This window comes from Lytechinus pictus, chromosome 7 (assembly GCF_037042905.1).
Source record: "Lytechinus pictus isolate F3 Inbred chromosome 7, Lp3.0, whole genome shotgun sequence".
In the NCBI taxonomy this organism is placed as follows: Eukaryota; Metazoa; Echinodermata; class Echinoidea; order Temnopleuroida; family Toxopneustidae; genus Lytechinus; species Lytechinus pictus.
Window position 1 is genome coordinate 23,685,499 of NC_087251.1, and position 110,638 is coordinate 23,796,136.

At 34.4% G+C, this 110,638-nt stretch overlaps 7 protein-coding genes across 25 annotated transcripts; 4 read left to right on the plus strand and 3 right to left on the minus strand.

The window, feature by feature from the left end:
• The first annotated feature begins 4,634 nt into the window (after window positions 1-4,634).
• Window positions 4,635-10,719, plus strand: LOC129264730 (uncharacterized). Its single transcript, XM_064102260.1, has 2 exons — window positions 4,635-6,022; window positions 6,596-10,719. The coding sequence occupies exons 1-2, from the start codon at window positions 5,914-5,916 to the stop codon at window positions 7,885-7,887; spliced, it is 1,401 nt and encodes a 466-aa protein (XP_063958330.1). The 5' UTR covers window positions 4,635-5,913; the 3' UTR covers window positions 7,888-10,719.
• Window positions 10,720-12,709: 1,990 nt separating this feature from the next.
• LOC129264729 (heterogeneous nuclear ribonucleoprotein U-like protein 1) lies at window positions 12,710-29,888 on the minus strand. 2 transcript variants are annotated; one of them, XM_054902664.2, is made up of 15 exons: window positions 29,351-29,888; window positions 28,341-28,601; window positions 28,076-28,181; window positions 26,002-26,069; window positions 25,150-25,289; window positions 24,748-24,847; window positions 24,156-24,268; window positions 23,645-23,797; window positions 23,155-23,262; window positions 18,663-18,785; window positions 18,226-18,354; window positions 15,916-16,084; window positions 15,400-15,717; window positions 14,866-15,131; window positions 12,710-14,366 (listed from the first exon to the last, which is right to left on the minus strand). In XM_054902664.2, the coding sequence occupies exons 1-15, from the start codon at window positions 29,661-29,663 to the stop codon at window positions 14,013-14,015; spliced, it is 2,721 nt and encodes a 906-aa protein (XP_054758639.2). In that variant the 5' UTR covers window positions 29,664-29,888; the 3' UTR covers window positions 12,710-14,012. The 2 variants fall into 2 exon arrangements, with proteins under 2 accessions (XP_054758639.2, XP_054758640.2); XM_054902665.2 differs by lacking the exons at window positions 12,710-14,366; window positions 14,866-15,131; window positions 15,400-15,717; ... (1 more) ...; window positions 18,226-18,354; window positions 18,663-18,785 and adding exons at window positions 18,786-21,051; window positions 21,302-21,372; window positions 21,760-21,910 and having other exon boundaries at window positions 29,351-29,883.
• A 9,973-nt stretch (window positions 29,889-39,861) lies between these two features.
• On the plus strand, window positions 39,862-45,123 carry LOC129265901 (dynein regulatory complex protein 8-like). The gene is made up of 5 exons (XM_064102281.1): window positions 39,862-39,972; window positions 41,232-41,316; window positions 42,199-42,351; window positions 42,837-42,946; window positions 43,869-45,123. Exons 1-5 carry the CDS (start codon window positions 39,942-39,944, stop codon window positions 43,985-43,987), a joined length of 498 nt encoding a protein of 165 aa, XP_063958351.1. The 5' UTR covers window positions 39,862-39,941; the 3' UTR covers window positions 43,988-45,123.
• A 1,949-nt stretch (window positions 45,124-47,072) lies between these two features.
• Window positions 47,073-61,618, minus strand: LOC129264728 (delta(3,5)-Delta(2,4)-dienoyl-CoA isomerase, mitochondrial-like). Its single transcript, XM_064102280.1, has 8 exons — window positions 61,169-61,618; window positions 57,859-58,021; window positions 55,650-55,738; window positions 54,798-54,934; window positions 52,912-53,025; window positions 51,792-51,934; window positions 50,922-51,072; window positions 47,073-49,466 (listed from the first exon to the last, which is right to left on the minus strand). Exons 1-8 carry the CDS (start codon window positions 61,218-61,220, stop codon window positions 49,371-49,373), a joined length of 945 nt encoding a protein of 314 aa, XP_063958350.1. The 5' UTR covers window positions 61,221-61,618; the 3' UTR covers window positions 47,073-49,370.
• On the plus strand, window positions 61,334-72,156 carry LOC129264725 (adenosine 3'-phospho 5'-phosphosulfate transporter 1-like). Of its 6 annotated transcripts, none has more exons than XM_054902660.2 (4): window positions 61,334-61,475; window positions 64,313-64,578; window positions 65,922-66,031; window positions 67,085-72,156. In XM_054902660.2, exons 2-4 carry the CDS (start codon window positions 64,326-64,328, stop codon window positions 68,078-68,080), a joined length of 1,359 nt encoding a protein of 452 aa, XP_054758635.2. In that variant the 5' UTR covers window positions 61,334-61,475; window positions 64,313-64,325; the 3' UTR covers window positions 68,081-72,156. The 6 variants fall into 6 exon arrangements, with proteins under 6 accessions (XP_054758635.2, XP_063958348.1, XP_063958347.1 ...); XM_064102278.1 differs by having other exon boundaries at window positions 61,334-61,440; window positions 67,085-69,298; XM_064102277.1 differs by having other exon boundaries at window positions 61,334-61,434; window positions 64,313-64,593; window positions 67,085-68,713.
• A 238-nt stretch (window positions 72,157-72,394) lies between these two features.
• On the minus strand, window positions 72,395-87,700 carry LOC129264724 (mitochondrial ribonuclease P catalytic subunit-like). Of its 13 annotated transcripts, none has more exons than XM_064102272.1 (8): window positions 80,894-81,115; window positions 80,046-80,212; window positions 78,416-79,420; window positions 77,585-77,723; window positions 77,117-77,266; window positions 76,558-76,709; window positions 75,659-75,848; window positions 72,395-73,618 (listed from the first exon to the last, which is right to left on the minus strand). In XM_064102272.1, exons 3-8 carry the CDS (start codon window positions 79,417-79,419, stop codon window positions 73,493-73,495), a joined length of 1,761 nt encoding a protein of 586 aa, XP_063958342.1. In that variant the 5' UTR covers window position 79,420; window positions 80,046-80,212; window positions 80,894-81,115; the 3' UTR covers window positions 72,395-73,492. The 13 variants fall into 13 exon arrangements, with proteins under 13 accessions (XP_063958342.1, XP_063958340.1, XP_063958334.1 ...); XM_064102270.1 differs by having other exon boundaries at window positions 80,883-81,115; XM_064102264.1 differs by lacking the exons at window positions 80,046-80,212; window positions 80,894-81,115 and adding an exon at window positions 87,498-87,700 and having other exon boundaries at window positions 78,416-79,563.
• An 8,939-nt stretch (window positions 87,701-96,639) lies between these two features.
• LOC129264723 (ankyrin repeat and EF-hand domain-containing protein 1-like) lies at window positions 96,640-104,787 on the plus strand. Its single transcript, XM_054902656.2, has 7 exons — window positions 96,640-97,720; window positions 98,057-98,256; window positions 98,824-99,097; window positions 99,808-100,627; window positions 101,103-101,329; window positions 101,799-102,001; window positions 102,824-104,787. Exons 1-7 carry the CDS (start codon window positions 97,375-97,377, stop codon window positions 103,100-103,102), a joined length of 2,349 nt encoding a protein of 782 aa, XP_054758631.1. The 5' UTR covers window positions 96,640-97,374; the 3' UTR covers window positions 103,103-104,787.
• Window positions 104,788-110,638: the final 5,851 nt, after the last annotated feature.

Sequence of the window (110,638 nt, forward strand, 5' to 3'; positions counted from 1 at the left end):
ACTATACCTTTAAGATTTAAATTTGGTATTTGAAAAGTCCGACAGATTACCTATACTTTTAAAAAAGGAATGACATCCAGAATTCAAGCGCAAAGCGCCAGTAGATTTATGTTTACGTTAGACCTAGAACAGGGACGTCGAACCTTTATAATCATGAAAAAGATGGTATTTTTATAAATAAAACATGGAAGTCTAATTTTGTTTTAGTGTTAATATTCAGATCTTCAAACTTGACATTTTCCTATCCCCTTCATCATTCTCTCTCTCTCTCCCTTTCCCGCCCCCTCCATTCCCTTTCTCGCTTTTCCTTTCCCTTCTTTTCTTTCCTTTCTCCCTCCCCTACTGTTTTCTCGCTCTTTCCATTTTTCTTTTCCCCTCCCTTTCCCTATTCTTTCCCCTCTTCCTTTCCTTTGTTTTCTTTCTATTTTATGGTCTCCTTTTCCCTCTCTCTCCTCTACATTTCCCCCTCCCCTTTTCCTTTCCCTTTCCCTCTCCTTTTTTGTGCAAACATTAACACGAAAATCTTTCTTCCTACACACACACACACAAACGCCCGCAATCTAACACACGTAATGCAAAACAATCGGGACATTATCATTTTGTTCATATATATATATATATATATATATGTATATTTTCATCTATTTAAAGCTTTGAAAATTAATAAACAACGATTCCATAGGCAAAATCTCAATGATCATTAGGAAGGTACTTTACCCATTTTCATTTTATGTCATTGTGATTATTCCATACTAAGGCAACATATTTTGGATATAAAAATATGTGAAGGAAATGTTCCTCTTCTGTTTTATACTTTAACAGAAAACATTTTGTTCAACCAAATTATGATTTGTATTTCCAAGTTCCATGTAGTATTTTCATTAGAAAATCTCTTAAAGGTCAAGTGCACCCCAGAAAAAAAAATGTTTGAATAAATAGAGAATTATGAAACAAGACTAACGCTGAAAACTTCATCAAAATCGGATGTAAAATAAGAAAGTTATGACATATTAAAGTTTCGCTTATTTATCACAAAACAGTTACATGCACAATTCATTGATATCTAAATGAGAGAGTCAATAATGTCACTCACTATTTCTCTTTTATTGTTCGAATTATACAATATTTCAATTCTCACGACTTTGACCAAATAGGACCCTCAAGTTCAAGTTCAAGTTCAAATTTATTCAAACCAATCAAGAACAAGAGACATGTCACATAGTTTAACAAAAATGAGAATACATGATAGGTTTGGGACCCCATAGAAGCAGAGCTTGTGAGAGGGGCCCCTTATAAAGTACATTACAACAATAATGAGATGAAAAAAATATTTACAATGATAATCTAAAGAGTAAAATAAGAAAATACATTCAAAACACAACACGCACACACACACACACAACACACATGGTTTATCAAGAATCAATTTAAGATATTTTGTAATCTTTCAAATAAATATTTTCGACATGAATTTTTAAATATGGGCAGTGTTGGACTGGATCTAAAGTTTTGTGGTAACTTATTCCATTCTTTTGTACAAACTATCACAAAAGAATTCAAAGCAGTATTTGTTCTTGCAAGTGGCTGGTGGATAAGATTTTTCTGCCGTGTATTGTACAAATGGACATTTGAGTTAACAACAAATGCATCTTTTAAAAATGAACAGTTTTGAGAGGATTGTGATTTGTACATAAATATCAAGCAATTGAGGGAGACTAAATCATCAAGAGGCAAAATCTTCAATTGCAGAAATAAAGGAATACTTGGACATCTGTAATTCGAATATGTCATGAGCCTCATAACTTTCTTCTGAAGAACTAGCAGTTTGTTTAAATGGTTCCTATATGTATTTCCCCATGCAACATTACAATAATTTAAGTGTGGCATAATAATAGCATTGTAAAGAGTTACTAAGGTCTGCTGAGGGAGAGAGAAACGTAATTTATAAATGACACCAAGTATATACATGAGATGCAACCTGTTGATTTTTGGTACAATTTCCTATTATGCGCCGACGACTTGAATCGAGAATGTTCGATAGGAAAAATTCGCATTTCGATTTTTGTTTGCGTAATTTCCACCGCAGTATGAAGGATGACTAAGGACGGACTGAGCGAAGTATCCTGGTTGAGATTTGGAGGTAAGTGATAAAAACACCTTTATCAATAATTTCTAATTCATTTTTAAAATGAACTAAATCATACGATCAAGATTAACATAGTGGAAAAATATTGAAAGATTTGGCGTTTCATAGTCCCTCACATTCGTGTGATGAATGAAAACGTCAAAATGCACTATGAAATCACATGCGTTGTGCGAGGTTAGTATACTAACCTCGCATGTTGTGTGAGTGGGCACAGACTGGAACCTCAAAAAACAAAAAGTTCTCTCCTTCTACCCCCGTCTCGATCGGCCATTGTTGTTATGAATTGTAACAAAATGGCCAATCGAGACTGGGGTAGGAGAGAACTTTTCGCTTTTTTGAGGTTCCAGTTTGTGCCCAGATGTCAGGAAACTAGCACTCGTTAGACCTTTATCCATATAATCGTGGTAAGTGCATAATTTCTGTTTTCACAATTCATTTGGAGAAATATTTAGACCATAAATCACCCTAGTCCCGCGAGTATGGTAAAATACACTGTAAGCCCCTGGGCTCCCGCCCGCTGCGCGGGCGGGAGCTCCCTGGGTTAGATATTTATCTGAATTATGGCCATGGCATGGGTGCATTACATGCCGCCGTGCACAGGAAAATCGCAGGCACGGCGCATGCAACACTTGCATGGGATTATATATTGTAAATAAAATAACATTATTCTACGAAACTTACAAGTTACAGTACAGTGATTATGATTGAATCAAATTTCTGCTAATAAAATAATAATATTCCTCGAATAGATGCGAGCGCTGATTATTCTTCTCGTTGACATGGTTGACAAACTATGGAGCTTACTCGCCGCTTCCAAATTTTTTGTCTAAACTTAAAGAGGGTGCGTGATTTACATTCATATCAAAGATACTAGTACAAGGCCAAGGAAAGACTAGGCACTAACATTATTTTACATGTATGATGTAAATCGATGCAAAGCGTTACACGAAGTCGGCAAAGTGTCTAATCTTTTTATTGTATAGATCTGTACGTTGGTGGAACGTTTGTTGACAAACAAACATAGGCTCGCACTGCTGGCTTCATTCAAGGCACATAGAATTTTCAATTTTTTTGTTTCAATTGTCATCACTTTGAATGTTTTCCAAAAAGTGTTATCGTCAGCACTAATAATCTAAAAGTAGGTTTTTTAAGTTATTGCATTTATTGGTGTCTATATTTTACCAAACGATCATAGGAATTGCGCATACAATGAATTTTGACATAATTATAAAATACCGACAACCTGAATTAAGGTTGTGAATTGTATTAGCGTAGTGGGCGTTGTGGCGGGCGCCTGTAATCCAAGCTATGTGGGGAAGTTACAAATTGATGCAGAGGTTCGTGCCCTGGTCACGTCTTTCGGATGGTGATGTTAAAGGTCGGTCCCAGACGTAAGTAATCATATGTGATTGATACATGGCTGACAAAACTCAAATAAACACACACACGCCACCATCAAGCTTCCTTTTATTCCGTGGAAGAGACATGCGAAGCCACTCTTCAGGCCAAGGTAAGCATTGTGCTCTTTTTTATGTGCTTTATGTGTAAAAAATGATTAAAAAATTAAAAACGGAAAGCCACTCACGGGGAAGAGCCCCGGTGAGTAGGGGAACCAGTTTCAGCAAACATTATTCTTGAAGCGATGTTAACCTACTACTCAAAAATCCATTGTGTAATCACGTTCGTAGTGCAAGGTTAGTAAAGTAAAGCAGCTGGGGTCTATTAATAAATACCACTGCTCTGTGATTATAATAATTGATAGAAATGGGGTTGACAGGCTCACCTTGCAGTGGAAACAGGAATTCTAAGGAGAGTTTCCCAACGTCTGTTCCATCTGAATATGCAAGCCAATAAAGTCAAATCCACCGCAGCATAGTCGGTGATGTCACAATACAGATTAGGGGAGGGGTAGGGAAATAGCTCGCTACTATAATAGCATACTAACCTCGCAATACAAAAACAGAATGTTATGGCCTATGGGTCTTGCACTATGCATAGTGGGCCTAATTAATAATAATTGTACATTTGCAAGTCCTATTTGTATATTCTCATTTGCGTATTACAATACTTGGTGAAATAGTTAACAAGATGTGGAAACAAAATGTATTATTAGACCTGAGTTGTATTACACTTACAGATACAGGAAAATGAGGGAATCTTATTTCATTACTAATATTAGACTATATGCGGTATAGTCTATACTGCATCTGCTGGAAAAATACAGTTGTTCCCACTCACACATATTGCGAGGTTAGTGTGCTATACTAACCTCGCACACCCAACCATGTTTGGGTCGGGATTTTAATGAAGTCGGCAAACATCGCGTCATAATAGAAGTAATATTTGCTGAAACTTCTTATAGCTATAATATTTCAATTTAATTTTTAATGGCAATAGCTATACTATTTTAATTTTTTAAATCCATTTTTATATATTAAAAACACAAAAAAGGGCAAAATTGCTTACCATGGCCTGGAAAGTGGTTTTTATAGACACCAGTATGTAGAATACCTTAAAAAACGTACTTAGTTTTAGATTAATATTGCTTTTTGGAAATCATTTGAAGCAATGACAAATTTTTTAAAAACTAGAAAAATTCTAGTTTTCTACGTGACTTGAACGAAGCCGGCGGTGTGAGCCTTTGTTCGTTTGTCAACAAACGGTCCACCAAAGTCTATACAATGAAAAAACTGGACATTTTGCAGAACGCTTTGCATTGATTTGCGTGTAAAATAGTTTAAGTGCCTATTGTTTCCCTGTAGTGTCTTTGATATGAATATAAATCACGCGCCCTCTTAAAAGGCAAAAAATTCAGAATCCGCGAGTGACCTCTAACACCCGTCAACGAGAAGAAAAAAACTGCTTTGAAATTTCTCCAATTGACGAATGTTTGGGAAAAGTGGCTTCATATTGTTCGGTAAGTCTCGTACCACAATTTGATTTGATTAAAAAATTATTAATCTTTGCGCAATTTCGTGCAATCCCATGGAAGTGTTGCATGCGTTGTGCCTGTGATTTTCCTGTGCACGGTGGCATGTAATGATCATATGGATGAGTTCTTCCTGCAGACAAGTTTCCAGGTCTATCTTGTTGTCTTCCTGGCTTGGATAAATTCCGAAACTGACATAGTTCGTACAGTTTCTGTAAATTACATTACAAAAGTGACTTGGTTATTGAAAACTCTTGAAAAGGGTAGGTTTTTAGTTAGGTTTTTGATAACCACTTTCAGTTACAAGAAGCTGCTTTCATTACTAATGCAGAATTTTACCTTTCTTTCATGGAGACCTCTATTCCATATTTATATAAAAGCCCTTTGGGAAAAACATCAAAGGAGAAAACCACAAATTCCTGCTAATATTAATAACTTGCACAAAAATTAGTGAGAGAGTTGATTTATTTTTTCAAAAGTCATTACTTTCTGTTCCTTTGTCTTGTTTTTTTAATTTCACAGAAAAACTTCAGTTTTGTTCCCCCTTATTTTTCTTCTTTCAAACAACCAAGGTTTGATTCCCCTCAATGAAATGGTTTGATCTCAACTTTCTGTTGTAATTTGTAATTTTAATTTTATATTTCAGTCAAGATGACAAGTTCTCATTATTGATCTGCAAAGCAAGGTGCTTATGGCTCATGGAAAGTCCATGTCATTTGGATTATAATGATAGCAAGACTTGGAAGAACAAAGGGCCGTTAAGGCTTCATATTTCAAAGGATGAAGCTGATATTAATACTTTATAGAACAATGTGATAATAAAGGAAAGGAGATCACCATGATTCTGATGACAAGTAAAGAACTGATCATCCAGCTTCAGATATTTCTTGCCTTTATTCTGATAATGGATGTCATCAAGCTGTCGTGTGGAGTACCTCAGTCTCCAGGTAAGCTTGTCAAAATAAGAAAAGTTAGTTTTGCTGTGTTTGTGGGGATAGAAAATTGCGTGTGTAAATCGAGATTTAGCAGGGATGAAGACAAGGCTGGTATTTCTTGAGTAAAGAAGCCGCTGGAGAAAACCTCCCAAAGAGTTTGTACACTTGATTCGGCCTGAGGCCAAGGCCTTGACTACATCCCTGAAATGTAGTTTTTAAAGGGCAAGTTCACCCCATCAACAAGTTTATTTTTTATCCTTTACTGACTTCAATCTTTGAAACAGAATGAAACTACCGGTAAGTCATATGAATATTCATAATATACAAGAGAAAATGTGTATATGGATTCCATAACTTGCATGCCAACAGTGTTATGCACATAGCTGTTTTGTAAAACCATTCACTGTATGTACTTTGTTTTCTGTAGAGTTAAATAAACAAAAAATGATCTTGAAGAAAAGGGATATACGAGTTACACTTATTAAATTTTTTGTGTTGAACAGAGAAATTCAGTATGCCCATTTTAAAAAGTTAAAAATTCCTCTCACTCTCTGGTTTTATTTCACCATTTTTGTTTTGTCACAGCTTGGAAGAAGATCTCCAGTAAAATCTTGCTGACAGGTAGTTATCAGGAAATACTGCTGCCTCACTCAGATGCAGCTGTTTGGCTAGATTCCACTACAGGATGGGTATGGCTATTTGGAGGACAAACTGCACAGAATAACAAGACTTCTACTCTTGATCAGCTCTGGAAATTAGATCTTCAAACAATGAACTGGATCCTGATCCACAAGGATGGAAAGAAATGGCCTTCAAAGAGACATCAGGCAGTTTTGTGTTCGAGAGGAAGAGCCCTTGTTCTTGCTGGGGGGATACTGACATCTGGCTCCTGGAGCCCGGATGTGTGGAAGTATGACACTGACACAGGGATATGGGAGATTGAAGTTGGGTATGAACATTTGCTAAGTAATGTAACAAGATTCTGGTGCTCTGGTCAGGACCTGTATGGCTTCGTGCAGGATGAGTCTTATACCACATTGTTACAGTATCACTGGGACCATAAGAGCTGGACAAAGATTCCGACCAGAGTTGGCACAAAGAAAGCTATGTCAGAACTCGAACCAGACCTAAGGAACATTTCTATCTATCCACTGTGGCCTTCAGAAAGAGGGTTTATAATTCTTTATGCACCTGCTGATGGTAGTAAGTTCAAATTCAACTCTGATAGATTAGAGCTGATAGGCTCACAATGTATTCTTTGGTTACTTGATAAGGATATTCAATGGACACCACTGCTCTCTGACTGCAACACCGATGGTAAATGCCTGACATCATTATCACCTCATGAAAAGACACAGATTCTACATGTTGATGTGCCACCATGCCGTACACATGCTGGTACATGGATTGACAGTGATGGTAATGTATGGATGCATGGCGGTAGGTCTGACACAGAACTACTGCGAGACACATGGATGTATGACCTAAAATCCAAATCATGGACACAGCTTAAAAGTCCTTGCCTCACAGGAACATGTCAGGAACCTGATGTTTACATAGATCCTATTACTTGGACTTATAATGACACACTCTTTCTCTTTGATGGTCAACATGTCCAGACATCCTCAAACACGACATCTCTTGCAGGTATCTGGACATTGAACATATCAAACTTTCTGCAACATTCCATGCTAGCTGTGCCTCCTATTGGTGTATTTCTTATCTCTTTGAGCGTTACCTTCATTGTCTCGTTGGGAACTTGCGTGATCATAATCCTTGTGAAGTGTTCGTCAACAACAGCTCCAAGGATCAGGCCACCTGTAAGGACTTATGGCAAAGTGCAGTATTCACCTGTCAGCTCTACTGATGGGCCGTAAAGAAAGAATTATCCTTGAATTATGATCTTTTGTTGATATGTAAATGAATATGAAATAATGCCTGTGATCATAGCATTCCAACAACTGTTCAATTGAAATTCTCTTTTTTTTCCCTAAAAAAGTTGAGTTTCTTCATCTGACAGAATGGTTAGGCAGCAAGCATCTCTAGTCTTTCAACAGAAATCAGAATTGAAAATTCATGGATGTGACTTTGATTTTGTAACAAATATTCATTGCTCTCAGAAGGAGAAAAATGAAACATTCCACACGAATAATCATTGAACATTACTGTCTATAAAGGATTTGTGTCCACCCCCCCCCCAAAAAAAAAAAAAAAAAATTAAAGTGTGAAAATGCAATCATACAGTCTGTAAAAAAAAAAAATCAAAATTGAAGGTTGACCAGGTATAATGCCTTAATTGATACATTCCATGTCATGATGTCCCATAAAAATGCAATTTTTTTAGTTCTTGTTTCCTTATCCATTCTTTATATTTGATTTGAATGAACTTACTGCAAAAATGTATGTTTCAAGATAAATGAATATTTGTCATTCTAACATGTTTAAGAATTGTTTTATATTTGGGTTAGGTAGGGTAAATTGATTCATCATCAACTCTTGTCTGCAAATGATTGTATAATAATTAGTATCAGTTTACTGTAATATGCTTACCATTTTAACCAAACATTGGTTATAATAATTGCAATATAATCATGTATATTCATCATCACAATATTCCTGTTTAGACCAATTTTATGCCAAATTGCCATCATGAAACATTCCTATAGATCCCTGTTCTGGTAACTCACTCTTATTCCAGATGCAAAGAAGTGCTTTTATTTGCACTACATCATTGTATTAACAGTTGATGTGAAATGTGTACAATCACCATTCCCTGTTTCTAGCTGCCTTGTTATTTTCTTTTAATGCCTGCTTTAATTTGACTTTTGACAATGTGCAATCAGAATACTGTATACAATCTAAAGAGGATTAGTAAAACGCTTATTTTATTTTCATTTTACAATAGTTGTATTTATGAACAAAGAAGCTAGAAGAGTTTTATCATGTAGGCCTATTCTATTGATCTTACGATTGTAGTGCATACATATATGCAGTAGAAGGTAGAACTGGGTAATGTCTGATTTTTTTTTCATTACATCGTTTCATTTTCATATTTCGCAAAAGATGTCATATGTTGCACATTTTAAGACTACAATTAGATTAAATAACAGAAAAAACACAATAAATGTGTAAAAAATGATAGAACTAATTCTAAGAGTTTGGTGCATGCATCAAATTGAATAAGGGTTTCTCTCCCTTTCTTCACTTCCGATTATCAAAATGTTTTTGATTTTTCATGTTTTTTACTTTCAAATTACCAACAATCATACCAGGTGCTCCATATCTAACTAGGCAGTCATAATGTAGCCCACCTTTTCCTTTGTAACTGAAACATGCAATGATTCATTTCTTCATAGATGTGCATAAAGAATACTTCCTGTGTACATGTAAATTATAAGTAAAAATTACTTTACAAATTCCATGACAAGTCAAACCATGTTTTAAATTCAGCAAGCAGGAACAAACTTGTGTAATTTCATGTAATAATATGCAACAGAAAAGATGGGCTTGCCTTGAGGACATTGTTTTATTCACCATTTTTGGAAGCATCATTCAATTTCAATTACAATCCACTGCTTTTTTTTTATATTTTATTTCAGATCAAGGTTCCCCAGGGCATCCTTTTTTCAATTTGTTTTTTTCCACTCATGCATGAATGAGGAATCTTCTGAGTTATAGTACACCAGGTGAGAGAGATTCTAAACTTTACAATGTTAGGTCATTTGTGATCGAGTTATGATAAATCATCATTCTCTTTTTTCTGGTACGCATTTTAAAAGGAACAGGACGAGAGTCTGTAGTTGATAAGACTCTAAATGCACAATTTTTTTTTCAGGAATCCTTTGTTCGGGTGAGTCTGAAAACAGGTTTCGTCATGCATGCTATTCAACAATTTTTTTTATATAACTATGCAATTGGGATTTAATTTTGTATACTGCAATTTTGTTATCTGCTTAGACTTAGCCATTTGAAATATTTGTCTTTGTGTAAAATAGTGAAATTTGTTCTTAAAGAGCACAGAACAGTGAATTTGTATTTATAAACTGGTTGTCTCTATGAATAGATTGCTGTATTGATGGAGAAAACTGTTAGTTGAAACCAGATTTGTGGACTTTATGGACAGGTGATCACTAAAGTAGGATTTTTATCTAAAATTTGAAATACTTGAACTACTTAGAAAAGACTCAAGATCATGACCATGCTCCCATTGAACTTTTTCAAAGAGCATTAAAATTTGATAATTACCATGTTCATATTACTTAAACAAGAAATCCAAGATGGAGTTTTATAAAAGCTATGCATTAGTTTATTCAGCTATGCACGACTTAATGCACAATTGGTGACTCTCTCGTGCTAAATTAGTCAGATTCTCAATCATTTGTATCTTCATCAGCTTGTTAAAATTGATCTTTTCAAATTAAAATCCTTGTTAAAAACATCTGAATGTAGTTTGTTATTTGTTAAAACTTGATTAGAATTATAGAAAGAGCACTCACATTAATTTGATTTCAAAACATGAAATTTTGGGTATCTCAATTAATGGGTCACCAGTTGCAAAAGTCTTGCATAACTTACAAACAGCTTTAGGAAATGACTTGGATTTCACCGAGTTTCCATTAATTGCTAACTTATGTTGTAAGTGGTAGGTTTTATGCAACATGGCTTTGAAGTTCCCTAGATGTGTTCATAGTAAAATCACTTTAATTGAATATTTCATGTTTGTCTCCAATTCTCATTCTTTCCAGTTGCAGACACGATACTAAGTAACAGAAAATGAAGGAAGTATGAAAGGGAGATGAGAGAAAGAATACAAAAAGAAATTGAAAAACTGAAAGAAATATCACTATATACATGTAAGATATGAGAGGGAAAAAAGCAGGAGAAATAACAGATAAAGATGCAGGAATAATAATGGGTAAGAATACATGGCCAGAGGGCAAGGCTGCTGTCCTCTCATCAAATGGTAACTGTGCCATATTTGTGACTTACGAATAGATATGTATATTAATTTTTATACAATGCGCAATAGTACGGTGGAAGTTGAACTCTACGGCAAAGTTATCATAGATGCCAAGTTTTGTGCAGCAGTATCCTTTGTCCATTATACACCCCCTTTTCCTCTCCCTTCTGTCTCACCCTTCCCCTTTCTCTCACCTCTTTATTTCACAGAGCTCTTTGTAAAGTTATTGTCCCGTATTCTAAAGTTGGGTTTATCTTGGACCACGGTCTATGTGCTAAAATTATGGGAGCCAAACATTCTATTCATTTTGTATATTTCATTTGTTTACCATTTTGTTTCCTTTTGCTATCATAATGAAGAAAAATACTTCATTTATCATTACCAGACAATTATTAGCATCCAAGTGTCAAACGAGTTTAATTGTATGTGTACTGTTAGCGATTTGTGACCAACCGGCCCTCCATAGTTAAACCATAACTTTACACCCGAGTTCAGAATACAGGCCATTGACTTTATAAACAATTTGATTGCAACCATCAAGGTAATTTCTTCATAATTCAGGGGGTCATGATGCATAAAAAATGTTGCATTCATATGCAACTAAAAATATCGAACATAATTCTCAAATATATACACTTCTGATTGGTTAAAGATTTGCATATGAATGTAACTTTCTGTAACAGGCCCCATGATAAAGTACAAATGTTTCAGATGTTTTCAAGCCATAGAAAAATTGAAAATGTGAAATTCAGTCAAATTTGTAGATAAAAATGTCAAATTTCCCCATTTCATATACTACTGCCCTGCATCGACAGAAATGCGTCATAACCTGGGCATATCTTAATCTTTATGTTTTGTATTGACTTTGTAAATTTCTTTCCTTTTTTGTGATTTCAATAAAGTGATATCAAATCAAAACCATTACTAACTTTTGGTAACTAAACGAACGGCTTTCTGAAATACCCCTGGACTATCTTTCACACATTAATTTCTTGTATCACATAAAAGTCCATAAAACTTCATGTCCACATCCTGTAGGAAAGTTGTCACAGACCACAATCTCTATGGAGTGTTGCAAGAAACTTGCAATCAATTGAAAATCAATTTAAGGTCCCAAAATCAATTATAAGTCTGGTAATTAATTGTAAATTACTATTGATCACTGGTCTGCTTCTCGCATCAAGAAGAATAAATTGATTTGTACGATTCAAAATTGACCCATCAGTTGTAAATTTGCAATTGATTGCAAACATTTTCTTGCAACAGCCCCTTAGACTCTTGTCACAATTAACACTATTCACAGCATTCACCTATACAGGGCTCGTCGCACTTGTAGCTTTACAAAAGTTGAAGGTATTCACGAACATATTTTTCTAATTTCCTTTTGTTCTTTGTTTTTTTTTAAATAACATTATGTGAAGTTGTCTATAGAAATCCCAATCTCATTTCAAAGGCATCATCACTGATCAACACATTTTGGAGAAAAGGATCCCTAGTAAATTAACAAAATTTTACAGAATCAATGACAGAGATACTGCAATTTCAAGAGTATTTCTTCCAAACAAGACATATCCTGGTCTTTGTGTAGCATAAATACCTGTACTACTTGGGATCTTCCTGAATGTATATCTAGAGTATTCTCCCAAATATATATCAATGAAACTGCATTTAAGTTGGTCATATTTCATCACACATCCTCACCACAGTCCAAGAGAAATGAAAGTATGAATAGCATCAAATTTACAGTTCAATTATTTATTAAATCAGGAAAGAGTCTTGTGTCTCCTGAGATAGCATGGTAGATGGTTTGAGATAATCAACAAGTCTACATCTAACACAACATTCCTTACCATACACTTTGCATATTAAAACTATGTACAAAATTAAGAAACATATTTTAGTAATTGTCCAATGCTTTTCTTCCAATGAAGGCAAGAATAAGAGTCAAGTAGTATTGACAGCATGAACACAATATATATTTACATATCATTGAATTGGATCGCTTATTCCTCTTACAGAATCATTTGCTTTTTACCATCCAATTATTCCATGTGTTGTGTCTATCATCAATATATCAATTACCTTTTTTTCAGAAGAGGGGATATCATAAAACATTCAGTTTGAATTATCGCTTGAATATCTAAAAAGCATGGCCAACAAAGTATGAATACCATATTAATTAAACAAAAAACATCCTACATCATTTAAAAATTGTTATCTTGATAACTGGGTGAGTCCAGTGAAATAAACTGGATTTGACCGCGGAACAGAGTACTTCTCAGGTAAATCAGTATAAGGTTTTCATATGATTTCAGACTCATGATTTTAATTAATTAGGTTTCCAGGGGGGGGGGGGTGGTCAACAATTACAACAAAAGTTGTTTCTTTCTTAAAATGCTAAATCCAAAAATGCGCCTAATGTTGGGTTGAAGCCTTTAAGGTATTTCCAAAGCAATGTCTATATTTACAAACATGTCCTTGAGCAGGAATGTATCTCTTCACTGTAAAACATAAAATTCATTTCATAATCATCAGTAAACATATAATCCGTAAGACAGAACACTTCACTGACATATAAAAAGATTTAGGTGAAATCCAAATAGTAAGCTAATACAAAATCTAACATCTATAAAACAACAGGTCAAAAATACAAACAAAATTACAATCTTTTCCATTTGATTACTATTTACATACTCCCACATATCAACGATAAGAATCTGTTACCAACTGTATTAACTTACCACATTAACATGTTTGTTTTATTTACCTTTTAAGCAGTATTTACATCATATAATCAAAGCTAAAGGTTATTTTATTTTGCTGGGTAGGGATCATACAAGGAACAGATATTCATGATCTTACTTAATACCACTGACAGGGTCATCAAATATGCAAGCATTTTAACAATTCAAAAATTAAACAATTCTTGAGGTCACCATACTCACAAAGAAAGCCTGAACTAATCAAAGAGCCAAGATGTATTGTATTTCGGATAATGATCTCAACATTGTTCTTCAACTTTCTCTTTGCATCTGTACAGGCCTACTGGCTTGACCCAGATCCTCCATAGTTGCCATAGTTGCTGTAGTACTGGGCGTACTGTTGGGCATACTGAGGGTTCTGCTGGTAGTATTGTTGATACTGCTGTTGATAGTTAGCATACTGTTGCTGCGTCTGTTGCTGAGACGGTTGGTTCTGTTGATACCCCTGGTTGTACGAGCTTTGAGTGCCCTGGGTGTAGCTGCTGGTGTTGCTGCTATTCCCATACCCCGAGGTGTTGCTGTAGTTTGATGAAGAACCATAGCCTTGGTTTGAGCTGTAGTTACTTGATCCACTACCACTCCCGTAACTTGACTGCTGATTGTAATTTGACTGCTTGTTCTGTTGGTAGTTGGACTGAGAGGAAGAAATAAAAAATTTGAGATTAAAATTCACCTCAATGAATAAATGCAGAGATTTGGTCAATTTGAAAACCCTACTTTCAAACCTAGTCCATTTTTAGTTCATCTATATTTATAATGAGATCCGACTTCTTTCAATGCGCATGAATTAAAACATTTCTTTTACAGCCAATTAACTTCATGGTTTTGTGCGACAATTCTCATTCGATATCTTTGAAACTGGAATAACAATCTCCATCAATCTGATGCAAGTCAAATTTATCCTTCTTAATAATATTTTGAACAATGTAGTTGAATCATAAAAAGCAAACACCTAAAAGCAGTTTCAAATGGAAAATCAGTATTGACCTTAGACAGTCAGCTGCCCCTGGGTAACAATTTCAACTACAGCACTACATTATTATCTTGCTACATAGCTATATCCATAAAAACAAGAACAATTTCATACGGCTGTTCCTACAAAATGAATAATTCCCAGGATGTGAGTCAAATACCTGGTTTCCGTATTTGTTGTATGAGCCTTGGTTCTGACGATTGCCATAGCTTCCACCACTGCTCTGGTTTCCATACCCACCAGAGCTGGAGTTTCTGTTGTAGTTACTACTGCCACTACCGTAGTTGCTGCTTCCACGATTACTGTAGTTGCTGCTACCACCACCGTATCCACCACTGTTGTATCCTCCTCCGCCACGTCCACCACCGTAGCCACCACTTCCGCCACCGCGACCACCACCATATCCACTGCCACCACGGTTCCAGCCTGAACAAAATGATATGAAGCAGATAGTAATTATTTCAAATAATTGTTATTTAACATAACAATGAACATGTTGGGAATTTACTCTGGTTGAATATTCAACCTTGGGAGATGTCAAGAGTTTTTACAAAGTTCTAGCATTTACCAGTATAAGAATTTTTGAGGAAAGAAACTGAGATCTTATTCTCGATGATTAATGTGCCGAGGAAATTAACAATGCACTGAGCTATCTGTATATATTTACGAAGTAAATGAAAGAATGGTGGCATACCTCCTTCACGATAGCCTCCTCGGTATCCACCTCCTCCACCATAACCTCCACGACGGTCACCGTGATCATATCCACCAGAACGATAGCCACCACCGCCGCCATAGCCTCCTCTTCGGTCATCATGACGGCCGTATCCACCACGGTCATATCCTCCTCTGAAGTCTCGACCACCACGACGGTCAAAGCGAGGTTTGAGTCCTCCAGCGTCCTTGCCTTCTTTGCGGTAGCGCTCTACCAGGGGCTTGCACTCCTCCTCACTCAGCTCAACATACTCCACTTCATCAAAGAGCACACCCTTCTCGGGGAGCTCAAAGTTGGCTAAATAAATCACAATGTGGGTTAGCATGAAAGAATAAAAATAATTAGCACATGGAAATGTTCCTTCATGAAGCAGTGTGGCCCATACTTTACACTTACTCTACAGTTGCCTACATTAAGACTTAACAGGCTAATTCTACAGAGTAAGACGATGGGTGATTACATTTGTTTGAGCCATTGCTGGCTATTGATCCCTACCTTTCATCTCATTCACAGCATGGTCCGGGACGTCCTTGCCTTCTTCTTTAGTGCGTTTTTCCACTCGCTTCTTAAACTCTTCATCAGAGGGAACTAATACGATTGCTTTGGTGCTGAAACCCTCAAAAGGGCGCATTTTTCTTCTTCTTGCGGAGGGATACACATTTGTCTGACAGCAGCATTGAAGTAGGAGAGAATAATAGTGATTATTTCTGATTCCATACTTGGGGCTATTAAAGCCGCATCATTCAATTCTCTGTAATGATAAGTCCATACATGTTACTAAAATGGTCATAACAAGAGTTTGAAGTAATATACATACCCCATCTGAAAGAAAGAAGTGGTTAGTTGTGCTTGCCTTGTGCATAAAACTGAAATTTAAAGCCAACAGAATCAGAAAATCCAGTGCATCAAATCTTCAAATCTACCTCTGACCCAGAGATGCCATTGGTGATACTAACATAATATATTATGTCTCAGTCCGGCTACACTACACAATTCACACATATTGATACCTTTAACATATTGATACCTTTAACATTCTTAAACAGTACACAATAATTCAAGTATCAAAGGAAATCAAAATGAATGTACTTAAAGTTTTCAAAGAGAAAAAGAGACAAATACACTTCTAATTTAATATGCATGCAAAATTACCCACAGCTGATCCATCAACAAAGATAATGCCTTTGATATTCAAAGTGACAATGGTTGGTAGTTCTATTACTCTTAGATGACTATCTATTTGAAGAGTTTGAACACCATTGCAATCCAAACCTCTATCCCAAACCAAATCGTGATTTCGTGCAATAAAGCAAAACATTGAGCGACATATGTATCTCTGGTAAGTCATGAATAAGTTTTCTCCAGAATTACCATTAAATTAAAATGAAATATTGGGCACTTTGCTACAGATTCCTTTTTATTCAAGTTTTAAAATCTATTTTCATCTATACTGCATTCGCAGCTGACTTTAAAAAAAAAAGAGCCTAACTTGATCAAATGAAAATGTATTGTTCTCCTTTAGCAAAACTGTTACTAGCCATCATATCACAAAATGATTTAAATCATGACAAGAAATTTCTCCCACATTATTTTTTAAACTTCATTCACAAATATGTATGGTATCCTTACTTTTCATTTTCATTTAGTAGGCTAAATGTAGACATATATAGCACCATTCCATTTTATTGGTCTTTCCTTTTCCAAATACTTGTTACCTCAATTTATATAGTCTAAATTTACCAAATACATCCCCTGATCATCCACAAACTTTGATTTGGTTAATGTTATCTCTTTCAAATTTTACCTTTATCATTTTCACGTAGAGCTAAAACAGAATAGAAATAAAGACCTCCATGTGAAATGTAGATGACCTCTTTCTAACATATTGCTTGTTATACAATACTCTGGAAAGCAAATTTTTGCGTAATGAAAAACTGTAGCATCAGAGATAGTCTTTGAAGTATCAGTTCACCCTTTTCACCTTAAAAATTAGATTCAGCAGTCATGATACAAACACTTGCACATTATCAAAATTCTCTGACTTTTTTTGACCTCCAAAGCAGCAAAGACTCATCGTGCGATTCACGCATGGCAAACTTGAGCATGATTTTGCTAACAATATAATAGATTACACAAATTTATTCATTCAAAGAAAATTGTAATGCTGAATATATCTGACTTTCTCTAACATTTCAAAGATTTTCTTTTGTAATATTCCATGACTTTCTTTTGCTTTGGGAAAATCCCAAACATCCCATGATCTGTGACCCATATCACGCTGGCACTAACCAATTCTCATAACTGTTGTAGCTCCTGAACATCCTCTGCTTTGCTTCATATCATTTCTCCAATTCAATTCAATTCAATTCAATTCAATTCAATTCAATTAGCGTAATTGACATCAAATGGGTCTTCAGAGTTGGTAAAATTTAAGCACATCTTTGTTGTATGAAAAATATCACTTGATCCCCACATATAATTATCTAAATCATTATATTACATAAATTACTCCAGATTTTTACAATAGAGGTAAAATTATTCTAAATTGAGGCAATTCTTTAATAGCTACTAACATAATATATCAATATCAAACAATTTTCACTGCAAACAGATACCAAATCTACATTCGTAATTGTTGCTGTTAAAGTAAAACCAATGGCAAGCTCATTAAGGCTAACAGAGGTATGTTTTAGTGATTTGTAATGCAATGAGAATTTCAACTATTTTTGAGTAATAATTCAGAATTATGCAACAAGGCTAGGTGTTCAGCACTACACTGCTTCTTTCTCCAGTTAGACAACATACCTGGTCAAGAATGTAATTACGGCGCTTTCGGGCTGCAACTTCAAAGAATCGATTCAAACACTTGGTAGCCAAGTCCATCAACTTGTCCCAACGACCGGCATAGTTACGCTGACGGCGGAGCCCCATCACCTGCAAATAAATACATTGTTCAAAATACTTACAATTCCATAAATATCTTTGCCATTAAAATATCTATAATAAAGCTGGCGATTATTGCCTCACATCTGACTTTTCAAAGGTTACATGATTTGCTTTGGTTCAAAATGATAGGTAAAATTTAATTTTTTCTTTCCAAGAAATAAAATTTAATTTTATTTGGATTTATCTCAGTATATAACATAAATACCTTTGAGATCCATCATGAGGTGATATAAATTAAGAATAATAACTTTAGTAGTGGTAACACTTGGGACAGTTGGTTTGACATGTTAACTTACCTTCATCTTATCCATGATGAGATTGGTGCCAAGGATATAGTATTTCTTGTCAGTCATATCCTTGCAAGCCTGGATGGTCCATGTTGTCTTACCAGAGCCTGGCAGACCAACCATCATCAACAGCTAAACAAACAACAAAATGTGAAACATTTATCAACATAATATTCGACAGTCATGTGAAGTTTTAATAATGAATACTGATCTGATAAATCCAAGACTGAGCTCCCAAATGCTATAATGACAATGTATTCAAATTCTCTAAAGTATGTTGACAGAACTCAATCCAAATTTCCATATTTTCTGAAAGTTCAGATTTAATTTTCCCTCTGGTTTTGTGCATTATGAAGGAAAAATTACGATGCTTGATATCATGTATATTGTACAATAAGAAAAAATTGAAATAAAAATGTGAAATCTGTAACCTCAACAAATGAATGAATTATAATAAACCAAAGAATAGACAAGACAAACAAAACAAATGCATTGAGAATTTTTATTCATTCACCACTGCTCTTCGAAGAAAAAAAGCACTACGTAGTCTCAACAAAAGAAATGAATTCCAAAATTTCACAAACTGATGAAAATGGCATAGAAAAGAGTATTCTCCAAATCTAGAACACACAAATAAACATTCTGTTTTTAAACAGACATAGCATAATTCGCAAATATATTCCATGAACAAGGTACATGTGAAATCACCGCCACTTGGTAACTTTTATATTCTTTGGTTTTCAACCCACACAGGTTATTCTCGCAAATGATCTTCAACTACTTAGGTGATAGTGAACAGGATCAATATACCAACAACATATATACAACAAAACAAAACAAAATGGAACAAACTTGGGCTGCAAAGAAAAATAGTCTTACTCTAAAATTGAATTACTATACACTCCAAGGACTATAACATATTAAAAAAATATGGACTACCATACAAAAAAACCCAACCCCCCCCCCCCCCAAAAAAAAAAAAAAACAATATGGAACAACTTTGGGGCTAAAAGTATTGAATAATCTTACTCTAAATTTGAACTACTAGACTACAATATCCTTAGAACATATGGACCACAAAACATAACAAAATATAAACATAGGCTGGAAAAAATTAAAATACTTCTCTAAATTGAATTCTCAGTCTCCATCACAGGAACAGAAAGCTCTATCAATATGAATTTCCCTGAAAGTAATGGAATGCCATTCTCCCACAAGCACTTTTATTGTACACAAATCAAATGACAAGAGTACACCAATTACACGTACCACATAAACAAACCTTTCATAGACATGACATATGATTACGTACACTACACATGAATGTTCTTTTCAAATCTATTGGAAAATAATAAACAAGGATACAAACTAAATATGCATGAATCTAAATGCATGCAAAAAAATTACATTTTCATGATCAGAATGTTAGGAGACAGCAATAACTCCCTAAAGAGAGGGGAAAAAACCTTTCAAGATTACTTTCTGTTCAATTAAATCTACTACGGGAAGTAACAAGCTTGGGGCATTTTGGCAGAAGGCAGTCTGGCTGCAAATCTCTGAGTGTGAAAGATTGGTCAAGCAGCTGTCTACACTCCTTCCACACCGTACCCTGATCTGCAGTTGGAACATTGTACAGTTCAAAGATGTGATGCTGAATCTCAATCATTCTTGGACATGTTATAGATGGACGGGAACCCTCACTCTTTCTTGGGAACATCTTCCTTGCCAAACGAAGTGCGCATACTTTGTAGTTGGCACTAGACTTGTAGATTTTCTTAACCTCTGACTTCTGCAACATCATCTTCGAGGGTTTCACCTTTGGCCTGGCTTGAACAAGGCTTCTCTCAACTTCACCAGATTTGGACAGAGTAGCGATAGAACTCGTCTTTCCATTCAATGACTTGGACTTTGTAAGCGCATCAGGGATTTGGTCAAGAGGCACAAAGGATGGTGTCGGTGAACGAGACATACTTTTACCAGCAGTTTTCCTGTGTGAAATACTTGCTGCTGATCCTGGACATAGCCTGTTCAGCTTCATCTTGGTTACTTGTAACTTGTTAACAGTCTGTGCCAGATCTTGACATACTCCTCCATTTTCTACATTTTGTAGAAATGTACTTGAAAGTGCATTGTTTAACAAGTTTATGTTTGTCAGAAGTGATTCTAAAATTCCATATCCTTCTTTCGGTTTAGGACATGATTCTGCATCTGTCTCTTGGAGATGTCCTGATAGGCTAACCTTTGGGTTACAAGTATCAAATCCCTGTGGGAGATCATTATGTGTATGCTTCATCGAGCAAGACGAGGTATGATATAGACTGATTAAACGAGTCTCTAGCAACTTCTTCAAGTTCTTGCTAACAGTGTCATCATTATTCTGGAACAAGTCTTCAGTCATCTACAAAATATACAAGCAAACTTTAAGGGTTAGCTTTTTCATAAAAAAATTGTTTTTACAACCTTAAAACTATATTGAATCGACCGATAAAATAAGAAACCCCAAATTAAATAGTTCAATGGGGAGGCAAATTAAGAAATGGAAAAAGGATAAAGCTAGATAATGACCCAATATGATTTTATTAATGATCAAATTTGAAATAGATTCACATTCTCTGGTCTTGTATGCATCTAAGGTGAAAACCACACACCTTGTTCTTGTATTCTGGTGAGACAGGACATGGTAGATACTGGACCAGCATCTCAACATCACCTGCACTTCCTGTATATTAAAATTGATAATCAATGTACCTCAGAAAATATCAAGCATGTGGCTACTAAGTTTTCAGATCGATTTTATACATCACAAAGCATTGACTATTTCGTTACGATTCATTCAATGTTTTGGTAAAAATATGCTTGAGCCACATGTTATGCAAACAAAAAGTAAAAAGATTATTTGGAAAAAGTGTACATTATGGGACAAAATAGGCTAGGGCATCTGTGATTTACTCATTATTTCTTCATTCCAATTTGAAAAAAAAAATAGATATCATCTAACTTCCTTCTTTATCCATCCCCCACAATATTCCTATCCATTTTATTGTAAGTACCTGTAATGCAAAATAAATGTGATTCATTGTAAATAAGTGCTAATGCAAGCCCTTACGTAGAACAGACAGCACTTTCCCACGAAGAAGAGATCCTTCCCACACAACAGTAACAAATGAATGCTGGATAGTTGATCCTTCCACGATATGACTAGCTGGTATGATACAGGGGCTCCATTCACCAAGAAAACCTACAAGTACTGCAACATTCTAGAAACGGGAAAGGAAATTGGCTGGCTGGAAGGTGTGATTATCGGTGACCAGTCCATGGGTAAGCTGACGTAGACAGGGATGATAGTGTGACGATGGGTGCTGATGAAAGCAAAGGTCTTCAAGGCCAGTCTCGCGTTAGTTGTGTTATTTGGAACCAATGAATGGCTGGTACTAGATTGCACACCCACACATTACCACATTACCATACCACAATTACCTGCACTTTTTCACAACTTAACTGCACAATTGTCAGTTGTTACCAGGGACTTTTACTAATGGAAAGGAAACCGCCAAATCCCTTGCCATAGATAGGGGTTCACAGGAACGAAACAGAATTCAGTGCTTAAGCATTTTTTTTTCATATCATTTTATACGTCGGTGTAGTAATTTGTGCCAGGTGGATGAGAGGGTGTTATATTGAATCGAGTGCAATTTAGAAATTTAGATGTTGAAAGTGGTGCCGACCACTTAAGTTGACAACAATGATCACCATCAAATAGAAAGATATTCACAAGGAGACATGGATGACTTCTAGAACAATTCAAAATTTATTTACGAATGGCAGGTAATAATATACATTGTATAAAGAATCTTTTCATGATTATTTCGTTATTCTACATTTACTGGTGTTTACAGCCTTACCTTTTCTTTTTATGCACATGAAACAACCATATTTTTCAACAGACACACGACAATAATACATGTTAAACTCAAATTCATGTTAACAAATAATCTATACAACACATTTTGACACAAAGACACCCACAAAGAAAAAACACAAAGCACAAATACACTGACATGACATGAAATACAAGTGACTACAATTCTGCATTTTGAGTTTATAAAAAATCAAACTAAATTGTTACAAACAATAACAGGTTCAACTGTGTATCATGTATACTCAATAACCCATGTCATTACTTGATGTCATGTATTACAATTTTATTACATTTATTCAGATCTTCAGTTAATACACCAATAACATAATTCATTTAAACTGATCAGGGTCAGCCAAATTTTCTTAGTTTCTGTCTCTCTGAGCATGGACAAATATATTCATGACAATCAGGTTTTACATCTACAATTTACTGAGAGAAATGAGACTGAGGGGCAGTTTCACAGAATTAGACTAAACATCATGCAAAAGCACCAATGAATACACCAGTATTTAACATGTAATCCCCATTAAAAGGACACAAATCTTTCCAGTCAGCCCAATATGCTGTATTATGAAGACTTACCTCACAATCCTTCTTGGTTGCAGGAGATTTAGGCCCACGTACAGAGTCTTCAGCAGGTAGCTTGCCAATGAAAGAGAACTCTTCCTTCAATGGAAAATAAGGCTCCTCCTAAATGACGGAAATGATTTAAAATAATACTATTATTCAGAAATCTTACCTCGAACCAGCAATGATTAAACTTTATTCAGTAAAGAAAAATAATTCACAATCAAAGAAAATAATTACTAAATATAGTCCTCATCCTAAGTTCAATCATTCAATGTATCGCATACCAGGGATGAAAAAACATGCAACATGCAGGTTCATGTATTTTTTTTGTCCATATGTTTATTCACTTGCTACACAATTCTCAGATGGAAACACTAGTTCAGTCTCTTCATGTTATGAGTGCTCAATCAGAAGCAGAACTGGCAGTGTGAGTATCATCATAGAAATTGTCCTCTGAAAAGGTAAGATATGATTATAAAAACAAAAATGTACTTTATCCTACCTTCTGGCCAAAGTTGAGCTCCACTGAGATATTCTTGACCATGACATGAGGGAACAAGGCTTTGCCTTCTAGGTCTTCTTCAATGGTGAAGGCAACACCAAGGTCATTGCCATTCTTGGTGTATGAGATTGTTGGCTTCTCTCCTTCAAAGTCCTGCAAATGTAAAATCGAATAGAGTTGAATATTGGCAATACGCCTATGCTTACATTCAATGTCAAAAGTGTCAATGAGAGTCACATTAATGGGTGAACCACATTAATGTGGTCTTGTGCAGAATAATCCCATTTTTAATGAGTATATTGTACTAAGTTTCTGAACACTAAATTCTCAGATCATAACACTAGTTCAATCTCTTCATGATTTTGTGTGCTCAATCAGAAGCAGAACTGGCAGTGTAAATATCATCACTGAACAACATTTTCCAATGTTATAAATCACAAGACAAACATTTCTAGTTCTTCAAAACAGTCTCAAATAACAATTTTGTGTCAAAAACAAACAAACAACTTACCACATATGCACCAATAACATCTCCCACACCAAACTTCTCTCCATAGTTCTCAAACTTGCATTTGACCGATGCCTTTCCTGTTCCTCCATACCCATAAGAAAAGTCTTCCTCTCCTGCAGAAACATTAACAACTAAAGTCAGTTATTTATATCAATTATAACTTCTATGCATAACATTCAATGCAAACTTGCTGGTCACCAGTCAATTGAAGTGAGGAAAGTAGGTATGCAGAATGAAATTCTTGGCAATTTGTTCACTTAATTTTAACTACAGCTAGTCAGAATATCTTGAGGCAGACCAATAATCTGGGACCCAATACCACCAACGACTGACTTTGAATTGATTGGAAGTCGTTGGGAAGCCACTTGGGTACCTTTACGCCATAAGATTTGTTTACATCATAATTCTCAGATAGCTACACTAGTTTAGTTTCTTCATGATTGTGAGTGCTCAATCAGAAGCAGAACTGGCAGTGTGTGTTTCATCACAGAATTGCAAACATTCAACATTCGCATGCAAAAAAGAGCGACATTCTGTCCTGTTGAAGATGTCAAAATAAATTTGGATAGAGTAATAATGAAAATGAACTAACCCAACTGAAGAGAAGATGCATCAATGGACCATCCTACACGGACAACATGTTTGTTGGTCTCTTCAGGAGGTAGATGGCGCACATCAGCTTGGGACTCCAGCTGCAACAGAGATGAATACATACTTTTATATACACACAATGCCTTCATCGTTCTTAATTCATAGAATATAAATGCTAATTGACCATCCTCAGAAAATAAACACTAGTCCATCCTCTTCATGATTGTGAGTGCTCATTCAGAAGCAGAACTGGCAGTGTAGATTTCATCACTGAATTTCTAAAACATGCTATCATGCAATCTTCAAATTTAGGACTTTTCAGAAATAATCTATAAAGAAAAAAATTGACAGATTTCATATACATTTTAAAAGAGGGTATTATTCTTGCTATGGGAATACATACCTTGCATTCATATCCGATTTTCCCTTTATTCACACCGTGTGTAGCCTTGACTCCACCCCACATGTATGCGAACCCTTCCATGCTGAGGGGACATGCATTATAGCCATCTTTGCCAATTTTTAGATTCAAGTCAGAAAGGTCTATAGAGAAAAAAGAAATATATTCATAGAAGAAAAGAATAGTCACAATTTTGTTCCTTATCACATCCCATGTTGTAATTTGACCAAAATTGTTTAATAAAAACATACTACTGTCATTCAATCAGACCAAATCTGATTTCCAAGTTGCTTGGAAAGTCCCCTTGGTCATATCTAATATGCCATTACATGATTATAAGAATCTGATAAGATCATTACATCACAATTCTCAGATAGCTACACTAGTTCAGTTTCTTCATGGTTGTAAGTGCTCAATCAGAAGCAGAACTGGCAGTGTATGTTTCATCACAGAATTACAAACGTTAACATGTGAAAAAATAGTGACAAATATTTACGCCAGAATGAAATATGCAGAGTGATGCTAATTCAAATTTACTTGACTAAAAAGATAGATCACCATTATCTAACAAGGTCAATGCCCTTCCTAAATGTATGCACGACCCAGAGTTTGAAGCTAGATTACAGGGATGCATCTTTTCTTCATTTAGGTTATCCATGAAACAGTTGACTTGTAGCAATAAGTTAATCTGAAAAAATGCCCCTGGTAACCACCTACAAAAGGTGGAAGAACAATAACACTTCACCTATTCCCATGAATGCATGGAATAAATCAGAAGCAAAACTTAGATTTCACATTCCATAGGATACATACGGTACATGTATTTAGCAGTCATCCAAATCCCAATGAACTTACATTTGCTGAGCACACACTGTGTATCTGGTATATCATCATCTTCTTCCATAACCACAGGAGGGGGTGTTCTGAAGGTAAGAAGGATAAAGTTGGTTGCAATTGTATATTACACTAAATGCAGTATCTTTGTGAACTCATAACACAAATCATTTTTAGACATTGGTACACATACGCTAAACTTGCTTCCTGCTTTGAAATTCATGCATTTTCACTTCCTGCATTGAATGGGGAATTCCCCATTCCATAACATTGTGGATTAAGCAAGCTGGTACTCGTCTGAAATCGAGCAAAAGCAGTTACCAAAATTTTCAACAAATGATTCTGAAATGCAGACCTTCATTTTTGAGGAGCGCGATCGCGCCGGCGCTCCTACCGCGCTCCTTAAAAAAAATAAGGATAGCAAAAAATCGCGCTCCTAAAAAAAAAATTTTTTTAATGAAGAAAAAAAATTGCTAAAATTTCACATCTTTAAATCTATGAAATGGTCTTCTTTTTTCCATAATTCCTTGAAATTACTTTGATTTAGTTGAAAACTATCAGAAAAATTAAGAATATTCATCTCTTTCCCGACTCTGATTTTAATTTAAACTCGGTAAATATTTGCAGTCCCATATGTAGATTTTCATGGCAGCACCATGAAAGTCTACATGTGGGACTACAATATTTACTGAGGTAAGTTCAAATCAGAGTCGGGAAAGAGGTGAATATTCTTCATTTTTCTGATAGTTTTCAACTAAATCAAAGTAATTTCAAGGTATTATGGAAAAAAGAAGGCCATTTCATGGATTTAAAGATGTAAAATGTAAAATTTTAGCAATTTTTTTTTTCAATTTTTTTTTTTTTTCAATTTTTTTTTTGCAGTAGCGCATACGACATCTTGTAAACGTATTGACGTGACCCAGGCCTAGTTTCACCACAGATTAATTAATAGCTAACACAGCTACTGCATATATACAATGTTAAGAAAAATCTACAATTTATCATACATGTATTGTAATGAATTGATTTGAGCTCCTCACGGAGAGCGATTCTGAGGAGCTCAATTGAGCTCCTCAGAAAAATAAGGAGAGCGATTTATTGAGCTCCATGAAATTATAAACGTGAAGGACTGTAAATGATTAGGGAACTATGTATGATGCCAAACTAAGGCCGAATTACATGTTCATCAAAAGAAAAACAAAATCAATTAAAACCTGTAAGTTAAAGTTTTTTCTAAATTCATTGTAATTAGAATGGTAATTTAAGAGAAAGAGTATCACATCAAATTTCTTTCGAAAAAGATGGAAGATTGCATTTTTGTTCAAGTCTACTTCTCAGGCACAATACACCCATTTGAGCATGTGGGTACAAAGCCACACTTTTTGGATGGTTTTATGTACATCCTTGTCAAGTACAAGCAGAACCAATTGAACTGTTGATATCCCCCCCCCCCCTCCTTTTTTTTTTTACAGTTGAACAATTTAAAATACCCAAATAAAGATAAAAATCAGCCAAATCTGCACTTAAAAGTAAATTTTTCATGCAAGAGGCCATCTTGGAATCCCACATCTAACCATCCAATGTCAAACTTCTTTGTTTGGGGGGTGGGTACAACACAAAAAATATATAAATATACATATTTTGTTACCATAAATTTAACTGGGATGAAACACAGTAAGATTTTATTTATATTTGTAAATAGAACTTGAAAGAACCAGATGTTTTTCTTTCACAGCAAACTTCATTTACAGAAACAAAATTTAATTTTGATTGTCCTCAACCCCCCCCCCCCCCCCATCTGAGGATGTAACACCATCCAAAGTATGTGACTTTGTCCCACATGCTCAAATTGGTGTGTTGTATATCTTTCTTGTAATGATAATGAAAATGTAAAAAATAAAACAATGCCCTATGGCAAAAATGAAAATCCACTGAAAAAATTACAAATGTGTAACAGTATAATGCCTCAGAAAGTAACACTAGTTCAGTTTCTTCATAAATTTGAGTGCTCAATCAGAAGCAGAACTGGCAGTGTAAGAATCATCACAGGACATGTTAAGTAACTTGTTTACAAGTCTTTATTACTCGCACCCACCTTCTCCTGGGAGATCTATCTCTGCCTCCAAATCGGCGATCACGGTTCCTGTTCTCATAGTCGCGTTTCCTTTCTTTATCCTTGTCACCTTCTTCTTTCTTGTCCCCTATAAATTACAAAAATTCAAACATTTATGGTACTTTATTACACTTGACACAAACACAATTGCAAATGTGTAAGAAAATAGAAATCTTGAATACACTTTTTTTGTCATAGAAAAGGAAAATGGGAAACATGCTATTCTCAGAGCGTGTATTTTCCTTACCATCCCCAGACTGCTCTTTATTTTCACCTTCCTTCTCTTCTGTTTGTGGTTGGGCTTCTTGCTCCATGCTTTCTGGTGGCTGTTCAACTTGCCCCTGCTCATCCGTTGCTTCTGGTTCAGCTTCTGTAACTTGAGGCATGGCATCCTCCTCTTGCACCATAGCTTCTTCTTGTGGTTCTGGCTGGACTTCTGCTTCCGGTTCCTCCATAGCTGGAGGAATTTCCAAGTCTGCCAAGAGTTGGTCATCTCCACCCTCTTCACCTGAAATGAGAGAAAATGTTCTGGTCAAAATACAAAGTGATTAAAGGTTTTTTGCACTGGTATGATGGGCCCCTTCAACTTTTTACACCTTCTGCTTGCCAGATGTTTACGCCGCCATCTTGTTTCCTATTGTTCTTCGCCAACGTTACGGTCGCGTGCGTTGCGTAACATTGGCGAAGAACAATAGGAAACAAGATTTTCACAATATTTTTCTCATTTTTTTGATGAATTCTTGTTTAAAAATAACGAGAGCGTAGAAATGTCGGAAATGAAGTTTTATCCCATGTAGGCCCTACATGATTTAGGGCTAACCTTTTAGGCCTAGATATTTTAGAAGTAGAAATCTCGGGGATGAAAGTTTCAGGTTTTGGGGTCCTTCGTGTAGGTGAATGAGAAGACCTGGCTTCATTGAGACTGAGAGTAAGCCTACGTTAGTAAATGATTTTTACTCTCAAGAAGCCGCCTGGCTACTCTGGCCTAGAATTATACTCCATTATTTATTTCATAACATGCATCATGCATTGCATGCATCGTTGCAAGCCAAATATCCGAATGAATTTAATGGGAATTATTTAATGTAATTAATGGGAATGTAATTAATAATGGGAACTTCAAGTTCAACTTCACTTTATTTTACTTAGTCTTGGATAGGCCTAATTCATAAATTGGAGTGAAGATGGCCTATGATGGACAAGACTTTTCTTGGCCATGCATGCCTTGGCTTTTTTGGGCTGGCCGAATTCACGAACCTGCTTGCAAGAGATCATCTGCTTCTTGGCTGGTTCCATCCTGATCCCCTGAAAATCCAAACTCATCGCCAAATCCTTGCTCTGCTTCTGGTAGTGCTTCTTGTGCTAGTTCTACAACATCTTCGTCAAAATTGTCATCTTCGTCTGCTTCCGCGGGTTCGTTCTCATTCCCCACTTCCTCGGCTTCGGCAAGCAAAGCATTCTCAAGTCGATCAACAAGGACAGCTTTCACTCCCTTTGAATCGAGTCCACGCGCTTGCAGTTCCGCGCGAAGCTCCGCGACCTTCAACTTGGATGGTTCAATCTCACTCATTTTGTCACCTTTGATTTCTCTTAACAGACTCTATGTATGCAGGTTAAATAACAGAACTATAATATAATAAATTCTAAACCTATGACGACTAAATTAATTTAATTCAAAGTAAAAGGTTGGCAGCACCATACTCCTAGAACGGAGTCCTTGCACACAAACGCAGAGTTCTGTCGAGAACGCATGCACACGTAACGCCTGATGAACTGTACTAAAGAAATGTCATCTGATTGGATATCTGATTTATTTATTTATTGAATCATTTTTCTGAAAAATTGTTTTGATTCATAAAATTTCATAAATATCACTTTATTGAATGATTTTATTGTTACAAGTTGTTATTAGATCATTTAAATATCATTTTATACTCTAACAAACATTTTTATTTGATTTATCACAGCACAGTATCGAATTGAAAGCATCCAATCAGCGGTCGTTTTACGAAAACCCACTCTATATCATATGGCGTGGCGTGATGACCCACTCTTTATTATGTCGCCGCGTTGAATTCTGGGATCTGGATCGGAGCTAGCAAGCGAAGAATGAGCGAATCATACCAGGATAAGTAAATGCAGAGGCCGTGGAAGCGGGGCGGGAAAAAACGCGTGCTCAATGAATTTTGAAACATTATTCTATTTTTTCTTCATCCCCCCAAAACGTAAAAAAATATGATTGTGATTTTTTTTTAACCGTCCCGCGGCCCCTGATCTCTATATGGACATATCAGTGAAGGGAAAAAACGCGTGCTCAATAAATTCTGAAACATTATTCTATTTTTTCCTCATCTTTTCCTTTTTATAGTTTTCCAACAACTCCTATGTATTTTTCTGATTCTATTTTTATCTCTCTCTCTCTCTTTAAATATATATCCTTGTTTTAATATTTCCATCAATGCTTCTATCAATTCTCATATGTATATTTTGTTTTCTCCTTCCGCTTTCGTTTTTATGAATTTTTATGTATTTCTATAAGTTTTAATTCTTCTTTCACTCTCTTTTCTATCACGTACAGTGGCGTAACTACGGGGGGGCATGGGGGGGCACGTGCCCCCCAATCGGCTGACCAAAAAAAAAAAAAAAAAAAAAAAAAAACGGGGAAAAGGAGAAAAAGAGGGAGAAAGAAAGAGAAACGTATAGTGGGAAAAAAGACATTATTGTTCATTATAATGTTATATTATTTCATAATAATATGTTATGTTATATTACATAAGAAACATTTTTCATAACTTAATGAAACATAATTTGCTCAGGGCCTATGTTTTCATTGCTCCTGAAGCTCGCATTGTCTGTTTACCGAGATATATAACCCTGATAAAAAACCTCCCGTTTTCAAGTCAATATATACCAAACTGCCAAATATATTTCCTCGCACTTCGAGTTATTGTTTTATGTACAAGTATGCTTCTTTTTCATGACTAAAGTGATTGCCCCATTTTAAGGTCTTAATATAAAACATTTCCTGTCCGTGCTTACGTTAGCAGTAGCGGATTGGTGAAATATGTCTGCTCTCAATGAATTCCTAGAATCAGTCCTTAAAATGTTCCTTTTTCTGATCTGAATATCAAAAAATTTCACCTCGCGCTTCGCGCTCGCACCGTTTGGTTAGTGAACTACGTATGGTCTTCGTGAATTCCTACAAACAAGCCTTAAAATGCCCCTCTTCAGGTCTGAATTTCCTAAATTTTCAGCTCGCGCTTCGCGCTCGCAAGATTTGATTAGTGAGATGGGTATGTTAATCATGATTACAAGTGCTTTATGTGCATATGTTTAGATGTAATTCTAACAAAATCAGCAAGCGCTTATTGGCACTCGCATTAGATGACTATGGTGAGATGTGTATACTCTTAACGGATTCCTAAAATATAGTCCTTAAAATCTTCCCGTTTGGGGTCAATATTTACAAAAATTTCAGCTCGCGCTTCACGCTCGCATTATTTAGCGAGACAGGTACGTATCATGATTACAAAAGAATTTTATAATGTCCTTTTTTAGGTCTGAATATCAAAAATTTTAAGCTCGCGCTTCGCGCTCGCATTATTTGACCAGTGAGATACATATCCGTTTAATGGCACTGTCCTTAAAATGTCTCTATTAGGTCAGTATACCTGGCAACTGGGCGCGCTGCGCTCACTAAGTGACTCAAAATTTTTGCTCGTGCCCCCCCAATGCCGTGACCCACGGTACGCCACTGATCACGTAAATAAACAAATTAAAAAAAAGTAAACATTTTTATGATATATTGGTGGCAGAAAGATATGAGCGTCCAGTAAATACGTTTAGACTTATGTTTCTTCTGTAAGGTAATGCAGAAAATGAAACGATCGAACATTCATTTTGGAATTGTCCATTTACAGATTTTTCATTTTGAACGGAAAAAGTGTAATGGGTGCGTTATCAAAAAATATTCTCTTTTTCATCCTTTTCTAGTTATTGCAAAGAAATCTATTTATCTTAGATGAAAATCATGTACACCAACAGTTTCTGTGATTGTGTTTATTTGTTAACTAGATCGATCGTATAAAATGGAAACATTTACAGCTATTCGAAATAACAAAAGGAGTGTCCACGAACGCAGATGGCGAGACATGAATTGATACAGTGGTTATCCATATGCACTTATATGCTACGTAACTGTTATGTAATTTCTTATGATGTATCATTTGTACTTGTTCAACTCTATTGAATTGAATGTACCTTGAAGTGACCAATAAAACATCATTTTAATACCAAAAAAAACAGCGGCACAAAAAATGAAAGAAAAAAAAAGAGGAGAGAAAAGTGGGCAAGCGGAGGGGAAGAAAAGGGAATAGGTATAATATAAAATAAAATAAGAGGAGGAAGACAAGTGAATGAAACGTGAGGGGAAGACCTGGAAAATATAAATTCTTCCATATCATACATTTTTCGCTAGGTCGGTGCTCCCTGGCATTGCCTGTTCATCTTGCGTAAGAACATTATTATAATGGAGTTTAAAATACTGCACAGTATTATCAGTGGCGTATCTAGGACAAACGGCGCCCGGGGCAAGCGCTAAAATCGCGCCTCTTGAGTGTATTATACACTCGACCGGTCAGTGCGAGAGTGAATATTTTTTCAATATCAAGACGGAATATTATAAGTTTTTTTATTTTCATGAAAATTGTGTGTATCTAATTATCGTAAACAATGAATGCGAGCGCTAAGCACGAGCTGAAAAATATTGATATTCAGACCTGAAAAGGGAACATGTAAAAAGACCCTTTTTAGAAAAGAGATGATAGGTATATCTCTGTAAATAAATCGACCTAATACGAGGGCGAAGCGCGAGCCTATTTTGTAATCATTAACATGATGCATATCTAAACATGCTAAACAAGTAATGCGAGCGCGAGCTGAATATGATTGATATCGAGACCGGCAGTCGGGACATTTTAGGGAGAAATAATCTCACGATAACTAAGCAATTATATAATGCAAGCAGGATGGGTAAGCTGAAATTTGTAGGAATTCATGAGAAGTATAATATCTGATCGGCGTAATATATATATCTTCAGCGCATTGATTTCTTTGTGGTGAGTTTCACAATCCGTATGCCCATGAACAGACGTGTTTTTCACGACTGTTTCAGAAACGGATTTTGAATTCGCTTTTTTTTTTGTCACATCATGGGCACTGACGAAGAGTGTGACTTTACCTTTCATTTTTGAGAGCTATGCTCCTTTTAAAATCTACGATTTTATTTCTACGGCATTTTCTAAACCATTTGTGATTATATATATATATATATATGTATATATTTATTTATTTATTTATTTATTTATGTCCTCACCTAAAAAGGGTCGAAGGTCGTTTTAATGAATGTTTGTAAACTTAATGAAGAGGATTTGTATCTCCCTTTTAGTCAAATCAGCACGTGGTGAAACGCTTTGACAATTGAATCAGAAAATGTGTTTTTCAGAACTGTTTGTAAGAATAAAATGAAGAATAATGTAACAAAATGCAAACCCGCAAATAGACTAGATGAAAAGTTATGACATTTGCGTTTGAAAAGGAATTTTTTTGTAAGGAGTATTGGAATTCTTGAAGAGAGTATATATATCACTAATCAAAAGTTGGCACGAATTCATCCCTGGGTAAAGACATGCAAGATTGATTTTCTAAATGTGTTGGAAACTGCATTACCATGGTAATAGCATGGGACGGGGGTATTAATCACCTTCAGTGGTTTTCCTTTTCTGCGCCTTAATTTATTCCTTTTCTTTTTCTCTTCATTTTTTGTTTTCCTTTTCTTTATTTGCGCCCCCTGAAAATGGTGCCCGGGGCACGTGCCCCCTTGCCCCCCCCCCCCCCCCCGCTAGATACGTCAATTACAATTTTATAACAGATTAAGCAAACAACAGGTGTAAATTAATAATAAATCACACAACAGCAACATGAGTCGAGTCAGCACATGTACCGAACACGTAGGGCTGCTATAGTAGAATGACGAAAATATATGACGAAATGATGATTGGCCGAGATGGCAATTGGACCTATTGGTGATTAGACCAAATGGCAATTAAATGGCAATTAGAAATGATTGTTAGACGAAATGGGTTTAGACTAAGTGACAGAGGACCAACTGCAGTTAGACCAAATGGAATAGACAGTGGCGTACCGTGGGTCACGGCATTGGGGGGGGGGGCACCAGCAAAAATTATGAGTCACTTATAGAGCGCGCGAAGCTCGCTCAGTTGCTAGGTATACTGACATAATAGGGACATTTAAAGGACAGTGTCATTAAACGGATATGTATCTCACTGATCACATAATGCGAGCGCGAAGCGCGAGCTGAAATTTTTGTATATATTGACCCCAAACGGACATTTTAAGGACAATATTTTAGGAATGCATTAATTAAGAGTATACATATCTCACCATAGTCATCTAATGCGAGTACAAAGCGCTTGCTGATATTGTTAGAATAATATACATCTAAACACATGAAGCACTTGTAGTCATTGTAATCATAATTAACATACGCATCTCACTAATCAAATATTGCGAGCGCGAAGCGCGAGCTGAAAATTTAGGAAAGTCAGACCTGAAGAGGGATATTTCAAGGCTTGTTTGTAGGAATTCACGTAGATCATATGTAGTTCACTAACCAAATGATGCGAACGCGAAGCGCGAGCTGAAATTTTTGTATATATTGACCCAAAAGAGGGATAAGGACTATTTATTTTTTTAAAGGATTCCATTAAGAGTACAGATATCTCACCATAGTCATCTAATGCGAGTGCCAAGCGAATGCTGATTTTGTTAGAATTCACGTAGACCATGCGTATTTCACTAACCAAATGATGCGAGCGCGAAGCGCAAGCTGAAATTTTTTACATTCAGATCAGAAAAAGGGACATTTTAAGGACTGATTTTAGAAAATTCATGAAGAACAGACATATCTCACCAATCCACGAATGCGAACGTAAGTACGGACAGGAAATGGTTTATATTAAGACCTTAAAATCGGGCAATCACTTTAAGTAGTCATGAAAAAAAAAGTATATGTCACTACATAAAACAATAATAATTCGAAGTCTAAGAAAATATATTTGGTGTATATTGACTTGAAAACGGGAGGTTTTAGTACAAGAAGATTATATATATTGTTAAACAGGCAATGCGAGCACCAGGAAAAATGAAGACTAGGCCCTGTGCAAATTATGTTTCATAAAGTTATAATTTATTTATGTAATATAACATAAGATAATCATAATATAATATACCATTATAATTAACAATAATTTCTTCTTTCCCACTACGTTTCTTTCCCTTTCTCCCTCTTTTTCTCCTTTTCCCCGTTTTTTTTTTTTTGGCCAGCCGATTGGGGGGGGGGGGGCACGTGCTCCCCATGCCCCCCCGTAGTTACGCCACTGGGAATAGATGAAATAAAAGTAGACTAAGTGGATTAGACCATTTGCCTTTAGACCAGTTGGCTATCGTGGAGCGTTGTGGCCTATAAAAGTGGATTAGTCTTCGGACTTTGAAACAGAGGGTCGTGGGTTCGAATCCCAGCCATGGCGTAATTTCCTTCGGCAAGAAATTCATCCACATTGTGCTGCACTCGACCCAGGTGAGGTGAATGGGTACCCGGCAGGATTTATTCCTTGAACGCTTTATCGCCTATTAATATGGCGGCTTAGTTATCATAATATTATACCAAGTATCAAAGCGCAGTTGAGTATATGCACATAGTAACTGCGCTATATAAATGGACATATTAGTATTATTATTATTATTATTGGACTAAATGGTAATAGACGTAATAAAAATGGACAAAGTGGCTATTGGGCCAATTGGCAAAAATGCAATAGACCAAATGGCTATTAGACCAATCGATAATAGACGAAATGGTTATTAGACCAACTGGCTATTGGACTAAATGGTAAATGGACGAAATGGTAATGGATAGTGGACCAACTGATGGTAGACGAAATGACATTAGACCATTTGGCAGTATATGGCAATAAACCGCCACTGCTGGATGGTAGCGGGGATCGGACGGGGAGGGATGCTGCATGCATATACCATACACAGTAAAAAAAAATAGCACGTTGTTTAAGCCTGTCACTCTAACAACAGGTTGTATAAACTTTTCTGTAATTTACTCTTTAAACAACTTGTTTAAAAAGTTTCAACAGCTGTTTAAAAAGTTTAAACGGTAGTTGTTAGAGTGACAGGCTTAAACAACTTGCTTAAAATTTTAAACAGCGTTTTTACAGTGTATACAGCACCTCCCAGACCGGGTTGACAAATAGGCAAAACAAATATTAATAATAATAATAAATGGTTATTACTCCCCAAAATAATGAGGGAGATTTGTAAACAATAACCCCCCCCTTTTTTGTTGGGGGGGGTGGCTTGTCGGAATTCTTTCTGACGACAAAACTCCAGCAATTGTACCCCAGTGACTGGTCGCCATTAATTTCCAACAAACAACAACCCAGTATTAAAAAATCTTTCACAGGGCCCTGAACGGCGTACACACCTGTTCTGATTTGTTCATTTTTTGTTTTTTTTTTCATATGATTTGGGGTAAAGTTTTTTTTTCGATTAAGGAAAAAGTGAAACGAACATTGATTTGGTAGTTGACAGTCATAATTTAGGTGCCAACCGAGATACAAATTAAACCAATTATCATAATACACAACAGCTGTGTATAATAGCTGCATGTATACACTTGATTGGGGGTTTGTGCATGTCTTGCAGGGACGGATCCAGCCTTTGCCAATAGGGAGGGGGGCGGACATTTTCTCAGCCATATTTTCCCCGATCGGCCGCTCGAAGATGATTTTTTGTTTATTTGAAGTGGTAGTCCTAATAGTCACTTCTTAGCTTTATTCTTATAAATCAACATAAAAAAAATAATATCATAATCCTTATTTATACAGTGCGTATAAAAAAAAGTTTACACTTAGAAAAAATCCTGTAAAATTATACATTTGTAATATCCTGAAGATTTTTCCACATTTTAACATTGGTACAGATCCATTTAAGCAAATTACGAACTGTCGAAAAATATTTCCGCTTGAGTGAGCACCACTTACTTTTGAAAAGTTAGTGAAAAATGATTTGCGCAGAACTTTAAAATTAGTTATGCGAATAAAAGTAGACCTTAATCATGAATAACACATTAAATTTAGCTAGTAAAATTGATTTGAAGATATCTTTTACCTTTTTTAACTTGTTTCCTTGCCCAAAACACTTTGAAGAGTGCATTGCGCCCCAACCTAATCCCCCACACACCCTTAAGGCCATCGTGACGATATTTGCTTTACACTGAGCTGTGATTTACTTGAAATGGCGTAGGCTTGAATTTCATTTTGTTAATCATTGTAAAGCTTGCAAAAAGTGTGGAGAAACAAGTATTAAATGAAAAATGAAATGTAAACCCACTTTAAATGATAAAAACTTAGTGAAAAAATGCTGGAGATGTCTGATATAAACTTTTGTTCAGATTCAGTTATTTCCTCAGATCCAGCTGGCACAAAAAGGGTAAAGGTTGTGCTTACTAAGTGTTGAAATTTCAATTTGGGTGGCAAAATTGTTACAAAATGCTTAAATGTATCCCTTTTATTTCAATTACTAAAAGTGCAAGGGAAATGTATGAGAAATATTTCGCAGGTTAAGTTTGATTTCGCCCTTTCCCCTTGACACAGCGTGAAAATGAGCATGTCTGCGCAAACAGATTTCTGCGAGCTTTACACAAATGGACAGTGTTCACTCAAGTGTAACATTCTGTCAAAATGTTTACTTTCATTGGATAGATGAGACCCAAACCCAAGAATATTTGTGAAAAAAATACCCACATGTTGTATATTTTTTTAATTCCCAGGGCTTTTTCAAAGTGTAAACTTTTTTTTGATACGCACTGCAATGCGAGCGCGAGCTAATTTTTATTTCATTTTATGTATTTTGTGACAAAATTTGAACATTCTGGGCAATAGTGAATAAAGAAGCTTTAATCGGAGGTAATAATAATTTGTAAACAAATTTTCGGCATTTTAGCTCCCATGTGTTCAAGATCGCATGCTCGATCTGTAATGAAAATCATAAGTCAGAAAAAATTGGAACCAGTGCATGGGATTCGAACCTGTCATCTACTGCTTGCCGGGCAGCGACTCAACCACCAGGCTATTCTGGTTCACGGCTAAGTAACGATGAACTGGAATTAAAATACCCTCTATCCTCTTCTTCTGACTCATTAATATTTTTTAATTATTTATTTTCTGACTCATTAATATGCAAATGCATTTACTATCTATTGTCCCCGGCGGACGGCATTTGCATATTAATGAGTCAGAAAAAAGAGGACAGAGGGTATTTGTATTCCAGTTCATTAACAATCAAAATAATGCGAGCGCGAAGCGTGAGCTATACCTAAAGAACGGAAATTCTAAGCACTTTTTGTAATTTAAACAGTGAAGATTATTGATGCAAGCGCGAAGCGCGAACGGAAAATTTCGAGATTAGACCTAAAAACGAGACACTCTATTCATGTTTTGTAAATCATGAAAAGGATGAGTATATAATTGGGGATCTTACCTTAAAGGGATGGTCCGGGCTGAAAGTATTTATACCTTAATTAATAAAATATAAGTCACTGAGCAAAATGCCGAAAATTTCATCAAAATCGGATAAAAAAAAACAAAGTTATTAAATTTTAAAGTTAAGCAATATTTTGTGAAAACAATCGTCATGAATATTCATTATGTGGGCTGATGATGTCAAATCCCCACTTGTTCTTTTGTATTTTATTATATGAAATTAGGTTTATTCAATTTTTTTTCCTCCAAGAACTAGAAAAATTGGATTGACAACTGATTTAGTGCATTAGATATTTATTGCTACAACTTATTTCATTATAAGGGAGATATATTATTCACACAAGTATGAAATAATGAAAAAATATTATTTTATGTATATAACATAAGAAAACGGAAAGTGGAGATGTGACATCATCAGCCCAGCTAATGAATATTCATGACGACTGTTTTCACAAAATTGCTAAACTTTAAAATTCAATAACTTAATTATTTGTTATCCGACTTTGATGAAATTTTCGGCATTTTGCTCAGAGAATTCTACTCTCTGTATTAAGATATAAATATTTTCAGCCCGGACCATCCCTTTAAGAAAATTGATCATTATTCTGTTATATTTTCATTCCAAATTATTCCGATCTATGGCTGTTGGACCATACGAAGTGAATTCTACTCATAGAGATATATACTACATCTCTATGATTCTACTCTATGTATTAACATATAAATATTTTCAGCACGGACCATCCCTTTAATAATTTGAGCGCAAAGCGCGAGCATAAAATGTTTATATATGTTTTGAACTGATATTGAAAAGGTAAAGAATGGAAAATTTTAATCGATTTTTTTAATGGTGAACAAGATAGCTATGTAACTGAACATTGATGCGAGCCCCCCCCCCACCCCCTGGATCCGCCTATGTTATAAACATTTTATCTTTCCTTATATTTTTTCTTCTTTACTTTTATATTTTTTACTTACATAGCAAAGCAGAAAGGGAGGTACGCAACTACGCACTGAGAAAACAAATTTCAAAAACAAAAACAAAACAGGACAAAAAAAACCCCAAAACAACACTTTTATTTGCTAGTCTTGTGTGAAAACTCACTGGTTGATCAAAGATTTAATCAGAGTCTGTGCATGCAGACTAGTTTGCCGGTACGGTAGCAACACATGCATATGATGTATATGTAAACAATCTCTCGATCGGCTAGCTCAAAATGGCACAGGCAGAAGAAAAAGAAAGTGCTGGTAAATATCGTTTACTTTTAGCTTGGTCATCTATATTTCTAACATAATGAACTTTGAAAATTATTTTGGGAATTGGTAGAAAGAAAAATGTCGTTACCCACGTATATCTGTAATGAAGTAAATTTAAAAACTTGCAATTGATTTCTCGTCGTGTTTGGAAACTGGCATGGCTCAGCTCAGGAGCGAGCCGCTCTCACGTACCGTACCGCCAACTAGCCCGTACCCCTATACCCAGCCGCGGCTGGCTGTCCGCTAGGCTTCTTACCACTTTACTGCGGCAGCTGGCAGCCCATGGCTAGCCACCGCACCAAGCAAGGCCAAGGGTAGACCAAAAGCTTCGGTCTCTGTTATGTTGGTTGTTCCGCTGAACTCCGTTGGCTCCACTCACCAATTACAGAGACCGAAGTTCTAACTCGATCTGTACAGGGACTCAATCAATGGCCATATTTGGCATAGGCTATATCATATGTTTATGTATTAAATTCGGATATACCAGGTCCAGGAAAGTGAAGTTGCGCGACAGCCGAAGTAAGTCACTGTTTTGTGTCCTTTTAAATTTATTTTCCCCGTTTTGGTGCATTTAAGGCCAAACAGAATAATAATCTTTATTTTGGTCCAGTTCTTTTCATATTTTATGAAATAAAGACAAAAATCGATGAGCACCATCGGGGGGGATTTTGCATTTTTAACCCCCTAATGGCAGCTGCACGATCGCGAGCCGTCTGTGTATGAGGAGAAATTTTAAAAAATGTTTTAAACTCCTCGAAGCAGACAGCTGCCAGCTGTCTATACTGTATACAAATGTATGACTTATATGACGGGTATATGATAGCCTGGAATTTCATTCCATATCATTATATACTTAGATCTTTAAAAAAAGTTTTATATGAAAGAACCAAATTCCGATCCATATGTTTATTTGATCGGACACCTATAAATAAAAATAAATTTTCCTTAAAAATAGCAAAATCCACAAAAATATTTTTTTCCCATATCACTGTTATCAGTTTGTGCACGGTAACTTGGGGTATAGTGCCCCAAAATAGAGCAATGAGAGAAAAATGTGATGACTGGTGCTCCTAAAGTTTAATATTTGAAGAAGTTGATCAAATAGGATTTCAAATTGTTGATTTGTTGAATGAATCAAGATGGGGATACCCCTATATACTGTCATTTATTGGGATTGAGCAAACTTGTACATTTAAATAAAGTTACAGGTAGATTTTCGCTAAGTAATATTTTTAATAACTTTAACACAGAATCACTGCTTGCGGATATTCAGAAGAAAATTACAGATGCATTTGATATCTTCGACCATGAGTCTAATAAGACTGTTGATGTTAGGTGAGTAAATGATTAAATATTGATTGAATCGAATATGATAATTGGGTAATGTTTGTAGCTTGTGGGTGGTATAGTTTCCTGTTTTAGTTTCATATATTTTCTCTTTATGTTGGGCAATCTTTTTGGACTAAATTCTTTCACTAAAGTAAAAAAACCTTTTTTCAAAGTACCATATTTCTCATTGATACATGTATGCTCAGGTGGACCTTGATTTGATGTTTCCTGAAAATTTTGTTTGGCTTTTGGGAATCTTTTTTAAGGTAGGGTAGTTAGTTGTACAAACCAATAAGCTTGGAAAGAGTGGTCTGAATTGGAAGCCTTACAGTCCTGACTGGACTTACGTATCAAAGGCCCGAATTCAGAACTTAGAACTTCTTTGCTTGGCTTTATAATGGCAACCAGTCAGAAATGATTTCTAATAGCTTCTTTTATATTCTTTTAGATTTTTCCCCCTTATTTTTTTTTCCAAGATGTATTTGCAGTGCTAGACTTGTCCCAAGACCCTCTTTTTTATTCAAGATTTATTCAGGGTCTATGCCTGCAGACAGGAGTAATGATACCTTCCTCTTATTTTTACTATTATTGAGTTAGGTTGAACAGTAATAGACAGAAGTATTGGCTGAAAGCGTAGGATATATAATAAAGTTGTGCAACCATAAGTGAAAACAGTTTTTTATTAGAAACTAAGATGTAGAACAGGATACTCATCCTACAATTAATCATGTATGCTAATAATGATATTAATTTTAATTGAGAAACCATATAAATTCACATTCAACTTTCCAAGTTGCTGTAGTTGTCATATTTACACTTGCGATTATCTTAATTACTGCATGTGATGTTGTTAATGTGATTGTTTTTTTTTTTCTTCATGTGTTACAGGGAGATTGGGACCATTATCAGGTCATTAGGTTGCTGTCCTAGTGAAGGTGAACTCCATGATCTTTTGTCTGAGATGGAAGAGGAGGAGCCCACAGGATACATCAAGTATGATCGTTACAAGCCAATCATGCGAGAAGTTCTCATGGAACGCAAGTAAGTTAAATGAGAGTGGAAGTATAGATGAGATGGATGACAATCTGGGTTGCAGGTGCATCAGTGCTCTTTATATCCTAACTTTACTCATCATTAAATCAGAATGTAAATTGTTAACTGACTGACATTCTCCTCCTCTTTCTTACTTATTGTCACTATCTAAACAATTGTATTAATGTCATCATCAAGATCATCAGGTCAGGTGTATCTTGCTATAATCTGAATACATTTATCATTTTTACCCCTAACTGCTATATCTTTTGATGGAAATTTTTGTATGACAATGTTTTCTAGCAAAAAGAATCAATGTAAAAGATAAACGTTATAAATTGTTTTGATGATGCTCCTTCTATAGTGTTTAAAAAGTTCAAGTATTAGAGAGAAAGATAACAGATGGGAATGACAGGGGATGTCATCATGTGTTGGGCAGTGTTTCATTTTCATATTTCGTCTTATTTTTATTTTTTGAAAATGTTTCTTTGAAGATTCAAGCCATCCCCTGAGGATCAGCTTGTCAAGGCATTTGAAGTACTAGATGTTGAAAAGAAAGGCCATCTTACAGTTGAAGAGGTGACAAAACTCATGTCTGAAGAAGGTAATACCACTTTCTTTCATTTCATGCTAAACCTTTGTATAATTGTAATTTGCAATGATCATGGCCATACGCAGACATTTTTCGCCGGGGGGGAGGGGCAGCAACTTTTTTGAAAAAAAAAATTGAAAGCAAGGGAGTGAAGTGACAGAACTTGTCATCGAGGCGGTTTTGCAATTTGTAAGGTGAAATTGAAGTATTTTGTGCATACGGTACTTTTGGTGAAATTCATGAAAACTTTCAGAAAAAATGTAAGTTTTCAAAATAATCATAAGATATATTTTATAAAGGTGAAATAACAGAATGTAATTAAGATAGAGTATTTCACTTGTGCACAGTGATTTGAGTAGACCTTTTGAACTAAATCATGTTTAAAAAAAATCTGCTTGAAACGTATTGCAGTTTGCTCCCTGTATTTCTTGTGTGTGGAAAAGCTTTTAAAAAAAACGTAGTTTGATATGTATACATAGTATGAGCCATTGAAAACAGGACAAAATTTGTTACTAATCGTTGAGGAAATATGGAAAAGAAGTAAAATAAAATATTTTTTAAAAGGTGGGATGGTAAGAGATAACTTTGACCACTCTTAAGCAAATCTTGAACATTGCTTCTTTGTTTTTATTACTTTATCACTGTATGTTCAATTGAGGATTCTCCAAGTGTTCAGGGGATTCCACATCAATTGCACCCTTGCCTGGATCCACTACTCTTGAAAGGCAAAAACAATACATCTCCATGATATATTGCCTGTAATTCAATTTTGCTTTGTCAAAATCACCTCTTGCTATTGTGTCTATTAAAAGATAATATTCTATTGACTATTTGTGACTAATAAACTTTTTAATATATTTATTCAAATACATGTATTTAAGTAGTATTCCAAGTCCGTATTCAACGTATTGAAAATTTTAATTTGATTTTACAGGAGAGCCATTCACACAAGAAGAACTTGAGGAGATGCTTTCAGCTGCTGTGGACCCAGAGAAAGGGGTGGTCCTGTATAAAGATTATGCTTCAATGATGACACTTGATGCAGAAATGTGATTCCCATCCTTTTTTTACATTATCACTAAATGAAATGTCAGTGATGAATTTCAGTGATTTTGAACAGTGTCCAAGGAAAATATTGTGTTTTTTATTGCTGCAAAACATTTGAATCACCAAACGGAAGACAAATTGTTTCAAGTCTGTCCAAGGTCATATGCACTGAACACAAATAAGTATGTAATGGACTATACAGAGGTGGTTAGTCCGACCGTTTCAGCTGTTTGTTATTTTTTCAATATTGAGGGCATTTGAAGAGTAATCCTTTGCTGAGAAACATTTCTTGATCCGATATTCTTCCTGAATACCATGATAAGAAATGCTCACAATGCTATTAATCATCTTTCTTTTCCACAACTGTTATTTCTTTTGAAAAAAAAGATAAATACTTACAGAGTTTTTCACACCAAGTACCTCAATGCAGTTTAGACCATATTTGTCAACTTTACTTGGCCTTGAAAGTCATTTGTAGCTCTGAATAGGAAGTTGCAAATGTCAAATGAAAAACTGAAAATGTTTTCTATTTTAGGATAGAAAATATTAAATGCACATGAGTCAAAACTGAGTTCAAAGATGCCCAGCTTTCAGCAGGCCTGCATAACATATAGTAATAGATTCCAAAAACAAGTTTCATGATGAGCAAAATAAATATATGGCTCAGCTTTTCTGCAAAATAAATGTTAATTCAGCTTTGCTGGTCAGAGCTCATCCAATTAATTATTTGAGGTGAAAAAGAAGGTGACTCAAATGTGCTTTTCACATATTTAAGAGTGGCACAAATACATTGTATTAGTTTTGTTCTGCCATGTGGAATTTGAAATGACATTGCTATACGGGGCACAGCATGCAGACTATGATGATCATAAAATAGGTCTAAAGAATATTGCTCTTGATTTAAATTACAGTAATTGCAGCATCTTTCCAGCTCTATGAGTGAAACTGCAAATGAACATTGGGAGTCATTTTGGCTTCATAGGATTTAAATCTAGTTATACAAACAAATGATCCGTTTTGCTAAGGAAAATATACATTCTATTGAATCTCCAATGTTATTTTATGTATTAAATGATTATAGTGATATATCATGTATAGTTTATAAGTGTAAATAACTGTAAATAAAAGACACACAAAACTGATCAGCATGACTTGAACCAATCTTGTTGAATGTACAGTACTAGTAATTAGAAAAAAAGTTTCAATAAATTTCTATAGGAAAGATGCACCGGAGTGGATTTAAGCTGTGATCCAAATCTGTGCTGAAATAATGAATAGTCAAAATTAGATGGAATGCCAAGTATGCTGGCAAACTAGACCTGATGTACTGCAAGAATTGCATCTTTTTACTGTTAGGTTTCAGTTGCACTAAGGTGCAAAACAATGGACTATGCAGATTTTTGTGTACAAACTTATGCTAATTTCATTGCATACATTAGGAAAAGTTCAATTATAAATGTTTGCTTTTGGCAACGGGCGTTAAGTTAATTATTGAGTGAAGCCTGATAATACATGAGATCTGTATAGTCCTATTTTGTACCGTGGTACAATTGAAGCCTCCTTTGTGAATTCTGGTCTAAGAGAGAGTGAAACCAAAAGACAAACAGAAAGGCATGTAAAAAGTAAGATATTAAGATTAAAGGTCAAGTCCACCTCAGAAAAATGTTGATTTGAATCAACAGAGAAAAGTCAGACAAGTATAATGCTGAAAATTACATCAAAATCGGATGTAAAATAAGAAAGTAATGACATTTTTAAAGTTTCGCTTATTTTTCACAAAACAGTGATATGCACAACTTGGTGAGTCAGTCGATGATGTCCATCACTCACTTTTTCTTGTTTTTTTATTGTTTGAATTATACAATATTTCATTTTTTTTAGATTTGACAGTAAGGACTAACTTGACTGAACCATATAGTATTGAACAATGCTTAATTCCACATGTTCAGGGAGGAAGTAATCGTTGTATCCACAGACAATGAGGAAAACAAGAATATTTCATATAATAAAATACAAAAGAAATAGTGAGTGGATGACGTCATAGTCTCCTCATTTGCATACCAGTCAGGATGTACATATAACTGTTTTGTGAAATTAAGTGAAACTTTAAAAGTCATAACTTTTTTATTTTACATCCGATTTTGATGAAATTTTCAGTGTTATGCTTGTTGGATTTTTCTCTTTTTATTCAAATCAACTTTTTGTTGGGGTAGACTTGTCCTTTAAGAAGATTTTTCATTTTGGTTTCTTGTACCATCTCTTTTCTTTGTAAAATTTCCCTTGACATAAATTCAACCTTGTAGACTCAATTCGCAAATTGAAAAAAAAAAGTATGGAGTAAGGTCTGTAATAACCATCCTCAGTGTTTTTTTTAGGGGGTGGGTGTGAATTTCTTACATGACAAGGTATCATTTCCGCTCTCACCCAACATAATGCCGGAATTCCTAGTAACGGATTGTTCAGACATGGTGCAACAAAGCTCAGCAACATTTTGTGTACAGTCATTGTGACATGAGGCGATAAACAATCAGTGATTTCAAGTTCAATGTTGACCTTCTAGTGCTAATGTTGGGCCATCTTTATTTAACTGCAAAGCACCAAACTCAAATGAAGCTGGTCCGGGGGAGGGGGTAATCTTGTGGGGTGTTAAACTATAAATAATACAATTTGGATATTTTTATAAATTCACATTTGGAGTTGGAGCCAAGAAAGGAAATCTGATGTGTGGTACCAAAACATAAACCAACACTGAACTTGAAATCATCCAGTGTTGCAGAGGCAGGAGACTTTCTGTCACCTGGCTACAAAAAGCTGTACACTGATCAAATTAAGTGCACAAGCATGTAAAAAGTTGAACAGACAAACACATCACATGACATGGCTTTGAAATGAAGCCATTACATAGGAGATTCAGGAGTTCCTCTAAGCCACAATTTTTTGCCAACTATGGACAATTTTTGAGAGATGTAGGATCTTTTTAATGCATAATGAGGCATTTATCTCGTGTCTGATCACTACATATATATTATGTTGATGAGCTTTTGCACCATGCTTTACATGAGGAGAGACATTCAATCAACCAACAGAATAGTAGACTGATAAAAATTTATTAGATATGTATGCAATTATAATTCTTTAACATTTGCTCAAGACAATATAAATTATGTACAGCAACTGAAAGTTTATCACTGACAAAGGACATGCTTTCATGATCACCTTTCAGACAGGCCACTCCTGTGATTTTTTCTTCATATTAACAACTCATTTTATGAGTTATATCATTCATATGCATAAAATAGTTATAATATTATTTATAACAATCAAGTTAAGGACGAAGAAGCAATACAGAAAGATTGCATAAATACAATCTTCATTTATTTAGCCTGTATGAGGTAACCATTTTTGTTCACTTCTATTTGTGCCATTCGGTTCCTAAAATGTTATTACTACTGACAAATGAAATATAAAAGATGGTAGTTACTAAACACTAAAGTTGCAGACTCATCAGCTTTGATAAAAACATTACATCATTCAGGTCTTTGCCCAGTAGCAGGTGATGTCCATCACCCAGAATAGATTCTAGCTTAAAGGCCCGTATTCTCAAAAGGTTTCAATTGTACCATGGTACAAAACCATGGATTATGCAGATTTATTTCATTAACGCTCTTCATTTTTAGCACACTGCCAAAAGCGCGCATTTAATTGGATTTACCTATTTGTACGCGATGAAATAAGCGTAATTATGTAAAAAAAAAAAAAAGTTGCATAGTCCATGGTTTTGTACCATGGTACAATTGAAAGCTCTTGAGAATACAGGCTATCATGATTATGTTCGGTATATCCTGTTAATCACCTCACATGGTGAAGTCATGATCTCTTTCTTTTGCCTGGTGATGCTCTTTAGTAGCCCAAAGAATATATATGATGGGACAACTTGTTAGCTATGTTCCAGGAATGTTACTTTATTGCAGATATTTCCAGTGCCTTGTTCATAATAACTTGGGTTGGCAAATTACAAATCCACTGTTTGAGAAAACTCACACATCTCTGAGTATGGACTGTTGAAGTGAAGGGTAGTCAAATTTAGAACAACCTTTAAATCACCAAATGAATCAAAGCTGAACATGTTAGTTTTGCTAGAATCAAATTCTAAGCCATGATGTTTATATAATCCCTCAAGCATGAAATTGTTTGTTTTGTTTTGCTTCATATAAATGGGTTGGAAAGAGGCAACCCTTGACAATTTGTAATTAAAACAAAAAGTCTTCACAAGTGGGACCATTTACCTGCAGCATGGGGTTGCATTAGACATCCCTACCCACCATACACAAGTACATTAAAAACATTATGATCCATTGAGCCTGTATAGTAATGAAGATTAATGCCAAGTTTTCTTATCATGCATATGGATATTCAGGGGTTTCTACCTTGTACCTTATCTCATATAAAAAAAACATAAAATAAGACCGTATTGAATTATATGAACATCAAATTATAAAACGATAAATTATTTCAGAAAATAACAAAATGTACAATAAAATCATGTATTGCCAACCCATTCTGCTATTGAAGCTCTGTACATTGAAGTCACAATTATGACTTGTTGGTCCTTTTTCAGTGGAAGGGCACAGAGAAACCCCAACTCCAACCACCACTCAAGCAGGTGATTCTTCCACCAAGACACCCGTAGCAAGCAAAAGACTGGCTCAATGTGTCCTCAGATCACATCACCAGGAAAAAGCATAAACTTCCCTGTGACCAGAGGCCACTATTAGGGCTAAAACAGCTTTCTATCTTTGATCATCAACAATAAAAATATTTTTAAATGGGACAGATCTCTTTTGCCAGGCCAGGAGAAAAAGAGGAGAAATACAGCTAGGGTGGGAGAAATTTAAAATTAGAATTCTAGTAGGAAAAATGGGCTCAAAGCAGATCTTCTGCTGAAATAGCAAAGTTAGTGTCTTTAGGCACATATTCAATATACAGTACGTCAAAGGTATGACCCTGTATGAATACACTGAAGTTCATTGAATGAATAAAAACATCACATCTACCTATTTTGATCAACTGCAAATGATATAAAATCCATGTCTTAAAATGCAGTGATGATCTCTTTGGGTTTGCATTCTTGCTGATTTAATATCATCAACATCTTACAATATATATAACCCAGTATCAAATTTTCATACTTCCCAGCCTCCTTTCACTGCAAATTGATTAACATGAAAATCTTGTCATAACAATTTTATAATGAAACGCTGTCCACAGCACATGACCATGTATCATCTTTCTGGTTTTCGTGGCAATTAGATGAATCATAATAGAGTTGTGGAAATGGTGTTGACATCTTTGTTATCCTCCATTCTGAATCATGATCAGATTGATAATCTCAAAGCTTTGAAAACTCTGGCTTTGATTTTGCCATGCTTGCCATCACTGCCTTTACAAGGTCTTCACTCTGTAAATGGGCAGAGTTCCAAGTTGCCTAAAAGAAGATGAGAGAATGAAATCCATTATTAGAAAACAGTTTCTAAGATTGTTTATTGGACTTTATGCTTTTTAAACAAAGGTATTTGAATCAATATTGCATTTGTATTGATGTATTTCTAGAGACATTGTTTATTCAATATCTGGCTGCAAATCTAGCTATCAACAATAACTAAAAATTCCTGGATGTAGCTTACAACGTTTGTACACTTGTATGACCCAGCAAATTCCAGTGGCTTGAAGGTAGAAATATAGCAAGAGGGACAACACAAGTAGTAAGTTTTACAATGATTTCTCCTCAAAATGTAAGAAGAGATTGAGAACACAGTGCGCAAACGGATGCGGCTAGACCAGCGCTAGCAACGTTAAGTACAAGTAGACTGAAAGTTGTTTGGTCATGTATCATTGAACAAAAAGAATTTCTAGTTCAGTGGACAAAGTCACTCCACGTGCTACATTCCAGGAACTTTTTGTTATTTTCGATAGCAAGAATTGAGAAGGATGAGACTGTATTGCATGGTGATACAGAAAATGTCATGGATTTACAGTTCATCAGTTCTCATTCACTGATTCAAGTGATCATTTCACTTTGCTCTGATTTAAAAATTCTCATTTTGGTTCTTCTAAATTGGCTAAACATTAGGCTTACAGTGTAAAAACTCCATCCCAAAAGTTTCAAAGTATCATATCTACAGTACAGGAACTATCTTAAAACTTTGGAGATGTAAACCAAAGTTTGAAAATAATTGGGGCAGTGCGTACAGTGGAGCTAATAACGTTGCGTGCATACATACACACAGCAGAAGGCAGTCAACACAGCCAACATACTTTTGAATTTGAGAAAACTGGGCATTTAAGCTGAATGCCTCTTACAGACGGTTCTCAAAATCAGGCTAATAAATTGCTACTTGTGTCTAAATTAGGGATTTTCATCCTATACTGTGGTCTGTTTCAGGGTTTTTTAGGACAAATACAAGCACTCATACACATGTTTTATCTTTCTTTGATAATTTTTTAAAATCAGCTGCTCACAAAGTGAATTGATCCCTTTAAAAGGACTTTGGGGTTTGGTTGCCATTTGGTGAGAAACTAAGAGATAAGCTAAAGCAAACAAATATGTGAGAAGACTCAAATGGGGAAGGGAAGGGGGTCATAGATTTGTCTTTTATTTACACATGACTTTATGCACAACTTCACACACGTTTGGAACATGTTATTGCTAAATAATATATCAAATCAAAATTCCTTTCATCCTAATTTTGACAAAATTAGACAAGCAATTGAATTTGAATTCTATTGCTTGTTAACACCAGAATGTTCATGCATATTTCAATTTTAGCTGAAGGGAATCAAAATTAGCACCCAAGAAAATGTTCTATTCATTTGCAAAGTCATTTGTAACTGTGCAAATTGCATATTTAGCCCCAGGTTTTAATATTCAACACAGACTTACTGCATAGTCAAAGCTATCTGCTACACTATGATCCCTGCTGTAATTCATATGAACTTTAGTACCCTGGATGGCTACTGGACTCTTACTGGCGATAACTGCAGCTAGCTCCATAGCACCAGCCATCATAGCTTCTTGGTCTGGGTACAGTCGACTATTCATTGCCAAGTCATGGAACAATAAATGAGAACAGGATATACTTATAGATTTCTGCATACACCCAGACTTGAAAACAATAAATGCATAAAGATCTTGAACTGCAGCAATGAAGTGTACATGATTTCTTAATCATAAATACTTTTTTTTTACAAATCAGAATGTAAAAAAAATATATGAAAGGGAAGAACAAGGATCCATTAAAGAACTAAAATTTATGGACAATTCAATCACATGTGATTATTCACTGGAATAAATCACAAATTCATTTTAAAATCTTTTCTTTCTTGACTCACATATCTCTAATTAGTAAGCAGTAAATATTCATCAAATGATTTACTTATGCACTGATATTATTCCCCAAAACACATCAGTAAAATTAAATGAGGCCATGTTTTTAAACATGAAAAGGATCTAACCATTCTCATTGATACTAATGTAATTAAACATAAAAAAAGTAAAAAGGTTAGAGATCAATTAACCAATATTCGAAGAAACTGTTCAATTGGAATCAAAAGAGGTAAATACACATGACCATAAAAACCAAGATAAAAATATACCATCAATTATACAATCAAATTAAATTATTCAGCACATGTAATAGTTTAGTCCTGTGCTTCATATCATCAGTTAAGATGAGTTTGTTTATTCTTGATTCAAGGCACCTTATTATGAGAAAAAATTCAGGGCCATTGGGTTACAGTTCAAATGTCTCACCTGACTAGACCTATTTCCTTGGCCTCTTTTGAATCAAATTTCCTTGCTGTAAAACAGAGCTCCCTGAGTAGACTGTCATTACCTGTTTTCGGTGGTAACCACTGAAGTACACCTACATCAGCAGCTAGACCGAGTTCTGTTTCCTGTGCAAATAAATCAAACAACCCAGATAACAGGTGTATAATCATTTCAGTGATGGCAAGTCATAAGGAATTAAGCTTATAAAACAATATATTACAATTAGCCAATAGAATCATGGAATCATGACACGCTAGGTAATGATGACATGGGTTTGTTTTTGTAAACAAGTCTCAGAACCTCATCATTTTGCCTCTTTGTTTGCAAATCTTACAAAATGAATATCAAGTCTGAAGAAATTACAATTTTGTATACCGTATTAGCATATTTAGATGAAGTAAAAATTTGCGCCCTTACATGTATATAAAAAAAACAGTCCCTAAATGGCGTAACCCCTGCATCGTCACACTAGCCAAGGATATCCTAAACGATGCATTAACCCAAGAAATTGCTCATACAACTTTTAACTTGGTACCCAAACCATAATATTATGACACTTGCGGCTGAGAAAACCCTCATTTTGAGGAAAACGCCAACAACGACTAAGGGCTCAAAACGGAATCTTTTCACATTTCAAACCTCTGCGCATTCATAGCAGAGGTTTGAGTTACCCTTCTTATTATTAAGTATTATTTCGGTTATCCCATTAAGTATTATTTAAGTTTATCTCATTACCCTAATCATCATCGCCATGAATGTAACCACACTGATTGAAGTAAAGCAGCAAGATTAATTGGTCAAGACTGTGCTCTTTTCAAATGTCTGTGATTTATACTAGTGTAATTGTAAAAAAAGGTACACAAGCATATTACACAACCCAAACATCTTATTCTTACAGCAATAGGGCATTGGAAATATGTGACCAAAGAGCTTCATGTGACCAAGCTATTGTAGTCTGTACCATGATAGATTAACAATGCATAAAGAAACAACTCAAGGGCATAAAATATGATAAATTTCATAAATATATACGGTAGAGTGAACTTTGGCTTTGTTTACGTTGCTGAAGTAATTAGCAAATAATGATACTGTTGGTACCTACCTTTATTTGAAACCAGGCATCTTCAGTACAAATCCTGATATCACAACCAGAGATCATACAGAGTCCTCCTCCTAAACATCCTCCTTGAACAGCTGCAATTACTGGCTTAGGACACTATCAAGTGACAATAAATAATGACCAGTTAGTTGTCTTTCATTTCTGCATCACAGAAAATGTTGAAAGTTGGATCTAATAATCTTTTGTCATACAGCCTGCTTAAATCAATGAAAACTTATATCATAATATGTGCAGAACAATTCTTGAAAAAATTCTACAGTTCAATTCATGTATCTATTATACACAAAGCTTTTACTGATCATTTAATAATATTTTTCTGCATTTCATTCATAATTTCACATTGATTGAATAATTTATCAATAATATGTGTGAATATGTACAGTGGAACAATTTATTATATTTTTGGTTGATGTTATGCTGTTTAATGAAAGGTCAACTTAGCAACATGTGTCCGATCCAGTAAACATCACCTTACTGAAAAGAAAATCATGATACAGTTCACCAAGATAAATTTCTGCTTATTACCAAATACATCAAGTGTGCACATTCTCATCAGAAGCATAAAGTATGCACAAAGCTGTTTACATAAAATGATTATGTAAGATGTTTCAAAATATACCTAATGAAATGTTTCCAAACATTGGCTTGGAAATATTAAACATATACCAACTTTACCAAGAACTGTTCATAGCAATAGTGACACCCATGTGGTTTCTTTGGTTAGGGGTGGCAGAAAAATGCTGCCTCGATATCCAAAAAAATATATCCATACCTTCAAATGACTTTTCAGAGTCTCAGTGTGTGAAATGTTGGCTACATTACCTACATGTGTATGACACTGAGCTAATAAATCATGTATAAAATATGAATGATCCCAATTACCCGTAGGCACTATCTATTCCAAGAATTCCTTTAACCAGTTAACATTTAATTGCATACAGATTTTGATTAAATCTTTATTCGTAAGTGCTCAAGTTTAGTCTTTCATTCACAGCAATTTAATCAGAGGGAAGGTTATTCAAGCCCTCTCCACAGTAAAGATGAAGGCTATTGATGGATGCAGAAGGAATAAATCAGAATCCTATGAATACCCTGTACCTGGAAATGGGCAAACCAGTTAAGAGAGAACAAATCTCGAATTGAAAATATAGGTATAATATCTCCCAATCTAAAATCTTCCTATGAAAAGTAGGTATTCCATAGGTACCTGTAGGTGTCACATTTTAGTCAATCGAAAATGAATGAGCTTTCATTATTCAACTTAGCAACATTAGTATCTTTCTTCTATTTCTCCATTTTCCTTCCCTATCTAACCTATTAGAAATTAATCAAAACTGAGAGAGAACATTTGAAAACATGCATGTGGAAACAACAATTTTGAGGTTTCTATCACATGACTTCCAGGTATCCAATAATCTCACCTGGGTCAAGAGTGGCATATATTGATCATTATCATGCTCAAAGACATGAGTGCCTCAGTAGGATTCAAACCCACAGTACCGTAGGATCTTTAATCTAAAGATATATCCAACAGGGTTCCCACAGAAATTTGAAAACAGAATTCCATGACTAAATTGCTGCTTTCCAAGACTTCCTGTGATGTCCCCGGAGTTATATAGAATTTGGGATGTCACAAAACTGGGAAAAATTGAAATCATGAACACCAATTATACTAGCAGAGTATGATTCCAGAGTATGAGAGCTGCAAGACACGACAAACTGGAAAGCTGCCATAGCAAAGAGGTAAATGCAATTTCATGACTTTTCCATTACTTTTCACAAATTTTCCAGGATTTTCCATGACTGTGGGAACCCTGTCCAATATACCCTAACACTACTCATTATTCTTAACATCACGTCAGACTGACCTTCTCAATCACAAAGAAAGACTCTTGGTATTCCTTGATTTTTAGTCTGATCTTATTAGCAATTCGTGCAACATCAAGCTCACTTGATCCGGGAACAGCACCCTGCATCAATTCTGCATTATCTTGCAGATCAATACCTGCCAGAAAATATAGAAACCCTTCACAAATATTTCAAGCTTTACTTTATAGTATATCTATTAACTTACTGAGCCTGGGCATTTGTCATGGCAACTTGTGCAAAATTTCATGGCAATGTACATTAGTTGGCTGCCATTTAAAGGCCAGTCAGTTTTTCATAACTATCACAATAAAGTGATATTTAATATAATTAAAGTATGTTAAATAAGCCTACAATTAAACTATATTTAGTATGATTTCATGGACAGTGAAAGAGCTCCACATCAATCGCCATTATAGGTATGTTCAAAACAGAAAAGAGACAAAGTAATGTGTAAATTAGAGTTTGATTTCTTACAAAACTATGTTTACTCTAAAATTTAAGTTTTTTTACTTTGTTAATCACTAAAATACAAATAAACAAAAATAATGTACTCAATCTGTTCAAATCTGATCAAAACAGGGAATAAGTCTTTTGCAGTTTTAAACAAATTAAGATATTAACAATAGGCCTGTACACATTACACTGAATCCATTGTTATGCTAACTTTTCCTTGTATATGTGAGTGTTCATAATATTGAAAATAAAGAATATACATGAAGGGCTTGACACCTCAATGAAAGTGTAATAAATATGATCTTAGTCTAACTTATTGTGATTTTTAATCTCTACACAATACAAGAATGTTTTTCAAAAATATATGAAGAATTGAAGATTAGTATTTTCAAACTTACCAGCAGAAAATGTCTTGCCCGAACCAGTTAGTAGTACTACTCTGCAATCTTGGTCAGTTGCAATAGTATTAAAACATTCTACCATCTCCCTGAATAAGAAAATAAAATTGAGCAGTGTTATCCTTATGCTGATGTAATTATGAGTCTTTCCGAATATACAATAATGTAAAGGTACATGTAAACTACTAAAAGTAAAAACTTCACAAAAGACAAACTTGATGCAGACCAGAGCTCAGTTTGACAGTACTACTAATTACAGTAACTTAACCACTTCCATGGAATCCTTGATTTTAACCGGCTGTGGTACATTGTTTGATACCATTATAGCTAAGTCATCATTGATGCCAAAGCTGAAAAAAAAAAACAGGACATACAGTCCACCCACACATGATATCGAACAAGAAATCTCACTCTAATGCATGACCTGACCATTGTTAATATGCAACTGGGAACTCAAAGTGCAATTCTAGTCACAACTGAATCTTTGCGAAACACCCCAAGATCTACATTCACATCTAACGAAGATTTATTCAATTTCATAAATTAAAAATCAAGCAGTCTTTAAACATCGACCTCATCCATAAGGTCTGAAGCAAGAGTCCAATATTTCACCAGATTGGTAAAATCCTCTGTAAGATTTAGAATTGATGAGAGATTGTCAAATATCAAAGCATGTTATTTTCTTTAATCTTTTTTTTCTTTTCTTTTATTATATGTTAATATGCCTTCATCTTATCTTCTCATCATTATTAGATGAGGTTTCTCCAAGCTACATTTGTCCAGGTTGAAAAACACAAATCTACCAATTCAGTTTCTGCGGCAGATCTCCAAATGAGGAAGAAAACTTTTCACCAGCGGAATCTTTTTTGGGCCATTCCATGCTAGAAAAATCAGCTATTTTCGCAATATTTTTCAACCTATTCAATTTGTTTTGTGGTAATAATAGAGTACTACTGGGTATACATATGAAAAAATGACAACCAAAAAAAATATGCTGTCCATGGGTGAATGAGAGGTGAAAATGTTGCGTGTCGTACGGGACATTTCTGAGTCCTTTTATGACACACAACATTTTCGCCCTTAATTCAGCCATAATCAAATATTTTTGTTGGTAATCAGTTTTTCACATTACTTCCATCTATAACTTTATTATTGACCAAAAATAATTTTTCATTGCTCAAGCAATCAGCTAAGAGACTAGAAATTGTTGACAAAATGTCGCGTACGACACGTATAAAATTGCCTTTTTGGAGAAACAAGGATATTCTACCATTTTGGTTTATAATAACCTACTAGTACTATGGCTGAGAATAAACTTCAATTTTCTTTGAAAATTAGCAAACACCCCCCCCCCCCCAAAAAAAAACATTCAATGACGTTGATGCTAACAAAGCTGGTCATATGAAAGCTTACATTTAAACTGATGACGCCAGCTATGAGATTCATGTAGCTTTAAATATCACAGCAATTCCTCTGGAATAAGTTTTCTAATAGAGTAATAACATTTTGATTTTTAGTAAAGAATTTTCGCTATGCGTATACTATGTATATCATTCTTTTTTTTAATCTTGTGAAATGCTATGTGTGAGATGGCTTAAACATCTTCAAATACGGTAACCCTAATCCTAAGATTAATTTAGATGATATCCAAACCAATGAAGCTAAGTACGAGATAGCTTACATATCTTATACGAATAACCCTAATCCTAAGATTAATGTAGATTATATCCAAGCCCATGAAGCTAAGTGTGAGATAGATTAAACATCTTTTACAAATAACCCTAATCCTAAGATTAATGTAGATGATATCCAAACCAATGAAGTTAAGTGTGAGATAGCTTACATATCTTTTACAAATAACCCTAATCCTAGGATTAATATAGACGATATCCAAACCAATGAAGCTAAGTGTGAGATAGCCTAAACATCTTTAATCAATAACCTTAATACTAAGATTAATGTAGATGATATCCAAACCAATGAAGGCTTCCTAATTAAAGCCTAGACTGAAATAAAAAAAATACTGTTCCATTCTCAAATATTACATGCACATGAAATGACAAATTCCATTCATATTAGACACTTCCTTCTGTGACAATTAAATTAAGGAACAATATTGAACTTTGACACCCTCATACAGAGCAAAATCTTTTTAAAATTTCTGCAGATGCTCTATGAAAACGCTTTAAGATTTTATTAAAAAGCTTACCTCCAAAATGCTCTGTTCATTGCATTACGTTTTTCTGGTCTGTTCACCTCAACCTTGTATATGAACTCTTGCGGATTAGTCACAGCAAGTGACTCAAAATTATATTTTGACAGCCCTTCGGAAGACATGCTTCTAGCGAGTGTTCTTCTAAGGCCGATCTTGGCTGAAATGATAATAAAGGAAACAATTTTCAAATGAAGTTTTCAATAACAAAAAATACAGTCAAGTCTACATAAAATTATTAGCACAAAGTATGAAGGTGAGTTCTATTACCAAAATAGAAACAGGGAATTCTTATACAAATACAATCATATACAGTGCATCTAAAAAAACCATACACTTTTGAAATGGCTGCCATACAAAAAATATATCACTTGTGGGCAAAATTTCTAAATATATGGAAAGCAAATAGAGTAAACTTTCATTTTCATACAACACCAAAATCCAAAAAGTTTGAAAACTATTCATGCATGAGTGAGCAATTCCCACTTAAAGGTCAAGTTTACCCCAGAAAAAGGATGATTTGAATAAATAGAGAAAAATCCAACGAGCAAAACGTTAAAAATTTCATCAAAATCGGATGTAAAATAAGTTGACATTTTAAAGTTTCGCTTATTTTTCACAATATAGTTATATGCACATCTCAGTGACATGTAAATGAGACAGTCAATGATGTCCATCACTCACTATTTCTTTTGTTTTTATTGTTTGAATTATACAATATTTCATTTTTTTACAGATTTGACAATAAGGACCAACTTGACTGAACCATAAGTATTAAAACAATGCTAATTCCACATGTTCAGGGAGGAATTAATCTTTGTTTCACTTGACAATGAGAAAATTAGAATAGTTTGTATTTCATGTAATGAAATACAAAAGAAATAGTGAGTGGATGACTTCATCAGCCTCCTCATTTGCATACTGACCAGGATGTACACATAACTGTTTTGTGAAATTAAGCAAAACTTTAAAATGTCATAACTTTCTTATTTTACATCCGATTTTGATGACATTTTCAGTGTTATGCTTGTTGGAATTTTCTCTTTTTATTCAAATCAACTAATGGTTGGGGTGGACTTGTCCTTTAAATAAAGGGTATGATAATTAGGCTGGGCAGGAATTAGCCTTCCTATTTCTTTCAGTTTTTGAGAGGCGATCCTTTGGAACTTGCAAAGTTGAGGGTTTGTGATGAATTAATGATCAATCGTGACCAGTTTGTTGTTTGAGAAAATTTCAAGAGCTATTATATTGAAATTTAATGCATGACTCCATGATTGAACTTGAATTGTACTTTTTTAGTGCAGCATTTTTACTTTTTCAGGTGGATCTCTGCAGTTTGTCCATGAGAGTCAGGAGAAAAAGGGTGAGATAGGACTTAAGAAGGTGTAGTAGGTTGATAGGATACAGGTCACCATAACATTTAGCCACCCCTCCCTTCCTCTCTTACCCCCCCCCCCCCCCCCCCTCCACTTCAACCCCCCTGAGAGACTAAGATTGACTAGGCTGGGTGGGAATTAACCTTCCAATTTTTTAGGTTAGTCCTTGGAACTTGAAAAGTTAAGGGTGTCATGCTAAATTAATGATCAATTGAGATAAGTTTTGGTTTTTTAAGCAAATTTCATGAGTTACTAAATTGAAATTTAATGCATGAGTGAACAGGAATCGTAATTATAGTGTACCATTTTAAAGGAGAATGAAACCCTTGAAACCAGCTGAATCCATATCAAAGAGAAAAATCAAAGAAACATATTGTTGAAAGTTTGAGGAAGATTGAATGAATAATAAGAAAGTTATGAGCATTTGAATATTGAGATCACTAATGCCATGTAGAACCTCCCATTGGCAATGCGACCAAGATCTGTGATGTCACACACGTACAACTCCCTCATTACTTTAGTAGTATTTCACTTATATTCTCACTTTTATAGAGTCTATCACAAGGTGAGGTGTTCTCTATATGAGAGGACAAGTACAGAGGTTTCACAAAATTATATCATTGATGAAACGTTTGTCATATGATTAGAATGAGCAAAAAGAGATGTTTTGGGGTATATTTTCAGTGTCCAAAAGGGGAGAGTTGTTCATCTGTGACATCAAAGATCTTGGTCACATTGCCAATGAGAGGATCTCCATAGCATTAGTGATCTCGACATTCAAATGCTCATAACTCTTCTATTGCTAGTCCTATTTTACTCAAACTTTTGTTGATCTTATTCTTTGATTTTTCTGCTTTCACAAAAGCTAACTTGCTCCAAGAGTTTCATTCTCCTTTAACTTTCTCTTGTGGACCTCAGCAGTGTGTTTATGAGAGTTAGAGTAATGTGATGGTACCTGTTGCAAGTAAAGGGATGAGAAAGGGTAATACATGGTTAAAAAGGGCATTACTCTTCTTTGTGTTCTTTTACAAATTACAAGTCATGTACCACCATCTCCATCCCCTCTCTCTCTCTCTCTCTTCCTGGATGGTATTCAAAACTTAACTGCCAAGTGACTGTTGTTGATGGGTAATTTTTTTTTTTCATTGAATGATTACTAAGAAATTTACAGATTATGATGATTTATGAAATAATTTATTAAAAAAGGTGAATGTTTGATCACATTGGCATTTGATTTACTAATAAATTGTTGATTAAATGATTGATAGGTAAAAGTTGATGCCCTAATTTTCAGAATTTATTATTAAATTGACAGTCTGCTCTGGACTTTATGGCTTATTATGCGAACATGTAAATAATGTAATAGCAATCAGTCTCAATCTCAACAGGAAGGGGGGAGGGGGTGGCTAAATGTTCTGTTGACCCTTGTCCAATCAACCTATTTCACCCACTATCTCACCCCTAACCATGCATGCTAACCCCCTATTCTCCTGCGTGACTCCCATGAACCCCATTCTGATTCTGAGAACCATATTACATATATTGATAAGTTAAAATGCGTTAATCATGTTAATGCTGCGCTAAAAACTGCAATTCATGTTCACTCGTACTCATGCATTAAATATTTTCTCAAACAACCAAAAATGATCACGACTGACCATTACTTTATCACAACACATAACACCAAAACCAGATTTCAACACCGTACTAAATTAGCTAGTAAGAGCAGCTACATGTAGCCTCGAAATGTGCCGCCGGTACAAGCCGGGGGAGCACCGGTCTGCGTGCTCGCTAGATCCAGTTCATGAGTTGGGTCGATCTTACACTCGTATTTTGAATTGATGTTGAACCCCCCACCCGAATGCTAACACTTAAAATAATCTCACAGATTAATGCCATTTTCTTTCCTTGAAATTTTCAATTAATCTTACTCAAGTTCCCTTTCCTGGCTGTTGACAGGATGACTTTGGTGAGAGAATTCATGATGATCTCGTGCCGTCCACGGGCGCGGGCGTGGTATAAAAAAGGCGTACCGCTGTGGCTAGCTCGATCACAAAATTTTCCGGTACCGGTACCGGGCCCGGTATCCGTGTATCATATCGATAGCTAGCTGACGTCGACGTGTCTTGCTATGCTCGGCTAGCTACCGGTACCGACAAGGCCAGGCGACACAGTCAACATCACTCTAACTGTAACTGTAACTGTAAGATCTAGATCTACTGTAAAATCTGGAAATTGGTAATGTCCAATACGTATAAATATTTATGTAGGCCTCATTTTTTCTTGCATAGTTATAACGTTAAACATTTCGTTTTCAGATTCCAATTCCACCGAGCTGAGAGTGAGACTGAGATCGAGAGAAGGCTGAACTGCTGAAGCATGAAGGCAGCTGAACAGTCAACATGAACAACAGTCCCACGAGCTTACTTTAGTGCGGTTTCATGATATCAGCTTTCGTTTATAAACTTAGCTTTACTCTTTAGTTTATATTATAGTCGCGCCAGTCAATCTTTCAGTTTCTTATTATTATTACCGGATGTACTGGAAAAATGCAGAAAGCTGCAGCCAAGTTTCCAGGTCTAGCTTTCGTCCAAGCTTAATCTTCTTCCACAACTTAATCAGTTTAATTTATATTTTTCCTCAAGAAATCAGACAAGATACATAAAATACTTTATAGACAGTGAATAAACAACTATAAATATGATGGTGTGCCCTTGCCCCGGGGACCTCGACACGTCTTTCACAGTACACTGTGTTCGGGCTGCCGCAGTAAGGTGGGCCCCAAGTCTGCGCACCTAACAGTAACAATTTGAGTTGAGATTTAACATGAATTTCTTCTTATTTCACAAAATCTTTCAGTTAAAATAATAAAAACTTAAAATAATGTTCCTTATCATGCTTATATTATTGAGAGTAAGTGTACCAAATTTCTCATTAAAAAATGAAAGAAAATATAGGATTTTCTTGAAAAAACCTCTGGCAGTCATTTTCAGATTGAAAAAAAAATGATACTCCATGTCTGCGCACTCATTCACTTTGCACACGATTCTGGGATTTTGATGAGAAAGGCTGCATTTTGAGGCCGTCACATGAAATGCCCTGAATTTATTATTTTTCCACCATTTTGAGTCGGATTTTTCAATGAATACCTGTCTATGTATTGCATGTTTAAAGTCTCGTTGCGTATCTTCTTTTACTAGAATCGCGCAGACAAGGGGGACTGCGCAGACTTGGGGGAACTTGCCATAATTGTTCATCAAACAAAGGATATGACATGAATGAGGAGGAAAAATGGCCGAAAAGGCTTGGCTTGTGTCTGTTGTGATACTAGGCTAGACAGCTGGCAGCCGTCTGTTTCGAGGAGTTTTTTAACATTTTTAATTTTTTTTTAATTTCTCCTTGTACACAGACGGCTTGCTATCGTGCAGCCACCGTTAGGGGGTTAACAATGCAAGGAGAGAGAGAGCTAGAGAGCCAGAAATAAGTTTAAGTTATATTTAGATTATGAACTTGACAATTAAAATGTTTTGTAGACTATTTCCTTCTAAAAACAGATACCGAAGAGCTTAAATCTAATTGAATATGGGAAGGGATTGAATTAGAATTTTGAATTCCAATAATTGGTCCTTGATAATATATGCCATTTTTAAAGAGAGAAGTATTGCACTGTGGGATATGAATATTTCAAGCATTTTCAGTGGAATGAGTATGTACAGATGTGTTTGATAAAAAATAATTTTTGAGGGAATTCGGCAAGATATTTTATAATATAAGAAAAAATTAAAACTGCAATATTCATTTTGTTCAAATACATTATATTTAGAATTTTCAAAGATTTTAAACAATGGTCCAGAATGACACAGATATGAGGAGTGAGTAATAATTAATTCTCATTGTCCTTTTTTGTAAAAGAAATATGTTAATATGTGTTTATTACCCCAGACTATATTGCAGAAGTTCAAATAAGGTAAAATCAGTGTATTATATAATAAAAGATGAATCATCTTCGGTAACGTGCAGTTTATATGACAGTGATGTTTTGGCAACTTTGCCGCAGATGACACCAGCATGCTCATTCCATGTTAACCTATTATCAAGATTGACATTAACACCTAAAAGGTAGTAAATGCTACTTCATTAATTGGCATCTCATTTAAATAAACATCAACTTTGAGTAATGATCTATTTTTATTTGTGAAAACCATAAAAAAAAAACATTTTCGAGCATTTAAAGTTAATTTATTTACAGTAAGCCAGTTTGATGTATATTTCAATTCATTATTAAAGAACATTTTGTAAAGTTTCAACATTTTTATGGGACATGAACAAGCTGGAGTTATCTGCATACAAAATAGAATCCAGAGCATTAGAAATGCATGGTAGCGGCGATGTAGAGGCTGTGAAAAAAACATGTGCGTGTCTTGCTTGATTCATATCGGGCTAGCTCTAGGCACGCTTCTGTGAAATGGGAGCATGTCATCATATTACATATTATAAAATAATTTTTAAAAGCACCTTTAGAAGCTTTTAGAAATTGGTTATCAATAGGAAGTAGAGAAAATTTCTGTTATTTTGATACTTTGAAAATTTCTATAGATTCCAAAATATTTGTGTACAAACTGTATTTTTTTATGTTGATGAAAAAAATTAAAATTTTGGATAAAAATGGCATAATAATGTACTCATAACATATACACACTAAATTACACTATAGATGTCCTACAGTATGTTGTGTGTGTTACTTTGGGAAGAACTAATATTGTAAAAACAACAATTCCAATGATGAGAGTAATTGATAGTATAGAGTGACAACTTTTCATAAAATCATATATTTCAATAAATGAAGATCAACTAGTTTTTATTTCTCTCAATTAGTGTTAGACAGGTGATTGAACTTTTATATTATTTGTATAATGGAGAAGTCCTTATAATGAACAAGATTCTATAAAATGAGGATCCTGCAGTTCCCCATCATGATGATCATGTTAACATTTTTAGAATTTAATTTTCAATGAATATCAAGTCTCAACTTATTGAAATAAATAACTTCCTGTGTGTATTTCCTTTGTCCATAGAAATCAAGTGAAAATGGCTGCTTTCAGACAACCCAATAATACTAGGCCAAGTTGTGTCAGTGCTGCCATCTTAATAAGCCTCTTCATATGCCTTGCTAGTGTTCATATAGCAAATGCAAAAGAAGAAGATGAAGCTTCTACTGAAGGCTGGATGGACTATTGGTTTATCAGATTGGCGCTAAATGTTCTTGGCTACCTGTCAGTGATTGTTCCTGCTTGGCTGGTGATTCGCTATGTCAGAAGCTCTGGATACTTGGAAAAGGGAGGTGAGGATCCCTCAGGTACAAGTAGTGGCATATAAAAAGACAAAGGCATTTCTGCCTTTTTATGCCCACTACTCCTAGGAAAAAAAAGTAATTTTGCACCCTCTCCCCCTCCCCCTTTTCAAAATCACAACCTTTTCCTTGTCAAAAATATTTTTAAGAAGTCAGCCTACATGTTTGGGCAACAAAATTTTGGGATTGAATAAAGCTATCTAAATAATCTTATTTTTAAAAGATTTCTTTAGTTACAAACTCATGTATATGCCCTTTAGAATGATTTTTTTTTTAATTTTTACCAACAATATTAGAAGAACTGTAAGGAGTCTGAAAACTTCTCATTTACAGGGAGTAAAGCTGGCTGTGTTGTACCAGTACATATGGAAAGGAAGTTAGGGCAGCACAGAAACAGACATTTAACTTATATTGTACCAGCACTATCAGAGCTCTACATGTATGTAATAATTAGAACTAGATGAAACTCTATATAGTACCGAGTTGATTTATTTGATAAGAAGATACAGGTACTACTTTAAGAAAAATGAAGACTTCACGGTAAAAAGACAATTGTTTTGGCTTTGGGTTTATTAAGTTAATACAGGTAGTAGCTCTTTGAGGTGCTTTTGGAGAAAAATGTTAGAGGAATAAAATGTTAGATTCAACGTTGATAACAATATCACATCAGATTCAGTTATCCGCATAATGTCATTTGTTGTGAAGTTGACATCTAGGCAATGATTTACATGTACATGTAATTTATGTAATAATATATTTTGGAGCATATGACGTGAAATACTTGAAATAAAATGTCAAAGTTATAATAAGTTTGGTTTATGATATACCATATTCTTATGCAAAGCAAATTAGCTTGAAACAAAAAGCTGGCTTACTACTCTGAATCTGTAACCGGAGCTAGTAACATGTGTCATGACATTGCCCTTTTTGGGTATTCAACCCTGCGCTTTTATCTGCATTTTTATCTGCCTGAATAACCTGAAATGAGAGGGAGCTAAAGGGCTGCAGGTAATGATAATGATATCAGTAGCTCTACTTTATTTGTCCATGTATGCGAAGTACAAATTATGAACTTTGATAATGTAATGGTGTTTGTGATGGTGATGATGATGGTGGTGGTGATGATGATCATCATCATCATCCCAGCAACAATGATGTTAATGATGAATTGACATAAATGCAATAATTGGTAGCTATTGTTTTTCATGCTGAAGAATTCCTAGGAGAGTAGTATTTCTTTGGGATATTTTCCTCTTTCTTCTGAGTCTATGTCCTAATCAGTTACAGTAGGTCTCTTTAAACCTCTTATTTTCTGAAATATGTATTTTGTGTAGGTCATGGCTGTTGGTACAATACTGTCAAATCATGTGTAACTGGGTCAGACGAAATCAAAGCAAGCTTAGAGGAAGGAGGTAGCAAGGCTACAGTGACTGAGAAACCAAAGGTAATATTATATGTACATAAAAAGTTTAGCTCCAAAAGGAACTACATCCATATTTATTACTTCACAGAAAAACATTGTTGACCATTTTCATCAAAAGGGAATGAAGTACCTTTTGAAACTAAACTTCCTACCACATGAAATGCAAGCGAAAGACAAAAGTTTTTCTTCAGACTACATTTTCAACATTCCTTGTATGTGACCATAATGCACTAATGTCACTATTTTGGTCTACTTAACTGTTTTGTATTTGTTGCATGACAGTTTGGTTCATGAAAGAGTTCATATATTGACCTGATAAAGTTTACTGATGATATTGGTTTATTTCTTGCGCTTTCTGTTTAGATAGGAATTTGATTCCGGTAAGGTAAATGATTGATTTCCAGCAATTGCTGCCAGACCTATAATTTAATGGTTTAGTTTTAAAAAAATGCAGGTGAGATAGATTTACAGCTATCGAGAGGAGTGCTGTCAGAAATATTTCATGGTTAAGATGCAGATATTAAGCGACTGTTAAAAGCCAGTACTTTAGATTATTAAAAGACTACTTTAATGGTAAACGATCAGAGGACCAATGACCATACACTTTCTGATGGATCAGAGAGCAGAAAGAGTTGCAATCAGTCACAACTTTAAAAATCAAACATTTTTATTTTCAACCAATAAATTAGAAGCATGTATTTAGGACTAGCAATTGATTAGTAAGTAAGTATTCAGTTGCTACTCTAATTGCTATTGGCCCCCGGTAATGAGGACATTTAACTTACCAAAGGGCAATAGGACTAGGCCTAAATAGTACATCAAATTTTATTTAAGCCCAGGTTACCAGATTTCAAGACTATTGCCCTTCATATGAATATATATCTTGCCCCTCAACCTACACAATATTGTCAATGCTACTCTAACTTTTGAGGAATATGAATTTGAAATGAATACTGTAAATGATATTAATCATTGGATGGATGGACGGCCGGACGGACACTTTTTATTGCTTTTTGAAAATGAAAATTTTAGTATTCTGACTATAGTAATGTGTAATACTCTATTCATTTCCAGATGAACCGTAGTTTTGTGCTGCTGTTTTGCGTAGCTGGCCTGCAAGGGTCATACCTTACATGGGGAGTCCTTCAAGAACGTATAATGGCACATGAATATGGCAAAGATGCACATAATCCAGGAGAAACGTTCACCAACTCCCAATTCCTAGTGTTCATGAACCGCATTCTCGCTTTCATGGCTGCTCTGGTTTTCATGAACTTCACTGCTCAACCTCGTCACACTGCACCCCTCTACAAGTACTCCTACTGCTCTTTGTCCAATATCATGAGTAGCTGGTGCCAGTATGAGGCTCTCAAGTTTGTCACCTTTCCCACCCAAGTCCTGGCCAAAGCTTCCAAGATCATTCCTGTGATGCTGATGGGGAAGGTCATATCTGGGAAAACATACGAGTACTACGAGTACATCACAGCTGTGATGATCTCTCTTGGTGTGGCACTGTTCTTGTTGTCCCAGGGAGGGGATCACAAAGGATCAACTGTGACAACATTATCAGGGGTCATCATCTTGGTTGGTTACATGGCCTTTGATAGCTTCACCTCAAATTGGCAGGCAGACCTGTATAAGACATACAGTATGTCCAGTATTCAGATGATGTTTGGTGTCAACCTCTTTTCCTGCCTGTTCACCAGTTGGTCTCTTATAGAACAGGGTGGGTTCTTTGAGGGAATTGGCTTCATGCTCAAGTACAATACCTTCATGTTTCATGTAGGACTTCTCTCACTGTTCTCAGCCACTGGACAGCTCTTTATCTTCTACACCATCTCCCAGTTTGGTGCGGTCATCTTCACCATCATCATGACCACCCGTCAGGCCCTGGCTATCCTCCTTTCATGCATCATTTATGGCCATCCTCTCAATTTCCAGGGCATCATGGGTGTCATAGTGGTATTCATTGCCCTCTTCCTCAGGGTATATGCAAGACAGCGCAAGTCTGGGCAGAAGCCCAAACCTCCCCCTGCTCAAGAATCATCCCTGGCTCCGACCAAGACATGACTAGGCAGTCATAGATCTAGTCGTACTCACCATTTGTAAGCCTGTGCTGTGACTAAAGTGCTCACCTTGTGCCATGATCTGATAAAAGCTCTCCTTTTTAAAGAAATTTTCAGAAATATTACCCTGTAAATGCATGTACCAAAGATTAGTTCTCCTCAAACACCGAAATTATTTATTGAGTCACGCTTTTGGGGGAAACTGCAATGTTAGATCCTCCAGAAAATGAAATTGCATTTAATCCATTTGATTAATTGGAAAAAAGAAATTTAGCCTCTGAATGCATTTTGTGAATATCCAAGAGCTTCAATCATACCGGGTGAATCAAGTATGAATTGTGTACATATATTAAATATTATTGTTTTGTGGTGGTTTAAATTATTTGTACTTGTTTTCCACATTTGTTCTTCAAGATTTACAGCGTGCTGTCAAGGTTTATTTCTTTCAAAAGTGAGACAATTATCTAGACATGGCTTCAAAGACATTTGTAAATAACTAACTGTATATTTGAGCATAGGAGTATTTCATATCAAGTCTCGACATTGAAAAATTGTCTTTCCGCTGAATGTCTAAATGTTATTTTGGTAAAATTGAGAATGATACACATTTAATGCCAAGAATGAACTTGAATTGTACAAAAGAAAAAAAATGGAATTAATGTCTACTTTCTTAGATTGTAATTTGTATTTAACTTGATATTATGACAATGGAAGTAGTCTTACTTTGCAATATTTCTATGAATTTTGGAAATTTACATTTTCATTTGTAGATTTGCATATCATGGTAGCCTAGCCTACTTATTTAGTATTTTTTCTGAAGCGGAAGTAGATTTAAAGGACAAGTCCACCCCAACAAAAAGTTGATTTGAATAGAAAGAGAAAAATCCAACAAGCATAACACTGAAAATTTCATCAAAATCGAATGTAAAATAAGAAAGTTATGAGTTATGACATTTTAAAGTTTTACTTAATTTCACAAAACAGTTATGTGCACATCCTGGTGGGTATGCAAATGAGGAGACTGATGACATCATCCACTCACTATTTCTTTTGTATTTTATTATATAAAATAGGGAATATCCTATTTTTCTCCTCATTGTCAAGTGAAACAACGATTAATTTCTCCCTGAACATGTGGAATGAGCATCGTTAAATACTATATGATTCTGTCAAGTTGGTCCTTATTGTCAAATCTATTAAAAAATGAAATATTGTATAATTCAAACAATAAAAAACAAAGGAAATAGTGAGGGACATCGACTCTCCCATTTGAGTTGTGCATATCACTGTTTTGTGAAAAGTAAGCAAAACTTTAAAATGTCATAACTTTCTTATTTTACATTCGATTTTGATGAAATTTTCAGCAAATTGCTAGTTTGATTTTTCTCTATTTATTCAAATCAACATTTTTGTGGGGTGGACTTGACCTTTAAGAGAAGCTTCCATACCTACCTTGAAAAATTGCAACTGATTTTATCGCAAGTTGCAGATATTTATATAAATGTGGCAAATTGGCTGAAACTGTTTGGAATTATCAATGATATCAGCTGTGCACTAGACAATCCATACTTGTTACAATGTGTGTAACCAAGGTAAATTGCAATTTGTGTAAATTACAGTTGGATGTTAAAATAGAGAGACCTCATCAATGTACCTCTGTTGGACCTGTCTTACAGATGCAGATGTCCACTATTGTCATTGTTAGCCTCCCCCCCCCCCCTTAGGGGCAGTTTTACAAAGAGTTAAAGGGCAAGTCCACCCCAACAAACATTTAATTAGAATATAAAGACATTGAAAATTTCATCGAAATTGGATGTAGAATAAGAAAATATGATTTTTTTTTAATTGCTTAATAATATAAAAAAGTCACAGTATATGCACATACTGGTCAGTATGCAAATGAGGCCCAGGGGAATAATGACATCATCCACTATTTCTTTTTTCTTTTTTTTTATATGATAGATGAAATACTTTCATTTTCTTTATTGTCATGTGAAAGAAAGTTTTGTTCCTCCCTGAACATGTGGAATTACCATTGTTATAACATTTTGTGGTTCCATCAAGAGGGTCCTAATTGTCAAATCTGTAAAAGTTTAAATATTGTATAATTCAAACAATTAAAAAAAACATAATGAGTTGTGCATAAACTGTTTCATGAGAAATAATTAAAAATTTAAAATGTCATAGCTGGGCGATTCCATAAAATAATCCACATTTTGGTACGTCTTACCTCCATTTTTCTCAAGTTTTACTTCACTTCATAAAGTGACCAAGTCATGGTCCTTTGAGAACATTACAGGCTGTCAAAAGAACAAGAAATCAGAGACAGAAAAGTTCATGAAGGTCCCACACATAGGGGTCAGACGTACATATTTAATGGAATTGCCCAGCATTTTTATTTTACATCCAATTTTGATGAAATTTCCAGCAATGTGCTTGTGTGATTTTTTCCTGTATTAAAATCAACGTTTTTCTTAGGTGGACTTGACATCTGATAATTTAAAGGGTGATTAAAAGTCATCCATCAGTGTCATTGAATGGTATGAACTTCAATGGAAATGACGCTCAGCAACTAACAGAAAGAAATAGAGGATTTAATATCAGTTACCATTAGATGGAAGAATTAACACAACTATCAAAGAAAGAGTTGCAATTAAAAACAAGTTGATCTTCAACCAATCAGGAGAATGCATTTTTTACATAAAGTTTAATGAAACTCTTTCTGCATCAGGGCCCAGGTCTCCACAGTGACTCTTTTGATAATATTAAGAGTTTGTTTTCAAGAGGCTGACGGGTTTGAGGGTAGGAATGTGAGTGTTGGTGCCAAGATGGGGACCCACATGAAAAGAACTTGCGTCTTTCCCATTATGGTAACACATTGCTACAATTTCACTGTTATAGAAGAAACATTTAGATTTGATAAATGCTATGTATTTTATACTGAATTTATGTACTCAATATAGTTAATTTGAGTTTTTTCTACATTTTAGAAATGTATATTAGGTAAGAAAATATGATTTATTTTCATTTGAATTTGCAGAGTGACTATTTTTAGCAATTGCCTCTTATGCTTTTGATAAAAAAAATGGAAAATAAATCATGAAATCATGGCAGGAGATATTTGAACCATGTAACGTACTCTTTTAAAATCATTATCTCCTATTCTGTTGATCTAAGCAAGAATCAACCTAGAATATTAAAATAGAAAGTCAAAAGGGGCCTAAGCTTTCGATCCTAGCAGAATCTTCGTATTAAGTTGTGAGGAAAACCCAAGTTTGAAACAAATTATTATGAAGGTTGATTACAAAAATTCAGTCACAAAAAAACAGGTCTTTACAACATATACTTGATTATACTAGTGTGCTTGGCAGTAGTGTTTTTAGACAAGACATTGACATCTGTAGCATGTCTGTAAATTAAAACATTTACTTTGATATATTGGAATTCCAATTCTTGTATTCAAGTTTTTATCTCCCTGATGATCATTTGCAAGAATGTTATCCTGAAGATGTTTAATATAAATATTTTTTGACAATCAAATCTACCATTTTGTATCCAAAGAAGCTTTTCAAGAAGGAATCTGTTCTATTTTTGCTTACAAGCTACTCAAAATCTTTACAAGCATTTGGCCAAGAACAAATTGGTCAATGAAAATCACTGGCAAAATGTTTCATGAAAAGCACACTTGACCCGCCATTTCCCGTATTTCTAATTTTTCTGGATTAACATTTATTCACTGACATGGCCTATTTATAATTTTGTTAACATTTGATGTGAGACTTGTGTATTTTTATTTTCATAAACAGTAGTTGGGGCTTATATGTGTGTGTATTGTCTTGAACTAGGCACCTTGACACTTTCACATACATTCAGTATTAGTGTGGTAACAATATCTTCTGCTAGATGTATTTCATGTAGATATGAGCTGCCTTTTGAGTACAAATCTGAGAATATATTTATTCTTTAGGATTCATTCAAGTATATGTATTTTCACTTAGAACAGATTAAGAAAGTGTTTTGTTTCCTTTCTTGGAGGTGTATCAATATATTCAAAGAATAAATAAATATATACAAATGTAATTAAATGGCTGTAACTTGAATTAATTTTTGTGTTGTAGAATTCAAAGTTTGTGTTAAAAACCTTACATTAACCCCACCCCCTTCTGTCTCTGTTCATCTCCCCTCTCTGTTTCTCTCTTCCACTCTGTCTCTCTACATCTCTGTTTCTCTCTTCCACCCTGTCTCTCTCCATCTCTGCACTCTTCTCCTTTTCTCTTTCTAGGAAGATATAAGAATGCACACATACCTTTTTTCAGAATTATTAATCATGGATAAATATTGATTTTTAATCTTTGAAAAGTAAATACATTATGAAAACATGAAATGAGGGGGAAAATAAGTGTAATTTTCCTTAGACATCTTCCAAAATTTTACCATTAAGTGTTTCACAGACTTTATTTTATTGACTACTTTTTCAAGTAGGCACTCTTGAAAGGGTAAAATTTTTAGATTTGAAAAAAAAATTCTTATATTATTTGAAAACTAAAATCTGCATTACTTTTCAGTTACTTAACAGCTGTTGCTTTTCCCTTGTTCGATTTGAAGGGGGAAAAAAGATATGGTCACTTTAAAAATGGTGTGAACATTTGAGTTAGTTTAAAAAGACCAATCAGAATGTCTCAAGTTGTAATATTCATGGGAATTCTTTTTGAATGGAAATACTGAGCCAATAGAAATCTTCAGGTTTCCTGACAATGATGCAGAATCATCTGATTTTGAGACATCAGCCTTACTGCATATGAAATAGTGGAGAGTGCAGTGTTGAGGGATGGAACGTTCAGTGTCGTGTGCTATTAATCTGAAGCTCCCTAATATTTGGGGGAAAAAAATACAAATATGACCAACAATCAATCTTTCCAGAAGATTTGTTGAATTTTCTCTCTAAATGAGGAATTCTATCTTTCAATGAGAAATTTACACAACATCACTGTTTGAAACCTCTCCAATGCATTTCATCCTAATATATGGTTGGTTTCATGATTTGTCATACTACATACATGTATTTTTATCTGAGTTTAACTTTGAATTATTTATGTGTTCAAATCATATAGCATTTTATATAATCAGCAAATAATGATAGAGTTTACACATAGCAATAACTTGAATCAGCATATATTAATGAAAATGACGGAGAAATCGACTTAGTAATGCAAAAATAAATATGTTTATGAATGCAAGAGACCAACATCAAGAGCAGTAGGCTACATAAATACAGTCATGTGTTTTAAAAAGATCCAAAACCTTTCATCAAATCGTAGGTATAAATCTGGCATAAATTGTTCACAATGAAACAAGTAGAAAGTTGGACGCTGACTGTAGATTATCCATTGGCATGTTTTTTTGAGTTGTGCATCATTTATTCTTTAACAGCACAAAGCCATGTTAGAGGAACTTGGTATGAGAATCGTGGATGACCATCATCATAGGGGATGTGCCAACTCCTTTCTGTTGACTGTATCACAGTGTCATGAGCCAGATTTTGCTGCAAAAAAATAACAGAAGAGTAGCATTAATAATCCAAGCATTTTCTAATACAACGCATCTCAAAATAAAGATAAACCAAATTCACAAGGCTAATATTAAAGTTTTGAATATTACCAGGATATGAAAAAGCAACAGACATGCACAACTGAATGAATGCATCTGAAAGATAACGGGTATATATATTCTTTTTGCAAGTTTTTTTGTGAAAAAGGTTAAGTGAATAGAAAGTAAGCAGTCAATCGGAATAAGCATCCTTTCAACCTTGCATTCATGAACACAGCAATCAAAAGGCTTGACAAAAACACCATGTCCAGGGACTAAGAAATCACTCAGCTGAGGCATTAGAAAAACTTCCATCTCAGCCTAAGTTTTTGTACCTGTCCTCTTCAACTCTGATTATTTAGTTGAGTCATGTGAGGTGTCTGATGGTATATGGTATATCAATGAAATGCTGAAAAGTTGTCCTTTCATATTTTACAGCAACATTAATTCTTCTCTGAATATTAGTCCTGTAATCAGATAACCTTTTAAAGATAAGCACTGTATATTTTGAGTGTTGACTCAATAGAGTATGATTTCAGACAGTGCCCTTAAGGACGTTCCACAGTTATGTTTGTGCGCATAGTTTACACTCTGCGCGCTGACGTCACAATGGATGAACAGGTGATTAATTAGCTGCGGGTATGAGCTGATTTTCTCATCTTCTGCACTTTAACTGCAGATCCAATGTGTTATTTCATGAAGCTAAAAAGTGGAATTATTCCATGGACGATTTAAAAAAAATTCTCTACAATTTCAAAATACTTTACTCTGCAGTGCTGCCAAGAATCACGAATATTACCCCGAGTTTGAATAAATGGTAGAGTGGTTTTGATTTTTTCTTCACATAGATACAAAGTATTCGGCGCATTTTTGGTGTTTTAAAAAGCACATTTGCTCTAATAAAAATGCTGATAGTTTAAAAACAAGCACATGAACCCCTATTTTTTAATGTGTGTACCTCTTAGGTATACCTTCCTTTACAACTCTGCAAATTTTGGTGAAAATGACATGGATTTTGAATAAAGTGCAGCATTTATTGTACGTTTGTAATTTGTTACTGAAATTTCACATTTTTTAGATTGGGATTTTGTTATCTTTTACGCCATTTTTAAGAACTGGCAGTGCTGTTAAGCTTAAAATTGCAGACAAATAGCACTATAAATAGATTCTCCATTCTAACGATACAATTATTAACTCTCTTGCGAAATTTTATGACTTTTTCATGTATTTTGACTAAGTAATAAAGGTTTAAACTCATTGTAGTAATCTTGGGCGGTCTAAATATGCCAAATTCTTTTGAATGCTCAATTTTTAAGAACATCAATTTTAATAGGTGAACTTTGAAGCTCTATAGCAAAAAATCAAGCACATGGACCTATGTTAATTTTTGCATATTTCGAATATTAAGGTTCTAAAGTATCTATGTGCAAAGTTTGGTGAAAATGACATGGATTTCACTTTAACTGTGGAACGTCCTTAAAATATCCAAGATTTCCAAGGATGACATTCAAATCGTATCAACACACAATGTATTAAATAATGATAACTAGGCACAACTAACTCATGATTTCTATGCTCAATGCAAGGTTCTAAATTTGACAAATAAAGAACAAAAATACACTTTGAGTAAATAATGTGACGTACATTCAAGTATTAATCTCACATTTACATTTTAAAAATACACAGAACCCAACATGATTTTTAACTGATTAATTCTTTGTTAAAATTAATATCAGATTAAAAGTGAAGATACTATTGAAATGATTTCCTCCTATTCTATGAGCGTAAAGGTTTTTTATACCCAAAGAACAAAAAGATAATTTTGGAGACCTATTTTTTTTTAGTAGATTAAAATGTAAATTTTATTAATTCATTAGTTTTATGTTGCACAATTTACCAACATGTATTTTCTAATGTCATATCTAATTTTATCTAATAATTAATTCAATTAATTGAAGCTTCGTTGACATGTCCATGGCAAAAGTATAACCATTACCTTAAAGATCGCCTGTCCATCTCTGAAGTCCACAGGAGTGAGCTGTTGCATACGTTGCCATTTAATGAAAGACAGATGAGCTTCTGGACTGAGTAAGGCTTTGTGGTCACGAAGTAGATCTCTACTGACATACTTGGTCTTGGTACCACTGTGCATGGTGGCATACAACATAAAAGGGTCATCTTCTGACCTGTATGGTAAGAGGCAAGGGATCAAAGGTCATTTGGCTGCAGAAGAGTGATGAAATGCAATAATCTTCAATATTTTCATCACAACGATGTAGATCAGAATAAAATATCAGTTTGAATAGAACATTGAATTACACATCATTTGTTTTTGGCCAGCAGCATGGGCTGAACGGGTCAATTTACAAACTGTTCAATGAGGTTGAAACAAAAAATATAATTCAAGAGCAACATAGTAACAACATATAAGATATAAGAGATTACATGAAAATAATGGATTTCTAAGGCTATGTACTGGAAATACAATTTTATGAAAGGAGTGGTAGAGAGAAGAGGAACAGTGTAATGTAGCATGCAAACAGTGTCTTTTGTTTCAATGCACAGAGTTTGCAAATGGTACAATTGATATTTTTACTGTAAAAAAAAAATCTATTAGCTATTTAGAAACTATTAGATAAGCTCCAGGTAAGCTCTTTAATATTTGTCATTTGAGATATTCCATAAATGTACATCCTACTCGCCATGTTTGGACCTTCCCAAAGTGATTTGTCCCTGTTTTGTGCTTCATATCAAAAGGTGTATGGTTTTTTAATAATTATAGCTTGTGCTTGAGTATTTAATTAATAGAAGTACAAAATTAAGAAAAATGGCAGTCGGATGAACAGAAAGATTCATCATTTAACAGTATACAATACTTTTGCATTGGATACTTACATATTTTGGGTAAAGAAGCAGTCAGCCAAGTCTTGTATAACACCCAAGTCATTTTTATCATACTGAGATCTTTGTTTCAACATATGATGTCTTCCAAGGACAAGACAGCGGTAACCACGGTTCTTGGTAAGGTATTCCACAAATTGTCTCAGCTGGGACACCAAAACATAAACCATAATATGAACACTGAAATAATCATCTCATTTATTGTAGCATTGTGTCTTTGAAGGGTCTTATAGATAAATATTATCATTAATCAGGTCTAGCAACCATCAAGTATGGCAAACAGAATGTAGGCTATATGTTAGGTAATATCTAGCAAAAGCATTAATTGCTTGTAATTTATGGTAATACATTCAACCAAATATTTTGTGGAATTTAAAGCATTGCTTTAATTAGAATTATGCTTTTACATGATTTATAAACTTAACTATGACTGACTTGGATGCACACAAACGTTCTAGCCTTCAATTTTAGAAAATAAAGGCCAAACTATTCAGACAAAATCATTGCTTTTTATCATAAGTACCAAGACACATTTGGGAGATTTTTAACACACCACTTTTCCTGGTGACTTTCTCTTCTTGAGTTTTGCAACGTTGAGTCCATCTATGACAATGTCATATGAGGGTCCAGAATCAATGAAATCCATGAATGCATCAAGTTCCTTTGGAGTGGTCTTCCTGAAGATATCCTTACCTCTTATTACCTAACATAAAGGAAGAAAGAAAGAGAGAAAGAATGTACACTATGACTAAAGAATAAATACGAGTAAAATATGACACATTTTAAAAGGAGATAAAATAATCATGCAGGGACACAGGAAACGTGTATAACTTGATTTTTGCAAAGTCTTAAAGAAAAGAACAAAAATGCCTATTCAGATTTAGCAAGTTACAAATATAACAAAGACTTTATATCAACCAAATCAAATATTGAAAATAATGCCAATATGGTGACACCAATAAGAGTGAACATAATTTTTTTCCAAAAAATTATCTCTATACACTGTTTTTTACTTGAATACCTTGCTAAAGATCTCTTCTCTAAGATTGATGAACTCTTCCTCACTTATCTGCAGAGGTTCAAGATGACTGGAGCAAGACTTACAAACCCCTGTAGGGCTCATCTGGGTGAAAGAAACTCGCCATGTCTCATGTTGCTTGCTAAGATAAAGTAGAGACAAAAATAAAATTATATTACATATATGTAAGAATTATTGGAATTCATTGATTTTAGTTGACATTACAAAAATCTTTCATCATATAGAATACAGATCAAATTCTGGCCTTTCATAATGAGTTGGTGACTGACATAATACTAATAGTTGAGAGAACATACTCCATAGCTCAATGAAATTCTAGAATACAAAGAAATAATAATCCTATATCACATTTCAAGCAATCATAGATATACTGAGCACATATTAGCCATCTTCTTTCTAAATGCCCCCCCTGAAGAAATGGAAATGTTACAAGATTAGGGGGGTGCTTCACAAAGAGTTTTAGCATGACTTAGAGTCGCACGTAAATGTCCAGTTGCTTGCTGAATAAAGGCATCACCATATTGGTCAAATCATGCTATTCACATGCTAAGTACTGCAAATTATTTATATCATATATCATCTCGGCATCAGTCACACTTAACTCTTTGTGAAACACCTCCAGGGGTATTGCACTCTGTGATTCAATGTCCTCTATCTTCATTTGCTATTTTGTTTTGTTGTTTTTAAAACAAAATTTTCAAGTATATGATACATACTCTGAATTACATATATTAGAAACTCAGAAGTTAATTAATTTAGACAATTCTAACTATCAGTGGAACTTTAATGAAAAATAACTTATCATGAATTCACCTCTTGAACCAGTAACCCAGTTCCTTTGCAACATCATGTGAAGGAAAGTGCCTCTTCGCCCTCTGATAATTCAAGAGTCCAATCACCACATCCACATTGTCCTGTAGAACAGAATGGTCCTCAACGCTGCTAGTAAAGGATGAGAGCATCTCTATAACACTGGCATCTGTTGGTATGAGATCTCTTCTGTAGTGGTCTTCCAGCAGAGATCTGGCAAGACATTTATCACCATGCTGACAAGAAGCAATCAGGTAAGGTTCTAGGATTCTTGACGTCACGCAATCGGCATCATTTGCCTTCGCAAGAAACCTGCTGCTCTCCTTCCATCGGTCTGTCATACACAAACCAGATACAGCATTGGCTATGGTTCCCTTATCCATCATCCTATGGTTCTCCTCTAACCAATCAACACACCAGAGAATTCCTTCAAGATCCTGACACGTTGTACACATGAAGAGACATTTACTCACTAACTGATACTTCAAGGCAGAGGGTTCATCCTTGATGAAGGCAACAAGAGACTTCGCAGACACCGATAGCCCTTGTGCAGCAATTGATTCCATGGCCCGCAGTTCATATTCAAAAGTGCTTCTTGCTATGTAGTGCTTTTTCTGTCGCTTCTGCTCTTCCATCCACTTGATTTTCATGTGGTTCCACTGTTCTACTGTAAACCATTGGTCTTCAGTAAAATCAAGTAGTTTTCTACTTCTCCTCCTTGACCCACTTTCTTCTGTATGCTTATCATCTTGCATCAAAGTACTTTCATGTGTCACTGTCCTCTGATGCATGAAAATTGAAGATGGGACAGCATTTACACTCAAGTGACAAGGATATAGGAATCCACATTTTCTTCCATGGTTTGTGAATATTGACTGAAGAGTACTAATTTGTGAAATATACAATGAAGTTCTACCACAAAATCTGAATGATTCAGCTCTTCTTCCAAATAATATCTTCATGCCAAATGACTTCAGTTGATTGCCTCTAGGAGCCACTTGCTTCATGCTACATATTGATAAAAGAAGAGCCATATTCTTTGGCACAAGCATATCAATATCTCAATTGTTAAATGTAAAACAATACAAGATATTAACATAACCAGTCTTGGTAGAACTTTGGCAGACACACTCCATATAAGAACATCAGTTCTGAAATAGCAAAAACAATTGATCAAATTAAATGTCTGACAGTAAATTGGAATTAATATAAATAAAAATAGGAAACATATTTGGTGAATTTAATGAAGCTGGATAGCAAATTTATGAATTTTTTAAACATTTTATCTTTATGACTAGAAAACTGTTCCCCAATGTATTGACATTAATTGGTGATTTGTGACAATCATGAGAAATTGTGTATCTCCTAATTCATCCTCAAGTCTGTATGTCCCTAGGAGTTCAATACTGTAGTTTGTCCCAGAAAAAAAAAAAGATATGAGAATCATTTATGCTTCATCATAACTCAATATGATTAAAAAATGACACATCATGGTAAAGCTTAGAGTCTCCTCTCTCATCTGATGTAAATAAAATGATGCCACATCATTTAATAATGATTTGAAAAAAAATCTAAAGATAGCAAAAAGTAATTTCGCGTACAGTATCTCAATGTAAATTATAAAATCACATGCCTTCAAAGTTCCTTATCTGCTCCATATCATATAGAGTGATCTGCTCTTTATATTAATGCCCAGGCCAGTGCAGAGACCATAAAAGATGCCAGATCAAAATTGTCTCTACCTTTCACGTTTGCATATTTTTGCTTTTGTATATTAACACATCGTATGGAGATGGAAGACTGTAAATCAGATGGAGTGATCAAGTTGAACAGGATTACCTCACCTCATAACATTATGATGATAATATTTAGCCTTGTTTCTTGTATTTATTGTCAAAAGTTCACCATTTTCAAGTCTAATTTCAATCAATTTATTAGAAAAATTTTTTAGCTTTCAAGCTATTTAGAACCATGCCATTGCGTTAGTGTAGCATAGAGCTTTGACGTGACCTGTTTTTTTAATTTTACTGCAAGTCAAGAGTCCATTTGATGGCAAAAAATTAGTTTTTTTAATTTTCTCTATAGAAATTCTATACCTCAGATTTGCTATATTTTTAAATATATATATATATATATATTACAGGTGGACTAGGATATGTTGCCATTTCAAGGTATTTTCACATTCATAATCAAAGAAAATTACTAAACTAATTTAAGAATAACAAAAATCTACTTCTTTAAATTAAACCAATTCTTGCATTGATTTTTTTTCTTGAGCACTTGAGTGGATAAATGCTTTTTTTAACCCAGTCAGTTTGGCCAAAAGCTAAATGATTTCTTTCAAATATTTTTTTTTGTAGGAAAGAAAGAAACCGTAAAAATGTCGGACTATCATGATCACGCTCACAACGCGTCTCACGAACACATCCTCTCACACGTATTGCGAGGTTAGTATTACTGGTATACTAACACATCACATACGCATTGAGTTACACAGCATCGACGCTCCAACTAAAAAATAAACATATGGGACCGTGATAAGAGCAAAAGTGGATAGCGGACGACGCGGTTTTTTAGAACACAGATTAACTTGGCATTTTGGAGTGATATATCAGTCTCTTTTGATATAAATTATACAAGAGAAATCAAAAATCGTGATATAGGCCCCGCTCGAGAAAAACTTGTAATCGATCATACCTCAATATCTAGGTTGCTAACTTCAGCTCACTATATATACTCGTGATATAGGCCCCGCTGCTGTGTTGAATGGCTTAGAATGTCCGTTCGCGGGGCCTGTTTCACGAGTATATACTATAACCGTTATATAGGCCCCGCATACGGCACTTCAGACACTCCAACACAGTAGCGGGGCCTATATCACGAGTATATTATTAAGCTTGCATCCTAAGATAGTCGCGAAACTGGCCCCGTCCAATGCGCTTTTCCCAGCATTCGCACGTGTGTGGGGCTCGGATGACGGCTATTAGTCTACTCGTTATCGAGGCCCCTTACACTGTTATATCATGGAAAATAACGTGGTTGTGGAGCTTGTTTCCCCGGCCGGTGAGAATTATCATGGGCGGCGCTGGAGGGGGGGGAGGGCCTCAAATTCATTTTCCAAATAACCAAGGAGAGAGAATAATAAAAATGTGTATGTGTTTATTTGTCGATTTACTTATATATTAATATAGTTATTAATTTGTATTTATTTATTTATCAATCTATTTCTATTGCCATGTATTTCATTCATCTTTTAATTTTTTTGTATTATTTATTTTTCTTTTGTGATATAGAGAGTCAGAGGTATCATTCGTTTTTAATTCTTTTTATGTGTGGAAGTTCATTTATTTATTTATTATCTATATATTTATTCGTTTATATTTTTTAATTATTTTTCGTTATCTGAGAGGCGTGCGTAGGCCTAGGTCTTATGTTGATACAGGCTCGTACATTTCATTCATTTTTATTCATTCTGTAAGTTCTTGTGGATATACAAAATGATGACGGCAATCAACGTAAAGCTCAGAATATTTACTCTTTCACCTGGTATCCTCAGAAGATTCCTCGATCATTCAGGCATGAATGACTCTAACAATTTGAAGAAAGTATTATAATCAAAATTTAAAAATAATCGTTTACCTTTTTTGAATTAGTCGTGGTTGAAGGGTGTTATAACCTTATTTTTTCGTTACATAAAATGAATTTATAGTTTATTTAAAGGTCAAGTTCACCCCAGAAAAATCTTGATTTGAATAAATAGAGAAAAATCAAACTAGCATAACGCTGGAAATTTTATCAAAATCGGATGTAAAATAAGAAAGTTGTGATATTTGAAAGTTTCGCTTATTTTTCACAAAACAGTGATATGCACAACTCATATTGCTTGCAAATGATACAGTTGATGATGTCCCTCGCTATTTCTTTTGTTTTGTTATTGTTTGAATTATACAATATTTCAATTTTCACAGATTTTACAATAAGGGCCAACGTGACTGAACCATATATTCCACATGTTCAGAGAGGAATTAATCATTGTTTCACTTGACAATGAGGAGAAAATTTGAAAATATATTTCATATAATAAAATACTAAAGAAATAGTGAGTGGGTGGCGTCATCAGTTTCCTCATTTGCATACCGACCTGGATGTGCATATATAACTATTATTTTGAATTAAACTAAACTTCAAAATGTTATAACTTTCTTATTTTACATCCGATTTTTATGAAATTTTCAGCGTTATGATCGCTCGATTTTCCTCTTTTTATTCAAATCAAATTTTATGGGATGGACTTGTCCTTTACATTAATTTTGTTATTCATGTATTTGTTTGTATTAAACTTTTTGTTTTATTTGATGTTAGACCAACAATTATCGTTAATTTCTCTTTTTTGTGTATGGATTTGATCTCTCTCTCTATACCGTATATTATTATCTATATAACAAACTATATTTTGTTACCTTATAATACCACTGAAGGCAATACGTGAAACGTTTATATATTGATATATATATATATAGAGAGAGAGAGAGAGGGGGGGCCTAATACATTACTATTTCAAGTTCTCCTTCGTATTGCTTCACTTATTCATTTCCTGGTTTATTCATTTATTCGTTCATGTTTGTGCTGTTTTGGGAAAAAAATGTTGTCTATTAATTGACACGATAGGCCTACCCCGAGAGGGGGCAGTATACCCTGACGTAAAGTTGATGATAATTAAAGCAGAAACTAGAAAAAATATTCTTAAAGGTTTGCTGAAAATATATTTTTTTAATTGCCACGCATTTTGGTTAAGAAGTTCGCTATTCTCTAATCAAATATTTCCATTCTCACACTTTAATTAATGTTTATTATATTAAATTGTATTCTACTCATTTATAATGTAATGAATGACTTGCTAAGATCAATTGTAACGTCACTTTCACCTGCCCAGTAACCTGCACAATCAAGGTACTAATGGATAATTTGTTTTTCTGTTCCAATCATGAAGAAGCGTAAATGAAAATCAGCCCCTTAGTTTGGGATTTTGAAAACACAAAAACGAAATCACAACGAGAATAACGTGTTGTGATTTGGTTTTTGTATATCAAAAAACAGAAAAATTAAATTAGAAAAACTTTTGTGCTTTATCTGATTTCTCATGCTAAATTTGTGTTTGTATATATATAAAAAAAAAACAATATCAGAACATGCCACGATTCGTGACCTCACTGTCAACTGCATGAAAAACAGCACCTATAGAATTGTTGGATGTCGCCTAGCAACAGGATACTATGTTAGTGGTAATTAAACTACATGTAAATCGATGTAAAATATTGATATTCACAGATGAATCCAACATGACCAAGCAATATCATTTTGGTTATATATCCTAAATATAATGCTAATCAAATAAAGCTAATTTCTTACCCTACAGAAACTATATTAGACGAAACTGACAAGGTAACAAATGTCACTTAAACACAACAGTCATATCATTTTGTCTTCAAAAAATTTAATCATACAAACAAAGAAATTTATGAAGCATGATTTGATTATTAAATCAAGTTATGTAAATCTCAAATATAGAGAAATTAAAAAAAATATCCACGCAAATCATATTCGATAAACGATCAAGCAGGGCACTGGGAACGATTTTTAGTAGGGGGTGCTGTGGGTTTTGTTTGAAAAAATTGCAAAAAAGAAGAAAAAACATTACACTCCAAGATGATGGGGATTTTGGTAAAAAATTATTGCTCCCAAATAAAAAAGAATTACAATCGATTATAGACCTATAATTTTATGCTCCCATCAATTCAAACAAAACGATTCAAGGAAAACGTCAATTATACTAAAATCATTTAAAATGCATTATTATCCTTTGTAATGGATCAAATTCGACAAGGAAAGTTAAGTGTTGAACAAGATGCCCCCCCCCCTCCTCTCTCACTCCTACATGTCAGCAGTGTTTAAAAACATAACCTTTTCGTGTCGATATAAATTATATCAACAAAATTCATCTCGAACTTCGATTGCATTCGCATGCTATTTTCAAGTGTGAAAATAAAATCAGCTCGTGCTCCTCTTTCACATCCTGTTCATGCGTCACTGTAAAGTCCTTTTCCCATTTTCAGTTCAGTAATTAAAATATTAAATAAACGTTTGTTGTTTAGGGTTTATAAGAGCTTAGTGTGCTCCATTCATAGCTTTTAACACATGGATTATAATTAATTTTTTTTTTCACAGTTAGCGTTCTCGTTTAGTTCGACCGTATAGTCATGGTAGGCCTATCTTGTTGGTAAATATTAAAGTAAAATGTACATAAACTTCCCTATCACAACGCCCCCCCCAAAAAAAAAAAAAAAAAAAAAAAACTTACCTTTTCCTCTTTGAGTGGCCGACCAGGGATTTCATGAATGGCAATGTGTCCAACCGGCCTGTACGGCTGTACCCCCGCCCCTTTAAAAATACTGAACCCGTACCTGTGTGTATATTTTTTTCTGACGCATTCAACCAGACAGACCTATGCGCCACCAACTGTCTTCTCAAATTTGCGCCCCCCCCCCCCCCCCCCCCGCTACGAAATCTCGGATCTGGGGGACACATTAAACTCCTGAAATAAAATATCACAGATAAGGAAATAGTAGAATAATTCGTGCATGAAAATAAATTATAAGAACACATTGAGACACTTTTCCGGAATTATTAAATCTTTTAATAAAATCGGGGGCGAGGGTGTATGAATTAGTAAATAAATGAATACCATATAGGCGAAGAAAAAAAATGCAATATTTGGATGGCGAATTAATGAAATGACGATCGATCAATAAATGTTTTTTATAATAATTTGTTGATGCGATATGCCGTTATTTCAGGCCTACTATACCATGTATACCAGCAAACAATCGAAATCCATCATTTTTAAAACCATACCATCAAATACAGTTACAAACAATCTTCAAGTGGATTGATTAAAATGAATGCAGGATGAGAAAATAATTTAAGTTGATAGGTTAATTTGCTGAAGAAATACTGGGATATCGATGAACGGTAAATTAGTAAGCTTTTAAAAAAATAAAAGATTAATAAATTGATATTTAGGTAAGAGAGAAAACGTACTTAACGTACTTAGATAATATAGATATTGATAGGCCTATCCCCAATTGTGGGGGCCGGGAGGGGGATAAGTCACAGTAAAATATAGATTAAGTTAATTATAGCGTAGATATCCCTCAAGCAATTATAAAATTGACCAAAAGAAAATTAATACATTTTCCCCGAATGAATATGCCTATTCGTTTTCTTTTCTGAACTTAAATGGATGAAAAGTGGGGAAGCGGGGGGGGGGGTTTATGAAAGGAATGAAAAAAATACAAATTGATAATACGCAGGAAGCCAGATGAATGATTCAATATTGAATAAGAGAAGAAAGCCGATTTGAAAAAAATGTATATTGACTTCTTACATCCAGGTGATTATAAATAGATTATGATACATGAATGAATAAATGGATTCATTCGCAGCATTACGTCAAGTGAAAGATTGGGGGAAATTATACACGAACTATACAATTTAATAATTAATGACACCTCCCTCCCCGCAAAAAATTATTCAAATGAAATGCTGAATAAAACGAGGTTATCAAATAACTAGCAAATACAAATTACGATGGATAATGGAACAAAAATAACTATATATAGGCCTAACGTTACATCGAAAACACTCCAAAAAGATTAGCAAATGAATGAATCATTCACGGATTTATCAAAAGTTATTCAGAGAGCAGATCTTTAAAAGCAAAATATTAGCAACACGAGGGCGGCGTCAGGTTGTGAGGGGTCTGGTTGATTTTTCTCTGAAAACTGGAAGGATAACATCATGCCTAAAACAAGTCGCCCATATGGATCCTACTCCATTGTCATGCAGAGTTTTTATACTCACTTCTTTATTATTCCCTTGTTCTTTTGAAAATAAATTGGAGCCCCCCGGGCCCCTACAGCGCCGCGCATGATACCACTCACCGGGGAATCAAGACCCACGACCACGCTATTTTCCATGATATAACAAGTGTAAGGGGCCTCGATAACGAGCTCAATAGCCGTCATCCGAGCCCCACACACGGCGAATGCTGGGACAAGCGCATTGGACATCACAAAAAAACTGAAAACAAATAAATTAAATGATTAATGAATAAATATAAATACATTAATTAATCAACATAAATACATTAATTAATCAATTAAAATAGATTGAAATAAGTGAACTTCCACACATAAAAATAATTAAAAACGAATGATACCTCTTACTCTCTATATCACAAAAGAAAAAAAAACTGAAAACAAATAAATTAAATGATTAATTAATTAATTAAAATAGATTGAAATAAATGATACCTCTGACTCTCTATATCACAAAAGAAAAAAAACTGAAAACAAATAAATTAAATGATTAATTAATCAATTAAAATAGATTGAAATAAATGATACCTCTGACTCTCTATATCACAAAAGAAAAAAAAAAGAAAACAAATAAATTAAAATTTATTATTCTCTCTCCTTGTTTATTTGGAAAATAAATTGGAGTACCTCCCCCCCCCCCCCCCCACCCACTCCAGCGCCGCCCATGATAATTCTCACCGGCCGGGGAAACAAGCCCCACGACCACGTTATTTTCCATGATATAACAGTGTAAGGGGCCTCGATAACGAGTATACTAATAGCCGTCATCGGAGCCCCACGCACGTGCGAATGCTTGGAAAAGCGCATTGGACGGGGCCAGTTTCGCGATTATCTTAGGATGCAAGCTTAATAATATACTCGTGATATAGGCCCCGCTACTGAGTTGGAGTGCCTGAATTGCCGTAGTGCGGGGCCTATATAACGATTATAGTATTATACTCGTGAAACAGGCCCCGCGAACGGACATTCTGAGCCATTCAACACAGCAGCGGGGCCTATATCACGAGTATATAGAGTGAGCTGAAGTTAGCAACCTAGATATTGAGGTATGATCGATTACAATTTTTTTCTCGAGCGGGGCCTATATCACGAGTATGCCGAAATCAATTAATAACATTAAAAATGTGTTGAAAGTTCGCAGAACTCACCTAAGTTGATCTAAAATGCTTATTTTTGTCTCCTGCTTAGGCTTAGCCTAGGCTTTTTCAACAAATCAACGGTAGAACACCTGAGAGGATGGTGGAGTCGATTCAACAAATTAATAAAGAAAACCAATACACAACAAAATATCGCGAGCAAAATGAAAACCAAATTTTCATGTTACCATCTTTTCAAAATACTTTCACTTTCTAACCGAACGATTTTTAATAAAATTATTTGGTGAGAGTATTGCTACATTTTTTTTTAAATAACATCCGTGTGAATTAATAACTTCCGTGTGAATTTTAATAACATCCGTTTGTACTGTATTATATTGAATATGTATTGTTACTTTGATTATATTTTGAAAAATTTGTTGAACGGAAATAAATAAATCTAAATCTAAAATTATACTGACCTGTCTCGAGTCATGCACGAGTGTTTACTTTTACCCCAGATTATGTTACCTTTAATTGAAACCGAGTCATGGGGGGTCGGGCCGGGGGGGGGGGGGTTAGTGAACATTGTGCACTCATTGGCTCCTGATATCTCCAGACGCCTGTCACATCTTTACTGGTCAATTATCTCAAATTTTTAAACGTAAAATCTATTCATAATTTTGACATTGTAAGATATAAAAAATAAACAATTACAGATTAAAAAGGCAAAGCAAAGTATATGTTCATATAGGCGTGATTTTTCTTGCACGAAGATTAGCACACGGTGACTTTTGGCACGCTCATGCACTCACGTAGAGCCTACGTGTTAGTCAAAATTACTCAAAATAACCTTGCCTAATTCAAGGTCAAGTCCACCCCAGAAAAACGTTGATTTTAATAAATAGAGAAAAATCAAACAAGCATAATTCTGAAAATTTCATCAAAATCGGATGTAAAATAAGAAAGTTATGACATTTTAAAGTTTCGCTTATTTTTCACAAAACAGTTATATGCACAACTCAGTGACATGCAAATGAGGGATTCGATGTCGTCCATCACTCACTATTTCTTTTGTTTTTTATTGTTTGAATTATACAATATTTCCATTTTGAGATTTGACAATAATGACCGACTTGACTGAACCATCAAATGTTAAAACAATGGAAATTCCACATGTTCAGGGAGGAATAAAACTTTGTTTCACAAAATAATAAGGGGAAAATTAGGATATTTTATATAATAAAATACAAAAGAAATAGTGAGTGGATGACGTCATCAGTCCCCTCATTTTCATACCAACCAGGATGTACATATACTGTTTTACCGGTGAAAGTAAGCTAAACTTTAAAATGCCATAAATTTACACATAACTTTTACATCCGATTTTGATGAAATTTTCAGTGTTATGCTTGTTGGATTTTCTCCTTTTTTTCAAATAAACTTTTATCAGGGGTGGACTTGTCCTTTAATTTGCTCAAATTGTTTCATTGAAATCTTGTGGTTTTTGGAAAAAGTTTTCTTGTGTTGTTTTATCCAGAAAAGAGTGTTATTTTCCGTAATGTCTTCTACGCATATTGCCAATAACAGGGGCGGATGGATTTTCCAAAAGGGGTCGGGGCACATTTTCCCGAGGAATATTTGGCAAGCAAAAAGAAAGTCCTCACTTGTGTTTGATAGACATAATTTGGGGCATGTTGTGTAAGATGGCATATTTACATTATAAATATTGACTATGGCTCTCACAAGGGGGGGGGGGCACGGGCCGGATGTGCCCCCCCCCCCCCCCCTGGAACCGCCACTTGCCAATAAAGCCTTTAGAGCCGATGAGCTTATATAGTTTTCAACATGGCTCGTAATGCTGTATTATATCAGCTTTTACCCCCGGGCCCCCTCCCCCAAAAATTTCATTTTAATTTCAAATAAACATTTATGTTCCTCCATTTTACAAAATTTCTTCATTTTTGTTAACAAGAATTGAAATCAATTACCATAAAGAATATAAATATATAAAACTTATGTGTACAGAAGAAGGCGTAGGTCCCTAGAAGCACATGCTTGTGGCGGGATACGCCTGTGGACATATAAATATATACAATACACAAAATACAATACAAAGATAAGAAGGGCGAGAAAAAGAGAAGAGAAGAAGAGAAGAAAACGAGAGAGGGAGAAGTGACTCAAGAAGGCGGGCATGAGTTACCGAGTACCAAGCAAATAGAGCGTACAACAATGTATGATGGAGAAGAGAGAGGGAGAGATAAAAAAAAATAAAACCGCAGCAACAGTTGCACATTATTCATGTTATCATGTTAACTTAAGATCAAAAGGAATATAAGGTATGAGGATATTCATGCATAGGATGATAAAATCTTTTTTTTTTCATCTTAAATTTTAAGCTAGTTGCTGACACGGATTTTTTTTATGTAGTCCGGAAGATCATTCCATATTTTCGGACCAGAATAACGGATGTTGTGTTGAAAGTTATCTTTCTATGTTTAGGAATATATATTTGGTTATTTGTTCGGGTATCAAAATGATGTATTTTTTATACATGTGTAAAGAAATTACGAACATTTTCTGGAATTTGAGAATTGAAACACCTGTACATAAAATTACATTGCTGAAGTTTATTGATGTCGTTTAAGTTCAGCAGTTTCTGGGAATGAAATAAAGATTTCGTGTCTGTTGGTGGTATTATTCTCAGAAATTATACGCACAATTTTATTCTGAAGGGAGCATAATTTTTTAAGTTGGGTTTGGTATGTGTTAGCCCATACCAAATTACAATAATAAAAATATGACAGGATTAAAGAGCAATATAATGTACGTATAGGACCGGTTAGGAAGATAAAAGCTTAGGCGAAATATAATTCCGATATTTTTCGCTACCTTGTTTTCAATTTTATTTATGTGATGTGACCAAGTTAAATTACTGTCAATGATAATACCAAGAAATTTTGTATTTTCAACTCTGGGAATAATTTGGTTATTAGGCCTAACTTCTACATGATTAAAATGAATAATACTGGTAACAACAATGATAAAAACAATGATAATAATAATGATGATGATGATAATAATAATAATAATAACAATAGAAATGATAATAATGATTAACAGTCAATTAATTAGTTACTAAATATAAATAAACAAATAAATAAATAAAAGGAAGTGCTCCATGCAAGTTTTGAAAACTACATTTACTAAACATATAAGTCAACAACCCATAAATTAAACTTATTCTTGCGACTTCTATATAGATTTGACATCTTTAATTATGTGGAATCTAAAGCTGGAAATCGTTTATGAGAATTCGACCAACAGGTATACAGTCTGAGCGATGATATCCAATCATAGAAGGGCTTAGAATTAAACCCGAAAACATAGCTAACAAGCACAGAGATCGAGTAGTCTGCTGTGCAAACCCTTCACTCGAGTAAAGGGTCTGAATTGCAGCCTACTCATGACTGTACTCATGTACTGAAGGCCCTCTCGCACAGCAAGTTTTGTATGTGCTAGTCTTTTTTGGAGACACACTTGTTGATCAAAGTTTCAATCAGGGTCTGTGCATGCACACTAGAGATCGAGTGGGTAATATAAATTCGAACTATCATTTTCACACAAAGTTTACATTACTACAAAGTTGTGGACTGTAGCTGGCGCTATAACACGTTTAACCTTCAGTTAATCTAAATTAAACAGAAATGGCCAAAAGAACAATTACAACATACAACAAAGGTATAAGACAACTAAATATTCTTACTTTCATCATTTACTCCATTCTTTCATCTTGAAAAAAACATTTTCATGGAAAAATAACTCTTTTGATATTGTTTATTCAAACAATATAATGTTTGTAACTAGAGATGGCGCTATACAACTTTCTCCAGGGTGTTGTGACAATACTCCCGTGTAAAATGTTGAATGAAGATTTGTCGGGTGAAATTATTATTTTAATATTTTGAAGGATAAGTAATTAAGATAATTACCTTCACCAAAGTTTTTTTTTATACAGGCAAATAAATTCATGAATTACAAAATCTTGGAGCATTATCTGCAAAATTAAGATAAAAAATAAATAAATGAAAATGTTCAGGGATTCTCAAAAAGGACAGTGGTTCAATGTGATTTGTTTTAATGACTTCGATATTATGTGCAAAATGAACAATAAAAATAGGTATAGAAGAGGTAAATCAATTTTTTTTTATTGGCTGCATTCTTTCAATATGAAGAAACTGTTTTCAGTAGCACTTTTGATGTTTATTAAGACAATGTAATGTTTGTAACTGGAGATGGCGCTAGACCACTTTCGTCAGGAAAGCCTGACTAAGTTGATGTGACGTTACTTCCTGGTAAATATTGAAAGAAAAATCGTCGGGAGAATTGTTAGGCCTTTTATAAAAATAGTAATATTATTATGATTTTCAATAATTATATGGAACAGTTCAATTAACCATCTTCACTCAACATTTCAAAGATTTTTTTGTTTTCATCCTATCAAACAAATTCACATAACTATACTATCAACATATAGTGAAATCAAAATGGGATTTGATCCAAAATCAATTTTTCAAGAAAATATCAGTCATGGATTTTCAAAAAGAATGATTGCCTCTATTCGAAGTAGCACATCAAGTAAACAATATTTACATCTTCAGAAATCATGATAGTGATTTGATATAGAAAATAAGGGGAGTAGTTACTAGTTCCCCCCCCCCCCCCCCCAGTTTCTATTCAATCAGTCACTATAGGCCTACAACAAGTTGATTTTGTTTAATGAATTTGATTTACATTGCAAAACCAAAGGCCACAAGAATTTACTGATACTTAAATTAAGTGTCAAAACATTTATATCTATTTCAATACACCTTCTAGTTTGATTTTATTATTTCAGATCAGGTGATATCATATCAAATCGACATTTTAGGTTAAAGATGCTACATTATTCTTTTGAGGTGGTTTTTCTTAGCATAGAGTCTTTCGAAAAACAAGCATGTTGAATTTATTGTTACCAAACCAAAATACTAAAAAATATATGCATAAGTTCATTCCATTTTTTATTGTACAGACAAGATTGCAAATCACATTCTGCTATTTCTTTCATGCGTGTAATCATCATTATAAAAACAAGCGTGTACGGCAAGTTGTGTGAAAAATACTATCTATAAGGTTGCACGGGCCTAATTACAACTAGCAGGCAAAAGATATTCATTCTGTTTCTGTTTGTGGTAACTCCCGTAGGAACTCGGCAGGACAGCATTTTGCTGGTAAACGCCAAGCTGGTATGTCACCAATTACCTAGGAAACATTTTACGTCTAGGTTAATCAGTCACAGTGGCTGACCTTATAGACGACAGGTATTACTCTTGGGCCTTTTTATCAAAGTGGAGACAATAGCAGAGTTGGGATCCGAACTCACAACCTTGCGATTATGAGTCCAATGCTCTAACCACTGGACCACACGACCCACACGAGCCAACCCATTTTCAATTATAAAATTTGATATTGCTGATTGACAAAAATGAATGAATATGATTGACAATCTAACACTGATTCTAGGGAGGGTACCTACTTAACTTCCTTTTTCCAAATTAGAAAGATAAATCACCTCTTTGTAACTATTCTTTTTTTACTGGCAGAAGAATTAGGGCCATTTTACTGTCTCAATTAAGTGATGAATTTGATCCTGTCAGGTGCAGTTCTCATAAATGCCGATTTATTTTTAAAATGAGCCTGTCGAGGTACCCTTTTCTGGTCAGATATGGATCGTCAGACATATATCCTATCCACTGGTAGTAAACATTAAACCCTCGAATTTCATCCTTATTTTATTAAGATTTTTTTTTTAGTGCCACTTTAACACACGAGTCTATGGGAAATGTTTTAGGTCTGTGATACCATTTTTTTTTTTTTTTTAAATAATATTTTATTTTCTTCCTCTTTCAAATCAATAAGTTGACAATCACAATTCATATAAATAAAGATTCTTTGCATGTATACAATCAATAAAACAATCAAACAAATAAATATATCAATATCAATGAGATTACAAATATTTAAAAAATGATTACAAATGAAATTAAACTGCCAAATTTCTCTTCTATGACAATGTGAAACATTTTTTTTATGTGAAAAAAAAAAAAAAAAACTCTTATAACTTTCCCCCAAAAAGTACATAATATAGCATAAAATTATTTCAATATTTAATATCAAAATTTAATATAAAAAATACCATAACTCGGTAAAAACCTGTCTAGCGCCATCTCTAGTTAGAAACATTACATTCGTTTTACAGTTTTTAATGAATCTCCATATTTTAATTCGTATTTGAATTATGTTAGAAATAGCAAACAAGTAATAATAAAAAAATCGTTAGCTTGTTATTTTACATTAGGTATACTTCTACATTCTTCCGGAAAGCTATGAAGTTTGTTATTAAAAAACCGAAATTTTAAAGCTGTATAGCGCCATCTATAGTTAAAGATATCAAAGGTTAGAGCATAGAGATATATGTACTAATACCGTTCAATAATTATTTGTCATTATATTTTTGTTGAACATTTTCGTAATCAAAACATTTTTAAACCTGATGATTTGAATTATTTATAATTATTTATTTGTTTTGGATTTGTTCTAATCACTCTCATCATTGTATAGTCTTCAAATATTGAAAGCTAGTTTTTGTTTTCGTCCCATGCGTGAATATTTGTTTAAAAACTTTTGTCCCCTCCACAGGGATTTTATTGGCAATAAAACAGCAACAGATACATAATAGAATAAATAATAATGTAATCACTGATAGAAACAATGAACTGACAGGTATAACAAAATAATTTTATATGCAACAATCAAACAATAAAGAGATTTTTCACTCGAAACCACATTTTATCAATTTGCGTTGTTTGTAATTTAGTTGGGTAATGTTTTTCTCATTTTTGCAGTGTTTTTTTTTTTAAACAAGTGCACACCAAGTTACCAACATTGCATATAGCATTTCCATTTATTTGAAAGCAGGATAAAAGAGCATTGTACATTAAATGCTTTGCTCATAAGCACGGGCATAGGTACCGCGGCCAGGATCGAACCCCGGACTTTCTATGTATAGCCAGACCACTCGGCCACGGCCATGGTTATTGAGGATTTAACGATACTGAAAAGAGGAATCGTTTTGTTTATTTTACAATCACAGTTTTTCTTATTATAATTAAAATACATTCAGTGCACAATTAGTTTTCCCAATAAATCCAAATATTTTATTTTCAGCTGAAAAATGTATTATCCCACTGGTTTTTTGTCATAATCCAGTTCTCTAACTTCAATGATTAATGTGCCTTCATTCCCAATATAGATGCAAAACCCTTTCGATTTCTTCCCTACAGAAGGTACATTAATTTTGTTTACTGAAAATAATTTCAATTTAAAAAGCAAATCATTTGTAAATAAAATACGTTGCACAACCTTATATTGAAACCAACGCAATATCCCAATGAGCAATAAGATTCCCACCTTTTATCGTTTAGATCAATATGTTTTTGTTTCTGTTTTCGTCGTTTCCATAAAATGAAAAACTGAAATATGCGAGCATCCCTTTTTACGTTTAGTAATAAATGATAGCACATCTGGAATTAATGGTTGGGGGTTATATTAATGTGGATCTTTCGAACATTTTTTTGATAGCACACACAATGAATGATAAAAGTGAAATTTAATCTGACATCATAAATATCCTGAAAATCATTAAAAGAAAAAAAAATGCCTCGATTTAGTCTAATTGGAGGCCTATACTCACTAGCAAATTGGGGGGGGGGGGGTTTAGAGGGTCTTCTATTTTTACAGATTTGACAATAAGGACCAACTTGACTGAACCATAAACAATGGTAATTCCACATGTTCAGGGAGAAATAAACCCTTTTTTTCACAGGACAATGAGAAGAAAATGAGAATATTTCATATTTCAAATAATAAGATACAAAAGAAATAGTGAGTGATGTCATCAGTTCCCTCATTTGCATATACCGACCGGGATGTGCATATAACTGTTTTGTGAAATTAAGTGAAACTTAAATGAGTATATTTATCTCTTTATGGTGTGAACATTTTTTTTTCAGACAGAATTGAATCTCGATGGAATGTCATTTTAATTTTGAAAATAATGCTACAAGATTTTGTAATTAATGAATTTATTTGCCTGTATAAAAAGAAAAACTTTGAATTTTTTTAGTGAAAGTGTTTATCAATTGTACTTTTCCTTCAAAATAATACGCGGGAGTATTGTCACAACACCAAGGAGAAAGTTGTATAGCGCCATCTCTAGTTACAAACATTATATTGTTTTAATAAACAATATTAAAAGAGTTATTTCTCAATGAGAATGGTTTTCTCAAGTTGAAAAAATTGAGTTAATGATGAAAGTCAGATGATTTCGTTGTCTTGTACCTTTATTGTATGTTGTAATTGTTCTTTTGGTCATTTCTGCTTTGATTTAGATTAACTGAAGGAGAAAAGTGGTATAGCGCCAGCTACAGTCCAAAACCTTATAGTAATGAAAACTTCGCGGCGCGGGGAAAAGATTGTTCGCTATCCAGAGATTAAAAATTGAAAAAATTACAAATTCAAAGTTACCTTAAATATAAGCATCTTGTTAGTTCTACGTTGATATCTAATTTGTACATTTATCATCATACGTGACCAAATAAATCGATATGTAATTTAAAAAAAAGTATTAACCAATATAATACTGCATCATTTTTCCTTTCCTTTTTCCATCATTATCATGATAATGATAGGATGATAATAATAATAATGTGTTAGAAATCAACAATGAAAAACTAATAATAATGAATCATTTGAACATCAAGGGCCTATTAATTGCTTTTCAATCGCCCAAGCGTGCACACGGTCCATGCACCTGTGATTAATTCATTTAGGCCCTATACATCCAATCCGTTCCTATTTGCTGTACACAATATTTACCTCTCTATTAATATTGGATAGCTTCCACAATTCCATATTACATTTTCTACGACAATTTAGTTCAATGTCAGACGACTATCTTGTAATTTTATCTTTTATAAATACATGTTACATAATAGCTATCTGTTATCAGGTTTTTCTTTCACCGCGGCATGTTGACTGTTAACCCCAATCAAGGATAAACACCAACCACAGACACCCCTCATTTCATTGTCTTCTCCCTAGCAACGGGCATTGCTACACACGCTATATGGAGTCAACATGTGTGTGTACGTTGTACCGGTACGTGCATATCGGATAAGCAGCAGCAAATTGACGCTGTCCGCTGTGTTTAATTCCCCCGACCTTTATTTTGGGAACCGTACGTAGAACACCACAAAATCAAAAGGAACAAACTAAATCAAAAGATTAGTAGACTATAATCTAGTTTTCGACGTAACAGAATTGGCAGCTGATCGGACATTGAAATCACTTCTTTCTGGCCAGTGTAGTAAAATTGTGGAATCAATTTCTCTTCCGGATATCGGAGCGACAACCCCTTCCCACGACAGCCGAGATAGCGGAAGCGACAGGTGTAAATTTGGAGCATGTCACAGCTAAGGAGAATAACATCTGAAACGTGATGGTGTGATTGTTAACGATTTTAGTGGATTTTTCTAATAATATCAATACTAGACCTACGGTACAAGATCTAAGAGACAAGACCGGAGAAGTTTTTATAATTTCTTAAAACTGAGTGAGTCGATCCAGGGACGTTCATTTCAGTTTCAATTGTCAGTATCATTTCTTATGAGTTTGATCATGCAATTGCAAATAACTCGAGTTTTTTGTACTCGACAGTGAGAAAGTTGACTTGAAGATGAAAGTACAAGAAGATTTTTAATTATATGACCACCACCTTTCATTATTGAAATAAAAGCAGATAGGGTCTAATTAAACAAGGATTTAATATAGAAACAACCCAGTGTCAACAATGCCAGTTGCACAAACCAGACTTGAAATCTTGCAAGTTCACAAGTTTCTGCAGTGTGTACGATCGAAGGACAAAGCGCAGATTGAGAAACTGTGCTCAAATGGAGTCCCACATCTTGTCAACTATAGTGAACCAGAGGAAGGTGAAACAGGATTGCATTTGGCAGCAAGGGTCAATGATGAGGAGATGGTGCGATTTCTTCTTGACTTGGGAGCCCATCCCAATGTCATCGATCTTAAAGGGAGAACAGCTGCAATGAGAGCTGCAGAGTTTGGCCATGTCCAGACGCTTGAAGTATTAGCCACTGCTGGCTCGGACATGAAGATAAAAGACACTGATGGAAAAGGTAAAGAAGTGTTTCAACAATAAATTTTTCATAATTAAAAGTGATGTCTTCATAATATTTATTAAATAAAATTAGAACAGTTAAGATTTATGGATTGACAACAAAATCAAGTGCTTTTTAGTCTACAAATAATACATTGTATGATAGAGGTACATGTAGACCCCTTTTTTCAGAAAATTCCACTTTCATTTTGTTGGGCAAGTGATTCATTTTTTAAGTCTGTTTAACAATTTTCTAGTGGTTTCACAGGTTTGTAAAGTTTGTCTTCAAATTGAATGTTAAAGCTCAAAACTCAACACAATGTCTAACAGTCTATTTTTTTCTTCAATTTTGCAGGTATTTTATTCTACTGTATTTTGCCAACCAGCCGTCATGCTCGCTGTACATCAATAGTAATTGAGAACGGAGCAGAATGTAACAACATGTCTAATGATGGCATGCCTCTTCTGGTTGTAGCCTGCCTGGAAGCAAAAGAGAATGAAGAAATCTGTAAGAAACTCCTTGACCATGGTGCCGATCCAAACAGCACCCATCCAGTAAGTTTAATCTCAATCCCTCAAGCAGGGGCGGATCCAGGATTTTTCAAAAGGGGGGGGGGGCACACTTCTGATTTAAGTTTATTTTACATTACAAATTTTAATTGTGCCCCCTGGATCCGCCAGTGCCCTCAAGGGTTAAACATGATTATTATGAGCAAGGAGTGCTTGGTGAGGACAAAGCCAAACCAAGGAGGTGTATATTCAATCGCAGGAAATCAAATATCAAAATGTATAGTCTATGGTACCGGTAATATGAATATATGAATATAAGATGCAAATTTGAGTAGTCAATATAAAGACAGAACCGGAGCTAGTGTTATAAAAAATAAAATGTACTGAATAGTGAGTTGGTACTTTTGGGGTCCAAATCCACTTTCTCAAGCATCAAGAATCACATAAAGTACTATGAACTAAATAAAGGTTTTTATCTAGAAGATAATGAAATAGATAGGTATATTCCTTGATACCTCTGTTGTTTGTTAGCTCACCTGTTTGTTTAAATTGTGATTGCTGACTAATTGTGCAATTTGATTTCAAATCTAATTTTATCTTCTATTTATACAGTCAACTGGAAGAACAGCTCTGAATGCTGCAGCTGGTAGTGGTAGCGTTGAAGTCGTCAAGAATATCCTCACTAAAGGGGGTGATGTGAACACACCCGACAAGAACATGTTGACTCCTACGCTCAGAGCATCCATGCGAGGCCATTTTGAAGTTCTTCAAGTATTAGCGAGCTACGGGGCTGACTTTGGATGTGTTGATGTCATCCTGAACACACCTGTACACTATGCTGCAGAGGGTGGTCATGCCTTGTGTTGTAGATACCTTGCACAAAGAGGTAGGTTGAAGTTAGTCAAGATAGTAAATAGGCTTCATCAATGAATTGTGTGCTTGCGGGCTAAACTAAAGCCTAAAAGAGTGTTTATTCTCTAAGCTACGATCAGGTCTGTATCCAAACCAAACAAATTTGAATTGGATACCATTGAAATGCTAGATTTCGTCTCCCTCCAATATTCATTACAAAGATAATCTAGGCAATACATTTTTAAAAAGTTAGTTGATATTGATGTTGTTTTTCTTCCAGTTGTCAACAGGCAATCTGTAAAAATGTCAACTACTTTTAAAAGGTCTATTTTATAAGTGCGCTTTTATCACATTTCCACTTTGATGATTCAAATCCAGTCCAGACAGACTGCTAAATCCTGTGTTGTATGTGAATGTGCCCCTATGATGGGAACCCTAAGGAATTAAATCCTTATGCAATATCAGAGAGTATTTTACATTTTTCTTGCTGACTTAGATTTAATACTAATTACATGTACTTAATTTGATTCTAAAAAGAACAGGTCGTATTTTTATAACTTACAGTAGCTTCTGATGAATTACATTTACATGTATATTCATTGTTTTTCAAGTTACATTCATGTACAAAATCATTTTGCATGAAATAAGAAATTGATTGCTTTAATGACAGATGCCAGCTCTAAGTTATTTTCATTGTTATTGTTGAATACTAATCTACTCAATATTTTCTTCTATCTTAAACAGGCGCCAAAGCACATATGAAGAATGAGGATGGCCTCCTTCCCAAGGTAATTGCCAAGAACTATGGATTCAAGGATGCGCTGAAGGAATGCAAGAAGGCTGAGAAACTTGCCAAAAAGATCCACACGGGTGGTAAACTCCCCACTGAGCCATGGGCTGTCAGAGTGTACGATTGGGCAAATGCCAGGCAAGACGAACTCTCAAAGAAGTTCATGGAGATGGACCCTGAGATGAATGAAGTTGTGTCAAAGGAACAGTTCTACGATGTCCTCATGTCGCTAGATGCACCCATCGATGAAGAAGACTTTAAGAAACTATTCCAACTTCATGACAAGACAAAAGAAAACGTTATCAACTACAGTGACTTTTTAGGAGCCAAGAAGTATGTTCACAAAACGTATCTCATGTCAGCGTACGCCAAAAAAGAAAAGAAAAAGAAGGGCAAGAAGGGAAAGAAGAAGAAGGGTAAAACCAAAGTGCCAATGCCAATTTGTTTAGGACCAGAAGGTGATAGGACAGAAAGGGGTGGACCTCCGCCTGTATTCATTGAGAGACATGTTCCATTCACTGATACTGGTCGGTTTGATCGTGATAGACCACCACTTCATCCCATTCAGGATGACTCAGCGTGGTATCTTAGTCATCCAGATAAAACTTACATTAATGTCAACGATGCTGCAAAGATGGGTGATTTAGACTCGTTACGACAGGCATACATACATGGTAGGAGTGTGGATGTACGAGATAAATACTTCAAGACTGCTCTTATGATCGCGTGTGGTCAGGGAAACCTGCAGATTAGCAAGTTTCTAATTGACAATGGGTAAGTGAATTTGCATGTGATTTGCAGATTATAAAAAAAATTGGAATAGGATGAAATATTGTTCAAGCAAGTCAATAGATTCAAAACCCCTTCCATCTGATAATTTTCTCCTTTACCCCATTAATTATAATTGTTATTCCATGTCAAAGCATTTGAAAATGCTTGAAATTGTACTTATGCACATTGACTTTTTTACCCTGAATATCTGCTTGTGCTGAGATATTTTCTTAAATCACTGTAGTTTACATGAACATAAAAAGTGTACAAAAACAGCTTGCTAAGTCTGATAAGTCACTTGGGAAAAAAAGATGGATATGAAGTGTAATCAAGACACTTCAAAGAAAAATTTAGAGATTGAATTTATGCTATGACTTGCATGTATTTTTCAAGATCGAACATTTCGTAGTAGGTCCATTTCCATTGCATATATGTAGTAATAATAATTATTTTATTTTATTAAATTCTTCTTGCCCAGGGCCCAGGTCAACACTTGTGATAACTTCAAATGGACCCCTCTTCACCACGCCTGTCTCTCTGGTCAAATAGATATCGTCCAGCGGTTAGTAGAGGCTGGTGCAGACATGAATGCTCAGGCATTGAATGGAGGAACACCTCTCATGAGAGCTATACAAACAGGATCTCCAAACATTGTACAATATCTCATCAACAAAGGCTGTAATGTCCAACTTGAAAATAGGAAAGGTAAGATTTAAAAGAAAGTGTGTGCATTGGTTTTTTTTTTTTTCAATTTTCAAATATGTAATCTGCATAATTTAAATCAGAACTTTTTATAATTACGAGTTCATTTCGTAAGTGAGGGGAAAAAAATCCATATTTGATTTTGGTAGCTATTCTTGGGTATTAGAAATCAAACATATTTTCAAATTACTACTTAAGAGCAGAAAATCTTGCAACATTTATAAATTTCAATAAGATTTTTAGAATCGATATCATTAGTCAAATCTGTCTGTTTTATTGCAGTCAGTGTTTTTCATCAAAATCAAAAGTGTAACTAATTCCTATAGACATCCATTTGATCATTTCTCTCACTTGCATAAATACTCCTTGACCATTTTATTGATTCTTGCCCCCCCCCCTTCCTTCTTCATGTAGGTATTTGATTCATGAATTTTGTAATAAGATTAGTCAAATCTTTGTTCTTTCTACTCAGGGGACACGGCTATGGAGGTAGCAAGGTGGTGGGCCGATCCAAGGGTTCTTCAAATCGTCTCAGATAAGTTTGACACCATTCCAGCTCCAAAGGAAGGGAAGAAGAAGGGCAAGAAGAGTGCTGGAAAGAAAAGCGATGGAGGCAAAAGAGCACAGTCTGTACCCCCAATCCCTCAGGGGGGTCTAATATCGCAACCATCAGGGGTAAGAAAGAAACTCTTGAAATTGCACCTGTGTTTTTTAAAAATGCTTAGTTTATAGATAAATTGAGAATTCAATTTCGACTGAATTATAATAATTAGAAGATCTCAGCTTGTAATATTCTAAAATATTTTCAAAAAGTGTCTGTTTCTGTTTGTCAAATATGTTTTGATATACCAGCTTTCTTATTAACATGTACATGTATTCCATTTTGATGCATGAACAACATTGTGTTCTTTACATCATAGGAGCTTGCTTATATTCCTTGTCTGACGTAGCAACATATTTTATATGCAAAGTTGATTGAGGTATTGCACTTCATTCACCAATGATTAGTTTGTGGAATGCTTTGCTAGGTCCCCAGGAGAAAACTTCTAATAACATTGTGAAGTGGTTAAATGAACTCTGCCCTATGTGTTTGTCATTTAAGAAAGGAAATGTTCATTTTAATGTGAATATTAGAGTAAAGTCACATTTTGTGTACGTGGCTCAATTTAGAGTCAATGAAAGTTTGCAGATTGGTAAAGGATTAGAGGTCAGTTGATACAGGAGTTTGACTTGAAAAAAAGTTTTATAAGAAAATTACCCTGAATAGGTTTTAAATAGCAATCTCAAAAAAGCACTGTGAGGCTAAAGGTGGGGTTGTTCTAAAATATGAGCTTTTGTAATGGCCATTTTGGTCAAGATTTTAATAGCCTTTAAAAAAAATCTTAGTATCTGCATACCAGTAATATTGAATAAAGACTGCAAATGATCTTAGAACTGGTATGCAGCCTCTAGTGTAGGGGAAATAGTAAAATCTATTTTTATCTGTGTTTTCTTTAGACCGACTCCCCAATTACGACACCCCGTGAGCGTAAAGGTTCTGTTCTGCGTGCAGCATCAGCCATGGCTGGAGGTATAGAACACCAGGAAGATATCACCTATGTACCTCTCAAAGCATGGAGTAATGTACCAAACACAAGGGAGCTTATCATTAAGAAGGAACAACGGAGACAGAGATATGGAGACGGTATCGACTTCCCAGATTACAGGCATCCTTTCAATGAAAATTTCATGAAAAAATCAGAAGAACTTGGTGGAGCGGATTCCGATGATGACTGAAATACATGAATATTGATTAAGAACAGGACTGGATGCTTGATCTTGTGATTAAATAAAGAAATTACATTCGAGTATCAATGTATGTACATGAATCCTCTTTAAAAAAAAAAAGGGGGGGGGGCTTTCAAGATTTGATCAATATGAATGAAGTAATCACACATATAGGCAAGGTGATGAAATTAGGTGGTTGAATCTGGGATTTTGTTTGAAGGGCAGAAACATGTTACATGGAATGCTATTACATGTATACTATTCAAAGTGAAGTATGTGTGTCAAGGAGAAGTATGTCGGGAAGTGTAGGAGTTTGCGTAATGCTGCACTCACATTTTCCCTACGGCGGCCTTATGGCAAGTTGAAAACGGCCGTTTTATTCATTTATATTCAAACCACCTATATGTAGCTGGAACAAAAAAATATTAAATCGGCTGTTTTTGACTCGCCGTAGGAGAAATGTGACTGAGGTATAAGTAAGTGCAGACTATATTGTTGGGAATTTTAAGTTTGACTAAGAAGTCTCTAGTAGTTTATAGTTGGTTCCTTACTATGGCAAGAACCAAATTGGATGGATTAATCTATAATTTAATCATGGATACCCCTTGTCAAAATGCTTTACTCAGATCTCATTCACCTGTGTCATTTGTTTTGATGCTGTACTTTCATTATATATTTCAAACAGGATTTTTTTTTTCAGTGACTTTGTAATGCATTTTCTCCTTAAGTATTAAATGGAACAAGGTGATGAATTAGCTTTAACTGATCAAATGTATCTGGTCTTTGTGTACTGATCTCATACAATATGCAATAGTTGAATATACACAATAATATTATTTAAAACTTGAATATGTGTTACTGTGCTAAATTGTAATTTCTTTTGTACCATTGTCTATGGACTTGTACGCTATGCTTCGAACCCCACTGAATGCCATACTGAACAATATAAGAAATATAAGACTATGCACCTTTTTCTTTTGCAAAAAATTATATGATCAATCAAACATTTTTTTTAATTTCATTTAACCAGAGTTTGCATTTATAGTTTCATCATTTAAGGTGCACTACATATGTATTTGTACCTGAGTTTGAATTGTATTTTTCTCCAATACCTTAAATCAATGGCAATGGATATCATAAGTATTCAAGTGACAAATGTACTTTAAGTGAAAGTGAATGGTTGATAATATGAATGTTAATCTATGTGCTGAAATAATCATGTATATTTTAAATTACTTGTACGTTAAAATCAGATATGAATTTGAATCTGGTTCGTTGAAACACCTTGAATGTTCTATCAGCATTATCTCAGACTATTCTTATTTGTGTATCAGATCTTGATAGTAAGATTTGTAAGTTTTATTTAATCAAAAGCATTATCACAGCCATGTTTGAAGTTGTATGAAATTATGCACAGAATTGAAGAAAATCCAACATTTTTATTTTTGTCAAATTTTAAAATAATTTATGGAAATCATGGTGAACAATATTTTGGAACAAAATCAGATCTGAAAGATCGCTATGTGTACTTCTATTAATTTATTAACTTTTATTTGCTTCCTAAGCTCTGGATTCCGTGTAATAAAATGCCTATATTTTTGTGACATTTATTGAAGTAGAGAGATAATCTATAATGTAATTCATTACCATTGTTAAATATCATGTGATTATCAATAAATATTTATGGATATGCATTTGATGTTTTCTCTGTTTTGTATTAAAATCACTGTATGTCAAGTACCTATGCAGCAACAAAAAACATGCCCTTCATTTATTTAAATGAGATAGAAATGAAAATCATATCTTCTATCAAAAGTGCACTTTGGCTCAATAACCTATTAAGGGGCTATGATACAACATTATCTCTTACTCATTCTATAGAAAACAAATTGGTTTTGTCTTACATGCAATCCTAGTTTGTAATTCATTATTTACATATACATGTATATGTCCATCATATTAACATGATCTCGATTTCAGATCCATTAAATCTATTATTTTATATCACTCAAACCCATCCCCAGTCAGTTTAAATCTGTTCTTGACTACACTTTAATTTGTTTAATGCATTTTACCAAAATTCTGCCCTGTCTTTTACACAGTAATCCTATATCTTTTCATTGCTAATCCTCATATTAACCAGACAAACAGCAGGGATATTGGGAAAAAAAATGAAGTATACATACATAGCACCTTAATGACTAGATTCTTGCCCCATTACGTTTGACACCATGCTCGTCCACAACGAGCGATGTACTGTGTGTACGCTTTATAAAAATCTATCAAACTTGCCAAAATCAGGAATAAAAAGGTACACTTATAAAAGTCTTGTGAGCCTGGAGCGTGGGGAAAGGGATATATTTCACCCTATAATGGAAATATATTTGAGACATTCAAGGTTGGGATACTTGGCAAAATACTTGTTTCAGGTCCATTTTGAAAGTCCATGGGCGAGCATGGGGTCCACCTTAAGAGTGACAGTGCTGCTTCCAGATTCTTGCTAAAAGGAGCAGGCTTGCCGATAGGTATCAAATTTCATCAAGGTTGTCTGGAATATTAGACTTGGGCAGACATGCCTGTAATGCCTTGGTTTTAATAGGCTCAAGTTCGAGAGCACATTTCTCTTAGTCAATCTAAGAATTTCTTTGGAAAAAAAATGGTACTCATTGCCTCTGTTACGAAAGTTTAACTTGATACTACAAACAAAAATAAAATGTTGATTAGCATTGTAAATTGAAGTTTCTCAACAATCACAAAGGCACATTTGGGCAGAGGGAAAGTAAGTCACTCCTTTCATAATATCTACATGTCTTTCCCACCCTCCCTTTCACTATCTCTCTCTCTCTCCCTCCCTCTCTCCCCCTCTAACTCTTTTCTCTGTTGCATATTTTTTTATCTTTTAAAGGAGAATCGTGACCATAGAGATGTCTTTACAGTCGTAGCCAACCATATCATGTACTCACAGATCAACCACGTATCAAACTTGTGAAATTGTCAAGCAAGATGTTTATTTATCTTTCATTGCAATAGCAGTACATTTGAGCACACAAATAAAAAAACAGAACAGAACAAAAGTCAGAAGATAAACATACAATCTACAAAACAATATACTGGTCTTGAATTCATAGTTCAAAGATTGTCTCAGTGAATGTAACATTATCATCAAATTGAAAATTCATTCATTTCATGAAAAATATCTTGTATCAATTACATAATAAAAAACAAACCTTGCAGGATAGTTTACACCAGTAAATAGTGTGTTTTAACAATATGATTGTATTTTCAGCATATAATTGTGACTAGAATTTTTAATCTTCTAATATAAATGAATAATGAGTTCAGTTATCTTTAGCTATAAATTTTGCTTTAAATTTCACTTTTGTGTGTGTTATTTCATGTAAGATAAAGTAAGATATCCATGATTATAGTTTAATAATCTATATTCTGAAAAGGTTGAAAAGAGTGCTAAGCATGTCAAAACTTTTTTACAGTGGCCAATGCTTGCTGGCATGTTTTCAAACAATATAAAATTCTATGTTATTTGAGGCAGCATTTGAGACCACCAACAATGTAAAAGTGATATAGCCAGATATAAGAGAAATGTAGTTAGTCATCATTTCTATCAAAATGTACAGGGTATAAGGGTTATTTGTTTTAACACAAACATTTCATCCATGTTGTTTTATGTATATTTAATCAATTATGTCGTTTTGTTTGTATAATATGAACAAAAATTAAATGAATACATTGCAAGAACGAGATGTTTTTTTAGTTAATTTGATGAAGAGTAAAACAAAAGAGGGGAGCTGGTTGATACACGGGTCGGTTCGAAGGGAAGTCTGGATAAATGACAGTTTTTAATTTCTTGCTTCTAGACAGTACCATGAATGCTGATAAACCAATCATCTCCAAATTCAGGCTTGCATCAGATTTAATTACAAATGGGACAATGTTCATAAAGTGACATTTCAAACAAGTAAACAATGGTTTGATTAATCCATTTTAGAATATGGTTCCTTTATAACTTTATTCTACAAATAATGTAATCTTACATTCAATAATTCAAATAGCTTCAACTATACATTTTCATCTAAAAGCTGCAAAGGGATTACCAAACTCAAGGTGTGCTCAAAAATAAATAGCAAAAGAAAAAATTGCTACAAATGGAGAAAAAAAATTAGTCTACTATCATTTCTATTTCAGATAAACAAAGACAATATTACATGTACATCAATATATACATATAAAATATAAGGTGACCCCTCAAGTTCAGTTTAAAGAAGGCTATATTATTAAAAAAAATATGTATCCAGTTATTTAAAGTAAATATCAGCTTTATCTATATTGCAATTATTTGATTTTTTTTTCAATTTGGGAATAATTTCTCATAAAATGATTATCAAATTTTCAATCCTTTTAAGACTGTGGTTAATCTTGTAATGACACTAAAAATCAAGAACATTCCCCATGAATTCAAAGAGACAACTTACCTACCAAAGAAATGATCAATCAATATAATTAATTCTTTCATTTTAAATGAATAAAACATTGTAATATCTTCTAAGCAATATAATTTACCAGCAACATTGCAATTCTTAGCTTCAGCCTTTCACAAGTATTTTTATATGGAATATTAGAATCTGAATTCATATTTATATAGCAATCCACACCAGAGTGAGTGTTCTCAAATGAAATCATTCTTAGTACTAAAATAAGCAATTTCATATTGTGAATACACTTATATTTTTTTGGTAAATGTAAGTCCAATTAAATGAACAATTTGCTTTTATACCATTTCACATACTTGCTTACATGTACTATCCAGTTTATTGGATCAACAATTCGGTTTAAACAAATATGACAGAGATAATAAACATCTTCATTTTACTTACACAAGCAGGATCAGCTACAAGTGATTTCACATACAAGGGAAGATACAATTTATTCTAGTAGCTCATAATACTAATATACTATAAAGAGAGAAGACTTCATTGAGTGTGTATATATATATATACATATGTATAATATTTTGTTTGAACAATAAGTTTGACATGAAGGAGTTTTTCAAAGACATGCAAATTGGTGACTCAACATTTGCTCCTCTTTTTCATTTCTGCAAAGAAAAATGCCAGCATTAGACCTTGTATCAAGTCTGCTATAATTGTGGGTGGTCAAAATGTCAAAAATTTGCTTACATAGTATGTTTCTCTTTATGTTTCCACAGTGAAGATAACTAGGTAAGTTTCATTCTCAAACAACATTTTTAATGAATTTTAGTGCCAAATGTGCTGACAAATCAAACCTGTACTAACAACTCTTTTAATAAAAAAAAACAGCTGCATTTTAAGCGATTCATTTTGTATTAAAGACAGGGAAAGCAAGAATGCATTGGTCTAAGTTCAGCTGCTACAATATATGAAGTTTAAATGCCTATATCATTCTTATCTCTGACTGGAATGATAGGTATATAACAATGGGAACACAAAAAACATCAAATAACACGAGTTATGGAATTATTATTTGTATACAACACAATTAAAACTTCACTCAGTGCAACTTTAAGAGACTCTGACCGACTTTCTTATTTTATCAATGACACTTCAGAAAAAAAAATTGTTGATAAACTGTGCAATTTTTTTCCCAAAGAATAGTGCATATATCCATATAAATAATGAAATAAGGGTTGAGAAATTATTAAGATAAATTCAAGTATTACATGTAATAATTCAAATCACTAGCAATCATAATAAACTTTCATTAAGTGGTACAGAAGCATTGAATGCCATTTTCATCATAAAAAGGGAAATAATGATTTTGATAAATGATAGATGGAAAAACTATTATGACACACGAGTATAGTTCTTCCCAGTACCACTACTCAAATAAATAAATAATTAACATAGGAACAAAAAAAGAGAAGAACCTGAACTGATTGAGTATAAATAATTTCATATTAGTAATAACATTACTAAAGAATACTTTGGCACAGAGTCAATACATTAAAATCATTGTTTTTCACTACAAAATGTTTCAGACTGCCATTTGTGTTTCATTAAACTGAATGTTCATTTTGTTGAAAATAACCCCTCCCATAAAAAAAAAAATTAAAAAAAAAAATCATAAATTATAAAAGAGATGACCAATATAAGCATGTACAAAAAGGATGTCAAAAGTATATCAAATTCCATATTGAGTATGAGTGGGTCATAAAAAATCCTATTACAAAGCTGTAAGTTCATCAGTATGACAATTCACTTTTTTAAAAGTGCAACAATTTCAACCTCAATAACGGTATACGAATCTGTCCCATAAAAGTCCTTATAGGTAACTTCAAATACAGTGATAAAAATAACAATGATTTACATAATCATATATATATTCAAATGCATCACAGTACTGAGTAATATACTGTATTTCTTATAACATAATATATAGCATGGCTATAGCATTTCAAACTTGATGCCAAATATTATGTCAAATCTATGGAGTTGTATGGATGGATATAATTTCTAAATAGTTTCAAATGAATACACTATCAAATTTTACCATGAATCAATAGGTTTGTGCACGCTGTGCAGTGTATTTTTGGAATGGTGAGATTACATATTTTAAATAAAACATATACAATTCTTTTTCATCTTTTCCATGCCTTTTGACCTTACATCAAATAAGGAACAACATATCAACAAATTACCACAGTTTCACCAAAAAAATTAAACGGACACAATTAAGGAAAAAGAATGTCTCATAAAAAATAAAGATATAACATAGTTCTCTTTCAAAAAATAAACTATACTTCCATGTCTTCTCATTGCATTCATTTTAACACCTGACAAGCAATGACCACTTGGTGGCGCTCTTTCATTGTAAGGACACAATTGTGGTACAATTTTTTTTATATCAAAATTTGAAAGAAAACAAACATTCAGTACTTCTGATTTTAAAACCTAGTTTATGGTACAACATGATCAGGCAGACTGGTGGTTTTCTCACTCAATTCACATGCATTATTATTCTACATATTTACAAAATACAGAAAATCCCATTCACAAAACAAGATTTTCTTTACTTGGGCCATTCTTGGTCACGTGTGCGACCGCAATGACAAATCTTCACTTTAATAGTTATAAATCTAAAACTTTCAGAGATTTTAAACTTTCAAACTCATACTTCTGCGTGAAGTCACACATGTGACCCACTTCTTTTGACCTCTGACTTTGAACCTGCATTTTAGAGACAGCAAAACATATTTCCAAATGATAGCTGACTAAACATGTTAATGTTACATAACCTTTGAATTACAAAATCTCTAAAATTTTTAGATTTATAACTAATTAAGTCAAAATTTGTTATAAATTCGGTCACACACGTGACCAAGAATAGCCCACTTAACAATCAATATCTTTCAAAGATAGCATTATAGGTCATTCAAGTACTGGAATCTTATCACTGGAATTATCCCTAAATTTAAATCTATCGCCAGATCGTAATTTGAATTACATTTATTCTGGTCCAGCGTGCAGTTGTTCTATCTGTACCACTAAA

Excerpts from the sequence above, each read along its gene's own strand:
- LOC129264725 (XM_064102277.1), top strand. The coding sequence starts at position 64,326 with ATGGCTGCTTTCAGACAACCCAATAATACTAGGCCAAGTTGTGTCAGT. Across the intron at positions 64,594-65,921 it reads GGGAGGTGAGGATCCCTCAG|GTCATGGCTGTTGGTACAAT; the intron begins GTACAAGTAGTG and ends TATTTTGTGTAG. Across the intron at positions 66,032-67,084 it reads CAGTGACTGAGAAACCAAAG|ATGAACCGTAGTTTTGTGCT; the intron begins GTAATATTATAT and ends ATTCATTTCCAG.
- LOC129264729 (XM_054902664.2), bottom strand. The coding sequence starts at position 29,663 with ATGAGTGAGATTGAACCATCCAAGTTGAAGGTCGCGGAGCTTCGCGCG. Across the intron at positions 24,269-24,747 it reads TGCATCTTCTCTTCAGTTGG|GAGAGGAAGACTTTTCTTAT; the intron begins GTTAGTTCATTT and ends ATGTTTCTGCAG. Across the intron at positions 18,355-18,662 it reads TCATCATGGATAAGATGAAG|GTGATGGGGCTCCGCCGTCA; the intron begins GTAAGTTAACAT and ends ATTTATTTGCAG.
- LOC129264730 (XM_064102260.1), top strand. The coding sequence starts at position 5,914 with ATGATTCTGATGACAAGTAAAGAACTGATCATCCAGCTTCAGATATTT. Across the intron at positions 6,023-6,595 it reads TGGAGTACCTCAGTCTCCAG|CTTGGAAGAAGATCTCCAGT; the intron begins GTAAGCTTGTCA and ends GTTTTGTCACAG.
- LOC129265901 (XM_064102281.1), top strand. The coding sequence starts at position 39,942 with ATGGCACAGGCAGAAGAAAAAGAAAGTGCTG. Across the intron at positions 39,973-41,231 it reads AGAAGAAAAAGAAAGTGCTG|AATCACTGCTTGCGGATATT; the intron begins GTAAATATCGTT and ends ACTTTAACACAG. Across the intron at positions 42,352-42,836 it reads GAAGTTCTCATGGAACGCAA|ATTCAAGCCATCCCCTGAGG; the intron begins GTAAGTTAAATG and ends GTTTCTTTGAAG.
- LOC129264728 (XM_064102280.1), bottom strand. The coding sequence starts at position 61,220 with ATGAATTCTCTCACCAAAGTCATCCTGTCAACAGCCAGGAAAGGGAAC. Across the intron at positions 51,073-51,791 it reads AAGGAAATAGGTCTAGTCAG|TCGACTGTACCCAGACCAAG; the intron begins GTGAGACATTTG and ends GGCAATGAATAG. Across the intron at positions 49,467-50,921 it reads CAGATAGCTTTGACTATGCA|GCAACTTGGAACTCTGCCCA; the intron begins GTAAGTCTGTGT and ends ATCTTCTTTTAG.
- LOC129264724 (XM_064102264.1), bottom strand. The coding sequence starts at position 79,464 with ATGCTTGTGCCAAAGAATATGGCTCTTCTTTTATCAATATGTAGCATG. Across the intron at positions 77,267-77,584 it reads GAGAAGAGATCTTTAGCAAG|GTAATAAGAGGTAAGGATAT; the intron begins GTATTCAAGTAA and ends CCTTTATGTTAG. Across the intron at positions 75,849-76,557 it reads TGCTTCTTTACCCAAAATAT|GTCAGAAGATGACCCTTTTA; the intron begins GTAAGTATCCAA and ends CTTACCATACAG.
- LOC129264723 (XM_054902656.2), top strand. The coding sequence starts at position 97,375 with ATGCCAGTTGCACAAACCAGACTTGAAATCTTGCAAGTTCACAAGTTT. Across the intron at positions 98,257-98,823 it reads ATCCAAACAGCACCCATCCA|TCAACTGGAAGAACAGCTCT; the intron begins GTAAGTTTAATC and ends CTATTTATACAG. Across the intron at positions 99,098-99,807 it reads TAGATACCTTGCACAAAGAG|GCGCCAAAGCACATATGAAG; the intron begins GTAGGTTGAAGT and ends TATCTTAAACAG.